The sequence below is a fragment of the Engystomops pustulosus genome, chromosome 2 (assembly GCF_040894005.1).
Source record: "Engystomops pustulosus chromosome 2, aEngPut4.maternal, whole genome shotgun sequence".
Classification (NCBI taxonomy): Eukaryota; Metazoa; Chordata; class Amphibia; order Anura; family Leptodactylidae; genus Engystomops; species Engystomops pustulosus.
In genome coordinates, this window is record NC_092412.1 from 156,833,420 (window position 1) to 156,977,598 (window position 144,179).

The 144,179-nt window shown below is 43.5% G+C and overlaps 1 protein-coding gene and 1 long non-coding RNA gene across 2 annotated transcripts; both read left to right on the forward strand.

Moving 5' to 3' along the window:
- The first annotated feature begins 17,338 nt into the window (after nt 1-17,338).
- On the forward strand, nt 17,339-88,954 carry LOC140117065 (uncharacterized). Its single transcript, XM_072133494.1, has 14 exons — nt 17,339-17,802; nt 23,066-23,211; nt 25,765-25,779; nt 43,254-43,442; nt 45,329-45,430; nt 46,274-46,497; nt 49,508-49,662; nt 49,983-50,228; nt 52,078-52,234; nt 60,689-60,752; nt 66,961-66,975; nt 67,604-67,777; nt 84,156-84,974; nt 86,031-88,954. The coding sequence occupies exons 1-14, from the start codon at nt 17,339-17,341 to the stop codon at nt 88,430-88,432; spliced, it is 5,172 nt and encodes a 1,723-aa protein (XP_071989595.1). The 3' UTR covers nt 88,433-88,954.
- LOC140116634 (uncharacterized) lies at nt 29,846-30,705 on the forward strand. Its single transcript, XR_011852871.1, has 2 exons — nt 29,846-30,054; nt 30,489-30,705. It is a non-coding gene; the product is annotated as an uncharacterized lncRNA (long non-coding RNA).
- Nucleotides 88,955-144,179: the final 55,225 nt, after the last annotated feature.

Consider the following 144,179-nt stretch of genomic DNA (forward strand, 5'->3'; position numbering starts at 1 on the left):
TAATGTTAGATGACAAAAAGGCAGAGACCTGATGTTAGATGACAAAAAGGCAGAGTCTTGATGTTAGATGACAAACAGGCAGAGTCCTGATATTAAATGACAAAAAAAAAACAAAATCCTGATGTTAAATGGCAAAAAGGCACAATCCTGCTGTTAAATGAGTCTTGATGTAAGATGACAAAAGAGCAGAGTCCTGATGTTAAATGACAGACAGACAGCGTCCTGATGTGAAATAGAAGGGCCAAATCTTAATATTAGCCACAACAGAGGCAGAGTCTTAATGCTAGCTGAACAACAAGGCCGAGTCTTGATGTTAGGTGGCCGCAAGGCAAAGTCTTAATGTTAGATGACAAAAACGGCAGAGTCTTAATGTTAGATGACAAAAACGGCAGAGTCTTAATGTTAAATGACAAAAACGGCAGAGTCTTAATATTAGATGACAACAAGGCCAAGTCTTAGTGTTAGAAAACAGACAGGCAAGCTCTTGATATAAGATGGCAAAAAAAAAACAAGCAAAGTTTTATGTTAGCTGATGACAAAGCAGAGTCTTGATGTCAGATGACAAACACGGAAGAGTCGTAGTGTTAAATGAAGCACTTACATACAGTCAGTATTAAAGAGCCACAGCTGCGGCCTTAGTATTAGATAGCAGAGAGGCAGCTGCCAATTTTCAATATTCGCTAGCAATAAATCGCCGGGATAAACTTGCAGTTGGTTATTGCATCAGCTTGTAGTTCAAAAAAAAAAAAACCAAAAAAACAAAATCGATACCTTCTCTTGCTGCCACCAAGAGACTAAGCGGTACCAAATCTGCAATCTATCCCGGCCACAGCCTGGCCGTCGGCCACACATATATCTTAAGCTAACCTTATCCAGGAGAGCCTTAGTTGGTAATGATCGAGCAGCCAGACATATCCTCCATAGCCATACAAAAAAAGAAGAAAAAAGAAAAAAGAGAAAAAAAAAAAGGGACGCTCTCTCACCACTTCCCAATATGTAGGCTATAGTAGGATCAATGCATCAATGCATGTTACCCCGACCTCCAGCGTCGTAATTTCTCCTCCACAGCGATGCAGAGAGGGACACCGATTTTTTTGTAGATATGATCCACCTCAGCCTTTGGTTCACTGCCACGGACCTCCGATCCACCTCACCGTCAGGCACAGGGGATTGTCATCAGACTCCGTACTCCATTGCCCGCTGTCCGCACGCCACTGCCTTACTTCTCCGCGTGTCACGGCGTGTCCCCGCACCGCTCATAGATGGGAAGAGGAGAGCGCTCCGGCATCAGGCATTAACATCCCGCCTCCAGCTCCGTGCAGCACGCGCTACGACATCACGCAGCGCGCTGCACGCACCATGCTCCACCCCCCCGTTCCTCCAGCGCCCCCTTTAGTTTATATCGCCTGCCATTCCTACGCTCTGGGCAGCACCTGTTCTATTTTCATTTGCGTAGGCGCCCGGGGAGTCGGAATGGTGAGTGCTATTTTTTTTGGTTTATTTTTTTAATATACCCAAGTATAACCCGAGTTGGGAATTTTCAGCACAAAAATTGGGCTAAAAAACTTGGCTTATACTCGAGTATATAGGGTAAGTAGCAGTAAGTTTACAGGAATAATTATGGATCATTACTAAGAGCCAGAACTGGTGAGCTGAGTATTATTTTTTAAACTTTTGATATAACACTTATGCACACACCTTGATGCACAGATATACATACACGTATATATACAATATATGCACATACAGTATATTTACTTCTTATACACATCCACATTATATACAGACACATATAGAGCATACACGCATGACATATACACACATACATTCAATACCATATACAGACATACAACAAGTACACACACATAGCGGGAGATTTTTCATCAAGTTTCTGAGGTAAACCTGTTCAAGTTGCCCAAGGAAACCATTGGCCATGGAGGTACCATTTGAAAGAATAGCTATTGATCTGGTGGGGCCTATTGTAAAGTCTGCACAAGGTCACCAGCATATCCTTGTAATCTTAGATTATGCTACACGTTACCCTGAAGCCATACCCTTGCATAATACCTCATCCAAGGCAATTGCTAAAAAGTTAGTCCATGTGTTCAGTCGTGTGGGACTACCAAAAAAGATCCTTACAGATCAGGGCACCCCCTTTATGTCAAGGGTCATGAAGGAGCTATGCAAATTACTCCAGATTAAACAGCTGTGTACATCTGCCTACCATCCACAGACTGATGGACTAGTAGAGAGATTAAATAAGATTTTGAAAGCCATGCTGAAAAAAGTGGTGGACAAAGATGGGGAAAAACTGGGATTTCATTCTCCTTTATCTCATGTAGGCCATCCGTGAGGTCCCACAGTAATCCACTGAGTATTCCCCATTTGACTTGCCATATGGTCATCATCCTAGAGGTATTCTTGATATAACGAATGAAACCTGGGAAGGGGAAGCCACCCCATATTGTCATCGTACAGTGTCATTGAACATGTAGCCCAGATGCAGGACCGAATCTCAGCTGTTATGCCTATTGTAAAAAAATATATGACCCAGGCACAGAAGTGCCCAAGTATGTACTTCTGCACCAGGTGATCAAGTTTCGGTACTTATCGTTATGGTGGAAAGTTAATTTCTAGCAAAATGGCAAGGGCTATTTTTAGGTGACATCATTACTGAGTCTGGTGAGAAGGTTAAACCCTATAAACAGCCTATTTTGGCCTTTAGGACGCGGACCCATTTTTCAAATTTGCCCTGTGTCACTATAAGTGCTTATAGTTTTGGAACGCTATGAGATGTCCAGGGGATTTTGAGATTGCTTTCTTGTGACACATTGTACTTCAAATTAGTTTAACAACTTGGATGATATCTTTTGCGTTTAGTTATGAAAAAAAATGAAATTTGGCAAAAATTTGGAAAAAATTCTTTATTTTCAAAAAGTTCTTACATTTCCCAAATGTTTGCTTTATGTTGCCATGGTTTTTTAAGATTCCACATATTTTACTCAGAATTTAGGTGGCATTTTTTTAATTTTTTGGAAAATTACCAAAACCTGTATTTAGAGGGACCTGCTCGACTTCTAATTGACTGTGAGAGGCATAAATAATAGCTAGACACACCCCTCAACGTATGAAAAACCACTTTTAAGAAGTTTGTTAACCCTTTATGTGTTTTATGGGGGTTAAAACAAAATGGAGGTGAAGTCTACAAATTGTAAGCATTAAGCATTTGAAATGGATTAAATAAAAAAGGCTCCACAAAGTTTGATACCCAATTATTTCCTAGTACACCGATACCGTATATGTCGGTGATGGCGAACCTTTTGGAGCCTGAGTGCCCAAACTTCAACCAAAAGCCACTTAGTTATTGCAAAGTGCCAGCGCAGCAATTTAAGCAGCAATTATTTCTCCTTGTTCTTTGACAACTTTCAATCGTTCAGCCTCCCAAAGACACCAACACAGTTGAAAGGAGGAGGGCAAAGTCGCCTATCATTGTAGGAAGGTTCTGGAGGAACATGCTTTGAGTCCTGTCTGGTGAACTTCATGCTGGGGTGATGGCCTGGGTGCCCACAGAAATGGCGCAGAGTGCCGCCTCTGGCACTAGTGCCATAGGTTCGCCACCACTGCTATATGTGGTGGTAACCTGCTGTATGCTGTATGCTGTAGAGTGAAAGGAGGCGCCATCCAAAGCAGATTGCAGATTGCATTGACAAATTGTACAGGCTACAATTTTTTTTTTCTTTTTTAATTTGGACCTTATTTCTTTTGCCACATGAGATGCGCTTTTATGGTATGTAATTTTGGGGCATCTATAGCTAATTGGTGAGATTTTATTAACTCTTTGTTGGTAAAGGAAATGAAAATCATCATTTTTAGGAAGATTTTTTTGTGGGGTTTTTTTTGGCTGTTTACCATACCCTAAAAATAGTATATTATTTTTATTCTATGGGTCGCCACAATTACAAAAATACCTCATTTATATCGAATTTTTAATTTTTTTCCCATTTTTACTGAACAAAAAGTAATTTGGTGAAAATGTTGTTAATTTTAGCATCACCGTCTTTCATATGCATTACTTTTTTATTTTTCGCCTCACGGATCTGGTTAAGGGCTTAATTTTTGCGACAAGGATTGTTCTTTTTAGTGGTCTTATTTTAGAGTGCATAACATTTTTTAATCACTTTTTAGAGCATTTTTTAAAGGGTATTAATTAGAGATGAGCGAACATACTCGTCCGAGCTTGATGCTCGTTCGAGCATTAGCGTACTCGAAACTGCTCGTTGCCCGGACGAATACTTCGCCCGCTCGAGAAAATGGCATCTCCCGCCGTTTTGCTTTTTGGCGGCCAGAAACAGAGCCAATCACAAGCCAAGAGACTCTGCACTCCACCCAGCATGACGTGGTACCCTTACACGTCGATAGCAGTGGTTGGCTGGCCAGATCAGGTGACCCTGGAATAGACTAGCCCCTGCCTGCGCTGCTCGGATCATTCTGTGTCTGGATGCCGCTAGGGAGAGAGCTGCTGCTGGTCAGGGAAAGCGTTAGGGTGTTCTATTAGAATAGTGTTAGGCAGGAGTGATTCTACAAGAACCCAACAGCCTTTCTTAGGGCTACAATAACGTTATACTTTTTTTTTTTTTTATTTGCTTGTGGCTGGGCTTGCTGGCACTAGTAGTGCAGCTAGTACCATATTGTGAGGAATTTTCAGGGGGACTTGCTACCGTTGTGTTTAGCTCTTAGTGACACACATATCCACCTCAAACACCGAAGTGGGACAATTTATTAGGGGTTTGAGTAGAATTAGGCAGAGTCTGCTGATTTTTTTTTTTTTAGCTGTATTTCATTTTATAGCTCAAACTCATCTTGCAAAGCAGTGTGCTCTCATTGTAGGCTACAAAATAGCCATAGGAGAACCCCAACGGCTTACTTAGGCCTACAATAGCGTTATATTTTCCTTTTTTTGGTTTGCTTGTGGCTGGGCTTGCTGGCATTAGTAGTGCAGCTAGTACCATATTGTGAGGAATTTGCTGGGAGACCTGCGACCGTTGTGTTTAGCTCTTAGTGACACGCATATCCACCTCAAACACCGAAGTGGGACAATTTATTAGGGGTTTGAGTAGAATTAGGCAGAGTCTGCTAATTTTTTTTTTTTTTTTTACCTTTATTTCATTTTATAGCTCAAAATCCAGTTGTGTGCTGTCAGTGTAGGTTAGAAACTAGCCATAGCAATAGGATAACATCGTTTTGTTAAAAAAAATAAAAAACTAAAAAAAAATAAACACAATTTTTTTTTTTTTTCAAGTTTACACTTTAATTTGGAAAATGTTTAACCCGAGGGCTAGTGGTAGAGTACGAGGGCGTGGACGTGGACGTCCAACTACTGCAGGGGTCAGAGGCCGTGGTCCTGGGCGGGGTGAGACACCACCTGCTGATGGGGGAGCAGGGGAACGCCGCAGAGGTACGCTCCCTAGGTTCATCATGTCTCAAGTTACTGGGACTCGTGGTAGAGCACTGTTGAGGCCAGAACAGTGCGAAGAGGTGATGTCGTGGATTGCGGACAATGCTTCTAGCCATTTGTCCACCAGTCAGTCTTCCACGCAGTCCACCCATGTCACCGAAATCGGCACTCCTCCAGCTCCTCCACCTCAGCCTCCTTCCCCCCAGTCTGCCCCCTCCCACCAAAATTTGGCATTTGAACCGTCATACTCTGAGGAACTGTTTTCTGGACCCTTCCCACAGTCACAAACCACTTGTCCTGCTGCTGCTGAGCTATTTTCCGATGCCCAGGTTTTCCAACAGTCGCAGTCTGTGGGTGATGATGACATCATTCACGTAGTGGAAGAAGTGTGTAAAGAGGTGTCGGACGATGAGGAGACACGGTTGTTAGACAGTGGTGAAGTTGTTGTCAGGGCAGGAAGTCCGAGGGGGGAGCAGACTGAGGGATCGGAGGATGATGAGGTGACAGACCCAAGCTGGGTTGATAGGCCGGGTGAACACAGTGCTTCTGAGACGGAGGCGAGTCCTATAGCAGAACAGGTTGGAAGAGGCAGTGGTGGGGCCAGACGGAGAGGCAGGGCCAGAGCTGGTGCATCAGCGCCAAATGTTGCCCGTAGTCAAGCTCCCGTGGCGAGGGCTAGATTTTCAGAAGTCTGGAGGTTCTTTAAAGAAACACCGGATGACCGACGGACTGTGGTGTGCAACCTTTGCCAAACCAGGATCAGCAGGGGTTCCACCACTACTAGCTTAACTACCACCAGTATGCGCAGGCATCTGAATGCTAAACACCCCACTCAATGGCACCAAGCCCGTTCACCTCCGGCCGGGCACACCACTGCTCCTTCCCCTGTGTCATCTGCTAGTCAGCCCCCTGCCCAGGACCCCGGCCCAAACACCTCCCGTGCGAAAACCCCATCTTCGCCTCCACGATCCTCCACAGCATCCACCAGCGTTCAGCTCTCCATACCCCAGACGCTGGAGCGCAAAAGGAGGTATAGCGCAACCCACCCACACGCCCAAGCCCTCAACGTCCACATCTCCAAGTTGCTTAGCCTGGAGATGCTGCCCTATAGGCTGGTAGAGACCGAGGCCTTTCGAAACCTCATGGCGGCGGCCGCCCCTCGGTATTCGGTCCCCAGCCGCCACTACTTTTCCCGATGTGCCATCCCAGCCCTGCACAAGCACGGTAGCTCTAGGCACAGCAGCAGTGCCATCGCTAAGCGACAGCAGGCGGTGCTCAAACTGCTGAGCCTAGGCGATAAAAGGCACATCGCCCAAGAGTCATTACAGGGCATCACGGCGCAGACTGATCTGTGGCTGGCACCGCTGAACCTGAAGCCAGGCATGGTTGTGTGTGACAACGGCCGTAACCTGGTGGCAGCTCTGCAACTCGGCAGACTGACACATGTGCCATGTCTGGCCCATGTGTTAAATCTCATAGTTCAGCGTTTCCTCAAGACATACCCCAATCTGTCTGATTTGCTCACGAAGGTGCGCCGCATCTGTGCGCATTTCAGGAAGTCCAGCACAGATGCTGCCACTCTCAGGGCAGCGCAGCGCCGCCTCCAACTGCCCGCTCACCGACTGTTGTGCGACGTGCCCACGAGGTGGAATTCAACACTAACCATGTTATCCAGAGTTTACCAGCAGCGCAGAGCGATTGTAGACTGCCAGATGTCAACTTCCACCAGAACTGGTAGTCAGGTTAGTCAGCTTCCTCAAGTCTACAATGAGGAGTGGACGTGGATGTCTGATATCTGTCAGGTGCTGAGTAACTTTGAGGAGTCAACACAGATGGTCAGTGGTGATGCCGCCATCATCAGCCTCACCATCCCGCTGCTTGGCCTGTTGAAAAACTCTCTGGTCAGCATGAAGTCGGAAGCTTTGCGCTCGTCACAAGAGACGGGGGAAGAAGATTCCCTTGTTGATAGCCAAAGCACCCTTAGGTCTGTTTCTCAGCGCATATCGGAGGAGGTGGAGGAGGATGAGGAGGAAGAGGAGGAGAATGTTGGCGAGACAGAAGAGGGGACCATTGTTCAGTCCTTCACTGTTCAGCGTGTATGGGCAGAAGAAGAGGAGTTGGAGGAGTTGGAGGAGGAGGAAATGGACAGTCAGGCCAGTGAGGGGAGTGAATTCTTGCGTGTTGGGACTCTGGCGCATATGGCAGATTTCATGCTAAGCTGCCTATCCCGTGACCCTCACGTTCAAATAATTTATTCCAGCACCGATTACTGGGTATTCACTCTCCTGGACCCACGGTACAAGCAAAATCTTTCCACTCTCATCCCTGGAGAGGAAAGGAGTGTGAGAATGCATGAATACCAGCAGGCCCTGGTGCACAAGCTGAAACAGTATTTCCCTTCTGACAGCGCTAGCGGCAGAGGGCGTACTTCTGCGGGACAAGTAGCGAGGGAGAGTAGGCGAGCAGGCAGCTTGTCCAGCACTGGCAGGGGTACGCTTTACAAGGCCTTTGCCAGTTTTATGTCACCCCAGCAAGACACTGTCACCTGTCCCCAGTCTCGGCAGAGTAGGGCTGATCTTTACAGAAAGATGGTGAGGGAGTATGTAGCTGACCATACCATCGTCCTAAATGATCACACAGCTCCCTACAACTACTGGGTTTCAAAGCTGGACATGTGGCACGAACTGGCGCTGTACGCCTTGGAGGTTCTTGCCTGCCCTGCCGCTAGCGTGTTGTCCGAGCGGGTTTTCAGTGCAGCTGGTGGCATCATCACCGATAAGCGTAACTGGCTATTTTTTTGCCAGGGCCAACTGGCTCTGGCTATAGTACTCTATGTATTTAATTTTTCTGGAGGGCCAACTACCCTGTCCTCTGTTTTAAACAATTTTTGGGAGTGCCACATACAGGCACTCAATCTATGTAATTTTTCTGGAGGACCAGCTACCTGCTCCTCTGGTTTGAAAACTTTTTTGGACTGCCACATACAGGCACTTAATTTATTTAATCTTTTTGGAGGACCAGCTACCTGCTCCTCTGCTTTGAAAACTTTTTTGGACTGCCACATACAGGCACTCAATCTATGTAATTTTTCTGGAGGACCAGCTACCTGCTCCACTGGTTTGAAAACTTTTTTGGACTGCCACATACAGGCACTCAATCTATGTAATTTTTCTGGAGGACCAGCTACCTGCTCCTCTGGTTTGAAAACTTTTTTGGACTGCCACATACAGGCACTATCCAAATTAAATTGTCTCCATAGCAGCCTCCACACGTCGTCTTTTTAGCTGCCTTCAAACGTTGTCTCCATTGCTACCTCCACACGTCATCGCCATAGCTGCCTCCAAAAGAAGTCCATATAGCTGCCTCCATACATGGTCCCCTTATCAAACGAGCTGTGTCAGGCAGAATTTTGGATTGTTTTCATGGCTTCCATGTTAACTTTGTCGCCACCCTGCTGTGTAATCCACAAAATATACTGGCAAACTTTTATCATTTACCAATATTATTTCAGCGCTTCTTGCGCATCTGTTTACATTCCCCTCACCCGCCAGAACCCAAACTTATAAGAACGCTACTACACTTGATCTTATACAAAAGGTTCTTAGAAGTGCTGTTTGGGGAGTAGCCTAGAGACAGGGGCTTGGATTGGCGAAAGCTCGCCTGGCAGCGGAGAGCCAGCTCCATCCCAAGATCCAACTAACATAGTTTTAACTGCAGCACCTTTAATCTACTACTAGTTCACTGCCTCCATACATGGTCCCCTTATCAAACGAGCTGTGTCAGGCAGAATTTTCAGGTGTTTCACCAGATACATAGTGGAACTCGGCCCATCTGTCGCCGCCATGCTGGAGACCTGAAGTTTCAATCATAGAAGCAATATGGATGCCCCAGTAGTCACTCTTAATCATGGAAGTCGTCTCCATGGCTGCCTCCACATGTCGTCCCCTTATCAAACGAGCTGTGTCAGGCTCATTTTTCGGGTGTTTCACCAGATACGTTATGGAACTTGGTCACTATGTCGCCACCATGCTGTGTTATCGACTAAATATACCGTCAACCTTTTGTTCACAGAGGAAATCATTTCAGCGCTTCTTGCTCACCTCCTTTGGTTCCTCTCTGCCGCCTTAACCAGGCAAAATACTGATACATACAGTGCTACACGTTATACTCGCCAAAAGGAATTTTTAAAATTGGTTTGAAGCCTGAGTCCATTTGGGGTATGTCGCCATGCCACTCTCTAGCCTGCAGCTGCTGCTGCTGCCTCTGCATGCCGTCCCCTATAGTGTCAGGGTCAATTAGTGCATATTTTAGATGCTATCTAGCCTCATTCGGTCACTCTGTCATGGCCATGCTGTTGCCCATAATTTTGGCATAATGGTGCGTTTAAGCAGCCTTAGAGGCATCCATGCATGCTGCCCCTGCTGTTTCCTGTCCATTTCCGTGGTGTTTCCATCATTTTCTGAGGTTTCCAGGTGTTTGGCCAAGCTTCCCTGTGCAGAGCCTTGGTCCCCTTGAAAAATGCTTGAGTCTCCCATTGACTTCAATGGGGCTCGTTATTCGAGACGAGCACTCGAGCATCGGGAAAAGTTTGTCTCGAATAACGAGCACTCATCTCTAATTCTAATGTGTAAACTTTAGTGTTCTTACCTTTTTTTTACTTTTCCATACTTGAACTTGAACCAGCGAATACATTGCTCTACAATACTAATTTATTGTAGAGCAGTGTAAACTGTCGTAGCATGCAGACACATGCGCAGACAGTTTACAGTCATACTCGGAAGGGGTCTGACTGTCAGAAATGGGGCTCGTTATTCGAGACGAGCACTCGAGCATCGGGAAAAGTTTGTCTCGAATAACGAGCACTCATCTCTAATTCTAATGTGTAAACTTTAGTGTTCTTACCTTTTTTTTACTTTTCCATACTTGAACTTGAACCAGCGAATACATTGCTCTACAATACTAATTTATTGTAGAGCAGTGTAAACTGTCGTAGCATGCAGACACATGCACAGACAGTTTACAGTCATACTCGGAAGGGGTCTGACTGTCAGAAACATCGGGCAGCCCTGGGGCACTCAGCAGACCTCGGGGCGGCCCAGAAGTGGATCCCGTAAGCAGCACAGGAGATCCGATTCATAGGGGGAAGACCTTTACACACCGCGGTTATGCTTGACCGCGGCATGTAAGGGGTTAACACTCACGAACGGAGTCGGTTCTGATCGCGGGTGTTAGCGCTCGGTGTCAGCTGTGATAGACAGCTGACAGCCGCTGTTTCTGGTGCCGGCTCAGTTCAATTTCTGGACAAAATCCTAACTGATAGCAGTCCATTCTTGCACAATCAATGCTTGCATTTTGTCACAATTTGTTGGTTTTTGTTTGTCCACCCGTCTCTTGATGATTGACCACAAGTTCTCAATGGGATTAAGATCTGGGGAGTTTCCAGGCCATGGCCCCAAAATCTCTATGTTTTGTTCCCTAAGCCATTTAGTTTTCACCTTTGCTTTATGGCAAGCTGCACCATCATGCTGGAAAAGGCATCGTTGATCACCAAACTGCTCTTGGACGGTTGGGAGAAGTTGCTCTTGGAGGACATTCTGGTACCATTCTTTATTCATGGATGTGTTTTTAGGCAAAACTGTGAGAGAACTGATTTCCTTAGCTGAGAAGCAACCCCACACATGAATGCTTGCAGGATGCTTTACGGTTGGCATGAGACAAGACTGGTGGTATCACTCACCTTGTCTTCTCTGAACGAGCTGTTTTCCAGATGTTCCAAACAATCAGAAAGGGGATTCATCAGAGAAAATTACTTTACCCCAGTCCTCAGCAGTCCACTCCCTGTACCTTTTGCAGAATATCAGTCTGTCCCTTATGTTTTTTCTGGAGAGTAGGGGCTTCTTTGCTATTTTATTAATTTTTTTTATTTTTTAAACTTTATTTTTTCTTTTTTTTTTCACTATTTTTTAGACCATCTAGGGTACATTAACCCTAGATGATCAGATCGCTCCTACCATATACTGCAATACTACAGTATTGCAATATATGGCGTTTTTGCAGGTCTTACATTACAATGAGCCACTGGCTCATTGTAACGAACCTGCATAAACCATGTAGCCTCGTGTCAAGAGAAGACCCGAGGCTACCATGGTAACCGATCGCCGCCCCCCGATGACGTTCGGGGGCGTGGCGATCGAAAAAAAGATGGCGGTGCCCGCCGTCTTTTAAACGCCGCCCGCGACTTTGCGGGCGGCGTTTAGAGGGTTAATAGCCGCGATCGGTGCAAGCACCGACCGCGGTTATTAGCGGTGGGGGTTTTGTGCAAAATGCAAAAACCCCCACCTCTGTATGAAGAGGACTCAGCCCGTGAGCCCTCTTCATACATCCCTTATACCTCTGCGCCGTATAGCTACGGCGCAGAGCGTTAAGGGGTTAAAAACCTTCTGTGTGCTTAGCCAGTACTAATAACCCCAGACTTTCAAAAAGGGTTTTTTCTCCAGACTGATGCCTCTGACGATTTGCAGTGACATATCTGGATAATCCTTCAAAATCCAGACTCTGAGTCTCATCTACCTACAGTCATGGCCAAAAGTTGTGAGAATGACACAAATATTATATACTTTCACATGATCTGTTGCCCTCTGGTTTTTATGTGTTTTTGTCAGATGTTTTTTATCACATTCAGAAATACAAGTGCAATCATATTATGAGTAACAAAAGCTTTTAGTGACAGTAAGAATGAGTTAATGCAGCAAGTCAATATTTGCAGTGTTGACCCTTCTTCTTCAGGACCTCTGCAATTCTCCCTGGCAGCTCTCAATCAATTTCTGGACAAAATCCTGACTGATAGCAGTCCATTCTTGCACAATTAATGCTTGCATTTTGTCACAATTTGTTGGTTTTTGTTTGTCCACCCGTCTCTTGATGATTGACCACAAGTTCTCAATGGGATTAAGATCTGGGGAGTTTCCAGGCCATGGACCCAAAATCTCTATGTTTTGTTCCCTGAGCCATTTAGTTTTCACCTTTGCTTTATGGCAAGGTGCACCATCATGCTGGAAAAGGCATTGTTGATCACCAAACTGCTCTTGGACAGTTGGGAGAAGTTGCTCTTGGGGGACATTTTGGTACCATTCTTTATTCATGGATGTGTTTTTAGGCAAGACTGTGAGAGAGCTGATTCCCTTAGCTGAGAAGCAACCCCACACATGAATGCTTGCAGGATGCTTTACGGTTGGCATGAGACAAGACTGGTGGTATCACTCACCTTGTCTTCTCTGAACGAGCTGTTTTCCAGATGTTCCAAACAATCGGAAAGGGGATTCATCAGAGAAAATGACTTTACCCCAGTCCTCAGCAGTCCACTCCCTGTACCTTTTGCAGAATATCAGTCTGTCCCTTATGTTTTTTCTGGAGAGAAGGGGCTTCTTTGCTGCCCTCCTTGACACCATGCCTTGCTGCAAGAGTCTCCGCCTCACAGTGCGTGCAGATGCACTCACACCTGCCTTCTGCCATTTCTGAGGAAGCACTGCACGGCAGATAGCCCGATCCCGAAGCTGAAACACTTAATAGACGGTCCTGGCGCTTGCTGGTCCTTCTTGGGCGCCTTGGAGCCTTTTTGGCAGCAATGGAACCTCTCTCCTTGAATTCCTTGATGATGCGATAGATTGTTGACTGAGGTGAAATCTTTCTAGCTGCGATATTCTTCCCTATTGGGCCAGTTTTGTGCATTGCAATGATGACTACATGTGTTTCTTTAGAGATAACCATGGTTAACAGAAGAGAAAGAATGATACCAAGCACCAGCCGCCTTTTAAAGTGTCCAGTGGTGTGATTCTTACTTAATCTTGACAGATTGATCTCCAGCCCTGTCCTCATCAACACCCACATCTGTGTTAATGGAGCAATCACTGAAACAATGTTAGCTGCTCCTTTAAAGGCAGGCCTGCAATGAATTTGAAATGTGTTTTGAGGGAAAAAGTTCATTTTCTAGGCAAATATTGACCTTGCAATTTATTGCTGTTAAGCTGATCCCTTTTTATAACATTCTGGAGTATATGCAAATTAACATTATAAAACCTGATGCAGTAGACTTTGTAAAAATTAAAAGGTAAAGATTTTGTTATGGTCAATTGGACGCCAGAGTCTGAGAAAGAATTTCAGACCCTTAAAAACCTTCTGTGTGCTTAGCCAGTACTAATAACCCCAGACTTTCAAAAAGGGTTTGTTCTCCAGACTGATGCCTCTGATGTGGGACGGGGTGCAGTTCTGTCACGGCTATGGAATGGTGAGGAACACCCTGTACTATATCTAAACAGAAAGCTTTAATGACTATGAAAAAAATGCAATTGTTGAGAAAGTGCCTGGCCATTAGAATAGGAGGATCAAAAGATGCTTACAGCAATACAGGTTTTTAGTAAAACAGGGATCTGGAATCAAAATGGGAAATGCAGATGCATTATCCTGAATACATTGACAGAGTATCTTGAGAAGTGGTGGATGGGGTATACATTTGCCCAAGGTACCTTACAACGTCATGTTTTTAAAGCAACTGTAACATCCCCCACAGAGGCTTGACCTTTCTTCGGCGGTTGTAGACAGCCAGGGCCCAGAATACCAGAGTGGCTGGATTATGCGACTTTAGGCACGCTATGGTCACGGTGCTTGGTGTTAGGACCGGAGGCTGGCCTACAGCCTGGCACGTCTCCAGCAGGTGGTGTGTGCAAGAAATATGGAGGGGGAGGCTGATGAAAGAGGTTTCTCCCTGGAGAAACTGCTGAGGTGCATGTAGGAGTCCCTGGATGATGGAGGATGGTGAAGCAGCCTAATCTACGGATTACATGGAGGCACATTGTGCAAATTAATTTACAGTTCTATATTCAACTTTAAATGGCAAGCAACAGCCTTAAAGGAAACCTACCACTGCTGATGGTAGGTATTAGATGTAAACACCGGGCACCAGTTCAGGGTGAGCTGGTGCCGGAGTTTACCTTTGCTAGTGTTTTAAACCGCTATATCGCGGTTTAAACACATTTTGATTTACAGCCCCGAGGTAGCTTTGGCACGCGCGCGCCACCATAGGAAGTGCGGAGGCATCACGCACGCACGGCCGCGCGCAGCGCCGAAGCTACCTCAGGGCTGTTCATCTAAATGTGTTTAAACCGCAATATAGAGGTTTAAAACACTAGCAAAGGTAAGCTCCGGCACCTGCTCACCCTGAGTTGGTGCCCGGTGTTTACAGCTAATACCTAGTATGGCATTATTATGCTTTGCCATACTATGTCCTTGCCACATAAGTAAGAATCTTGTACTTAGGGATATAAGTTCAGGTGGGAGTCCCCTTATATTTTATTTAAACCCTCCTGTATTTATAACTGATGCCCACCAATAATTCCTTGTGGGGATCAGGGACTGTGTGGGTTAATGATGATCTATTGTTGAGATCTCAGGGAGCAGGTGTGTGTCTGTCTTTTGACAGAACAAGGCACTGTGCTGCTGTCAGCTATTGTTATGCAGGGAGATCGCGGTGATATAATCTGTACACCACATCTCCTATTACTGCAGTGATGTGAGTGAATAAGTCTCTTGGAGTGTACAGCAGGCTACTGAGATCACAGTCACTATTCTTGCCGATATGATCCACTCAGCGATCATCTGCGGTGTACCGCAATTAACACTGTCCCCTATGAGTTTTCTGTCCCTGAGTTGTGGCTGCAGACATGGAAAGAGAAGTCCCGACACGTGTTTTGCCGGGTCTCCCCGGCTTCTTCTAGGGGCGGGGGCGGCCGGGTTCGGGCACCTTTTATTTGAATAGGTAAGATTGACAGCTGAATTAGCAAATGAGATTCCACTGTTATTTCTGTGGAACGTTACATTGTTATTAGTTATGAGGGTGTCTAGTATGCTGTAATAATGTTATTAATGTGTGCTCATTGTGAAAAGAATGCCACACATTCGATATAATTAAATGTCATTAAATGATGAAGTGTTGTATCCTTTACCGATATTAAAACAGCAGGTATGGCTAGTTGAACCGAAATGTGACATTGTCATGTCTGAAGTCTAGTGAGTCTGACCTTATATGATTAATTTTTCATAATTAATTATTTTTAACAATCGATGTTTACACAAAACGATGAAAAAAGATGGTAACAAGTTTTATGGTAATAAGTGGTCAGATATAACAAGTCACTATTATGATTGGCAGAGTGAAGAAAAATGGTGTAATTTTCTCTGAAGGGGGCTTATCCATCCCCATTTTGAAAACGGGAAATGGATCGCCCAGAGAAAAAAAAATCATGAAAAATAAATGCGCTTTAATGTCGTGTAATAGGTTTTAGAGAAAACATCCAAAGCCAAAGTTATCATTCAGGCCTCCACCTCTGATACCCAATGTTATTTGGGTGATCGCCCAGCCCTTAAGGCCTTTTGGGTTGCAATTATGGAATTTCTTGAAATGCTTCGCCATTGGTGTGGGCTGGAATGGCTTGTTCTGTCTGAGAACAAGTTCTGTCTGAAAAAGTGGGATGACGTGGTGTTCAAACAATCGGACAAAGGGGGGAATATAGTTATTTGGCCACAAGAAGCCTACATCAAAGAAGCCAAAAAGCAATTGTTGAATAAACAATGCTATCGACACCTATGGAGTGATCCTACAAAGGACTTCTTGATAAAATATCAGGATTTATTAAACAATGGATGGCAGAATAGAGCCATCTCCAGTCAGGAGAGGGATTTTCTCTCGGTCAGGCACCCAAAAGTGGCAACCTTTTATATGTTTCCCAAGGTACACAAGGACCTCTCTGTTCCACCTGGGAGGCCCATAGTGTCCGGTATTGGGTGCCTGACCGAGAAACTAAGTCAATGGTTGGATAATGAATTAAGACACTATGTCCTTGATTTATCCTCATTTACAAGGGATACAATGCAAATCCTCAAAGATCTTGAAGGGGTGCGTCTGAAGCAGGACGAGATCCTCGTCACAGTGGACGTCGAAAGTCTATATACTAGTATAGGACACCAGGTGGGCTGTAATGCTGTCAAATACTTTCTGGAACGCTACATTGACAAAAGCCCCATGCGACAGGCGTTCATCTTGGAGGCATTACTCTTTGTTCTCCGTCATAACTATTTTATTTTTGATGCCCGCTTCTACCTCCAGACCCAAGGAACGGCGATGGGCGCCGCATGTGCGCCCACCTTCGCCAATTTGTTCCTTGGGTGGTGGGAGGAGGAGCGGGTATTCTGTGACAAATTGGAGAACCTCACACATCACGTTGTATTCTGGAAAAGATACATCGATGATGTGGTATTCATTTGGAAAGGACCAGAAAGTATCATGAAAAACTTTATTTCACGTCTCAATGAGAATGATTGTAACATCAGACTCACCCTCATGCACAGTAAGGTCTTGATTCCCTTCCTCGACATTAAGATTGAGGTAGAGGAAGATGGTTCGGTCCAAACCAGAATATACCGAAAGGTAACCGCTACTAACAGCCTCCTGCATGCCGAGAGTGCCCATCTACCACGCACGATTAAAGGAATCCCGAAAGGAGAATTCCTCAGACTGAGAAGAAACTGCTCCACTCTTGAGAGATTCAAAGAGGGAGCAGCAGCTCTTAAAACCCGTCTACAACAGAGACAATACTCTGGTCATTCCATAAAAAAGGCCTACAATGCTGCACTCCATACTGACAGATCTTCTTTACTACAAGTAAAAACCCGCAGACTCTGAGAACAGGTTCATTACAACTCTACATGATAAATGGGGAGAAATGAATAAGATACTGCCATTGGGAGATTCTCACCTTGGATCCAGATTTGGCCCAAATTATAGGCAATAGAATCTCATGCGGATATAGGAAGGGTTCCTCCATAGGGAACATGTTAGTACAGAGTCACTTTTGCAAAGCTAAAAAAGAACAGTACCATAAATATGCAGGCTTCTATCCATGTGGACTATGCATTGCATGCCAAATCCTAGTCAAGAAAACAGGATTTGACGACAAGGCCGGCCATAAATATGTCATTAAGGAACATATTACCTGTTCTTCACCCGGAGTCATCTATGCTCTCCAATGTCCCTGCAACCTTGTGCATATAGGGAAAACCATCCGGGAAATGAGAATAAGAATCAGAGAACACCTCTATTCAAATAAAAACTATGATAAAGCACAGAGAGAGGCTCTCAGACAGAACAAGCCATTCCAGCCCACACCAATTGCGGAGCATTTCAAGAAATTCCATAATTGCAACCCAAAAGGCCTTAAGGGCTGGGCGATCACCCAAATAACATTGGGTATCAGAGGTGGAGACTTGGACACACTGCTTCTCCAGACGGAGAGCCGGTGGATATATAGGATGGGAAGCCTTAAACCCAGAGGCCTGAATGATAACTTTGGCTTTGGATGTTTTCTCTAGAACCTATTACACGACATTAAAGCGCATTTATTTTTCATGATTTTTTTTTCTCTGGGCGATCCATTTCCCGTTTTCAAAATGGGGATGGATAAGCCCCCTTCAGAGAAAATTACACAATTTTTCTTCACTCTGCCAATCATAATAGTGACTTGTTATATCTGACCACTTATTACCATAAAACTTGTTACCATCTTTTTTCATCGTTTTGTGTAAACATCGATTGTTAAAAATAATTAATTATGAAAAATTAATCATAAAAGGTCAGACTCACTAGACTTCAGACATGACAATGTCACATTTAGGTTCAACTAGCCATACCTGCTGTTTTAATATCGGTAAAGGATACAACACTTCATCATTTAATGACATTTAATTATATCGAATGTGTGGCATTTAGAGATGAGCGAGCACTAAAATGCTCGGGTGCTCGTTATTCGAGACAAACTTTTCCAGATGCTCGAGTGCTCGTCTCGAATAACGAGCCCCATTGAAGTCAATGGGAGACCCGAGCATTTTTTAAATAAAACTGAACAGTAAAAGAACAGTGCAAAAAAAAAAAATACAGATGTTTGCAGATGTTTTACTTGTAAGAACACATTGAACTAACACTATTCTTCACTTTGCAGGTGTTCGCGCGTGTCTCCCGCTAAGTTAGGAGATGTGCACGAACATCTGGAATGTGAAGAATAGTGTTCTTTCAATGTGTTCTGCACTTAAATAGTCCTGTATTCACTGTTTTTAATGGTTTAATTCTATTCTTCACATTGCAGGTGTGCGCGCGTGTCTCCCGATTCGGAGATACGCGCGCACAGCTGCAATGTGAAGAATAGAATTAAAACATTAAACATTAAAACAGTGAATACATGACCATTTAAGTGCAGAACACATTGAAAGAACAATATTCTTCACATTCCAGATGTTCCGAACATCTCCGAACCTAGCGGGAGACACGTGCGAACACCTGGAAAGTGAAGAATAGTGTTATTTCAATGTGTTCTTACAAGTAAAACATCTGCAAACATGTGTAATATTTTTTTTTTACAATAAAAATACTTTTATTCAATTTATTTTATTAATTTACTGCTCGATCTCGAGCCGGCGAGATACTCGTCCGAGTAACGAGCAGTATACTCGGACGAGTATACTCGCTCATCTCTAGTGGCATTCTTTTCACAATGAGCACACATTAATAACATTATTACAGCATACTAGACACTCTCATACCTAATAACAATGTAACGTTCCACAGAAATAACAGTGGAATCTCATTTGTCAATGAGAATCTCAGCTGTCAATCTTACCTATTCAAATACAAGGCGCCCGAACCCGGCCGCCCCCGCCCCTAGAAGAAGCCGGGGAGACCCGGCAAAACACGTGTCGGGACTTCTCTTTCCATGTCTGCAGCCACAACTCAGGGACGGAAAACTCATAAGGGACAGTGTTAATTGCGGTACACATCCGCAGATGATCGCTGAGTGGATCATATCGGCAAGAATAGTGACTGTGATCTCAGTAGCCTGCTGTACACTCCAAGAGACTTATTCACTCACATCACTGCAGTAATAGGAGATGTGGTGTACAGATTATATCACCGAGATCTCCCTGCATAACAATAGCTGACAGCAGCACAGTGCCTTGTTCTGTCAATAGACAGACACACACCTGCTCCCTGAGATCTCAACAATAGATCATCATTAACCCACACAGTCCCTGATCCCCACAAGGAATTATTGGTGGGCATCAGTTTTAATTACAGGAGGGTTTAAATAAAATATAAGGGGACTCCCACCTGAACTTATATCCCTAAGTACAAGATTCTTACTTATGTGGCAAGGACATAGTATGGCAAAGCATAATAATGCCATACTAGGTATTAGCTGTAAACACCGGGCACCAACTCAGGGTGAGCAGATGCCGGAGCTTACCTTTGCTAGTGTTTTAAACCGCTATATCACAGTTTAAACACATTTAGATGAACAGCCCTGAGGTAGCTTCGGCGCTGCGCGCGGCCGTGCGTGCGTGATGCCTCCGGCACTTCCTATGGTGGCGCACGCGTGCCAAAGCTACCTCGGGGCTGTAAATCAAAATGTGTTTAAACCGCGATATAGCGGTTTAAAACACTAGCAAAGGTAAGCTCTGGCACCAGCTCACCCTGAACTGGTGCCCGGTGTTTACATCTAATACCTACCATCAGCAGTGGTAGGTTTCCTTTAAGGCTGTTGCCTGCCATTTAAAGTTGAATATAGAACTGTAAATTAATATGGCAAAGCATAATAATGCCATACAAGTTGCTTAATTAACACTTGATTCTACAGTGTGAGAATATACTCGAGATTTTAAATAAATTCATAAAAGTGAAATTTTATCACACTCACAACTTTCATTCTCCTACATTTCCCCCCTCCCTTTTTTCTTTGCTGAAATATGGTATAATAGGTGGTGTACAACGTGAGTGTTTTTCCAAATCTGAACACGTTTCGCGTTTTCATACAGCTAATACCTAACATCAGCAGTGGTAGGTTTCCTTTAACTTCAGAATACAGCAGCACATCAGCAGGTGGCAGAACCCTCTAACCAGCTTCCAGCTTGCTTTACAAAAGGATATCATTGGTTATTAACTTTTCTCATTGTTAACTCTTGCATTACCAGGCAGTGGCTTCAAGTTGCAATGACTAAGTTTCCAATTTTACAGCTTCTGAGAGGGACACTTTCACAACACCTACCTAGCCCTTTGCATCTGCAGGGATACTGCACAACCAGGATGTCAGTTGTTTTGCAGGCAACTCTACACTGTTTTTTTTGCAAAAACTTCTAGGGACCTGTGCTGCTGGAGCAGGAAAGTGGGGGTGGGCCCCACTCCAACCGGACACTCTGGGTTTTGGGCTGTCCATAGTATCAGCCTACAGTTGTGCTAGGCTGATAAAAGCTGAGCAGTGCTGACCCACAAGGCTCACTCTGCACCTGGGGAATACAACCGTGAGTTTGCGAGGCTGTGCAGTAGGCACAGTCTCTGTTCAGTAGGAAAATTTATGTTCAGTTAGTGTACAGACGTCTAGGACTTCATTTTGTTTATGCTTTGTTTTGCTGCCTTTAAGCTTTTATTGAAAATACAACTTGTTGCGGCCAGTTGAACCAAACGAATGGTGTCATTGCTGTGTATTGCTAAAAACTTCTGAGATGGTCCATGGACGCCTTAATATTCCCCTGAAAACAAGAGTGGTACAGGCAGTCCAAGGTTTCTCTAAGGCTCATGGGTAGAGATGGGCGAATAGATTCTAACGATTCTAACTTCGGTTAGAATTTCAGGAAAACTTTGATTCGCAATGAATCAGAAGTTTACGGTGATTCGTGGGAACAAGGTTTTTTTTCTCCTTTATTACCAAAATGGGCGCGAGCACATGGGGCAGAGGACTACTCTGGGAAGGAGAAAGGAACACCCTTGATCACATGCGCAGACCTGTAAGCCTATCAGCGACCAGCTGGCTTATGTGATGTCACACAGCCCTATAAAAACAGGCAGCAATTTTAAAATCTTGGCACTTCACACTGCATGTGCTGTCTGTAGCGTACAGCTGCTTCTACTGTTCTGTGCTGTAGGGATATTTTCTCCAAGGGTGTCCATTTTGGGGGATAAGTATACCCCAAATAGTAGTTCTTTTTTTGTTTCTGAAGTAAATAGGAAGAAATATGTGTGAAATCCACATGCTTTCGCCACCTCCACACTCTACCAATGTGCCACTCTGTGGCCTACCAGGTTGCTGCCACCTATGCAGTCTATCATTGTGCCAATCTGTGGCTTTCCATGCTGCTGCTGCCTATGGGCTCCTGCTGCTGCTTCTGCTGCCCCCAACTCCACACTCTATCATTGCGCCACTCTGTGGGCTCCTGCTGACGCGACCTCCACACTATATCATTGTGCCACTCTGCGGCCTACTCATGCTGCTGCCAACTGACCACTATCTCCCTGGAACACCCTGTGATTTCCATAATGCTGTTTTCACCCTCCACCGCTCTATGACGTAGTTTTCCCCTTCATTTCATCAGTCAGAAGGAATGAAAAGCCTCAGGATTGATAGTCAAAAGCAGGAGTGGATACAGAACACAGGGGACATGCAAATATCCCATTTACTGGTCATCTCTGTTATGGATCCACTCCTGTTTGATTTTTGGCTTAATCAATACTGATGATGGATTATTGAAAACGGACACTGGTGGATGAAATAAAGAGCAAAATGATCAGTGACGTCAATGCAGAATTACTGCCGACACCCTCTGCACTCTTTTGGGGGGTTTCTACATGTATCAGCATTTAACAGAACAGGTTCTGTAGTAATCTATGGAATCATCTGATGTCAGTGTAAAAAGAGTGCACTCTTTGATGTTATAGTGGGATCTTGGCCCTCAGCTCAGTCCTTTCAAGCTGGCACAGACGTTACATTGCCAGGCTGCGTTCCCCCTTCGCTTATTTGGTGAAGTTGGCCTCTGTAAGTGCCCATGGAAGTGAAGAGTGAAGCGATTCTAAGAGTGGCGGCTGTCATGTGTGTGTCATACTAAGACCAAACTATGCTCTCTATGCATATTTAAGCATGGCACAACGTTCGACAACACCCTACAGGAAATATCTGTTTTTTTAACGTGATTCATCATGATTCGATCGAATCGAAGTTTTTCAAAAAATTCGGCGAATCGTGTCGAACCGAATTTCAACAAATTCGAGATCTATACTGCCGTAAAGAGATAGTAAGGACTAGGATCTCCAGCCCTGGAAACTTCATAAAAGTATGCTGGCTTAAGAGTTCTGAGGGGCCGCTATGTTTCATACAGCTCTTAGTTTATGATAGTCTTAATCTCCCTCTGGTAATGTATAGAGAACATAACATTGCGTCCTCAATGTCAAGAATAGCTCATGACATATAACCTTGGGGGTAAGGTAGGGCAAATGCTCACCTTCAAAGGTAGTATCCACTACATCTTTTACAGCCACATTCCTGAAATACATGACTGTTCAACATTAAAGACCAGTGTCAAGATGGATGTAAATGGCGGAATGCAAAGAGCTATATACACCTCAAGCTAGTACCTCCCTTTTAGGTATGACCTTTGCACCATTTGCCTCTTTGATGCTGTCCTATTACATCCACTCCTCATCTAGATCATCCTGTATGTTTTGTACTAACCTTCTTCCTTTAGAAATAATTCTTCTATAAAAGCAACACACCGTCTCTGCACGATAGTTTTTGGCACACCAGCACTGCATGCTGAAGAAGAGGCAAAAGCTCTTGTAGGAATGAAAGCCCTTCTCTTGCTTGCTTTTTGTGCTCTGCTGAAATATGCAGGTAACGTCTTTTACTATGCATTATAAAATAACTAATGCTTGTATTTACTTCTAGTTTTGTATTATTATATATTTTTTTTTACATTTTCACAATATTTAGTATAAAATAAGGTATTCTATGGACTTTATGGTGGGACAAGATTTTTTGGGGAAACACAAACACCAGCGCTTTCATAGTCTGCCACATGACAATTGGGTTGGTAATTTGCCAGTTCAACTGATGCCCTTTTTCAATTTTGTGTTTCTATCTTTTGCTTCCCTTCTTTAATTTTTTTATGTACAGAGCTTGTTTTCTGCGTAACAAATTGATTAATCAAATTGTTTGATTTTCCGTTCTCTATACTGGGAATAGGCAAAACAATTCCAAATGCAGTGAACTTTTACTTAATTTTCTTGTGGCCTCTAATTTTACAACTTTCTCCAAATCTGTGGTTTGGTGCAATTACGGGGGATACCAGATTTATAAAGAATTTGTTGGATTTTAAAAAATTAAAACATTTTGTATGAAAAAAAATTGCTTCATTTTGCTATATTTTGACCCTGACTTTTTCACACTTTGGCGTATGCAGCTTTTTTTGTAGGACATGATGATTTTTACATTAATACCATTTGTGGGACTGTATGACCTTTTAAATACTCTTTGATTTCAATTTTCTCAGTTGAAAATGTGAATATGAAAATATGGGGCCTTTTGGGATGCGTCAATACCAAAAATGTTTATGATTTTTAGTGTTTATTTTTAGATCAGTTCCAAGGACTCAGACCTAGGCACATTGTAACAGTTCTGCAGAAATGACAATCCTCAGGTTTTCATGGCGACAGATTGCCCTGATAACATTATTAATACCCACTTAACTATCACCACGAAGATAGGTTCGTCTATGCGCTGTGGGCCTGTTACATGTTCCTGGCAGCTTTGCTGGTGGTATGTAAAGTATTAACATCCACAATAAGTGCCAAGGTGTTAATGGTGGGTGTTTGCTGTAATATTCAGCAAAGACCCGGTCTGTATGGAGAAGGCTCAAATGTCTGTTTGTGGCAAGGGCCTAAAATTGGGTTATACAAATCCATACAGACACAGTAAAGTTCCCTAAATATTAACATTTTAAAGCTTTAGATCTATTCCATCTATTTCTCCTTCTACACTTCTACACTTTTTATGGGTTTTACTTTGCAGTCCAAATGATACATCCTCCTAAAAGCTGTGTGAGTCATATTTTTTTTCAGGATGAAGCAAGGTTTTCATTGATGCCATTTTGGAAACTGTATGATCATTCTATCCCTTTTATTTAATGGAATGAATACTTTTACATTTTAATAGATATGGCATTTAGGGATTCGGTATGCCTTATATAATTAACATAATATAATTGTATTTTTTATTTTACAAGCATTCTAGGAAAAATGGGGTTTGTAATTGCACTTAAGATATGCATAATAATCAGGTACTGACTGCTGTATACCCAATAACCCAATATTAAGGACTCCACTAAAAGTTGTGCTGCTGTATCTTATACTATAGTAAAAAATATTAAAGCTGTTTATTTTTATACATTTATAAGAATATATACACTACAGACTTAAGGTACATTGCTATAAATTGCATCAGGTATATAAAGTGTGAATGGTTGTATGGAGCTGACACATGCCTCTAACTGCCATTATTAGAGCTGGCACCACTTGTGGCTGTGCCACAATCAAACGTGACTGGAACTTAATTAGCACTGTATATGGACACAGCCATCTTGGACGATGATCGGCACCCCTGTGACATCATCAGAGGTTGAGGATTGGTTGTCATGATAGTTGGGAACCTGTAAGGCCCCTTTCACACTTGCGTTGCAGATCACGTCAGAGTCTTATCAGGGTGCGATCAGGGTTTGGTCAGTGAAAAACTGACATTTTTCATCAGAGCTCAATCAGTTTTCAGTCAGAGTTTGTTCACTGTCTGTTTTTAAAGAAATTTCAATGCAATTTTAATGCGTTTTTCACGAACACATAATACGGGAAATGGCAATTGATCAGTGAAAAACGCATCGCACTTGCATGTGTCTCAGTCCAATGCATTTTGATGCATCTCCATAGACGTGCATGCTGCATTTTTCATGCATGTGACTTGCAAAAGTAGAGAATACTGAGATTTAAAGATTTGTGTTTGTGAATAAAATGCAAAAAAAACATTGATTACAATGGGTCAGAGAGCAATGCAAGTTCTGCACATGAAAAGCATGCGTAGAACACGCAAGTGTGAACGGGTGCTAAGAGGTTCTTATAGCTGTCATTCGGCATTCTCTGCTAAAGGCTGCCAAAAGCTGACTGTAATAGACAAGCAGTATAGCAGCAAGGATTAAAAGGTGGAACCAAGGAGTTGACATACATACAGAATTTTAGCACTTGCGCAAAGAACACATATGCAGAAAATAATTTTTAGTACTGTTCGTTGCCCATATATACAGGAGGACTATGTGTATAGCACCAAATAATGATTTATATTTTGTGGAAAAGTTTTTTGGTCCTTGATATTAATGTATTTTTTTTTCATTTCCCTCTACAGGGGCGGATTGCTACAGTAAGTCGTTTTTACATTTACCTGTTTGCTATTTTTGCATGTGCAAACTTCCATAGCCTTATGACATTTATGTTTATAAATATTTTGAAAACCTCACATCCTAAGGTTTAATGTTGTATAAAGTTTAATTGTACTATTAGATACGTGTGAATAATTCGAAATGAGATGAACTGAAACCAGGGGCATTTATCCAGATCCAGATACCACATTGTGGTAATATTCTTATATATGTTATCAATGGCCTCCTTTCATCTGAAATCAACTATTAAAATTATGCTAATGAGTCAGAAGCCCTCTCAGTAAAATTACCAGAGCCCCTAAATGCTGTGGTTTCACAGGCCATAACAGTGCAAAAGAAGCACTTCCCCTCTCCGACTGCGTGCTGAAACTTCTTCAGCTGCAGTGAGACTACATCAGGAAGAGGGAGGGGGAAGTGCTGAGGGAGCAGAGGGGGAGGAGGAGAGTGTAACCAGTTCTAGGGTACTTTTTCTACATGGTTGGGAGTACCCCAATAAACACCTGTCTGGGAAGAAACAAGGCTGTGTAATAAAGGCATTTTACCAATGAAAGATTTTGCCACATGAAGTGGTCCTCTCTACTGGTGAACTGAGTCATTTAGAGCCTGTTTGCATTGTATTCTCATTTACAGTAGAGCTTCTAACACCTCCTTGCAGCTTGATTAAATGACCAAAATGTAGGGTTTATCCACAAAACGACCATCCTGCTTCTTTCACTCCAACAATGTAGCCCCTCTGATAGCCTTCTCTCCACCTCTCCTTGCCCTCTCATTACCCTACATAACTTGATAAGTTCCATACTTTTCAGTTTCCTACTATTTAAACTTATATTTCCTCTGTGTTGCTAAATTTTCTTTATGCCACCCAGCCAATCTACCAACTTTCATCCCCTTAGCAACCACAGCCTTGTCCATACTGAGAAAGGATGTGATCGGCTAGGCAGGGCATGTGGCCCTTCTGATAACAGCAGGGTCACATGCCGCAGTGCAATTACAGAAAGAACACAGATTGGGAAGGACTGGAGCTGCACAAACAGTCAGGGAAAGAACTGAGCTGTAATAGTTTCTCAATTGCCCTTTTGAGAGAAGCTAGGGAGAGAAGGCTGTGAGGTCTGGTGTAAAGCTAAAACACCCAAGACAACTAACCGTCCCTTGGCCCATAAAAACCACAAAGACACAGTCATTTTGCTTGGTGGAGATAGGCCACAGCCAGGGCCAAATCTAGCCTTTTTGACGCCTGAGGCGAAAATTAAAATGCTGCCCCCCTTCCCCCCGCATAAGAGGTAAAAAAAAGTCCTTGTAGCCTAGTACTGAATCATCCACAGTTAAATTAAACATTTAAATATAATGATGCATGATAGTGTTAAATGTGAATATTGACACAGCTATAAGTAGAGAAATTATAACTTTACCAGAAAAATGTATATCCAGCTTCTTTCAGCAAATTTCACATCAGAAAATATTTCACTTATGTGCAGACATATAACTATAATAAAGGCATAGAAAATATTTGATATTACCATTTCCTGTATACTAGGCAAAACTTGAAACTGCAAATAAATAGAGAATTTAAATAGTAAAACAGTAACTTACCATTATATCTTGATGAAGGCTCAAGTTTTTTAAACTTCTTCTTGAAACTTTTAAGTAATCAAACACTTGAAACTATAATAAAGACAAAAAACGTAGACAAATAATTAGGATTTTGATCTTGTAAAGAAAAATGCATTGCATATTCAATACACTAAAAAGTAACAGGTATTTCTGTGAATTTCAGTAAGCAAGTTTAGAAAAAAATATAAACTTTCTGTCTTTATTTTGCTAACATTTTTTTTTACCAGGAAGACTGGTTACTCTCTCTCTGGATCAGAAAAACTCAACAGCAAAAACCCGATAACTTGACAACTTGCTTAACTTGAAACACAAACCAGAACTTGAAACTTCAACACTATGTTAAAATAAAGTTGCTTTTCTTGCCTTCTGAGAAGCAAATATTCGTATTGCTTCATTCAGGTCCAATTCTTGGGCAAGTTCATGCTCAATGGATATTGTGGCCAGGCCAATGAGTCTTTCTTGTGTCATAGTTGACCACAAATATGATTTGACAAGCTTTAATTTGGAAAAGCTGGCACTTGCAAAGGACAACCTTTACCACCCTTGCAATGCCATATAAACCCTTTCCAATGCAGAAAGCCACTTAAAAGGAAAATTCTCCTCATTCCTGCAATGCAAGTTGACAGGGTTAATACAGGAATCCAACTCTATCCACTGGCCTGCCGCCTGGTGTGTCTGAGACTGGGTATCGGTATGCCAGTCAAAGACACACCAGGCTGGCACAGACCTTAGTTTCCTACCTCAGAGGGAGCTGGAGGCAAGTCAGACGAGTTGATGCAGGTGCGGGGCGGTCCTCTCTCCTATGGCATGCGCAAAGTTCTGGCACCAGAGGAAGTGAGGGAGGTCCGCGGGACCGTGGAGATGGGGGGGCAGAGAATGAGTGCAGCAGGTTATTGCCGGAGCTGAAATCTGCCGCCTGAGGCAGATGCGGCCCTGCCCACAGTGGATTTATTTAGAATTATATAAAAACATAGCTTTAAACCACATGAACTCTGGTGTCCCTATGCATAATAACTTGTTTGAACTCTGGTGCCTCAATGGCTCAATAACTTGTGTAGGCTGCAAGAGGTTTGTGACTTTGAAGCCGAATGCAAGATATGTGCCAACTCTAAGATGCCTCCCCTCAAAATGAACCATTGCTCTCCTTCCAAGCCCAGTGGGAATGGTGAGGGTCCAGTGGCACCTCAGAAAAGGGGGGCTACTGTAATGTCTGTGCCAAAACATTCCCCACCCCCGCCCCTCTCCATAGCGATGTATGGCGCACAACGCTGTATTCCGGAGAAAGAGAGGACATATCCTATCTTTCTCCCGGCTACGGGACAGTATGGTGTGCCCATTGCCGTTTATGGGGGATGTATATACAGTGTATAGATGTCAGCCGTATATACATCCCCCATACGGTTGTGTGAATATATATAGAATATATATAGAAATATTCCGTGTGAATGCAGCAGGCATTCATGACGATTTTCATCCGTATGTGCACTTATGTCTCAATATCTGTATAAAATACGGTGGCCTTGCAAATGATGGCTGACAGAATGAACCTTCCACTGGTTCTGGATACTGCACGTATATATGGCAGCATACGGCGCACATACAGCCCGTATGCAACCTGTATTTTGTATGTTAACATAGACTTCTGTGGGGCATACAGAACAGAAATACTAAGAATAGGACATGCTCTATATGGTGGGTAATACGGCCATGTAAATAGATGGCCATATTGCCCATTGAAATGAATGGGGCCGTATGCTACCCCTATATACGGCTGTTTTCATACGTCAGAGGCTGCATTCACATGAACGTCTGAAAACGGACGTATATACGACCATATATATGGGTAGCATATGGCACCATTCAATTCAATGGGCAATATGGCCATCTATTTACATGGATGTTACGGGAAGAAATCACATGTTTGTGTGTATTCAGCCTTATACTATCAACTATCCCTTTTGGACTCAATTCTGTACTATACTTGCTATTTTGTTGTGACCGGAATCTGTGACCTTGCTTTCTGTGTTATTTGTTTATCATTCTTTTTTTGTGTCTGCACTGTGGCTTAGGGAGGAACCAATGCTCAGTTACTGCCCACCACTTTGGGTGGCGACCAGTAAGTAGGCAGGTGACAATTTGGAGGGCTCAGTTTAGGGCTCACCATCCTGCCTGTATTTCCCTGTGCTCCAAGCCATCCTCCACCCCCTTATATTGGCTTTGTATAGGCTAATCCTCCAGCTCCAGATTCCAGCACTTTCAAGGCACAAAGAGCAAGCCCTGGCCACATACCCAGTTTACCAACCCAGAAATTGAACAGGGAGGACCCCTCGTTTATTACTAGGAGACGTGTCATCAGATTTCACGTGTCATTCATTCACCATAGAATGTAACCATAGTTACATTCACCTTAGAATGGCTGTTAACAGGTGACTCACAGTCTGCCTTCTGGTACTACAGGCCATATCCCTTTGTGGCACTGGTGGATGTTGCGGAGAAGTGAACATGTGGCCATGCTAGTCCTCCCTTCTGAGGCGATGCTGTTGCTCCTGCTGTTTTAGCATCTTCTATCTCCTTTTTCTTGGCCCTTAGCTGCCACTGAGCCCTCAGTGTCAGATGAGACTTCTGCCATTAGTGCCTCCACCAGGGTGAGCTTTCATTCTCTATTTTCTATTATGTGTAGAGGTGGATTCAAGGATGCTATGTTATGCTTAGTGCTGGCATCCAGCAGGATAGACAGATGGTAATCTGTACTGTTGAATATGCATGAAGTGGCTCATGTGCACTGCACTGCCAGAGGCAAGAACAACCTGACCTAGCCTGGGAGTGTCTGCTCCTCCTTTGTGTCCCCCTTTGACAGGCTCAAGTGCTGGATCACCTTGCTGTGAGGTAAACTCCTCCTACTTCTCCTCTGAAACTGTCTTGCTGCTAAGCAATCCCTCCTGTGAGCCATGTGTAGCTTAGTCTGACACCTCTTCATTGTCTTCATGGGAAAAACATTTTTTGTTAAAAGTTTCTCTTTTTTTTAAAAAAATGTCTCTTTTTCTAAACAGTTGTTTGTCTTTTTATAAAATGGTTTCAGATGATTCAAAGGTGGGAATTTTTCTGCAATTGCCCCTTAACTATGTTGTGCTGGCATGGCGCTGACTGAATGAGGAAGTAGAAAAGGAGGAAGCAACAGGAGGAAAAGAATGATGTCCAGCAATCCTTAGTGATGGAAGTATATGCACCACAGCGATTCTTGCCTTTGACCCATTCAAAACTACATTAACCACAAAACTACATGTAATGTTTCTGCCTATGCTTACTTGTCCAGGTATTGGTTGTTATGTACACCTTGCAACTAATGGCACTGCACAGCGCACTGATTTTCTCCACAAACTGTTGGGGATGGCCTAGCCAGCAAATTAGTGGCAGCTGGAAATGAGGTATTGTGGGACATTGACCACCTTAAGATTTTTAAAGCTGTCCAGAATAGTATCTTTTCCAAGGTCACCAAACTTGAAATCCTCCCAGCCAGGACCAGGGTTTGTAGGTGGGTTGGGCCAAACTTTAACTTTTTCTACATTGTTTTGGGGATATAAAGCTAAATGCTTCCCTAAGATGGTCTGGACAGGCTTAGTGATGTTTGTGGTGGAGGTGGAGTCACATCTTTCCTTTGCAGGAAGACTGGTGGCTTTGTCACTCAGGAGGCGGTGGTAAAGGTTTAGACACATGAAGCCAAAGAGGGAGCCTCAGGTGTTTCCATGGTTTTTTTTTTTGTGCAGCTCATGTTTTGTTTGCCAGGGAGCAGATCTCACACATGGTGCTCAGATTGTTACTTGCTTCAGGGACTGATAGAACAGAGTGCCTCACCATTGCCCTTCTTGTCACATTGCAGAAAGCCACAGCAGTTGACAGTTGGCTTGCATCCTCATCATGGTAGATGTCCTGTGACAATCTACTGTCCACATCCTCATTCTCCAACACAGGTTGTTGGGCATATGGGCAGCCTATGTCTGCAGTCAATACAAGCAATTAGTGCCACTGACTCAATACTTCACATTTTCTCTGCTTTCCACAGGTAAATACTTTAATTTTGTGCAAACATTTTTTTCCATAAAACATTTTTATCTTGCGTTCAGCAAATACATGGTGAAAAACTTTAGGGTACTCATCTTAGTCCATACGTCCATAAATGTTAAAGTGCCACACCAGACACAATAGCAGGCTATTTCACCGAGGGCTCTGCGTACTGTGTGACGTTTCACCATGTATTTGCTGATCGCAAGATGAAAATGTTTTATGGAAAACATTTGTTGCACAAAATTAAAGTATTTACCTGTGGAAAGTAGACAAAATGTGAAGTATTGAGTCAGTTGTACTTGTAATGACTGTGGATTGCGAGATCGGGAGGTGACTCGCTGTTGTGCCCTGACATAAAGTTGGCCATACATGTGAAACACACACTGATATAGCTAACCCTATGTCTGCAACTCAGACAGGGGCAGGTGGATGACCCATGGAATCCCAGTCATCACAGAGCATTAGTGACTGTTCTGTGACTTGTTGCTGAGAAGGCGTTGGTGTTGTGAATGGGATGAGGTGAAGATTTGCGCACTCCCAAGGTGGGACAGGTTAAAGATAGAGATGAACGAGCACTAAAATGCTCGGGTACTCGTTATTCGAGACGAACTTTTCCCGATGCTCGAGTGCTCGTCTCAAATAACGAGCCCCATTGCAGTCAATGGGAGACTCGAGCATTTTTCAAGGGGACCAAGGCTCTGCACAGGGAAGCTTGGCCAAACACCTGGGAACCTCAGAAAAGGATGGAAACACCACGGAAATGGACAGGAAACAGCAGGGGCAGCATGCATGGATGCCTCTGAGGCTGCTTAATCGCACCATTATGCCAAAATTATGGGCAACAGCATGGCCATGACAGAGTGACCGAATGAGGCTAGATAGCATCTAAAACAAGCAATAATTGACCCTGACACTATAGGGGACGGCATGCAGAGGCAGCGGCAGCAGCGGCAGGCTAGAGAGTGTCATGGCGACATACCTAAATGGACTCAGGCTTCACCAAAGGAGGTGAGCAAGAAGCGCTGAAATGATTTCCTATGTGAACAAAAGGTTGACGGTATATTTAGTCGATAACACAGCATGGTGGCGACATAGTGACCAAGTTCCATAACGTATCTGGTGAAACACCCGAAAAATGAGCCTGACACAGCTCTTTTGATAAGGGGACGACATGTGGAGGCAGCCATGGAGACGACTTCCATGATTAAGAGCGACAGTATAGGGCATTCATATTGCGCTGCTATGATTGCAACTTCAGGTCTCCAGCATGGCGGCGACAGATAGTGGAACTCGGTCTATGTATCTGGTGAAACACCTGAAAATTCTGCCTGATACAGCTCGTTTGATAAGGGGATGATGTGCTGCATATCCTCTCGAGCTCCAGCGTCTGGGGTATAGAGAGTTGAAATGAGACATTGGTGGACGCTGTGGAGGATCGTGGAGGCAAAATGGACAGGAAACAGCAGGGGCAGCATGCATGGATGCCTCTGAGGCTGCCTAATCTTGGGATGGAGCTGGCGGTCCAGTGCCTGGCGAGCTTTCGCCTGTCCAAGCCCCTGTCTCTCGGCTCCTCCCCACCCAAAATGGGCCTGGGGGCCAGAAGCGTTTACTTTGAAAAAATTATCATTTTCAAAGCAGGCGGGGTCGTTTGAATATTTCACCTAGGAATAATGGAATAGCATAGTGGTTCTATTTTTAATTGTTTTTATGGAAATGGTTCCATGATTAAGAGCAACAGTATGGGGCATCCATAAAGCGCTGCTATGATTGCAACTTCAGGTCTCCAGCATGGCGGCGACAGATGGGCCGAGTTCCACTATGTATCTGGTGAAACACTTGAAAATTCTGCCTGACACAGCTCGTTTGATAAGGGGACGATGTATGGAGGCAGTGAACTAGTAGTAGATTAAAGGTGCTGCAGTTAAATTTATGTTAGTTGGATCTTGAGATGGAGCTGCCAGGCGAGCTTTCGCCAATCCAAGCCCCTGTCTCTAGGCTACTCCCCAAACAGCACTTCTAAGAACCTTTTGTATAAGATCAAGTGTAGTAGCGTTCTTATAAGTTTGGGTTATGGCGGGTGAGGGGAATGTAAACAGATGCGCAAGAAGCGCTGAAATAATATCGGTAAATGATAAAAGTTTGCCAGTATATTTTGTGGATTATACAGCAGGGTGGCGACAAAGTTAACAAGTTTGATGTGGAATCCATGAAAACAACCCAAAATTCTGCCTGACACAGTTCGTTTGATAAGGAGACCATGTATGGAGGCTTTTGGAGGCAGCTATGGTGATGACGTGTGGAGGTAGCAATGGAGACAACGTGTGGAGCCAGCTAAAAAGACGACATGTGGAGGCTGCTATGGAGACAATTTAATTTGGATAGTGCCTGTATGTGGCAGTCCAAAAAAGTTTTCAAACCAGAGGAGCAGGTAGGTGGTCCTCCAGAAAAATTAAATACATAGCTAGTACTATAGCTAGAGCCAGTTGGCCCTGGCAAAAAATAGCCAGTTTCCTCTGCTTTAGTGTACAAAGAGGAGGAGAAGGAGGACAATGAGGAGGAGGAGTGCATACATTATTCAGGTTGAGCTTCTTTCACCTGGTGGAGAATGAAAATCCGTAGAAATCCAGGCTTTATTCATCTTGATAAGCGTCAGCCTGTCAGCGCTGTCAGTCGACAGGCGTGTACGCTTATCGGTGATGATGCCACCAGCTGCACTGAAAACCCGCTCGGACAACACGCTAGCGGCAGGGCAGGCAAGAACCTCCAAGGCGTACAGCGCCAGTTCGTGCCACATGTCCAGCTTTGAAACCCAGTAGTTGTAGGGAGCTGTGTGATCATTTAGGACGATGGTATGGTCAGCTACGTACTCCCTCACCATCTTTCTGTAAAGATCAGCCCTACTCTGCCGAGACTGGGGACAGGTGACAGTGTCTTGCTGGGGTGACATAAAACTGGCAAAGGCCTTGTAAAGCGTACCCCTGCCAGTGCTGGACAAGCTGCCTGCTCGCCTACTCTCCCTCGCTACTTGTCCCGCAGAAGTACGCCCTCTGCCGCTAGCGCTGTCAGAAGGGAAATACTGTTTCAGCTTGTGCACCAGGGCCTGCTGGTATTCATGCATTCTCACACTCCTTTCCTCTCCAGGGATGAGAGTGGAAAGATTTTGCTTGTACCATGGGTCCAGGAGAGTGAATACCCAGTAATCGGTGCTGGAATAAATTCTTTGAACGCGAGGGTCACGGGATAGGCAGCCTAGCATGAAATCTGCCATATGCGCCAGAGTCCCAACGCGCAAGAATTCACTCCCCTCACTGGCCTGACTGTCCATTTCCTCCTCCTCCAACTCCTCCAACTCCTCTTCTTCTGCCCATACACGCTGAACAGTGAAGGACTGAAAAATGGTCCCCTCTTCTGTCTCGCCAACATTCTCCTCCTCTTCCTCCTCATCCTCCTCCACCTCCTCCGATATGCGCTGAGAAACAGACCTGAGGGTGCTTTGGCTATCAACAAGGGAATCTTCTTCCCCCATCTCTTGTGACAAGCGCAAAGCTTCCAACTTCATGCTGACCAGAGAGTTTTTCAACAGACCAAGCAGCGGGATGGTGAGGCTGAAAATGGAGGCATTGCCACTGACCATCTGTGTTGACTCCTCAAAGTTACTCAGCACCAGACAGATATCAGACATCCACGTCCACTCCTCATTGTAGACTTGAGGAAGCTGACTGACCTCACTACCAGTTCTGGTGGAAGTTGACATCTGGCAGTCTACAATCGCTCTGCGCTGCTGGTAAACTCTGGATAACATGGTTAATGTTGAATTCCACCTCGTGGGCACGTCGCACAACATTCGGTGAGCGGGCAGTTGGAGGCGGCGCTGCGCTGCCCTGAGAGTGACAGCATCTGTGCTGGACTTCCTGAAATGCGCACAGATGCGGTGCACCTTCGTGAGCAAATCAGACAGATTGGGGTATGTCTTGAGGAAACGCTGAACTATGAGATTTAACACATGGGCCAGGCATGGCACATGTGTCAGTCTGCCGAGTTGCAGAGCCGCCACCAGGTTACGGCCGTTGTCACACACAACCATGCCTGGCTTCAGGTTCAGCGGTGCCAGCCACAGATCAGTCTGCGCCGTGATGCCCTGTAATAGCTCTTGGGCGGTGTGCCTTTTATCGCCTAGGCTCAGCAGTTTGAGCACCGCCTGCTGTCGCTTAGCGACGGCACTGCTGCTGTGCTACCGACTGATGGCGCCATGCCCACGGATGGTAATTCGGAGGAGGAGGTGGAGGAGGGGTGGGAGAAGGAGGAGGCATAGTAGGCCTTTGAGACCTGGACCGAGGTAGGCCCCGCAATCCTCGGCGTCGGCAGTATATGACCAGCCCCAGGGTCAGACTCGGTCCCAGCCTCCACCAAGTTAACCCAATGTGCCGTCAGCAATATATAGTGGCCCTGCCCGGCAGCACTCGTCCACGTGTCCGTGGTCAGGTGGACCTTGTCAGAAACGGCATTGGTCAGGGAACGGATGATGTTCTCTGACACGTGCTTGTGCAGGGCTGGGACGGCACAACTGGAAAAGTAGTGGCGGTTGGGGACCGAATACTGAGGGGCAGTCGCCGCCATGAGGTTTCGAAAGGCCTCGGTCTCTACCAGCCTATAGGGCAGCATCTCCAGGCTAAGCAACTTGGAGATGTGGACGTTGAGGGCTTGGGCGTGTGGGTGGTTTGCGCTATACTTCCTTTTGCACTCCAGCGTCTGGGGTATGGAGAGCTGAACGCTGGTGGATGGTGTGGAGGATCGTGGAGGCGAAGATGGGGTTTTCGCACTTGAGGTGTTTGGGCCGGGGTCCTGGTCAGGGGGCTGACTAGCAGATGACACAGGGGAAGGAGCAGTGGTGTGCCCGGCCGGAGGTGAACGGGCTTGGTGCCATTGAGTGGGGTGTTTAGCATTCATATGCCTGCGCATACTGGTGGTAGTTAAGCTAGTAGTGGTGGAACCCCTGCTGATCCTGGTTTGGCACAGGTTGCACACCACAGTCCGTCGGTCATCCGGTGTTTCTTTAAAGAACCTCCAGACTTCTGAAAATCTAGCCCTCGCCACGGGAGCTTGACTACGGGAAACATTTGGTGCTGATGCACCAGCTCTGGCCCTGCCTCTCTGTCTGGCCCCACCACTGCCTCTTCCAACCTGTTCTGCTATAGGACTCGCCTCCGTCTCAGAAGCACTGTGTTCACCCGGCCTATCAACCCAGCTTGGGTCTGTCACCTCATCATCCTCCGATCCCTCAGTCTGCTCCCCCCTCGGACTTCCTGCCCTGACAACAACTTCACCACTGTCTGTCTCCTCATCGTCCAACACCTCTTTACACACTTCTTCCACTACGTGAATAATGTCATCATCACCCACAGACTGCGACCGGTGGAAAACCTGGGCATCGGAAAATAGCTCAGCAGCAACCGGACAAGTGGTTTGTGACTGTGGGAAGGGTCCAGAAAACAGTTCCTCAGAGTATGCCGGTTCAAATGCCAAATTTTGCTGGGAGGGGGCAGACTGGGGGGAAGGAGGCTGAGGTGGAGGAGCTGGAGGAGTGCTGATTTCGGTGACATGGGTGGACTGCATGGAAGACTGACTGGTGGACAAATGGCTAGAAGCATTGTCCGCAATCCACGACATCACCTCTTCGCACTGTTCTGGCCTCAACAGTGCTCTACCACGAGTCCCAGTAACTTGAGACATGATGAACCTAGGGAGTGTAGCTCTGTGGCGTTCCCCTGCTCCCTCATCAGCAGGTGGTGTCTCACCCCGCCCAGTACCACGGCCTCTGACCCCTGCAGTAGTTGGACGCCCACGTCAATGCCCTCGTCCTCTACCCCTAGCCCTCGGGTTAAACATTTTCAAAATTAAAGTGTAAACTTTAAAAAAAAAAATTTTTGTGTTTATTTTTTTTAATTTATTTATTTTTTTAAACAAAACAATGCTATCTTATTGCTATGGCTAGTTTCTAACCTACACTGACAGAACACAACTGGATTTTGTGCTGTGCCTGATGACTTTGAGTTATAAAAAGAAATAAAGGTAAAAAAAAATAAATCAGCAGACTCTGCCTAATTCAAATCAAACCCCTAATAAATTGTCCCACTTTGGTGTTTAAGGTGGATATGCGTGTCACTAAGAGCTAAACACAACGGTCGCAAGTCTCCCAGCAAATTCCTCACAATATGGTACTAGCTGCACTACTAATGGCAGCAAGCCTAGCCACAAGCAAACAAAAAAAAGTAAAATATAACGCTATTGTAGGCCTAAGTAAGCCGTTGGGGTTCTCCTATGGCTATTTTCTAGCCTACACTGAAAGCACACTGCTTTGCAAGATTACTTTGAGCTATAAAAAGAAATAAAGGTAAAAAAAAATAAATCAGCAGACTCTGCCTAATTCAAATCAAACCCCTAATAAATTGTCCCACTTCGGTGTTTAAGGTGGATATGCGTGTCACTAAGAGCTAAACACAACGGTCGCAAGTCTCCCAGCAAATTACTCACAATATGGTACTAGCTGCACTACTAATGCCAGAAAGCCCAGCCACAAGCAAACAAAAAAAAGGAAAATATAACGCTATTGTAGGCCTAAGTAAGCCGTTGGGGTTCTCCTATGGCTATTTTCTAGCCTACACTGAAAGCACACTGCTTTGCAAGATTACTTTGAGCTATAAAAAGAAATAAAGGTAAAAAAAAATAAATCAGCAGACTCTGCCTAATTCAAATCAAACCCCTAATAAATTGTCCCACTTCGGTGTTTGAGGTGGATATGTGTGTCACTAAGAGCTAAACACAACGGTAGCAAGTCTCCCTGCAAATTACTCACAATATGGTACTAGCTGCACTACTAATGGCAGCAAGCCCAGCCACAGGCAAACCAAAAAAAAGTAAAATAAAACGTTATTGTAGCCCTAAGAAGGGCTGTTGGGTTCTTGTAGAATCACTCCTGCCTAACACTATTCTAATAGAACACCCTAACGCTTTCCCTGACCAGCAGCAGCTCTCTCCCTAGCGGCATCCAGACAGAGAATGATCCGAGCAGCGCGGGCAGGGGCTAGTCTATTCCAGGGTCGCCTGATCTGGCCAGCCAACCACTGCTATCGACGTTTAAGGGTACCACGTCATGCTGGGTGGAGTGCAGAGTCTCCTGGCTTGTGATTGGCTCTGTTTCTGGCCGCCAAAAATCACAACGGCGGGAGATGCCATTTTCTCGAGCGGGCGAAGTATTCGTCCGAGCAACGAGCAGTTTCGAGTACGCTAATGCTCGAACGAGCATCAAGCTCGGACGAGTATGTTCGCTCATCTCTAGTTAAAGACAATCCGCTGAAACTTGAGGCTCTCTTTGTAATGTAATTTACCAATGCCTCGCCTGGCCTCTCCAGTCTGAGAGTCCCACAAGAATACTCTGCAAACCCTGGCTCCTGTATGCATCAGAGGAAGTTGTAGCATTCATGCATGTAACACTTCCACTCTCTGCAGCACCAGCTCCAGTAGCACCACAGTCACACCCCTGTCCCTTACTACTCCCACTTTACTTTGGATTTGTGGGTGTTAAATCAAGAATCAAGACCTGGTTCCAATCCCAAAATTTCCTTATGTTCGGCTGAACTCTGAACCTGAATTTCAACAAACCAGCTCATCACTAATCCCAGTTTTCTTTTCAGGGCCCTTTCACACAAGTGTTTTTTTACTTCAGTGTTCTGCATGTGTTTGTAAGGAGTGGACAGGTGTTTTGGTCTCAGACCCAGACTCGTATTTGCACATGCCCAGGGCAGATATCAGCAAGTATATACAAATCAAGACATTGTCCCACTTTAAACGATCATATAACCTGAATCGTGGCATTCTATCAGGATGGTGTTTCAACCCTAATTTTTTCCAATATATATTCTATCCACATACTCCTCATATTCTTCTAGTACTTGATATCATATCATAGGTGAAAATTTGAATACCTCTATTATTCCTATCAAATCTCTTTACTCACAACCTTTCACCTCACCAAGATTGCCAAAGTGAGCATAAGCCTTTCCTTTGATTTGATTTTGCTTAAAAAATGTAATTATATGCATAGCTGTTCAAACTCTAAATACAAATATATTGGATGCTACAGAATATAAATGAAAAATGGGTATTACTAATCTTACTTGTTCCACACCAATTCATTTATTTACTTTTTTTTTCTCAAAACTTTCCTTCCTAACCATACTGAGATGTAAGTACAAATAGGTTATACTCCCACAAAAACTATCTTCTCTGCTTATGTAATTCTCAATTTACGTTTTCACTTTTTCCAGATTTTCTCCCCTACCAAAATAAAATTAGTTGCTATATGGTTTTCCACATTAATGTAATGAGGACTCTGGACTCCGGAAGGACAAGCAGAACAGTGAGCACTAAACTGAGCCCCCCAAACTGTCACTTACCTGCTTGCCTCATTGTATCCTATGTGATACAGGAAAATCACAAAGACAATCCCTCCCTAGGTCGCCGTGCAGACATAAAACAAGACTTACAAACAAATAACACAGAAGAATAACAAGGGAAGTATAACCAGATACAACACAGAATATCAAAAGGAAAGCCACAAAATGTAAGCCAGGATCAGATAACCAGAAATTCTGAAATATAGCAAGAGCGAACACTAACTACAGTGTGTAGCCAGAAGACAATATAACCTAGCTGTGAGCCGGATATATATTAAAAACAGCAAGTCTCAGGCCCAGCTGACTGGAGCAGGGCTCTGTCCATCACCGTAAGTTAACTATTTCTGGTCCAGTGCAGAGCTGCAGCAAGATTTGGAATCATCAGGAATCATGCCCAGCACATGAATTGCATATACCCTTCACACCACAACTTACCACACTATGCACTCCACAAGCAATATACAGGCATTTCCTGGGTTATGTACAAGATAGGTTCTTAACGTTTGTTCTTAAGTTGAATTTGTATGTAAGTTGGAACTGTTTATTTAATAATTGTAGCTCCAGACAAAATTTGGACAATTGGATTTTCAAAATTTTTTGCTGAACAAGGGTTATCAATAAAACTTCATTATATACACTTTACAGCTGATCATCGCAGCCTGGGACTAAATTAAAGGATCCAGAGAGCTTCACCAGAACTCATAGTGGGAATCTAGTGGCGTAACTAGGAGTGGCAGGGCCCCATAGCAGGCTTTGGCATGGGACCCCTCCTTCCCACTTCAAAATTATACATATTTGTATACTCACTAGAGATGAGCGAGCACTAAAATGCTCGAGTGCTTGTTATTTGAGACAAACTTTTCCCGATGCTCGAGTGCTCGTCTCGAATAACGAGAGCGAACACTCCTCCACGCCCGCTCCATCCCCCCTCCGATCTTCCATGCCTGCTCCAGCCCCGCTCCTCCATGCCCGCTCCTCCATGCCCGCTCCGATCCTCCATGCCTGCTCCAGCCCCGCTCCCCTCCGTGATGCCCGCTCCTTCATGCCCGCTCCGATCCTCCATGCCCGCTCCAGCCCCCGCTCCTTTTCTCCATACCCGCTCAGGTGATGCCCGCTCTGCTCCTCCATGCCCGCTCCAGCCCCGCTCTGTGATGCCCGCTCCTCCATGCCCACTCCGATCCTACATGCCTGCTCCAGCCCCGCTCCGTGATGCCTGCTCCTCCATGCCCGCTCTGCTCCTCTATGCCCGCTCCAGCCCTGCACCGATCATACATGTCTGCTCCAGCCCCGCTCGGCTCCTCCATGCCCGCTCCGATCCTCCATGCCTGCTCCAGCCCCGCTCCGCTCCGTGATGCCCGCTCCTCAATGCCCGCTCCAATCCTCCATGCCTGCTCCAGCCCCCGCTCTGCTCCTCCATACCTGCTTGGTGATGCCCGCTCCGCTCCTCCATGCCCGCTCCAGCCCCGCTCCACTTCAGCCTCCGCTCCTGCATGCCTGATCCAGCGTCGGCGCTCGTGTCTTTGGCTAAGTGAGCAGATGTTCCGAACATCTGCAATGTGTTCTTCACTGTGTTCTTCACTTAAATGATCCTGTGTTCACTGTGTTCACTGTTTTAATTGTATTCTTCACTGTTCTTCATTGTCTTTTCTTAATTAAATGCTCGATCTCGAGCAGGGAGCTCGGACGAGTATACTATCTCAGCTCTAATACTCACACATGCAAGTTACATTCACACATTTATACAATTATGCACAGTCATATAGAGCATATGCACACACATACAGTGACCTATACAAACACACAGCATATATACACATACAGTATATGCAGGTGCCATACACCAAATACACACACATACAGCATATACACATCAAAGATACAGCATATATACATCACATATTTGTTATATACATATTATGATGTACAAAGTGCAGCATAATATGGATATAATGATGTACATCCTCCACTCTTTAGTGTGTCAGGACGCATGACGGGGCACCCTGACACTGAAAAGTACATTGTACCAAGTACTACAATAGCACCATTTCGACCCCTAGTAGCTGAAGCCTTCCTAAAGCTGATATATATAATATGTACTTACAGTAGTGCTCTAATTAATTTCTGTACATTCAAGCTAAGTTTTATACAGCACCAACAACACTTAATAAATTTATGTACAGCCCTAGCACTCAGCATACATCCTCCTCAATTAATATATAGCATGGCAGAGCCCCCTCATTTATTAATGTATAATATAACAGCACCTCTAATTACTATATAATACAGAACCTCCTTATTGATTAACATATAATACAGTATCCCCCTTTTTAATCAATTTATAATACAACAACCACTTTTCATTAGTAAATATAAGGGCAGCAGCATCCAAACAGTAATTAATACATAATACAGTAGCTCTGCTTAAAATTTTATTATGAGTAAAAAAAATATTTGAAACCATAACTTACCTTCAATGTGCTGGCTATCCCACAGCTTCTCTTTTCATTAGCTTCTAGAGGATAATGCTGCCACCTCAATGACATTTTATCACCCGCATCTTAGAAAGGTATATGTAAATCATCTGCAAATGAATAAAAAATTAAAACCACTTAGCCTGGCGCTGGAGCTGCTAACCTGCCTCTAGTATCTCTCCCTTATCTAGCTGAAAGTGAAAGATTTATGTAGGAAGGTAAGCTGCTAAGTTAGCACACTGAATTATAAGCAGGCATAAAGTTAGAATAGGGTTGAAAAAACCCTATCTCGGGGAGCAGAGGCAGAGGTTAAAGAGAAAACTTGAGAAAACAAAAATGCCAAACACAATGGGGCAGATTTACTTACCCCATCCAGCAGCGCGTTCTCTGCGGTGGATTCGGGTCCGGACGGGATTCACTAAGGTAGTTCCTCCGTCGTCCACCAGGTGGCGCTGCTGCGCTGAAGTTCCCCGAGGCCCGCTGGAATGCACTGAAGTTCACCGGCCTATTCCTAGTGAAGGTAAGCACGAGTCCCGCGACACTTTTTTAAAAAAATGCGCTGGTTTTTCCGAGTCCGTCAGGTTTTCGTTCGGCCACACCCCCGATTTCCATCGTGTGCATGCCAGCGCCGATGCTCCACAATCCGATCTCGTGCGCCAAAATCCCGGGGCAATACAGGAAAAATCGGCGCAAATCGGAAATATTCGGGTAACACGTCGGGAAAACGTGAATCTGGCCCTTAGTAAATGACCCCCAATGTCTTCCATGCACTATTGGAAATTATTTGAAATGGCTAATTAAGCTCAAATCAGCTCTACTGATTTTCCCTCCAAAATTTCTATTTGTTTTTATCTGAAGGTGGTTCCAATCCTATCCTGTGCAATGATGCTTTCTGTGGCGGGTCATGTACTGTTGACAATGGGTGCCTCTGCTCTGATGCTATTTCATTGTGTGTACCAACTGCAACTGAATGCCCAATGGACGATAACTCATGTTGTGACAACCTTGTAAGCTGGTTTTGGGATAGTAACAAGAAATGCTGCTCAGGTAAGATAGATTTTTAAGCAACACTGTGGGCCCACTTCACTGACTGAACTACATGTGTGTGATGATGAAATGTGTACACCTTAGTGATGTAATAATAAAGAAAATCTAGGAGATATCATGTGGCAGTAAACATGTTAGATCCTGCTTTACTCTCTACTTCATGATAACGCATCTATCATCAACAGAGACATAATCTCTTACATCCAAAATAAAGACAAATATCCAGCATTTTTTTATGTCACAATATAGTATTAATAGAAAAAACTGCAAAAAACACAAAAAATAAGTAATAATAAATTAAAAGTGTAAAAAGGTAAAAAATTACAACATATAGGTATCACCACATCCCAAAATACCTAGTTCATAAAAATATAAATACGGTTCTTCCCAGCGGTTAATCCTGTAACGGAAAAATGCACCCAAATGTCATAATTGCCACCATTTTTTTGCCATTTTGCAACCCCCAAATCTTTTATGGGAATGGGTTTCAGGCACCTCAGAGACCTGAAAGAGGAAATTAAAATCTGCCCTACAAAAGCTAGAAAGTTCTCCTTCCCTTCTGTGCCCCACCATGTGCCCAAACAGTGGGTTACATCCTCATATGGGGTGTCCCCTTACTTGGAAGAAACTGCACAATATACTTGTAGATGCATTTTCTACTTTTATTCAGCTTAAGTGGGCAAATTGTAGGGTTAAATGAACGTATTAATATCAAAATAAGAAAATTTCAAATAAAACCCTCATTTTGTTATAATTTCAGTAAAAAACTTAAAGGGCACCTACCACCACGAATCTACCTATAAAGGTAGATCCGGTGGTAGGTGGATGTATGGGCTACTCCACGCCCCAGTAGCTGCTTTCCCCCGCCTACCCTGTGATCTTCGGCGCGCAGCTCCTGGCAGCTGCGCGCCCTCGTCCGAGAAGATGCGCGATCTCGGGAACGAGGCCGGAGTTACTGCGCATGCGCAGAACTCCGGCTTCTCGGACGAGGGCGCGCAGCTGCCAGGAGCTGCGCGCCGAAGATCACAGGGTAGGCGGGGGAAAGCAGCTACTGGGGCATGGAGTAGCCGCGCCGTGTAGCCTCGTGTCCGGCTACTCCACGCCCCAGTAGCCGCTTAATTAAATTAACATATTAGGGCAATAAAGTTTATGCTAGGCTAGCGGGGACGTGAGGATTAGCTCTAAAAAGGGCTATCCTCACGTCCCATACATCCACCTACCACCCGATCTACCTTTATAGGTAGATTCGTGGTGGTAGGTTCCCTTTAAATGGTTAACAAGTTTGATATGTGCTGTTTTGAATAATTTGATGGGTAATCTTATTAGAATGAGGTGATTTTCAACTTTTTTCAATTTTCAACTTTTCTTGAAAATTTGAGAAAACGCTGTTCAATTTGTAACCTTCCAAGCATTGTAATAAAACCAAATGACACTTCAAAAATTATGCCAACGCAGAGATGAGATATGGTAAATAATAATTAGTAAATAATTTGGATAGTAAGACTATCAGTTTGAAAAACTGAACATTTTAGAATTTTGAAAAATAGCCTTTTTTTTAAAATAAATTTATCATAATGAGCTTGGACACTAAGGGGTTAAATTGAACACTACTAAATTCAAATAGAAATTTGGCTTATATAATTTTAAAACATTTACAAAGATTCTTTGATTGAAGATTGTACCACTTCATCTAAGATGTGTTTCTTGGTCAGGAATGGTAAAACATTCAGTAATGTCACAGTACAAATGTGCAAATTGTATAATGTGATGTCACAAAAAAAACATATCTGACATGTAGCCCTACACTACTAGGTAATGGACACTACATTTGTGCTTCAATAAAACTGTCCTATAATCTGTAAATTAAATATTTTTTTTCCTTGCAGATGTACCTTTGTGTAATCCAGGTTGTTTTAGTGATGAGAATTGTGTGCATTTAAACGGTGTTCCAACTTGTGTTTGCAATGACACAATATATACAGAAATAAGTAAGTCTTATTGGTCTTTGCAAGTCCATGGCTATTAAAATGGGCTATAACATTTTTAATGTCAAACAACAAATGTTGTCTACTTTTGTTGTCTAGATTTTGTTTAATGTTGATAGGGTTCCATCTTTGAAGTTACATTATATTGGCAATACACAGTTGTATTGCAGTATATTGTATGAGAGACCCTAAAAAAATAGTACAAAAAGAAATGGTAAGAAAAAATAAAGTTTAAATCACTCCCTCTCCCACGAAAGGAAAGGAATAAACATGACATGATTAGATATTCTCACAACCCTGCGCTGCCTCTGTTGTTACCTGGCGACCTCACTTATTTGTTGTGCTGTTTGTGTTTTTACTTTTACGTAGGATGGGACTGTGTCCTAGTTGCCCCAAATCACCTAGGATATGCAGAGGCACACCGACAGAACCTTTGAGCAGCTGGAGTGTAGGGCTCACTTTATTGTTTGACCTCCATGAATCCAATTGTGGAACAGCCATTTCACAAAAAAACAAGAGTTATAGACCCACTCGGGAGACCTCAAAAGTTGTTCTCAGTGAGGAAAGGGTCTACACCCAGCAGTGGCCTCAGCAGAATTCATGAAGGACCTGGTAGTCTGACCCTCCTACACACGTGGCTTTGCAGGGAAGAATTTGTTATATTTATAGCCCTTCTCTGCTTCTGCAATTATGCAGGTAAAGAAAAGGGCTGCCCAGGACCAGGAAAAAAGTTTCTGCTACTTTTCAGGAAATAACTTAAGTCTGTCCATCTATTTACCAGAACTTAAATGTTTCTCTTCTGTTCTTGGGCAATAACTACTTATAATATGTATGTCCTGTCTACAGAGACTTCAGATTTGCAACCTGCAGTGAATTGTGATGGTGGTGTAATGATAGCTTCTCTCAGTCAGTGCCAACTTAAGCAACTTGGGTACAACTACAGCACCTTTCACATTCTTGATGACTCTTATCTGTGCACATTTACATATCCAGAAGAAATCAACAATATTCGAGTAGAAAGTATTCAAGTAAAAGCTGCCATAGGATGGTGTGGAAACACTATTTATCAGGTTTGCATATTAGCTTTCCCTTTTTATATCCTTTAAAAAATCATTTAAATAATGCTGTGGCTTGTGGGGCACTATGTACTATTGATCTAACATATTATTAGAAAAGCAGGTTGTCAAGTTGATAAAAATGCTTTCCTATGCTTCTCCCTTAGTCCTATTCATTAATAACTAAGGATAACCACAAAGGGGGAATGTTGTTGTACCAGAAAACTGGTGTACAAATTGTGCATTATTTAATTCAGAACATTTTATAACCTTTATGCAAGAAAAAAAAATAAATTAAAAAAAATAAACCGGGTGGTATTCAGGGCAGATCTGCAATATTTTGTCCCAGTGACTAGTGTAGATTTTAATTGAGCAATGTTTAAAGGACATCTACCACCAGATTTACTGGTGTTAAATTGTCACCTATGTCATGGTCGTTACCTTATGGTTAACTTGCACTGATTTTCTTATGTTCTTGAAAATATGCTAATAAGCCAGAGGCGTCCAAGCCTAAGTCAGCCGATGGCCTCCTGGCTCCATCCGCTTATAAATTATGTATGCCCCCTTCATAAAAATTCATCCTTTGAACGTCCGGCAAGTGCTGCAGACAGCCGATGATGTCAACCGGCTGTCTACAAATCTCGTACATGTGCGGTACCTCTACTTCTTGAGACTGCAAGATTTGCAAACATAAGATTTACCGGTGGTAGATGTCCTTTAAGAAAGACGGAGACACTTGCCTCCAGTGGATATATTAAGACTGGAGTAAATATAGGCAGTCCCCTATTCAAGAACACCCGACTTACAGACTTACAGACTTACAATCCTTGATACAATTACAGCAAAAAATGTTGAAACTACAATTGTCACTGGGGAAAATTTTTTTTGTCTGGATCTACAATTTTAAAATATATAGTTTGAATTATACAAATTCAACTTAAGAACAAACCTATGGAACCTATCTTGTACGTAACCCAGGGACTACCTGTACATCAAACTTCATAAATTCTCTTCAATGTATGCATAGTGTTTAGCTTCCTCTCCTGCCCTCACATGACAGATAAGTACCAGGAAGCAAGGGAAAAGAGTGTGCAGTCGTTAAGCTGTAGCTATCTATAAATGATTGTTACAGCGCTTTATCAACACTTCTTGTAATAATTAAGAAAGCATTTGAGAGTTGAACGGCCCTACCACCACGTGTAGAGTGCCTGCTCCCAGCCCAACAACTCCATACCCCAGCATCCCCACTGGCCCCCTGCTCTCGATGCTCATGGTCTTTGTGACAGCAGACAGCGTGTCACAACACATCCGCCGTTGCCGGGTTAAAGACACGGAGAGGGAAAGAGAGAGAGGAACCAGGTAAGTATGTTTTATTTTATCTTTTTGTCTGGCTACTGGAGGCAAGCACTGTGGCTAATGGGGAGGAATCACTACTGGTAGCTGGGGATTCACTGTGACTATGATAATGATTCGTAACAGTAACAAAATTACAGTTCTGCAGACTTTCCCCTGATATCAATGATCTCTCAAATAGCTGTTGATAGGCACATTCTGTCTTCACTGAGGAGCTGACTATGGAGGGAGACACAGACCCCTCTTTCTCTCTCCTTTCTCTTCTCCCTGCTCTGAGCTGTTTACCTTGTGGCTCAGTGCACCAGCAGTCATGTGCTGACAGAAGCCCTAACTAATGTAATCACCAAACAACTACACTTATCTCTCCCTCACTTGTATATAAACAAATAATCCACATAGACACAAGCTGCAGATTGATCACAATCCCTCCACAGCAGGAAATGGCAGTAGAGACTCTCCAAGTGTTCAAGCTGTCCCATCATGTGCTGTGCTGAAGTGTTAGATAGATAGATAGATTGATGACTAGATATGAGCTAGATAGATATTAGATAGATAGGATATAGATAGACAGATATGAGCTAGATAGATAGACAGATAGATACATAGATAGATAGGATAGATATGATATCATATGATATGAGATGGTTTCATTGGTCATCAGCAGAGTATTTTTGAGAGCTGGAAACCCTGGTTGCTCTGGGCCAAAAAGTTACTAAAAGAGGCAAAATACTTTGAGGAATGATTCCCATGAACACCTGGAGCAGAATTATGTTTTTTAGTTGTTGTTTTTTTTTGCTGACGGTTACATTTTAAGGCAACTCATCTCAAGAACAAGTATCTCACTGCTTTGTTTGAATAGATGGCAATGCAATTTTGTCTCTCTCCTTTAATTTGTATGAAAGCAAGGTAGTACACTTAAAAGGAATTTCATTTTAGCTGGTGAAAAGTTCCGATAGCCTATACTATGCTGATTTTTAAAATGCCTTTGTAAGCATTCGGTATCATTTCAATAGTTTTTATAATAGTTTATTTTACATTACCGTACCTGGCTCCTTGCCAGCAGTATGTGGTGAGGTGGCAGCTACAGCCTGTACTCTTTCGAGCATTCTTTCTCTTTTTTTTTTCTGTTTCTTTTACTATAAACTAAGCAGAATTTATCAGGAAATGAACCTGACTCTTGTAAGTGCATAAATGGATCATGTAATCTACTGCAAAGTGCTATTGGGTATGATCAAAAGTTGTGTGAGGCAAAGGAAAATATTTATCTTGCTCACATCGGCTGCTACCTAGATCCTGAAAAAGGATAGTGTTGAGTGGATCTAATCATGGACCCAAACTTCAGTCAGAATGACCTCTTTGGGAGTGATAATCCTCCCAAAAATGGCGATGCACAATGGCTTTGCCAGTGGCATTTAAATATATAACACTCGTGATTTGTGTCGACACCAATCGTCATTGTAACTGGAGGGGAACCGAGTTCATCTCAGTGTTCATTGCCAAACTGGGTTTAGTCGAGTGTAGGTTCAAACACTCACTTTCTCGGGTACTTTCATCACTAAAATAGGAAATGAGAATGCAAGTTTTATCTGTATTCTAGCTAAATGAACATATAAATGTCACTGCAAAAAAGGTGAATTCAATTCAATTGCTAAATTATTATTTTCTTACACAGAATGCTTCCAACAAAATCTATTTCATTAATACCCTACATATCGATGCAAATTCTGGACCACTCATTGCCAAAAATCCACTTCTATACAATTTTACATGTGAATACAATCTGACTATGCAGACCAGCCTGAATTTCTCTCTAAACCCTATTTTCAGGTGAGATTATTATATGTGGAACACTCAAGTAGAGTTTGTACATGAACTTCCTCCAAGTACGTTTGGTCATACAATTGATATTGTCAGATCCCACCATAAATAATCATATTTCCTGATATATCAATATCTGTGGACAATACCCAATTCTCTTTACAGGAGCATTAACCTGTAATATAATATTTCATTTTTTGTCAAGCAGTATTTAACCTCTTTTTCTAGAGTTAAATGTTAATTGTATGGAAGAGATAAAGTTTTAGTAAAGGGTATACAGTATATTATACACAAAATATTTAAAAAATTACCTTATTTTATTTTTACAGCACAATTGTTCTACCCACACAAGTTGAAAGTGAATCATACACAATCACTCTGGCTGCTTATTCAGATGCAACATTCACTGTTCCAATCCAAGTTAATGAAGAAGTAAAAGTTGGATCAAGTGTTTTTTTGGGATTGTTTTCTGGTAATATGAATGCAAAGTTGTTCACTTTAAGAGCAGAGAAGTGCTTGGCAACTCCTACAAATAACCCAGATGACCCTACGAATGTTGTGTTTGTAAGCGGAGGGTAAGTGAAATTATTTGTGTTTATCATTGGTAGATTGTATTCCCTTATTATGGCACAAGTTAAGAAATAAAACTGAGTGAAATAGAAGGATGCAGAACGGGGCTGCAACATGACAGGACGCTGATCTTAGCATTAAGAGGGCCCTGAACATTACTTTTTTAAGACCCCCAAAATAGAAAAGCGGACCCTGGCCAAAAATGTATGCATAAAACACATTTTTACATAACATCTAGAGAACATAATCTTGGCTATTACTAGTCTAAAATTAAAGGTACATGATTTGCTTTATTTAAAGAGTAACCGTCATTGTTAAAAAATGAATATGTTGTAGGGCATGCAACTTAAAACCATTCTGCAATTGGATTAGTTACCCAAATCTTGCTCCTTGCACTTCTATAAAGTAGCATTCCATCTGCTATCAGCCTCTTATCCCTCAGATGGCCATTGCTATGCCCTCCCCATACTCACTGTCCTGAAGATGGATTGAACGTTCACATGTCATCCCGCCCCCTCTCCTCTCTGACAGAAAGATAGATAGATAGATGACAGAGATAATGTGTACACAGTAGTTAATCGCTGGCAGTTGTATTGAAGTATATTGTATGATCATTCAGACATCCAAGGTCTGGACAATAACCCTGGAGAGCCTAATAATGGTTACACATATTTTTACATGTTTTAATAATATTTGTACTGCTAATTAAATAAAAAGGCTCATATACAATGTTGTATATGCACCAGCACCATTACTAAATATTAGTACAGTACAAATTTTGTAAGTAGAAAAAAAAAAGCCAAACCTGATCCCTGATATTGGGCAGTTGAAATGAATAGGCTCAACTAGGCATGCATGAAAATAAAACAGATCTTCTATTGAAAAAGTACACTTACCTTAAATGGGAGGATCATTGTAGAGGCACTATATATTATAGGACTTAGATGGTCATTAATATGCACTAGCTTTCACCACTGAGTTGCCAAGACTCAGTGATTACCAAGTTAGTACTACAGTCTCCTTTCCTTTTCAAAGGAACAATTATACATAAACAGGTACATTCATAGTAATAAATGTAATATAATCCTTTGGTGGTCCCCCTAAGTGGATTTCAGGAAGGCCCCCTTTTTACAAGAGCCTTTTGATTTAAAAGTAATCATTTTGTTTAATTGAAATGACTTTATCTTCCTACTGTCAATAGAGTTTATATTACACGTTTATATTTACAGGTGAATTGTTAGACGAATATGGCAACCCCATTTTTTTTCTCAAAAGGTTAGATTTTTTTAAAAAGTATTAAAACATAACCAAAACATTTTTTTTTTCATTTTTTTCAAAGAAGTAAGAAAATGTGTCAATGGGAAACTTGTAATAATAATTTAAAACATAATAAAAACTATACATACATTTTGTAAATGTGATCAAATTAACCCTAACAATAAATGGGATGTGTATGTTGGACACGAAGTGAAAGCCATAAAAATGGAATGATTGGGGCCCTTAGTATTGCATCTGAAATTTTCCGGCTTCTCAATACATTATGTGGATGTTTTATCATGGCTTGTACGCCTGAATCCTGGCTGTTTGCCAGGAATTGCAGCTAATTAACTCTCTACTAAACGTGAGTGGAGAGGGGGACTATGTTGCCCACACCAGCGCACCAGCTATAGTCTACGTCAGTTCCAGGTGCAGGCCATAGTGGATTTCGATGGCAGACGGGACCAGAGCCAACAGATATATTTGATGCAGTCCGAGGGGCGGGGCTAACATCTAGCGCTGGCACAAATCTTGATAAATCTGCCCCTAATTGAGGTCATTTATTTATGAATTATTTAATGTGATCTGCATTAACAGCTATTCCACATATGATGATACCGTGACTACAATATTAGAGAATGGAAATTCTACTGAAGTTAGAATCCAAACTAGCACATTTCTATTCCAAGAATATTCTGAAGTGTATTTTTTTTGTGATGTGAGGCTATGCAACAAAACAAGTGAAGGTGAAGAGGTAAGTAACTTGAATACTAATTTTAATGCAACCTTTCATGACAGCTGTAAAGCCTGAAAGGGTTTAAATCTTGGAATACTTGGGTTCATAAGTCCAGTGGGTAGAGTATGACCATAGTGTACATATTTAAATATATAGTTCCTGAGAAGGACCAACAAATGTACTCATAAGCCTCACAAACCAAGACCTGCCTGGGGATTACAGACAAACTTTTATTATTATATGGCCATAACAAATAAATACAGTTAATATACAGGACTGGGGTGTTCCTTTAAGGTTATGCAAATAGAAGAAGAAGTATCAGGTGTAGCTAAAAATCCAAATGATCAAATTATTATTCATCAGTTAGATTGAAAGCAGATTTTTTTTTAGCCTCAAATCCTTTGCCTTATGGGATTGGTCCTATTTTAGACCAGTTATTAACACTTGTCACACACTGAGAAATATTAAGTGCACACCACTGCGTGTTTCACCACGGCCGAAAACCAGGTGAAGCACATGCCTGAGTGGAGAAGGGGGGTGGGGGTGGGGTGTTGCTCTTAACCCACCCCTCTCAATAGGAAATCGGATCACCCAGCACTGGATAGCGGCCCCTTAGCTCAATCCATTGTGGTGAGACATGAAATGCTTGTGACACTATGGCAGATATCAACTGATTGCAGTTTATGTGATAAGAACATCTTAAATCATGAAAACTTAAACTGAAAGATCCTGATATATCTCTATGGCAGATTTCTATGCACATAAGCCGAATGTCAGTTCTGTTACACGTATTAGTGATTGGAACTTGAATGTTAAAGGGGACCTGTCACAGCAATTTAGGAAACTAAACTACCCACAGGTCCTTATTAATTTATATTAGTGTCCCAAATCTTTGTTTAGCTAGTCCCTCTGTGCCCACTATTATAAAAAAATAAACATTTAAACTTATCTATCGGACCAATCTCTGTTGCTCGCCCCCGTGCAGTAATTCAATTAACCCAGAGCAGTACACCTTGGCTTAATTGCACAAGCACTTACAGCACATGCCCAATAAAGCTGGGGTGTAGTATGCAAGCTTCACTGTTGACTGCGCAGTCCAAGATAAATATAAAAGTATTTTTTTAATAGCAGTCACAGAAGTACTACCTAAAGCTCAATTTGAGACACAAAACCACCCACTTAAAGGAATCTCCCTTACAGGTGTCCTTAAAAGGGGTTTGCCGATGAAAGTTATCAAATTGTAATGCTTATTCTGGGGATATGACCGTCTGGTACAAAAATCCATAATGCTATAAATAAATTAATATTGCATAAATTAATATCAAAACGCAATGTCATTAGTCTCAAAATGGAGCTTCAATAGTTTGATTTTATGATTAACAAAATGTTATGGGCTTTCTAAAGAAGGCGGAGTTATCACCAAGATGTTTGCCACTGGTCCCATGATCCTTTAGTTATCAGTAACCCCTTCTCAGTTACCATAGTGATAATGTGTGTAACTGCCTCAGATGACATCTCACCCCAACACTGGCCATACTGGATGCACTGCAACCAACTGACTACAGCCAAAAAGTGGTTATTACATGACCTGTCCAAGCAGGTGCAGGACATGTGACCACCGGCCATCTTCTGTCCTGCTGTGTCTGCTCCGCGCAGAGAAAATTAACAGACTGATTAATTGGCCAGCTAGCAGTTACCTCATCCCTCTGGTTGTCTTTGCTTGGTTGGTTGCTATGCAAATCCATAGCTAGGATGTCGTTGGGAAGGGTGACTAGCACATGCACGCTCCACATGCATGCTAGCAGGAGAATATGAGTCCTGGCACATGTGAAAAGCTACAGGACTTCAGGTCATCCAATTACATACCTGGAATGGTATGTAGCAGAGCTGTTTGACTTTTGAAAGTTTAAATATAGTACAAATGTGTATATATGAAAGTTTGAATGCACAAATAAAAGTTCAGGCTCCCCATCAATTCTAATGAATAGTTCTCAGATCAGTGTATGTACAGTGAAACCTATTTGAGCAGATCTCTTTGCAAAGGAAAGTGGTGGTGTGTAGATAGGAGGCAACTTGCTTAGAGTATAATGGCAAAAGAATAATAAAAATCAGTGTTAAAAGGGGTAGCCTTCTGGAGAGGTTACAGTGTGTGTGTGTGTGTGTGTGTATTTATATAAACTTTATACACTCAAGCCTAAACCAAGCTTTCTAGCACAAAAATGTGCAGAAAAAAATCTAACTTGGCTCTAAAAATATCAAAGTCTATAAAAAAATTGGACTCAAGTGACACAAGCGGGGAGCATGGGCTGGCTAGCTATATACTGGGGGTATGCGTTGGCTGGCTATAAAGTCAATAGAATTTCCTAGTTTTTTGTCATAAAATTAGGTACCTCGGCTATGCATGGGTCGGCTCATACTCGTGTGTATATATACGGTATATAAATATATATATATATGTGTGTGTGTGTACACATACTGTGCTGCCATGTATTCATCTTCTTATTCCTATGTAGGTGTTTTATGGTGTAGTTGGACATGTTTTAATATATTATTTCTTTGTGATGTAGTAGATTACTGCAGAGGTCCAGTGCTCTTTCTTTCCTGCCTTGCTCTGCACTAAATCTCTGTGCAAGCAACAACACTGATTCTGTGTCCTGATTGGCTGAGCTCTTTGTGCACGTTCATGAGAATGCCATCAATGCTTTGGCGTCATTGCCATAGCTGATGTCACAACCAGGAAGTCCACTTCAGGAAAAGCTAAGAGGGTTTTACAGATAGCCTCATATATCTATTATCCCTATATCTCAGGCTAGGAAGTAGCCAGAAGCATGATACAGGCATTGTTGGAATTGTTGCCAAAAGCTCTCTTCAGATGTGCTAAAACTATTTTGTAAAGTAACTTTACAGTTACGCTTTAATAAATTAGCAAAAATATCTACATCATGTCAAAATGGTATATTTTAATATATATTAATATACTAAAAATAATATAACTAACATAACGTAAAATAACTTTTTACCAAGATTTTGTAACCAATTGGCTGAAATGAAAAAAAAAGTTAAAAATTTCCGTACCCACTGTACTTATGGAAGGTATAGCTGTGGATGTCCTCACTGGTCACTAAATTTCCAGTGTCTAAGGCCTAGATCTATTAAACTGGCTGTGCCAATTTTCTGTCTGACTTTGTACATTGGCTAACTACATGCACATGTATTTAAGAAGTGTTTGCGCTAGTCTTGTGTCATGGCTGCACTCTGTCAACAAGACAGAAAAAATATGCCCCAAAAGGGGCATTTATTGCTTAGTCAGAGTTTGTGACACATTTAATACAGCGATTCAACAGAATTGTGTCGCACGCTGTATGTTAATAGTGCACCAAAAATAAATCATGCACATTTCCTGAACAGTGCAGTGTGCACCAGATTATCGAAGACAGTGTACCAGTATCCAATAATTTGGCACACCCTGCACGCTCAAAAGGCAAACTAATACTTTTGAGAAATCCGGCCCTAGGTATGATTGTATGTGCATCAATCAGCATAAATCCAATCAATGAGAACTTTGGGAAAAGTAAAATAGCTGCTGGGGAGTTATCTAGCGGGAGATTGGAAACTTTAACTAGGTTCACCCATTTTTTGAATGTCTGGACAATCAAGCAACCCCACCAAATGTCGGTCACGGTGCCTCCAGAGCCTCAACACCACAAATAAGTGTCTGCTGTGAAAAGGATGCAGCCTTGATTGCACCATGTACCAGCGGGTTAAAATTTAGAAATTGGTTTTTTGGTTGAAAGTGACAGTCCTCAGCTTCAAGAGTCAAATATATTTTTCTTTCCCACTAATTCTTGCCCAATTTTAAGGCAAAATAGCATAGAGAGTGGATATAGTTTGCGTGGGAGAGTTTGAAAGCAGACAGTTCACCAAATGGGAGTAGTTCCCTCTGCAGATTAAGTCTTTGCTTGTGGCATGTATAGAAATAACTGGATGACGTAAACCACGTATATCGGGTGTCCGCCCAAATTAACCCCAAAAGACATTTTAAAATACACCAATCTTAAAACAGAAAAAGAAGAAAAAACATCCACGATAGTATATGTACTCCCATAGCTATTCATTATATATATACATGTATACAGAAAGGAGGTTTCATACATCACAAAGGACTCTGTTATTACAGGGACCAAATGTACCAAATGAAAATACAAATTAACTGCTATATCACCATTGAGTCATTAAAAATTGGTGGAGTGCAGAAACATTTATTCCGTATCATTGTCACTTCCCGCTGGAAACATTATGCCCGATGCGCATGCGCACTTACAATGTGGCGGGGACTGCAGGTCACAGCAAGTCTCACTCTTGCTGGGCTTACTCCATCGACGGGCTTACTTGTCGATAGAGAAAACCCCCCCAGAAGGACTCAAACATGGGACAACCCTCTCTTCGAAGTGAGTATATGAGCTAATGTAATTTGTCCTCAGCATGATGCATCCCAATATGTATATATAATGCATAGTACCTTGTAAATTTGTTTTTGTTTTCTATATAGTGCTATATGAAATATAAATGGTGCACCTGCAATGATATGAAATATCAAACATGTATACACCCTCCATTTAGTTATCTATTTGGGATACCAGAGGGTTGGGCAGAATAACCTTAGAGGGTAAAGAGTATGATAATATTGGTAGGACATCATGCCTTGCAGAGCTTAGTAAGGAATTGGAGTGGTTAGATGTATGGAGAGAGAAATACGGAAACAGGAGAGTTTATTCTTGTATGAGTAGTTCACATAAAACTATCAAGAATAACTATCAAGAATTGACTTATGTTTCTCCATTTTGGCTATGTTGCCCAGAGTTTTGAAAATGGCCTATGAACCGATAGTTTTGTCTGATCATCCATCCAGTAGTGGTAACCATAGAGGTCACAGAATAGGTAAAAAGACCATTTAGGTTTAATCCACACTGGTTAATTATTCTGGAGCCAAAGCTGAATTCTTTTGGTCGGTGAAACTGCAAAATTTAGGCATTTCCAACAGGAAGATTATCTTAAGGGAAAACTAGCAGCTACTGAGCGTAGCTTAAGTAAGAATCCAACTGAGGAATCATAGATACAAGTAGCGGATGCACCAAAAAGGTACAGCGAGTTCCTGGATACTAAAAACCAACATAAGACTTTTTTACGGGGTATCGTTCATTTGTAGAGGGAGGTAGGCCGTGGAAAAATCTCGCTAATAAGATACAAAATACGCAAAAGAATAGCTATATTTCAGCAATTAGAGGCCAGGGTGGACAGGTTAAAAAGGAGCAAGCACAGAGATTGAACAACAGTTTGCTAGTTTTTATTGATCAAAGGATCGGAATCAGATTTGCGGGCCTATCTCTCAAAAATCTTCTTCCCTAAATTAAAGGTAGACCAGAGCACAGAAAGGTAGACCTGTGCTATTATGTGCTAAGGATACCTCTTCTGGTCCGGACGGCTTGCCATAGGAAAAATCAAATACTTCCCCTATTGTTTGAAACGTCCAATGAAATCTTTGCATTAGGTAGGGGCTCTGACTCCCTGACGGAGGCTAATATTATTCTTATTTTAAAGAAGGACAAGGGCCTATGGATATGAGCTTTTATAAACCCATATCTCTTCTAAATACGAATATAAAAATACTCGCTAAACTGTTTGCTAACCGGCTACAAAAAGTAGTATACATGTAGACCAAAACAATTTTTTGCCGGGAAGGAAAGGAAGTGATTGTATGCAATGATTATTTGCAGCAATGGAGGTGGGGGAGAGGGAGCTCCACTCCATCCTGTCATTAGGCACTATTAAGGCATTTGACAGGGTGGAGTAGAGTTTTCTCTGGGACACCCTGACGGGTTTTGGTTTTGGACCTCAGTTTATACATTTGGGTACAATGTTTATACAGTGCCCCTAAGGCTACGGTTATAGTGAACGGTCGTGCCTCTGTTCAATTTGATCTTTTTAGGGGTACAAGACAGGGCTGTCCGCTCCATTCTCCATTGCTCTTAGCACTGTTTATTGAGCCTCTGGTGATATTGATACGAGAAGATCCAAGAATCAAAGGTAGTGGATGTGGAGGATTTGGAGATAAACTTTGTCTTTATGCAGATAATATGATTCTTTATTTATGGGAAACGCCGAGGTCGGTGCAGGGAGTGATGGAGACAGTGGAGGGATTTGGTTACTAGTCGGGATTGAACATCAATTGGAGAAAATCTCAGTTACTGCCCTTAGAACTGGAGGCCATACAGGATCTGGATGGGGTTAACGTAGATATACACTTTATTCACTTTATTTGTAAAACTCAATTTAAATATCTAGGGATTTCGGTATCTGCAAGAACTGAGGACTATATTAAGCTAAATTTGATCCCGTCAATTAATTTGATAAGACACAAGGCGAGGAGTTGGTGTAAGCTGCGTTGACAGGATTGGATTGGTGAAAATGGTGCTGCTACCACAATTATTGTTTGTTATGTCAGACAGCCCAATGTGGATCCCTGATTATTTCTATAAACTAATAGAGGCAATAATGAACAATCTTATTTGGGGTTGCAGAAAAGTAAGGATGAAAATCTCACATATGTACAAGAAAGTTGGAAAAGGAGGGCTGGGGCTACCTTTTTTTTCTGGTTATTTTATTAGTTCACAAGTAAGTAGATTGATAATGTGGAGGCGTAACAAAGTATACCCAAAGTATACCCATTAGTAGGGTACACTAAGATGAACACAATTTTTGAATGTTTGGAAGGTTTTTTTGGAAAATCAAGATGACTCAAGAGCATTGAGGCAAAGACCCTCTGTTTTTCTGTCAATCTTCAGTTTGGCGGAGGACCAACTTTTGGATTCGAAATGCATCCTTTTGCTTGTCAAGATTATGCATTTAGCCTGCATATGCATTGCTTGAAAATGGGGATATAGGAACCTGCCTTCGATAAAGGAATGACAAAACATGGTGAGAAGCGTGAGAAGATTCGAATCGTGTTTCTATATCATAAATCTATTTGGGTACTGTTTAATATGACTCAACTACTTTACAGACATAAATATGTCTATTCCCTGTTAAGGCATGAGATTTTAGTTCCAGATATCCCGTAGGCACTTGAGAGAACACAAAAGAAGAAGAAAAAGAGAGAGAAGAAAGGGGGGAAAAGGAGAAGAAGAAGAAAAATAAAAAAGAAAAAAAGAATCAAGAATAAGAACCAATTATACATGAAGCTTTAGCTTTTATAAGAATATATCATTGTTTGATGCATATAGTATCCACTTTTCTCATTTGCTATCAAAGTCGGTTGTTATTAAGGTGGCTTTCTCATTCAAAATGTTCTCATATTGGTAAATTTGCTTAAAGTTCTTCATGATTGATTTTAAATCTGGACACTTTGACTTTTTCCAGTATAATGTTATAGCTTTTCTTGCTTCTGCTAGCATTCTAGCTACAGGGCATCTAAATTCTGGCGGGATTATCTCCATATTTAAGTTCAGAAGAGCAAGTTCCGGACTTAGCTTAATTACTGGGCTCCAGATCTGGTTGATCAGATTCTGGATTTCCCCCCAGAAGATTTTGCTACAATTCCACCAAATATGTAATAAATTCTCTTTACAACGCCAACAGCTATCACTTTCTAACTATATGGAGATATATAGCATCTTAGCATCTTATAGCGCATGTAGCTTACGAAGAGTCTCAATGTGGTTTGTACAATAATATATTTTATATGGTTGTGACACGGCTAGTTGCCACTGGCTTATTGAGAATGAGTTCCCACTTTATCATATAGCCCATTTTTTTTGGCACCCAGAACTTTGCAGATCTTTATAAACCATAGAGATTCCTCCCTTCAATATATCCGTCCCATATAGGAATTTATTAAATTTGGAGCATTCCGATGAGTTTTCACTTGTCCTTTTCAATAGATTGTTTGTGATGACCCAGCTCTTTAGACCTAGATATTGCAAAAACAGTCTATTAAATAACAGCTCATCTTTACATAATGTGGAAAAAGGGATCAACGCCCCATTGACAATTAAATTCTCTAATCGGGTGAACGATCTTGGTGAATCGAGCCAGAGTGCATGATCGTCGGAACAATGCACTTTGGATGAACTCCTCGGCCGGGTAAGTAAATGTGGCTTAATGTTTCCACATCTTGCCTCTCTTCAAAACTTGTGCAGCTTAGACTGTTGTAACATCATAGCCAGAATATGTTAGTTGATAATATGCAACCTGAGATTGAAAAAAAACTTTGAAGTTATAACACAAACGTGAGAACATACAGTAAATGTCATGTAATCCATTTTGTTTCTACAAATTGTGGAAGTTAAACTGGAAGAACAGATTATTGCCACACATTAATGAGACTATGATGCTTGACCAGAAATATTTAGCAAAATTCATTTTATTATTTTCACATAAATGAATATGGACTAATAATTTCCTTTCTGCTTACAGTGTGACATTAGCCATATGGTTATAGCTGATTCATCACAAGTGGGAATACAACTGACTTTACAAGGTAAATTCTAAAACTTTTATGGATAGTTGTCTAAACCTCACATGGAGATGTTGACAGGGTAGCTATGTGGGCTTCTTTGTGTTATAACACAGTAGACACAGTACGATAGTCAGTTAATGTAATAAACCACTAATGTGAACATTAAACGGATATGGGCTACAAAGACAAAACTGAAGTTGATCAAGTAGAACATGATCAGTCCTATATCAAGAAAAAGTCTGTTCAAACTGTTTTTTATTGAGTGGTCCAATAATAAAGGATAACAATAAACAATGAACAATGAGCTTCTTTTGGCTATTACATGATACTCTGCATTTACAACAAATAGCCTGTTCTCTTTAAGAATTCTATTCGATAATGGGCAGCAATCGTGGAAATCAAACTGGCTAAAAGGTAAACATAAAACTGTCATTTAACACATAGACAAGTTAGGATAAAAGGGAGGGTAAGAGAGGGTATGGGAAGGATTATGGGGAGGAGGAGACATAGAAGAGAGGCCTTGTTTTTGCATCAATTTACTGGTGGAAGCGTGAGATGGGTTTTCCAAGAAGCGGCTCAACTGTTATCCACATGCCTGGTTAGGAATTGGGGGGGGGGGGACTTGTTCAATGTAGCAATTGAAGAATTTGTCTCTTGTGCCCAAGTCCCAGTGAACCAGTTCTTCAAAACGGTATAGTTCCTCCACTTTCTTATGCCACATTTCAAGGGATGGAGGCACTGTTTCCCGCCATTGTAATGGGATTAACAATTTTGCTGCTGTTATGAGAATTGTGGGAATGTAATTTGGCTGGGGGGTAAAAAAGACTTAGAGGGGTTCCACAAGAGAATGACAGCTGGGTCAAGCGGTATTTTTACAGATGGTGTGTATTCTCCCAATAATTTGTTTTCAATATGGTGTAATTAATGGCAACGCTACCAAATATATAAACAAATTTTCTTGTACCCTGACTCATCTGGAGAAGCTGTGTGCTCCTGCTAGTATCTTGTTTTACTGTCTGTGAAGTGTGTCTGCAGTTGCTGTATAAAACAAGGGGGTATCTTCCTGTAGAGATATTAGCTTATCATAGATTCGGCCATATAATTCCTTTCTCAAGTGTCGTCAAGTGTGTTCCTTTGCCCTAGTCAGTAGTCTTTCGGTTTTTGTATGAGTGGAGAGTGTAGTTCCCTACAGACCTTGTTCAGGGCATGTCTCTTAGTATGATTTTGTCTAGTGACTCCCAGAAGGAAGGTTCTATGTGCCTCTTAGTGTCTAATGAGTATGAGATCAATGACACCAGCATATCTAGTGGGGTGTTTGGCATTAAATCCCATTCATCTTTTAAATTTAGCCAAAACCATAGCTTCTCATTGATACCCATCAATGACCTTTTTAGTTCAATGTATAGATTATTAGGCAACGGTTTACTGAGTTGCATCCATCATATTATCTGATTTGTCCAATAGCAGGTTGTCAGGTCCAGAAGTACTAGTCCGCCCCTAGTTCTGTTGGCAATCTGCAATTTATATTTGAGTCTGGATTTTTTTTCTAGACCATATAAAAAGCGGAAAAGAGTCTACGTGTAGATATAAAATAGATTCTGAGTAAGGCTATGGGAAGCGTTCTATGGAGGTATGTAATTTTTGGTCGGAGATATGTTTTCAGGAGGTTTTTTCTACCAAACTAAGATACTAGTGGGATGGAGAGGGATCTTATAGCTGTTGCTCTATGTCTTTTAGTAACTCTAATTAATTTCTCTGGAATAGTTCTCTGGGATCTTAGGTGAGGTGGACCATGAAAATGGTGGCTTTTCCTTTAGTTTGGCTACTGTCAATGTAGGGAGTGTGACATTCAGGATTTCCGACTTCTCGAAGTTGATCCTAAAGTTGGACAATTGTCCCAATTCTAGGAAAATACTGGAGGTTTTGGCAAGATAAGTGGACTAATTAGTAGTGATGATTAGTAGATCATCTGCAAAAGCTGCGGTTTTGTGTACATAATACCCCACCTCTATTCTCTCAATTAGTGGATTCTGTCGTACTCATTGGATAAGGGTTTCTATCACTAGTATGAATAAAGGTTTAACCTTTTTTCATCGTATTGGATGCTGTGACCTTCTCTCCTCTTTTTGTCTAATGAACAACATTCATCTTATTTTTACTTTAACCCCTTAACGACTTGGCCTTTTTTAGTTTTTTCACTTCCATTTTTCACACCCCACCTTCAAAAATCTATAACTTTTTTATTTTTCCACATAAAGAGCTCTGTTATGGCTTATTTTCTGCGTAACAAATTGCACTTCGTAGTGACGGTATTTAATATTCCATGGCGCGTACTGGGAAGCGGGAAAAAAATTCCAAATGCAGTGAAAATGGTGAAAAAACACATTTGCGACGTTTTCTTGTGGGCTTGGATTTCACAGCTTTCACTCTGCGTCCCAAATGACATGTCTACTTTATTCTTTGGGTTGCTACGATCACAGGGATACCACATTTGTACAGGTTTTATAATGTTTTCATACATTTTAAAAAATTAAAACCTCCTGTGCAAAAATTTTTTTTTTGATTTTGCCATCTTCTGGCGCTAATAACTTTTTCATACTTTGGTGTACGAGGCTGTGGGTGGTGTCATTTTTTGCGACTTTTGATGGCGTTTTCATTGCTATCATTGTTAGGACTGTGCTACCTTTTGATCACTTTTTAATAATTTTTTTATATTTTCCAAAATGGCAAAAAAATGTCATTTTTGACTTTGGACGCTATTTTCCGTTACGGGGTTAAACGCAGTGAAAAACCGTTATTATATTTTGATAGATCGGACATTTTCGGACGCGGTGATACCTAATGTGTTTATGATTTTTACTGTTTATTAATATTAATATCAGTTCTAGGGAAAGGGGGGTGATTTGAATTTTTAGGTTTTTTTAATATAATTTTTTTTTTTTAAACTTTTTTTTACTTTTACTTTAACTATTTTTCAGACTCCCTAGGGTACTTTAACCCTAGGTTGTCTGATCGATCCTACCATATACTGCCATACTGCAATATGGCAGTATATGGGGATTTTACTCCTCATTCATTACAATGTGCTGATAGCACATTGTAATGAATAGGTTAAAACGAGACAGCTTCGGGCCTTCGTGAGGCCCGATGCTGTCATGGCAACGGATCACCGCTCCCCGTGACGTCATCGGGGAGCGGAGATCCGCGCCAAGATGGCGGCGCCCATGCGGCGCCATCCTTTTGAAGCCTCCGGCAGCATTGCCGGAGGCGATCGCGGTGAAAGCACCCGCGATCGGTGCTAGCACCGACCGCGGGTGTTACCGGTAAGCCTTTGCTGCAATATGCAGCAAAGACTTACCGGATATGGAGAGGGCTCGGCCCGCGAGCCCTCTCCATGCACCGGGACCCGGCGCGCGCCGTACTAGTACGGCGCGCGTCGGGAAGGGGTTAATCATTTACCAGTTGCCAACACACCTTTTTTCTTACCCTTAAAGCAAAGGTTTCAATAACCTATGCTGATATTAAAAATGCCTTTGTTGGCTTTTTAGTGGATTCTGTCGTACTCATTGGATAAGGGTTTCTATCACTAGTATGAATAGATATGGGGACAGGCGACATCCCTTTTGGGTGCCATTGGAGATATTAAATTGGTTCGATAGAGTACCATTAACTCGTATCCTGGCACTGGGTATGGAGTACAGGGAAAAAATTGCTTGGATATAGTTTGCGGTATGCCAAATTGGAATAAAGTTTTGGCCATAAACAGCCAACTAACTCTATTGAATGCCTTCTCGGTATCAGAGCCAAGAAGGACCAGTTGCTTTTTATTGTAAATTGCCCATTCCAATAACCTTAATACTCTGCATGTGTTATCTTTCCCTGTCTTACAAACCCAGTCTTTTCTGGGGAGATAAGTGTCACAGGTGCTCCCATACCCCGCCAGAGCCACTTAACTCCCGGCTGTGTGCGCGTGCCCCCGACACCTAGGGCGCACGGCAGCTCTTGAAGATTTAAAGAGCCAGCGCACCGCTGATTGGGCTGGCCATCCGGAAAATAGTTAAGAGCCGGCCTCTCCCAGCATTCCCTGCCGGATCTTTGTGCCTAGTGCCGTTGAAAAAGCTTGTTCCCTGATGCCCTGCCTTCTTTGTGTGATTTCCTGTGTGATTTCTTTGTGTGATTTCGCCTTGGCTGCCACCGCGGACAAAGTCGCACCTGTGGGGCGACCTGGTGGAACCATGCCACAGCAAGTCCAACCCACTTTGCTTTAGTGAAAACTGGGTACCACTTAGATTCGGGTCCCAGGTGTCGGCTTACGTCATCGTCTGCGGTGGTCCAGTGGGTCCACTACCCCTGGAGCCTGACAATAAATTTGTCTCTCTGCCAGAGCTTTAAATCTCTCTGTAAATCGCTGTAAATTTCTCTCCCAGAGCTATCGCCCACCACTTTCTGCTCCACCAGAAATGTTTCTTTTGGATTTTCAATCTTATTGTCTTTCTGGATTTTCATTATAGCAGTAGATCTTTTTTAATAAATTGTGTCATTTCATTTATTTATGAAATCGACTTAATAGTCTGAAATAGTCTGTCCTAAAGGATTTTTCTGACTCGAACACATGTAAAAATCTAGTTCACATAATAAGTGATATTGTATTAACAATGTTCTAATGAACAACAACAAAAAAGAAAAAAGACAGCAACCAATCCATTTACCAAAAGCTGTTTGTTTGATGCACGCAGCCCAGGGTCCTAGTGTGCAGGATCCATAGTCCAAGACAAAAAGAGGAGAGAAGGCCACAGCATCCAATATGATGAAAAAAGGTTAAACCTTTATTCACACAGGCATAGAAAAAAGTGCAAAATTTGATTCACCATGAATCTTTGTCAAGCTTTGTCAATGCTTGACAAAGATTCATTGTGAATCGAAACGTTGCACTTTTTTCTATGCCTGTGTGAATAAAGGTTTAACCTTTTTTCATCGTATTGGATGCTGTGACCTTCTCTCCTCTTTTTGTCTAATGAACAACATTCATCTTATTTTTACTTTAATCATTTACCAGTTGCCAACACACCTTTTTTCTTACCCTTAAAGCAAAGGTTTCAATAACCTATGCTGATATTAAAAATGCCTTTGTTGGCATTGGGAATTATTTCAGTACTTTTACACTACTTCACACTACCTGGCTCTAACTGCAGCAGACCATCACACAATCCCCCTCCCTCCCCTGTCTGCTTAATGACCATGACAGGAAGTGGGGAAGGAACTGGATGAGTGTGGTAGAGAGGAGACATACAACCAACACGTTAGTGACAGGGAGCCAAGTAAAGTAAAATAAAGTATTATAAAGTAGTGAAATAATTCAGACTGCTGGCAAAGGCATTTTAAAAATCAGCATAGTGTAGACTATTGTAACCTTTCACCAGCTAAAAATGACATTCCTAGTGACAGGTTTGCCTTGAGGACTCTAAACTTGCAAATACTTTTTATTACAACATATGCACAAATCCCTATAGTTCAGAACCGGAATGTTTAACTTAATAGATGCTGCTGACAACTGAGACCTTCTAAGTGGTTTAATGCCGAGGGTTTAAGATGTAAAGCCCCTTAACATGTATACACTGGTTACAAACCTAAGATGCCAGAGGTTTGGCCTAACAGATTGCTTATCAGTCTAGGATGTAAGTGTGCTTGGTTTACAATTCTTCATCCTGGTGGCAGATGCCCTTTAACAACCATGTGATTGGTGCTGGCAACAATCGTGGGTATTGCCTCTATAAATGCCACTGGCAAAGTCACCAGTGGCATTCAAATTGCAGTGGGAGTGCGCAACAGCAGTAACCAGTAGTGTATGGCGACGATACTCCCCAAATGGCATGCGGCCACAGTCATTTAAATGCCATTGGTGACTTTGCTAGCAGACTTTAAACAGTTAACACCAGCGATTGGTGCCTGGACCCAAATTGTAACTTGCTTCCTATCCTGCGTACATCCAGGTTGGGTCAGGCATAGAAGCCTGCCTGCTGGATTTGTCAGGAGCACGGAGCTCCAGTGAGTGCTGAAGGTGGGGGATAGGCAGAGGAAAATCATACCCACTTTGGCCAGCGTATTATAAATATCCCCAATGTTTTCTTGTTTATTAACTTTATACTTGCTTCTGATTGTAGCTTTGAGAAATACATATTAGCAATGTTTGTAATTTTATTAATATCTTTTTCTATCTTTCTTTCTGTAGAATCTGCATGTTACAGTAAGTATATACACATATGATCACTGAATTATTAATAAATTATATAGATTTAGATTTGATGATACTATTTATTTCTAAAGACTCCAGTTCACATATAGTTTTGCCTTTTATTCAGATATGATTTATTATTGGAATACAATAAAAAGTATGATGTATAAACAACATATATACCGCATGTTGAACTTTAAAATAAATAGCTTTTTTAAGAGTAAACTTGTAATATAGTTTGTCAAATGATAATGCCTCTTCATCTACTGTAGTAACTTTGCTCCCATTTTACTCTTGCTCAGATCATTGTTAAAATGTTGGTGCTTGTTTTCAGGCATATTAAGCCACAACCCATTTTGTAGATGTCTGACCCTTTCTTCATAAGCCCCACACCCTTGTTGAGCAAGGCACAGAAAGTTTTATATTTATATAATGGGAGTTGAAATTCATGACTAATTGTGATATTCTGAATATTATATGGACAAATAAAACTCAATTTTACCACAAGTGACTCTTACATACATTTAGGAAAATATTAACATCACGACTACATCCTTTTCAGCTTTTTGCAGTATTAGGATTGTTTTGTAGTTATTACACGTACAGTATAGTGACACATTATATGTTCTTGTTTCTGCAGATGGCCCCATTGTGTCATGCAGTACCTGTGGTGGTTCCTGCGAGACTGGTGGATGTTTTTGCACAACTGATCCTAGAATATGTGTTCCCACAGAAGCAAATCAGTGTGTTTCAGAATCAGATACATGTTGTCCCTCAGGATATTTCTATGACAAAAATGCTACCTGCTGCATAGGTAAGAATAATGGCCCAGTGGAGTGTTGTTGGTAGACAATCTATCAGTCTTCATATATGAGTGTTCTGGTGCAAAAACATCCTGTACCACATTCAGCATTATTATAAAGTGACTTGAAGTGCAGGAGCAGCTAGGAGGTTTGGACAGATCTGGTTATCATTGTAGTCCATTTTCCAGACCTGTGATTCATCCTGTTAAGGGAACCCTAGAGGGAAACTACAATAATAATCCAAATTACTCCTTCTTTCTACTGTATTTGTGATAATACATTTCAAACCTGTAAGTTATTTTAATTTGGCACTTTGTGAAAAATATGTGACTTTTGCTTGTAGTTTCGGCATTCGGTCCCTAAAAGGTTTGCCATCACTGCCCTAGACCCTATATAGGTAGAAGGATAGTTCGGAAAAAGAGGTGGTGGTCAGGAAGCCCCAGGCAACCAGTACAAGAAGTGAAAGGGTACCAAGATGGAGTGGTCAGCTAGTAGCCATGTTATTGCCTGCTATTGCTAGCCCCAATGACCCAGCAAAGTATGGCCATCCCACAGGTTGTCAGCGGCGTGGCATTTTTTTCTCCCATAGTGTAGAATACAGAACATGTGTCATTTGCACTCTGTGCCACCAGTCCATGAAGCGCTGACAAAGTCTTAACAAGCTGAGCACCTCATGCATGACTAGACACTTGCAAAGTAAGCATTAGCTGCAGTGGAAGAGACACCCAAAAATCCTTCAGACACCTGAGGCTCCCTCTACTGCTTTGGTTAGCTCAGCCTGTACCACTGTGTCTTGAGTGACAAGGCCACCTGTCTCCCTGCAAAGGTATGGTGTGATACCACCATCCCTACCACATAGTAGAAGCACCACCATCACCAAGCCGGTCCGCACCATCTGTTCAGCTTTCTATCCCCCAAATAATGGAGAGAAAGCAAAAGTTTGACCCAAACACAAGCTCTGGTCCTGGATAAGAGCATTTCCAAATTGTTGGCCTTTCAAATACACCCATTCACGCTGGGGGAGACTGACAGCTTTAACCTTTTCATTTTTCACTCCCCACATTCATAAACGTATAACTTTTTTAGTTTTCCATGTAAAGAGCTATATAAGGGCTTGTTTTCTTTGTAACAAATTGCCTTTCGTAATGACTGTATTTAATATTCCATGCCGTGTACTGGGAAGTAGGAAAAAAATTCCAATTGCAGTGAAATTGGTGAGAAAAACTAATTTGCGCCATTTTCTGGTTGGTGCATTTCACCATCTTTCGGCACTAATAACTTTTTGATACTGCAGAGTAAGGAGCTGTGTGACATGTCATTTTTTGTCCCACGGTATGAAGTTCCCAACTGCCACTGCTTTTCCCATCACACCATCTCCGCCCAGCACATGAAGGTTGTGGACAAAATCAGGTGTGCACTGCACAATTCTATTAGTCCCAAGGTGCACATCACAACTGATGATAAGTAAGCATGAGCAGGGAAATTACAACTTCTTAAAGGTAACCTGTAACCAGTTGGCAGGTTCCCATAGAGCCCTATTAACACAATGGATTGTAGGACTTCACTCCTTGTCTCCAATTGCCTCTTCCTCCTACCCCACTTCCTCCTCTCCTGCTTCTTCATCCAGTTAGTGCACTGCCTGCACCACAGGTTTTAACAAAGCCCTGTGGAAATGGCAGCAGGCCCTGCTGAAACTCATCTGTCTGTGTAAAACACCTACTGACCACCTGGGAACCATGGACAGGGGTCAAGGAGAAGACAGATGAGTGGATGCTGCTGCTGAACCTCAAGCCTATAAAGGTGGTGTGCGACAAAGGCTGGAACCTTGTACTAGCTTGGGCACAGTGAGAGCAGCTGCAGGCAATTGTTGAATTCCATCTCCAAAATGCCCAGGTGGGTCCAACAGTGACCAACAGCACTTCCCCAATAATTACTGGGCTGCCATGAGAGACATTTGTTCAGTGGCACAGTGCTTTCACTGGGCATTATGGGCAGATAATGCCTTTGTCAGCGTTACCATCACCAGCTTTCAGCTGTTTGAAAAAGCTTTTCTGGCTATGATGGAGGATGCAATATTGGCACAGGAGGAAGAAAAGAAGGAACAGGTGTCAGTCCAGTCCACACTTGACACACAGGAAGGATTGGTGGACCATTGGTCCATTACTGCACTGTAGATCCATGGAGGAGGAAGGGGAAGAGGAGAAGGAGTAGTTTTCCTCACAGAATGGTGACACCCATGGTTGCTCACCTGGTCAATGGAGCATGGCTGTGGATGTACAGTGGAGGAGGAGGAGGACAGCTTGTACTTGTCTTCGGGCATACTGGCCCACTTGAGCACCTAATATGTTCCAGTGCCTGCGCAACAACATCCAAGTTGCCCGATAATTACCACTTATTTTTACTGGGTGACCCAGCTGCTGGATCCACCCTACAAGGATAGCGTAGCAACCTTAATTCCAGTAGTAGAGTGTGAGACAAAAAGTGTAATACAACCACGAATTGATGCACGCACAACTGCCAGAGTTTGGTGGCAGCAGGGGAAAGGTGAAAAAGTCTACAATGCAACAAGAGCACTAGCACCACCTTTGGAGTGAGAGTGACCAGAATGCTGGAAGATTATCTCTCCACACGCCTGCTGGTAGTAAAGGATGGGTCCTTCCCGTTCAATTTCTGTGTGGTAAAATTGGACAGGTGTCCAGAGATCAGAGCATGTAGCTAGCGCTGCCTGTGGTTTCATCTACTACAAGCAATATATAGATGACCTGTTCTTTATATGGGAAGGAATCAAATAAGAAGCTGGACTATTTGTAAACCAGCTAAATGCAAACTCATGGGGAATTCCCATTCACAGAGAATTTTGATAAAAAGACCGCAATTTTTCTGGACCTTGAAATTTCCCATAATAAGGAAAATATTGTGACCAAAACTCATTTCAAGAAGGTTGACAGCAGAGGCTTTTTGGATTATAAAAGCAGCCACTATCAAAAATGGCTAAAAAATATTCCATTTAGCCAGTTTCACCGCATACTAAAAAACTGTACAAAACAAGCAAAAAATTTAAAAGAAAAGTTTAAAGAAAAAAACTACCCCAAGGTAGTTTGCCCGAAACCTGGATCTCACACAAAAAGAATGTTTAAAAAAAACCAAGGCTAAGAGGAAAAGAAACACAGCAGTCCTTTTCAGCCAATTTTCTTACAACTTTTGACAAGGGGAGTAACCAAATAAGGAAAGTCCTGAATAAACACTGGGGGATACTCCGAAAAGACCCCCATCTAAAAGAAATAATACCACAACATTGAAAAAAGTCACGTTTAGAAAAGCCACAACAGTAAAAAATATAATTGCCCCTAGCAAATTGCAAAAAGCCAAAAAAGAAGACGTCATAAAACAGCTACCATCCGGAATTAAAAAATGCAAAGACAAAAAATGTATGTGTTGCAACATTATTAAGGATGGACCTACTTCTTTTTAATCAAATACCACAGGAGAGGTCTTTAATATCAGACAACATTTATCATGTGCTTCAGATTTTGTCATATATTTAATAAACTGTACCTGCGGCTTACAATACGTGGGGCGTACTGTCCAAACACTCATATGAACGGTCACAGACACAAAACAAAAATAGTTTTTTTTAAAACACAGTCTGTCCAAACATTTGTTGTTAGAACACGAAAAAAACTTTGGGGCCATCACAGTTACTCCAATCGAACAAATCCCGATTGATATCAAGAATAGGGTAAAAACCCTAAATAGGAGAGAATCCTATTGGATTTTTAAGCTCAGCACTCTTCCCCCTCTAGGTTTAAATGCAGTGATCGAGTCGGTTTGATGGCTGAATTCTTGGGCAGATACCTTCATTGCGTGACAAAACATACTTACCCTCAGCCTATTGCTACTCCCCTGAAGAGGTTCATAAACATCGGGACATCGATCGCCTCTTCATTACACCAGCATGAGGTAAACTGAGCCCTACTTTTACTACCTATGGGAGAAAAGACTGGCCGGATTGCCGCTAGCTGCTTTTTGGCCAAACCAGGTTTCCGTGGAAAAACTGAATTTAGTGACATGTACCTCATCCCCATGACTACTACCCATAGTATAATACGCGATGCGGTCCACACCTTCGCAGGTAAATCCACCACTGGGAGACCATCCCTGTACCCCCTATTAAGAAACGCTATCTTCCTAGGATAAGGTACACCATCGCTCAAAGACTGGTCACTGCGATAACAGCACGTTATAATAGCACAGTGCGATATAACTCATTTAGAAGTAAGGCACCATATAGATGTTTATACCTTATTTCACAAAGGAGATGTGCCATTTCATTCACTCTATAAGACCGGAAGCGATCATACAATCCTCCGCTTGTAGAGAATAGTGCTATTTTATTATGTACAAATACAGTATATGAATATAATATTATATATAGAATGACTATTTATAAGGGTTTTTTAATGCACAAAAGATATTATGTTTTTTATTGTTACTTATGGACTTGTTGTTTCTGTACCGGCTCCGGTAAGACCTTGAACCGGAAGCTAACCTGGACACCGGCAATTATGACTTCCGGCATCTCAGTGTATAAATATAATCACATGTAATGTCAGCACATATGTACTGCCTGAAGAAGGTCCGAGTACCGGGCCAAAACGCGTTGCAACAAGAGTTTTAATAATAAATATTCCAATAGTATTTAAAAAATATCGGGAGACCAGAGTATCTCTGAGCGCTCAAAACCACACGATTGAGGAACATCAGTTTGCTTTCTTTGATCACATACAAGAGGATCTGCCTATCCACAGTCAGCATGAACATCCATGTTCATTAAGATGAACCAGGCATGGATATCACGCAGATTGGCTATGCCAGCATCTGATTGATAGTCAGTAGAAAATGAAATCACATTGCAAATTAAAATTGTCAAATTTTGCATTATCTTAATTTGAACTTGAAATAGATAATTTCAAGTTAAAATTCATGTACTACAGAATTTAAAAATTTCAGAGGACCTGTCACCCAGAAATTGGGCACTAGGAGGTTCTTACTAAAGTAAGCAGTTCCTAGTGCTAAAACAAATACAGTGGTGTTACAATGAGAAGTTTCCGATAACGCTATCTACCACTGCTGCGGAGTACAATGGAAATGCCGTACAGCTCTAAGAGCGGTCCGGCGTATTCATTGAGGGGGACGATCCGAGGCACTGCCCCCGAGGCCATGACCGGCCCGCTGGCTCAATAGCTCGGCGGTGACTGCTTCCCGTCATGCAGCAGTCACCGTCCCTAATCCCGCCCACAATCCTGCCCCCTCATGAATACGACGGACTGCTCTGAGAGCAGTCCGGATTTTTTTCTGCTCTCTGCAGCGGTGTTAGATAGCGTTATCAAAGGTTTCCAATAAAGTGATCATTGTAACACCGCTGCATTTGTTTTAGCAATAGGAGCTGCTTTACTTTAGTAAGCAGCTCCTAGTGCCGAATTTCTGGGTGACAGGTCCTCTTTAAATAAAGGTACTGCGGAATTTGACAGATTTTGAAGTACCTGAATTTAAACTTGAAATGATCAAATTCTTCATTACTAGAGATGAGCGAACATGCTCGTCCGAGCTTGATGCTCGGTCGAGCATTAGGGTACTCGAAACTGCTCGTTGCTCGGACGAATACTTCGCCCGCTCGAGAAAATGGCAGCTCCCGCCGTTTTGCTTTTTGGCGGCCAGAAACAGAGCCAATCACAAGCCAGGAGACTCTGCACTCCACCCAGCATGACGTGGTACCCTTACACGTCGATAGCAGTGGTTGGCTGGCCAGATCAGGTGACCCTGGGATAGACTAGCCGCTGCCCGCGCTGCTCGGATCATTCTGTGTCTGGATGCCGCTAGGGAGAGAGCTGCTGCTGGTCAGGGAAAGCGTTAGGGTGTTCTATTAGCTTACTGTTAGGCAGGAGTGATTCTCAAAGAACCCAACAGCCCTTCTTAGGGCTACAATAACGTTCTACTTTTTTTATTTTAATTTGCATCTAGTACCATTTTGTGAGGAATTAGCAGGGGGACTTGCTACCGTTGTGTTTAGCTCTTAGTGGCACACATATCCATAGCAAAGACCGAAGTGGGAAAATTTAGCAGGGGTTGGATTTCAATTAGGCACTAACTCAGTGTCATCTCATCTGGCATAGTAGTGTGCTTTGATACTTGGCTAGAAAATAGCCATAGGAGAATACAAAGAGCTTACTTACGCATACAGTAGCGTTCTATATATTTGATTTCTGGTTGATCTGCTGGTGGCTGTACTTTCTGCAGTGCATGTACTAGCCAATTCTGAGCAATTTGTAGTGAGACTTGCGACCGCTGTGTTCTGCGCTTAGTGACGCACATATCCATAGCAAAGACCGAAGTGGGAAAATTTAGTAGGGGTTGGATTTCAATTAGGCACTAACTCAGTGTCATCTCATCTGGCATAGTAGTGTGCTTTGATACTTGGCTAGAAAATAGCCATAGGAGAATACAAAGAGCTTACTTACGCATACAGTAGCGTTCTATATATTTGATTTCTGGTTGATCTGCTGGTGGCTGTACTTTCTGCAGTGCATGTACTAGCCAATTCTGAGCAATTTGTAGTGAGACTTGCGACCGCTGTGTTCTGCGCTTAGTGACGCACATATCCATAGCAAAGACCGAAGTGGGAAAATTTAGTAGGGGTTGGATTTCAATTAGGCACTAACTCAGTGTCATCTCATCTGGCATAGTAGTGTGCTTTGATACTTGGCTAGAAAATAGCCATAGGAGAATACAAAGAGCTTACTTACGCATACAGTAGCGTTCTATATATTTGATTTCTGGTTGATCTGCTGGTGGCTGTACTTTCTGCAGTGCATGTACTAGCCAATTCTGAGCAATTTGTAGTGAGACTTGCGACCGCTGTGTTCTGCGCTTAGTGACGCACATATCCATAGCAAAGACCGAAGTGGGAAAATTTAGTAGGGGTTGGATTTCAATTAGGCACTAACTCAGTGTCATCTCATCTGGCATAGTAGTGTGCTTTGATACTTGGCTAGAAAATAGCCATAGGAGAATACAAAGAGCTTACTTACGCATACAGTAGCGTTCTATATATTTGATTTCTGGTTGATCTGCTGGTGGCTGTACTTTCTGCAGTGCATGTACTAGCCAATTCTGAGCAATTTGTAGTGAGACTTGCGACCGCTGTGTTCTGCGCTTAGTGACGCACATATCCATAGCAAAGACCGAAGTGGGAAAATTTAGTAGGGGTTGGATTTCAATTAGGCACTAACTCAGTGTCATCTCATCTGGCATAGTAGTGTGCTTTGATACTTGGCTAGAAAATAGCCATAGGAGAATACAAAGAGCTTACTTACGCATACAGTAGCGTTCTATATATTTGATTTCTGGTTGATCTGCTGGTGGCTGTACTTTCTGCAGTGCATGTACTAGCCAATTCTGAGCAATTTGTAGTGAGACTTGCGACCGCTGTGTTCTGCGCTTAGTGACGCACATATCCATAGCAAAGACCGAAGTGGGAAAATTTAGTAGGGGTTGGATTTCAATTAGGCACTAACTCAGTGTCATCTCATCTGGCATAGTAGTGTGCTTTGATACTTGGCTAGAAAATAGCCATAGCAATAGGATAGCATTGTTTGGTTTTAAAAACTCAAAAAAAAACAAAAAACACAAAAAAAAAAAAAAAACACAAAAAAAAAACAAAAAAAAGTAAAAAAAAAAATAAAGTTATAACTCTCATTTTAAAAATGTTTAACCCGAGGGCTAGGGGTAGAGGACGAGGGCGGGGACGTGGGCGTCCAACTACTGCAGGGGTCAGAGGCCGTGGTCCTGGGCGGGGTGAGACACCACCTGCTGATGAGGGAGCAGGGGAACGCCGCAGAGCTACACTCCCTAGGTTCATGTCTGAAGTTACTGGGACTCGTGGTAGAGCACTGTTGAGGCCAGAACAGTGCGAACAGGTGATGTCGTGGATTGCTGACAATGCTTCGAGCAATTTGTCCACCACCAGTCAGTCTTCCACGCAGTCCACCCATGTCACCGAAATCGCCACTCCTCCAGCTCCTGCACCTCAGCCTCCTCCCCCCCAGTCTGCCCCCTCCCAGGAAAATTTGGCATTTGAACCGGCATACTCTGAGGAACTGTTTTCTGGACCCTTCCCACAGTCACAAACCACTTGTCCGGTTGCTGCTGAGCAATTTTCCGATGCCCAGGTTTTCCAACAGTCACAGTCTGTGGGTGATGATGACCTTCTTGACGTAGTGGAAGTGTGTAAAGAGGTGTCCGACGATGAGGAGACACGGTTGTCAGACAGTGGGGAAGTTGTTGTCAGGGCAGGAAGTCCGAGGGGGGAGCAGACTGAGGGATCGGAGGATGATGAGGTGACAGACCCAAGCTGGGTTGAGAGGCCGGGTGAACACAGTGCTTCTGAGACGGAGGAGAGTCCTCGACCAGAACAGGTTGGAAGAGGCAGTGGTGGGGCCAGACGGAGAGGCAGGGCCAGAGCTGGTGCATCAGCGCCAAATGTGTCAACTAGTGAAGCTCCCGTGGCGAGGGCTCCTGCGGCGAGGGCTAGATCTTCAGAAGTCTGGAGGTTCTTTAAGGAAACACCGGATGACCGACGGACTGTGGTGTGCAACATTTGCCAAACCAGGCTCAGCAGGGGTTCCACCACTACTAGCTTAACTACCACCAGTATGCGCAGGCATATGAATGCTAAACACCCCACTCAGTGGCAACAAGCCCGTTCACCTCCGGCCGTGCACACCACTGCTCCTTCCCCTGTGTCAGCTGCTAGTCAGCCCCCTGCCCAGGACCCTGCCACAAAAACCCCATCGTCGCCTCCACGATCCTCCACAGCATCCACCAGCGTTCAGCTCTCCATACCCCAGATGCTGGAGCGGAAACGCAAATATAGTGCAACCCACCCGCACGCCCAAGCCCTTAATGTGCACATCTCCAGATTGCTTAGCCTGGAGATGCTGCCCTATAGGCTAGTAGAGACCGAGGCCTTTCGCAACCTCATGGCGGCGGCCGCCCCTCGGTATTCGGTCCCCAGCCGCCACTACTTTTCCCGATGTGCCGTCCCAGCCCTGCACCAGCACGTGTCAGACAACATCATCCGTGCCCTGACCAACGCCGTTTCTGACAAGGTCCACCTGACCACGGACACGTGGACGAGTGCTGCCGGGCAGGGCCACTATATTTCGCTGACGGCACATTGGGTTAACTTGGTGGAGGCTGGGACCGAGTCTGACACTGGGGCTGCTCATATACTGCCGACGCCGAGGATTGCGGGGCCTACCTCGGTCCAGGTGTTTCAGGCCTACTATGCCTCCTCCTCCTCCCACCCCTCCTCCACCTCCTCCTCCGAACTACCATCCGTGGGCACGGCGCCATCAGTCGGTAGCTCTAGGCACAGCAGCAGTGCCGTCGCTAAGCGACAGCAGGCGGTGCTCAAACTGCTGAGCCTAGGCGACAAAAGGCACACCGCCCAAGAGCTATTACAGGGCATCACGGCGCAGACTGATCTGTGGCTGGCACCGCTGAACCTCAAGCCGGGAATGGTTGTGTGTGACAACGGCCGTAACCTGGTGGCGGCTCTGCAACTCGGCAGACTGACACATGTGCCATGCCTGGCCCATGTGTTAAATCTGATAGTTCAGCGTTTCCTCAAGACATACCCCAATCTGTCTGATTTGCTCACGAAGGTGCGCCGCATCTGTGCGCATTTCAGGAAGTCCAGCCCAGATGCTGCCACTCTCAGGGCAGCGCAGCGCCGCCTCCAACTGCCCGCTCACCGACTGTTGTGCGACGTGCCCACGAGGTGGAATTCAACACTGACCATGTTATCCAGAGTTTACCAGCAGCGCAGAGCGATTGTAGACTGCCAGATGTCAACTTCCACCAGAACTGGTAGTCAGGTCAGTCAGCTTCCTCAAGTCTACAATGAGGAGTGGACGTGGATGTCTGATATCTGTCAGGTGCTGAGTAACTTTGAGGAGTCAACACAGATGGTCAGTGGCGATGCCGCCATCATCAGCCTCACCATCCCGCTGCTTGGCCTGTTGAAAAACTCTCTGGTCAGCATGAAGTCGGAAGCTTTGCGCTCGTCACAAGAGACAGGGGAAGAATATTCCCTTGTTGATAGCCAAAGCACCCTCAGGTCTGTTTCTCAGCGCATATCGGAGGAGGTGGAGGTGGAGGAGGATGAGGAGGAAGAGGAGGAGAATGTTGGTGAGACACAAGAGGGGACCATTGTTGAGTCCTTTACTGTTCAGCGTGTATGGGCAGAAGAAGAGGAGTTGGAGGAGTTGGAGGAGGAGGAAATGGACAGTCAGGCCAGTGAGGGGAGTGAATTCTTACGCGTTGGTACTCTGGCGCATATGGCAGATTTCATGCTAGGCTGCCTATCCCGTGACCCTCGCGTTCAAAGAATTTATTCCAGCACCGATTACTGGGTGTTCACTCTCCTGGACCCACGGTACAAGCAAAATCTTTCCACTCTCATCCCTGCAGAGGAAAGGAGTGTGAGAATGCATGAATACCAGCAGGCCCTGGTGCACAAGCTGAAACAGTATTTCCCTTCTGACAGCGCTAGCGGCAGAGTGCGTAGTTCTGCGGGACAAGTAGCGAGGGAGAGTAGGCGAGCAGGCAGCTTGTCCAGCACTGGCAAGGGTACGCTTTACAAGGCTTTTGCCAGCTTTATGTCACCCCAGCAAGACACTGTCACCTGTCCCCAGTCTCGGCAGAGTAGGGCTGATCTTTACAGAAAGATGGTGAGGGAGTACGTAGCTGACCATACCATCGTCCTAAATGATCACACAGCTCCCTACAACTACTGGGTTTCAAAGCTGGACATGTGGCACGAACTGGCGCTGTACGCCTTGGAGGTTCTTGCCTGCCCTGCCGCTAGCGTCTTGTCCGAGCGGGTTTTCAGTGCAGCTGGTGGCATCATCACCGATAAGCGTACACGCCTGTCGACTGACAGCGCTGACAGGCTGACGCTTATTAAAATGAATAAAGGCTGGATTTCTCAGAATTTCCAATCTCCACCAGGTGAAGGAAGCTCAACCTGAATAATTGATCCACTCCTCCTCCTCCTCATTTTCCTCCTTCTCCTCCTCTTTGTACAGTAAAGCAGAGGAAAATGGCTATTTTTTGACAGGGCCCACTGGCTCTTGCTATAGTACTTCATGCATTTAATTTTTCTGGAGGGCCACCTACCCGGTCCTCTGTTTGAAACAATTTTTGTGAGTGCCACATACAGGCACTCAATCTATTCCATTTTACTGCAGGGCCACCTACCTGCTCCTCTGGTTTGAAACATTTTTGGGACTGCCACATACAGGCACTCAATCTATTCCATTTTACTGGAGGGCCACCTACCTGCTCCTCTGGTTTGAAAAATGTTTGGGACTGCCACATACAGGCACTATCCAAATTAAATTGTCTCCATAGCAGCCTCCACACGTTGTCTCCATTGCTACCTCCAAAAGTCGTCCATATAGCTGCCTCCATACATCGTCCCTTTATCAAACGAGGTGTGTCAGGCAGAAATTTGGGTTGTTTTCATGGATTCCACATCAAAGTTGTTAACTTTGTCGCCACCCTGCTGTGTTATCCACAAAATATACTGGCAAACTTTTACCATTTAGGGATATTATTTCAGCGCTTCTTGCGCATCTGTTTACATTCCCCTCACCCGGCATATCCTAAACTTATAAGAACGCTACTACACTTGATCTTATACAAAAGGTTCTTAGAAGTGCTGTTTGGGGAGTAGCCTAGAGACAGGGGCTTGAATTGGCGAAAGCTCGCCTGGCAGCGGAGCGCCAGCTCCATGCGCATCATGCGCTTCTTGCGCATCTGTTTACATTCCCCTCACCCGGCATATCCTAAACTTATAAGAACGCTACTACACTTGATCTTATACAAAAGGTTCTTAGAAGTGCTGTTTGGGGAGTAGCCTAGAGACAGGGGCTTGAATTGGCGAAAGCTCGCCTGGCAGCGGAGCGCCAGCTCCATGCGCATCATGCGCTTCTTGCGCATCTGTTTACATTCCCCTCACCCGGCATATCCTAAACTTATAAGAACGCTACTACACTTGATCTTATACAAAAGGTTCTTAGAAGTGCTGTTTGGGGAGTAGCCTAGAGACAGGGGCTTGAATTGGCGAAAGCTCGCCTGGCAGCGGAGCGCCAGCTCCATGCGCATCATGCGCTTCTTGCGCATCTGTTTACATTCCCCTCACCCGCCATATCCCAAACTTATAAGAACGCTACTACACTTAACTTGGTGCAGGCTGGGACCGAGTCTGACCCTGGGGCTGGTCATATACTGCCGACGCAGAGAATTGCGGGGCCTACCTCGGTCCAGGTCTCAAAGGCCTACTATACCTCCTCCCACCCCTCCTCCACCTCCTCCTCCTCCGAATTACCATCCGTGGGCATGGCGCCATCAGTCGGTAGCTCTAGGCACAGCAGCAGTGCCGTCGCTAAGCGACAGCAGGCGGTGCTCAAACTGCTGAGCCTAGGCGATAAAAGGCACACCGCCCAAGAGCTATTACAGGGCATTCCACATCAAAGTTGTTAACTTTGTCGCCACCCTGCTGTGTAATCCACAAAATATACTTGCAAACTTTTACCATTTAGGGATATTATTTCAGCGCTTCTTGCGCATCTGTTTACATTCCCCTCACCCGCCATATCCTAAACTTATAAGAACGCTACTACACTTGATCTTATACAAAAGGTTCTTAGAAGTGCTGTTTGGGGAGTAGCCTAGAGACAGGGGCTTGGATTGGCAAAAGCTCGCCTGGCTGCAGAGCGCCAGCTCCATCCCAAGATCCAACTAACATAGTTGCAGCACCTTTAATCTACTACTAGTTCACTGCCTCCATAATAATAATAATAATAATCTTTATTTATATAGCGTCATCATATTCTGTAGCGCTTTACAAATCATAGGAAACAAATACAAATGTAATGTAACAGAGCACAACATTTGTATGGAACAACAGGAGTGAGGTCCCTGCTCGCCAGAGCTTACGGTTTATGAAGATGATGGGGTAACACGAGGTAAAAGAATATTTAATGGTCAAGCCATTCTTCTTAGGGAATAGAAAAAAATATAATAAATGGAATTGCTGTCGCTTGAACCACTCAGCCGTCATCTTATATACCAGGTCCAGGGTGAATGGGACTGCAGAGAAGTCTGGTGCCTGTTGGTTGCTGGATAACAGATGGGAGGACGACACAGGACGGGTTAGTAGAAGAGTTAAAACTTCATGCAGTTAATGAGTGTTATAGGCTTGCCTAAAGAAATGGGTTTTAAGAGCACGTTTGAAACTTTGGAGGTTAGGTATTAGTCTGATAGTCCAGGGCAGAGCATTCCATAGAATTGGTGCAGCTCTAGAGAAGTCTTGGAGACGCGAGTGGGAGGTCCGCACTAGGGTAGAGGTTAATCTAAGATCACTGGCGGATCTAAGAGCACGGGTTGGGCGATAGACTGAGATAAGAGAGGAGAGGTAGGGGGGTGCAGCATTATACAGAGCTTTATGGATGAGGGTTATTATTATTTTAAACTGTATTCGAAAGGAGACTGGCAGCCAGTGCAGCGACTGGCATGAACTGTAAGCATACATGGTCCCCTTATCAAACGAGCTGTGTCAGGCAGAATTTTGGGTTGTTTTCATGGCTTCCATGTTAACTTTGTCGCCACCCTGCTGTGTAATCCACAAAATATACTGGCAAACTTTTATCATGTACCGATATTATTTGAGCGCTTCTTGCTCACCTCCTTTGGTTCCTCTCTGACACCCATTGGTTTGAAGCCTGAGTCCAATTAGGGTATGTCGCCATGCCACTCTCTAGCCTGCTGCCGCTGCCTCTGCCTCTGCATGCCGTCCCCTATAGTGTCAGGGTCAATTATTGGATGTTTTACATGCTATCTAGCTTCATTCTGTCACTCTGTCATGGCCATGCTGTTGCCCATAATTTCGGCATAATGGTGCGATTAAGCAGCCTCAGAGGCATCCATGCATGCTGCCCCTGCTGTTTCCTGTCCATTTCCGTGGTGTTTCCATCCTTTTCTGAGGTTCCCAGGTGTTTGGCCAAGCTTCCCTGTGCAGAGCCTTGGTCCCCTTGAAAAATGCTCGAGTCTCCCATTGACTTCAATGGGGTTCGTTATTCGAGACGAGCACTCGAGCATCGGGAAAAGTTCGTCTCGAATAACGAGTACCCGAGCATTTTAGTGTTCGCTCATCTCTATTCATTACCTACATTTAAACTTCTACTGTACATTATTTATTTTTAAGTTATGTGATTATTTTAGGCACTTTCCTTAGCCCATTTTGGACAGGGTAACTGCCCTGTTATTACCCCTATTTTACAGCCACTTTTGGTTGTTAGAATTTGAATACCATTGATTTTAGTGGGGTTCATGATGGAGTTCATTTCTGGTTTCAAGTTTGTGCCAAGGTCTGGGTTCCGAACCAAAGTTTTTCCCTGTATTCAGGTAAACTTGTCAAACCCGAATTTCACCCAAACCATTTATCACTAGTAATATGTTATAATCATAACAACAAACAAACGTTAAGCCTGAAATATGAAACATTTATTGACAGATTAGGACACTTCTGGTATTTTGTCCTTTTGCTGTACTTTGATTGTACCTTAGCATCATTTATATGTTTAACTATGTTGTTTATTGACTACAATTGATGTTCATGGATCATGGGAGAATAGACTTACCGTATATACTCGAGTATAAGCCGACCCGAGTATAAGCCGAGACCCCTAATTTTACCACAAAAAAAGGGAAAACCTATTGACTCGAGTATAAGCCGAGGGTGTAGTATACAGCCAGCTAGCCCCCTGTAGTATACAGCCTGTCCCAAGTAGTATACAATCAGCCTGCCCCCATGAAGTATACAGCCTGCCCCCATGAAGTATACAGCCTGCCCCCAAAAAGTATACAGCCTGCCCCCAAAAAGTATACAGCCTGCCCCCAAAAAGTATACAGCCTGCCCCCAAAAAGTATACAGCCTGCCCCAAAAAGTATACAGCCTGCCCCAAAAAGTATACAGCCTGCCCTCAGTATAATAAAAAAATAAACTTAATACTCACCCTCCGACGATACTCACCTTTGATTTGAAGTGGCGGCTCCCGGTCCTCGGCGGCGGCTCCCGGTCCTCGGCGGCGGCTCCTGGTCCTGGGCGGCGGCTCCTGGTCCTGGGCGGCGGCTCCCGGTCCTCGGTGGCAGCTCCCGATCCATTGTGGCGGCTTCTCTCTTCGATCTTCACGTGCCGGCAGTCGCGTCCATGCGACTTGCCAGCGGGCGCACAGTGCGATGCGGCGGTGTCGCCGCTGATGACGTCATCAGCGGCGACACCGCTACATCATATTGTGCGCCCGCCGGCAAGTCGCATAGACGCGACTGCCGGCACGTGAAGATCGAAGAGAGAAGCCGCCGCAGAGGATCGGGAGCTGCCGCCGAGGACCAGGAGCCGCCGCTGAGGACCGGGAGCCGGAGGGTGAGTATTAATTTTTTTTTTATTAACTCATGTTTTTTTTTTTATTAACTCGTGTATAAGCCGAGATTAGGTTTTTCAGCACATTTTTTGTGCTGAAAAACTCGGCTTATACACGAGTATATACGGTACCACCTACCACCTCATTTTATGTGGTCCAATACAAATTAAAATCTGATCCAGGTTTGTAGATGCAGCGCCATGGTCAAATCTTTATTGAAACTGCTACTTCAGGCTCTGAAATTCAAACTGCCCCCTACTTGCCAAACCATAGAAGAATTGCAGTTGGTCCTATGAAGGCGGCTATAAGTATGCTTTCGATAATGTGAACGATATGCACACTATTATAATATGTACCATTGCGATATATGTACATGATGTGTATTTTAGTGCATATTTTGTACAAGATTGACGTCTCATTTATGCCTTTGTTTGTTGCAACGATTTTAACACCTTAGATACACAGTCATGTATCAATAGTAGCAATTTTATGCTGTTAACAGATTGTTGTTAAAGATCAGCAGACAGAAACATCCAGTAACTTGAAGTTTATAAGTTTATTGCTATCTCTTTGACTAATATCTATTAATTCTGTGTACAGACATGTTGAAGCATGAATAAGTGAGTTCTGTATATTTCCTGCTAAATAAAACAACAACATAGCACTCTCAGAAATCAGTGTACCCACCACATTAAATGACTACTAATTGATTATGTGACAGGAGCGATTTGACCTATAGCAATAACTATGATTGGGAGTGAGGGAATACATATTCTATATCATTTTTAAATCCAAAATAATTTTTCATTTCTTAACGTAATATGCATATTTTCTTTTGCAGAATTGCCTTCAACTACAACAACCTCTACCATCATAACAACTGTACCAACAACCACTGATACTGTAACACCAATAACAAGCATACCAACAACCACTACGACCAGTGAAGCCACAACTGCACCTCCCACCACTACTCAAACTACAGATACACCTTACATTACCAGTGAAAGCACTGAACATCCCACCACTAGTGAAAACACAACTGAACCTCTCACTACCAGTGAAAGGGCAACTGAACAAGCAACTACCAGTGAAAGCACAACGGAACCTGCCACCAGGACTGAAAGCACATCTGAATCTGCCACCACAAGTGAAAGCACAACTGAACCTGCCACCACCAGTGAAACCACAGTGGAACCTCCCACCACCAGTGAAGCCTCAACTGCACCTCCCACCACGAGTGAAGGCACAACTGAGCCTTTGACCACTAATAAAAGCACAACTGAACCTCCTACCGCTAGAGAAACCACAGTGGAACCTTCCTCCACTAGTGCAACTACAATTGAACTTCCCTTTACCAGTGAAACCACAACTGAAACTCCCACCACCAGTGAAGCAACAACTGCACCCCCCACCACCAGTGAAGCCACAACTGCACCTCCCACCACCAGTGCAGCCACAACTGCACCTCCCACCACCAGTGCAGCCACAACTGCACCTCCCACCACCAGTGCAGCCACAACTGCACCTCCCACCACCAGTGCAGCCACAACTGCACCTCCCACCACCAGTGCAGCCACAACTGCACCTCCCACCACCAGTGCAGCCACAACTGCACCTTCCACCACAAGTGCAGCTACAACTGCACCTCCCACCACCAGTGAAGCCACAACTGAACCTCCCACCACCAGTGAAGCCACAACTGAACCTCCCACCACCAGTGAAGCCACAACTGAACCTCCCACCACCAGTGAAGCCACAACTGAACCTCCCACCACCAGTGAAGCCACAACTGAACCTCCCACCACCAGTGAAGCCACAACTGAACCTCCCACCACCAGTGAAGCCACAACTGAACCTCCCACCACCAGTGAAGCCACAACTGCACCTCCCACCACCAGTGAAGCCACAACTGAACCTCCCACCACCAGTGAAGCCACAACTGCACCTCCCACCACCAGTGCAGCCACAACTGAACCTCCCACCACCAGTGCAGCCACAACTGAACCTCCCACCACCAGTGCAGCCACAACTGAACCTCCCACCACCAGTGAAGCCACAACTGAACCTCCCACCACCAGTGAAGCCACAACTGAACCTCCCACCACCAGTGAAGCCACAACTGAACCTCCCACCACCAGTGAAGCCACAACTGAACCTCCCACCACCAGTGAAGCCACAACTGAACCTCCCACCACCAGTGAAGCCACAACTGAACCTCCCACCACCAGTGAAGCCACAACTGAACCTCCCACCACCAGTGAAGCCACAACTGAACCTCCCACCACCAGTGAAGCCACAACTGAACCTCCCACCACCAGTGAAGCCACAACTGAACCTCCCACCACCAGTGAAGCCACAACTGAACCTCCCACCACCAGTGAAGCCACAACTGAACCTCCCACCACCAGTGAAGCCACAACTGAACCTCCCACCACCAGTGAAGCCACAACTGAACCTCCCACCACCAGTGAAGCCACAACTGAACCTCCCACCACCAGTGAAGCCACAACTGAACCTCCCACCACCAGTGAAGCCACAACTGAACCTCCCACCACCAGTGAAGCCACAACTGAACCTCCCACCACCAGTGAAGCCACAACTGCACCTCCCACCACCAGTGAAGCCACAACTGCACCTCCCACCACCAGTGAAGCCACAACTGCACCTCCCACCACCAGTGAAGCCACAACTGCACCTCCCACCACCAGTGAAGCCACAACTGCACCTCCCACCACCAGTGAAGCCACAACTGCACCTCCCACCACCAGTGAAGCCACAACTGCACCTCCCACCACCAGTGAAGCCACAACTGCACCTCCCACCACCAGTGAAGCCACAACTGCACCTCCCACCACCAGTGAAGCCACAACGGCACCTCCCACCACCAGTGAAGCCACAACTGCACCTCCCAGCACCAGTGAAGCCACAACTGCATCTCCCAGCACCAGTGAAGCCACAACTGCACCTCCCAGCACCAGTGAAGCCACAACTGCACCTCCTAGCACCAGTGAAGCCACAACTGCACCTCCCAGCACCAGTGAAGCCACAACTGCACCTCCCAGCACCAGTGAAGCCACAACTGCATCTCCCACCACCAGTGAAGCCACAACTGCACCTCCCACCACCAGTGAAGCCACAACTGCACCTCCCACCACCAGTGAAGCCACAACTGCACCTCCCACTACCAGTGAAGGTACAACTGAACCTCCCACAACCAGTGAAAGCACAACTGAACCTCCCACAACCAGTGAAAGCACAACTGAACCTCCTACCACTAGAGAAACCACAGTGGATCCTTCCAGCACTAGTGCAACTACAATTGAACCTCCCTCTTCCAGTGAAACCACAACTAAAACTGCTATATTTAGTGACCCAACAACTGAATCTCTAACTACTATGAAAACCACAACTGAACCTTCCACTACCAATGAATACACAACAGAACCTCCCACAACCAGTGAAAGCACAACTGAACTTCCTACCACTAGAGAAACCACTGTGGAACCTTTCACCATCAGTGAAACTACAATTGATCCTCCCTCTACCAGTGAAACCACTACTGAACCTCTCATATTCAGCGACCCAACAACTGAACCTCCAACTACTATAAAAACCACAACTGAACCTCCCACTACTAGTGAAAACACATCAGAGCCTCCCACAACCAGTGAAAGCACAACTGAACTTTCTACCACTAGAGAAACCACAGTGGAACATTCCACCACCAGTGCAACTACAATTAAACCTCCCTCTACCAGTGAAACCACAACTGAACCTACCATATTCAGTGACCCAACAACTGAACCTCCAACTACCAGTGAAAGCACAACTAAACCTCCCACTACCAGTGAAAGCACAACTGAACCTCCCACTACTAGTGAAATCACAACTAAACCTCTCCTTACTGGTGAAAACACATTAGAACCTCTCACTAGTGAAAGCACAACTGCTCCTCCCACAACCAATGAAAGCACACCTGAACCTCGAAGCACTGAAAAAAGCACAACAGAACCTCCCACAATCACTGAAAGCAAAACTGAACTTGGTACCACTAGAGAAACCACAGTGGAACCTTCCACCACCAGTGCAACTACAATTGAACCTCCCACCCCCAGTGAAACCTCAACTGAACCTCCCACTACTAGTGAAAACACAACAGAACCTCCCACCACCATTGAGAGCACAACTGAACCTCACCCCACCAGCGAAAGCACAACAGAGCCTCTCTCTAGTCAAAGCACAACTGTATCTATTAGCTATAGTCAAACCACAACTGTATCTCCCACCACAGGTGAAAGTACAACTGCGCCTACCAGCTATATTAAAACCACAAATGAACCTCGTGAAAGCACAACCGAACCTCCCAGCACCAGTAAAACCACAACTGAAGCTCCAAACTCCAGGGAAACAACAAATGTTCCCACCAACAAAGAAAGCACAACTGAACCTCCCACCAACATTAACAGCACAGCAGAATCTCAAACCACTATTAAAACCACAACTAAACCCTACACAACCAGTAAAACTGATACATTTTCCACTACTAAAACAACAAATAAACCTTTAACTACATCCCCTAATCCATTATTTACTAACCCCCCAATTACAACAAAATTTCCTTGTAAAAACACAACTGCTAAATCACCTGTGATACCAACCATACAGCATTTTGATGAAGACAACATAACTGTCACAGCTGTGCAAAGTAGAAATGTACTAAGTGTACGCATTCTAACCCAAATGATAAACAACAAAGAAGTAAAAAGTCTGGAAATAAATGAAACTACACTGGTTACAATTGAGATGAGGACAATCAGTGCTAGTAAAATCTACACAAAGGTAACAAAATCCATTGCCCCCACCTCAATATTAATTCTTGTTGGAAGTGACGGTCCCCAAACTTTTAACAACACAACTGAAAGCACTGTTTCAAACAATCCAGATGCATCCTGTAGCTCACAGACACAGAACAACACATTTACAGAGACAGCATCAATAGCTGGGAACACTTGCTCCAAAGTCACTTCAGCCTCTTCCAGGGCCAGCATTACAACTATTGAGGAGGTTATTGTGCTAGGCCCTGGTGGATTTGCCAAAAGCTGTGCATACTACTGATGTGTCGTTATCTATATTGCTTTTCTACCTTTTTAAGCAAAATATCTTTCTTTCTGGATAATATTGAAATAATATTACTAGATTTCAAGAACTAAAACAAAATGTATTTCAAATATATGAATGTCCTCTCATTGATTATTCCAGTAGTGTAATCTCCAACCACAACTGACTTCACATTAAATGGCAGATTAGACAAATGGTGACCCTTATCTTGCCAAGAAAGTAACATATAAAAGCACCCGATATGGGCAAACCAGTTATCGGAATCTGCCAAGTGACCCTCCAAGCAGGGGCATAACTACAGCGGTAGCAGCTGCTCTGGGGCCCGAAGTGTCCTGGTCTGGATTCTGGTCTGCCACACTAAAGAATGAAGGATGTGCGCCATTATATACATATTATGCTGCACATTGTACAGTATATTATGTACAGTGAGTTGCGAAAGTTTTCGCCCCCCTTTTCTACTTTTTGCCACATTGAAGGCTTCAAACATAAAGATATAAAATTGAAATTTTTAGCTGAAGAATCAACAACAACTGGGACACAATTTTGAATTGGATATTTTAAACTCTTGTAAAAAATAATAAACTGAAAAGCGGGGCGTGCAATATTATTTGTCCCCTTTACTTTTAGTGCAGCAAACTGACTCCAGAAGTTCAGTGAGGATCTCTGAATGATCCAATATTGTCCTAAGGGTGCGTTCACACGTTGCAGTTAAAACTGCATCGCAATTAGTTTTGGGTTGGTTATAGGTGGAATTACTTATTTTAACAAGTGAAAGACATCAAATCAACAGGTGAATGAAATTTGTGGAACAGCTTCTCCTTCAAAATCAAATGCATCCATTCAGTCCATGTCTTTCACCTGTGAAATTGATAAAACTGCACCTAAAACCACCTCATAACTAATTGCGATTCAGTTTTAAAGAGAACCCGTCATGCAAAATAACCCCCCTAAACTAAATATATTTTCATAAACTGCCATTAGAGAGCATTGCCTCTATCCCTTCATTGTCCCTCTACATGCCTGTAAACCTAAGCAATGAGGTCCTAAAGCTGTATGCAAATGACCTGTGAAATGTCCAATGAAGCATTAGCATATTCAAGCTGTCCACTCTATTCATGAATGGGAGGCACAGCCACACCCCCAGTGCTTGACTGACAGCCTGTATAATGGTGTGAGGCTGTATAATGATGTGCTTCCTGGTGCTGGTGGCCACGCCCCCTGCAGCCTGTGTGTGCATTTGTGTGTGTTTAGGAGAGATACAGCAGCTCCAGGCAGCCATGTTACAGCAGAACATGTCAGATTCATGTGTAGCTGATGTCTGTGTCTCTGTGTATTAGGAGGATGCAGCATGTCAGCAGATGCAGCACAGATACCAGCAATACTTTACTATACATTACACACAGACATGAGCAGGGGGAGGAGAGGGGAGGGGTAACAGGGGTGACATCACTGCCTCTGACCATGTGACCAGCCTCATTTACATGATAAAGAATAGATGATTTTACAATGAATAATGTATGAAATAACTAGATAAAGGCTGGGATGGGATCCTTGTGAGCTGCTCCAACAGGTAGTAGTGACAGGACTAGTGACAGAGACCTGATGACAGGTGTCCTTTAACTGCAACGTGTGAATGCACCCTAAGTGACTGATGATGATAAATATAATCCACCTGTGTGTAATCAAGTCTTTGTATAAATACACCTGCTCTGTGATAGAGTCTCAGGGTGCTGTTTAACCCTTTAAAGGAAACCTACCACTTTAAAATGACACTTATAACCCACAAATACCTTGCAACAGCTCAGGGTGAGCTGATGCTGGAGCATATCTTGCCTATTTGCAGAAACCGCTAAAAAAAATTTGATGTTGTGGAGGCGCAAGTGTGCCCAAGAGCTCGGTGACGTCACGGCTCTCCGGCACCTCATAATAACGCGCAGAATACAGCGGTTTCTGCAGATAGTCAAGATATGCTCCGGGATCAGCTCACCCTGAGCTTTTGCAAGGTATTTGTGGGTAGGTTTCCATTAAGGACCTGGCCCTTTTTTGTTTTTTCCTTTCCATTTTTCACTCCCCACAATCAAAAATCTATAACTTATTTTTTTTTTACACGTAAAGAGCTGTGTGATGGCTTGTTTTCCGTGTAACAAATTGCACTTCATAGTGATGCTGTTTGTTATTCCATGCCGTGTACTGGGAAGCAGAAAAATTTCCAAATACAGTGAAATTGGTGAAAAAAACATATTCACACCATTTTCTTGTGGGTTTGGATTTTACTGTGTGCCACAAATTACACGTCTACTTTATTCTTTGGGTCGGTGCAATTATGGGGATAACAAATTTGTGTAGGTTTTATAATGTTTTCATACATTTACAAAAATTAAAACCTCCTGTATAAAATGTATTTATTAGGTTTTGCCATCTTCTGGCGCTAATAACTTTTTCATACTTTGGTGTATGGAGCTGTGTGTGGTGTCATTTTTTGTGACTTTTGATGCAGTTTTCAATGCTACAATTTTTAGGACCGTATGACCTTTGATCACTTTTTATTGAAATTTTTATATTTTTCCAAATGGCAAAAAAGTGCCATTTTCAAATGTGCGCGCTATTTTCCGTTACGGAGTTACACAGTGAAAAACCGTTATTATATTTTGATAGATCTGGCATTCTTGGATGTTGCGATACCTAATGTGTTTGTGATTTTTACTGTTTATTTATATTTATATCAGTTATAGGGAAAGGGGGTGAATTGAATTTCTAGGTTATTTTAATTTTTTTTTATTTTTACTATTTTTCAGACCCCCTAGGGTACGTTAACCCTAGGTTCTCTGACTGATCCTACCATATACTGCCATACTACTGTATGGCAGTATATGGGGATTTTCCTCCTCATTCATTACAATGTGCGAATCGCACATTGTAATCAATGGGTTAAAATGAGACAGCCTTGGGTCTTCCATTGACCCAAGGCTGTCATGGCAACTGATCGCCACTCCCTGATAACGTCACGGAGAGAGACGAACTGCGACAATATGGCGGTGCACCGCCATCTTATTGAATTCGCCGACAGCTTTGCCGGTGTCGATGTGCGGGTTTTACCGGTAAGTATTTGCTGTGATATGCAGCAAAGACTTACCGGCTATGGAGAGGGCTCAGCCCATGTGCCCCCTCCATGCACCCGCAGCCTACCCATGACGCGGTATTACGTCACAGGTCGTTAAAGGGTTAAAGATAAGTGAGCATCATGAAGAACAAGGAACACACCGTGCAGGTCCTGGATATTGTTGTGGAGAAGTTTAAAGCCAGACTTGGATACAAAAAGATTTCAAACTTTAAATAATCCAAGGAGCACTATACAAGCGATCATATTGGAAGGAGTATCAGACCACGGCAAATCTACCAAGACCGTCTGTCCCTCTATTCTTTTGAGATAAAACTTTAATGATCAGAGCTGCAGCCAAGAGGCCCATGATCACTCTGGATGAACTGCAGAGATCTATAGCTGAGGTGGTAGAGTCTGTCTATAGGACAACAATCAGTCACACACTGCACAAATTGGGCCTTTATGGAAGAGTGGCAAGAAGAACGCCATTTCTCAAAGATACCCATTTAAAGTTTTGTATAAAGTTTGCCACAAGTCAATGCTAAACGCTCAAGCTGTTTTCCAAGGAAGAATGGGCAAGAATTTCAATCTCTATTTTAGGTCTTAAAGGGTATCTACCATCAAAATCCATCATGAAAACCCAGGGGCACTTGCTCATAGATCCAGGCAACGTGACAGTGGTAATCTTCTTAAATTTGTTATCCATGGCCTCCTTCCTTCTAAAATCAACTTTTAAAATTGTGCTAATGAGCCTGAGGGGCTACCCAAGAGCCTTTATGATCTGGCTTTACAGGCTTTTACACGGTCTCACCCTTCCTCTGCTACTTGTGCAGGAAGTGCTCACTGCATAAGTATTGAGGGAGCAGGAGAAGTGTCATACAGTGTATTAGTCTGTAAAAACACATTATAGAGGAGCTATGGTACCCCCTCAGACTCATTTTGGAACTTGATTAAAAGGTAGGAGATAACAAATATAAGAATAGTACCACATTAACAGTGCTTGGATATATGAGTAAGTGTCCGTGGTGTATCATGATTGATTTTGATGATAGGTAAAAATACTTCTTAAAGAAAATCTAATAAGATGAAGAAGAAAAAGAAGCCATTGTTATTGATAAAGCTGTGAAAAGTTCCCTTGAGGTGACTTAAAAAGCAGCTGTCGGCTATTATAAAATGTTTGAAGTAACATTTATTGTACCCATAAATAGCAATCCTGGATAGTATCAACTATAACATTGCACTGTGCTGTAAATAAAAAAACATCCCTCTGTTACTCCTCTTGTACACATGTGACTATTTTAAAAACTAGGTCTTATCTTTCCTCTTATCAAGTAGATACCACCAAATACTTGAACAAAAAATAAATAACTCCAAATTTAGAAAACTTAATCAATCTTTATTTAATCGTAATAAAATATATCACACAATAAGGACAGTAATACGTAGACCAAGGAAAAAGGATAAAAATGACATATACGTATACAAGTAACAGCCACTAGAGGGCTTGGAGGTAGGTTATACAATCCATCAATAAAAAGAAATGGCACAAAAGGAGACATGAAAGCATTGGAAACTCACAAAGCCAAACCTATACCCTATATTAGATTGCCAGTATACCATACCAAAAGAGAGGAGTACACGTCACAGACCCCGACACGTGTTTCGCCGGTAAGCTTTATCAAGGGGTGTGCTATGTGTTGGGGGTGTCGGATATTTAAGCTGCCCTGGACCAATGGCAAGGTGCGCTGGATAATTAGCACCTGAGTAGCAAGTGATGTCGTTGGTGGAACGTTACAACCTACCATATCAGCGAGCGTCTTATGCTGTGTGTCTGTGCATGCGCGGGAACGGCATGATATCGCGGGAACATCCGCGTATCAGCCGATATAACAGATCCCGGCATACCTGAATGGAATGTGTGTGCACACGCACAGTCTAAGGAAACCTGTTACGGTAGGAGACAATGAAGTAACAGCATAATAGACAATTCATACGGAAAGAAAAATTTTAGGGAAAACCCATTAATCAAACCAAATATATTGCACATCAGCCCAGTATTACATAGAATGCAGAATGGATCGGATACAAAATGAAAAGATGCGAATACAATACATGTGTAAACAATGGAGTGAACCTAGTGTGTATGATAAATATTGGGGAAAACCCATTGATAGAGCCAATAATATATTGCACATAAGCCCAGTATTTCATAGAATACAAAATGGATCAAATACAAGAGTGAAAAAGGCAAAATAATTTGACAATACAAGTGTAAACCTAGTGTGTATAATAAATAAACAAATGTATTGCACATGATCCCAATATTGACCTAAAATGTAATAAATAGTAAAATTTATGGGGATTGCACTTTTGTCACTTTTAATTTTTCCCCCATATGTCCTAATGTATATTTATATATCACTTGTACCTTTTTGCTATTTGTTACATTTTAGGTCAATATTGGGATCATGTGCAATACATTTGTTTATTTATTATACACACTAGGTTTACACTTGTATTGTCAAATTATTTTGCCTTTTTCACTCTTGTATTTGATCCATTTTGTATTCTATGAAATACTGGGCTTATGTGCAATATATTATTGCTCTATCAATGGGTTTTCCCCAATATTTATCATATACACTAGGTTCACTCCATTGATAACACATGTATTGTGAAATAGAATATTATTTTGCATCTTTTCCTTTTGCATCCGATCCGTTCTGCATTCTATGTAATACTGGGCTGATGTGCAATATATTTGGTTCGATTAATGGGTTTTCCCTAAAATTTTTCTTTCTGTATGAATTGTCTATTATGCTGTTACTTCATTGTCTCCTACCGTAACAGGTTTCCTTACACTGTGCTTGTGCGCACACATTCCATTCAGGTATGCCGGGACCTGTTATATCGGCTGATCCGCAGATGTTCCCGCGATATCATGCCGTTCCCGCACATGTGCAGAGGGCCGCTGTGACGCGGCCTGTGTTAGACACACAGGATAAGACGCTCGCTGATATGGTAGGTTGTAATGTTCCACCAACGGCATCACTTGCTACTCAGGTGCTAATTATCCAGCGCACCTTGCCATTGGTCCAGAGCAGCTTAAATCTCCGACACCCCCAACACATAGCACTCCCCTTGATAAAGCATACTGGCGAAACACGTGTCGGGGTCTGTGGCGTGTTTGGTATGGTATACTGGCAATCTAATATAGGGTATAGGTTTGGCTTTGTTTTTTTTTTTTTTTTTTTTTTTTACTTGGTCTATAAGATTTTTATTGATTATAAACATATCTATGCGAGAGTATGTTTTATGTCTTGGGGAAAAGTAAGTGAAATCTCGCTCAGAGGTGTGTTGAATTCTCCATATATCGTATAAGTCGTTTTCCCGTAGGAGATTGCTTAGGGTGTGGGGTCTGTAGTTTCTGGTTGTAGTAGTGTCCTCTGAGGGATGCATGGTAGTATTTCCAATGCTTTCCTGTCTCCTTTCGTGCCATTTCTTTTTATTGATGGATTGTATAACCTACCTCCAAGCCCTCTAATGGCTGTTACTTGTATACATGTCATTTTTATCCTTTTTCCATGGCCTACGTATTACTGTCCTTATTGTGTGATATATTTTATTATGATTAAATAAAGATTGATTAAGTTTTCTAAATTTGGAGTTATTTATTTTTTGTTCAAGTATTTGGTGGCATCTATTGCGCTGGTGGTGCACAGGCCATCACCACCGGCCCTTTAACTTTTTGTGTATACTCTTATCAAGTAGGTATATCCTGCATATCAATTGTAGTGTGCAAGGAAAAATACCTCTTACAAAAGAATTGACAATATAGAAAATTGTAAAGGGTATAATAGAGGAACAGTAAAATATTTACTATGCTGATTTTCTAAAATTGTAATATCATTGGGAATATAGTTTACTATTAACTAAAACAGACCTGACAGGAGAGCAGCCCCACTTTCTCTTACATAATACACACCATGATGTTTACATGTGTCTTTGATGTTCTACTTATCCCCAACATATGTTTTTTTCATATGTTATCCAATATAAATTGCTTTTTAATTGTGATTATTTTCCCCATTATTTCTGTGCACTACCTAGACTAAGCGATAGTTCACCTTGAACGCTAGCATGTTTTTCATGCAAAGCTAAGTCAGCAAGCAGCTAGTGTTGACCAGCCGCCCACTTAAGCCTTGTGGCGTATTCAGCAACAGCAGAAGGGAAGGGCTTTTATTTTGTGGACCTATGTATGATAAATCTCCCCCTTTGTTTAAACTTACCCGAATTTGTCTGTCCCTCTAGCTCGGACAAAGGATTATGAGAAATTTCTGAAGATGCAGCTGTTGTCTTTAATATTTTGAAATAATTACTCAGATTTGTACATGGAGAGGGCACACGGGCTGAGCCCTCTCCATAGCAAGTAAGTCTTTGCTGCAGATACTGCTTACTGGTGTTTTCCAGCTGATCGCAGCTTTGCCGGCGGCTTCAAAAAGATGGAGGCGCACGAGCGTGACGTCATCGGGGAGCAGCGATCCGTCATCATGGTAGCCTCGGGTCTTCCGAAGACCCGAGGCTATTACGGCTTAACCTATGTATTACAATGTGCTATCAGCACATTGTAATGAATGAGGAGTAAAATCCCCATATACTTCCATACTGTAGTATGGCAGTATATCGTAGAATCTTACAGACAACCTAGGGTTAAAGTACCCTAGGAAGTCTGAAAAATAGTAAAAATTAAAAAAAAAGTAAAAAAAAATATATAATAAAAAAACCAAAAAACTCAAATCACTCCCCTTTCCATAGACCTGATATAAATATAAATGAACAGTAAAAATCACAAACATGTTAGGTATCAGCACGTTTGAAAATGCCAGCTCTATCAAAATATGATAACGGTTTTTCACTGCGTTTAACCCCGTAACAAAAAATCGCGCCCAAAGTCGAAAATGGCACTTTATTGCCATTTTAAAAAAAATTTAAAATTCTATAAAAAGTGATCAAAAGGTCGCAGAGTCCTAAAAAGGATAACATTGTAAACATCATCAAAATCCGCAAATAACGACACCACCCACAGCTCCGTACACCAAAGTATAAAAAAGTTATTAGCGCCAGAAATGGCAAAATCTAAAAAAATTTGGTACAGGAGGTTTTAATTTTTTTAAATGTATGAAACCATAATAAAACCTATACAAATTTGGTATCCCCGTAATCGTACCGACCCAATGAATAAAGTAGACATGTCATTTGGGGTGTACAGTGAAATCTGTAAAATCCAAGCCCACAAGAATACGGCACATATGCATTTTATCAACTTCACTGCCTTTGGAATTTTTTTCCCACTTCCCAGTACACGGCATGGAATATCGAATGCTACCATTTTGAAGTGTAATTTGTTACGCAGAAAATAAGCCATCACACAGCTCTGTACATGGAAAAATTAAAAAGTTATAGAATATTCTCCAGTTTCTTTTTCTCTGAAGCTCTCTTTCACATTGGTGTTTTATGTCAATGTTTCTGTCATACATACTTCTCCTAAATTATATTAAAAATAGTATATAATAAATTTGTTAATATGTAGACGGTGGTAATGAGTGAACCTGAACTTCCAGATTCCCACGGACCAAACCCCACTTAACAATTATAGCCTTGCCCAAACTGTGCATTTTAGCACAAAGAGAACTTGTTGCTTCAGGGACAGTGAGGAAAAGAGCAATAATCTAATCACAATTGCCCTTTTCAGGGCAGAAAGGAAGATAGGGGTAGAAGGCTATAAGGAATAAAGAGAATAAATTGCTCTTTTCAGGGCAGTGTGCAGAACTGGCTCTTGCTACTCATTGGCTTCTATAGTGTATGGCTATTCTCAGTAGTAGTTACATTCCACAGTACTAACTGACAGTTCCAGTGTTTGTAATCCTAACACTGACAATGTTAGTTTGCAAGTATTTCTAACATTGGTACTAGTTTGCATCATATATACATTGCAGCTTTATAGTTCCAGTGTGATTTATATCTGCATCATACCATACTGCATTACAGTACAAGTGGTCATACTGTCTGTGCCCTACATGCATTCCAGCTTTATAATATGAGTGTAATTAATATCTGCATCATATTATATTGATTTTAGTACCAGTGGTCATTCTGTTTGTGTCATACATACATTCAACATTTATAGTACCAATATTATTAATATCTAAATTATACTATACTGCTTTATAGTAGGAGTAGTTATGCTGTTTGTGTCAAACAAACAATCAATCTTTATTTTACCAGTATTATTAATATCTGCATAATACCATACTGTGTTATAATACCAGTGATTTTACTATTTACATCTTAACTGCATCTATTACTCCCTCACTCCTCAAGTGAATTGTGACTAACTGCAGGTGTTTCAAAATAAAGAAGGCAGGAATTAAGCAACATTTACAAGGCTGTGAAGGTAGTGCTGGTGATGGAGCCATTGCAGAGAGCAGGGAGAATACGTGTTCTTACAGTGCTTGTTACAACCTCTTTTGGTACAAGCCGGTGCCAGGGTATGGAGCATATACTTGTAGGCCCCAATAGGCCACACAAATTTGAGGCATTGTTCAAGTACATGCCAGACAGTTCCTCAACATCCTGAGTTTGAAGTGCAGAGCCCAACAGCAAAGTTGTTTTAGCCACAATTAATTTAATAGTCACTTAAGCTTTGTGAAGACCTTAACACAAGTATTCCATGGCCCATCCACCTGCTCCAGTCACAGGATTGTAAGATTCCCACAAACTTTTGTTGGAGAATGAAGGTGTGAACAAAAGCCCATCAGAAGAGATCTACGATTATGATGAAACACAACTGCCAATTGGTGTGGCTTTCTGTGATGTGCGATGGAGAAGAAGGGCAGAGGTAAGAGTTTGGTAGTAGAAGTAGTGAGGGGTGATGATGAGGCCTATCCTAACAGCATTGTGACAACAAAAGCACCTCACAGGCTTCAATTGAGCATGCAGAGGAGGAGTAGGAGACGCCTAAAACAGCTAGTCCTTGCCTCTGAGCAGCCTGGCCCACACAAGCCTTTATATGCTCCAGTGAAATTCTCTTCAACATCCACCACTATTATGGTTATGGCACATAGTACCAGGAGGCCATAGACGTGGCCACAATATAAAATTATTTTATGAACAGTCATAAGATTGCTCAATTTAGCCATGCACTATAATTACACTCTCTAATTTCCTAACAGTAGTATGGTAAGGTACTCTGTAATGGGATTTTAAGATAGTTTGATATGATATAGATAGAATTGAATTTGAATAGACAGATTTATAGAATATAGATAGATAAATTATAGATGGAAATAGGACAGAAGATAGATAGAGTTAGGTCTGTCCTCAAGGGGGACCGATCAGTATATTGGAGAGGAACCAAACAGAGGAAGTTACGAGCATGGGAGCAAATCAGAGACACAGGATTGTTCTCATAAAAAGCTCAATCTTTATTAAGCATACAGCATCTTATATACCCAAAGGGAGGCAGTTACTTGTTAAGCGGCCTTACAATTATTGGAATGTGTCATAGAAGCATTCGATGATTTCATAGTCGTTGGTCAGTTTCACCTTAGCTACCATTAATAATTAGCAAGTCACAATGACAAAAAACAACATATTGCCCATTTGATTACAAGGTAGTAATAATAATGAAGTTATATCAAAATGTGAAAAGTCCCTTATTGATTATTTCACTGAGAGCCAGGTACAAGCTAGTGCAAGCTACTATTTCTCCTCATTAACTATTGATAACAATCATAAGTTCTGCAATTATGAGTCTTTATGATCAAAGTTCATTCTGGTCATCTAGACAGACCACCATTCATAGTAGTCACTGGTGCCCCCGTAATTCATGTCAAGGACATGCCCCTCTCCGTGGCGCTGCACCCCTTGGCCCGCACTAACCTCTCCACGCTCCTGCTCCAGTCACAGCTTCCTTTGCTGTTCCTGTGTTCCGTTCCCTTGCCTGTTCCTGTTTCTCGTTGATCTCCTGTTGTGACCTCAGCCATGACCTCTGCATCTCTGCCGCCTGCCCTGACTGCCTGCCTGTGCCTGACCATGAGCCTGGATTTTGTTTCTGTAATTCGGCCTTGGCTGCCACAGCGGGCTAGTCCCACCTGTGGAACGACCTGGTGGCATCCCGCCGCAGCTAGACCATCCCGCTTTGCGGCGGGCTCTGGTGAAGACCAGATGCCACTTAGATTCCAGTACCAGGTGTCGGCTAGGACCATCTCCCGCAGTGGTCCAGGGGGTTCACTGACCCGAGCCTCGACAATAGTCTCCATGAAACACAATTATTCAATGAAAATTTCTTACAGAGAAATAGCCCTTAGGGATAGATCCTATATCCCTCTCATTATCAATAGATAGATAGATGGCAAGATAATAGAAGATAGATAGATAGATAGATAGATAGATAGATAGATAGATAGATAGATAGATAGATAGATAGATAATAGGAGAAATATAAATATGTAGACAAATAGAGAGTGGTGTAATAACAGTGGGCTCCAATGCAAACTTTGAATTGGGACTCGATATATAAAACCCCCCTTCCACACATTACACTTGAAAATGCACTTATAGATGCTACACTGACATATAAACATATAGGGGCACATTTAATTACCCGGCCGACGGAGTTCACCCAAAGTGCATTGTCCGACCGGAATGCACTGTGATGTGATTCACTACGATCGTGCGCACGATATCCTGCATGTGTCGCTTCCGCGCTCAGGTCCGCTGGAGTTTACCTTCTTCCCGCCACACGATTTCTGTGACATGAAAGCCGATCGCGTGCAATACACATGAACAATCTGAATCAAAATCCGACATAATCCCCAGCTAAATAGCTTTTACAGCCACGCGATTCCAGAAAATGTTGGGAAGTCTGACGGAAATGTGATCCGTGGACCCTTGGTAAATAAGCCCCATACTGTAAATACTGCATATACAGAAACAAACAATTAATACACACCACATACAGCATATACATAGCACACACATAAATAAAGCAGATACACACACAAACAGCATATACACACACAAACAGTATATAGATATAATTCACACAGTATATACACTATACATCATATACATTCATACAGCAGATACATATAAATACAGTGTATGCTTCAAAAATACATACATTCCCATACAGCATGTATATATATATATAAAACTTAATGTATGTGTATGTATGTCCACTAAATCTGTACGTTACGTCGCGTTCACAATCACCAAATTTTGCACAGTTGTTGCTTGTGACTCAGGGAACGTCTTTGATGAGGTTTTGAGCCGAAATTCTTACCCCGCGCTTTCAAAAACCCACTTATTAACCACCATATACAGGAGCAATTGTCTGCTGCTGTTGTGGCAGTTGGAAGCTGAGCCGTGATTGGTTGCTGTTCTTCCCCACATCATTCATATGAGCTCTGAGCTTTGATTGGTTACTATAGGTAGAGTTAAAGATATATTCCTCTACAAGACGCCATTTTGGACCAAGCGAATCAAACGGACGCCATTTTAGTTTTAGCCAGGCGTGCTGTTGAACTGTGTACAGCCATGTCATGAATCACACTTCATTTTGTGTGAAACTGTTTAGAAATTACGGTGTCTTCACTATTGCTTCCTTTTCTTTCTGAAGCTTCTCTGCTTGAAGGCCATGTTGTGACTTATACAGAGCTAACACAAGGACAATTAGTAGAAACATTCTGTTTATATAAGAACAAGGACTGGTTTTACAGTTCATAAAACATTTTGGCAGAATGTCTTAGAGGATGTCTAATATTCATATGGCCAATAGTATTGCAGTATTTTATTGGCTTTTAACGCCCCCTGTGCTGATTCTTTTATGTTTTATAATATGCTGCTGCGCACTAACAAACAGAGAGATTCTGCATTTTCTAAAATACTGGTGTGTCTGAGTGTGTGCTCTTGTCCTGGTCCCGTGGAGCCAATTTTGGCTATAAAGGGTAATTCGAAAAGTCACCTTGCAACTGCAGTAGGGCGATTTAAGCCCTAGATAAAAAAAATCTCTTACAGTAGTGAGTAGAAGACTGCTTACATGTGAGGTAAGCAGTTACCTAGGGTCAAGATCACATGATCATTCCTGACCCTAGGTAGGAATGATCATGTGTTCTTGACCCTAGGTAGGAATGATCATGTGATCTTGACCCAAGTAACTGCTTAGTAATGTTGAATGAAATCGTAAGTGAATGCGACACACCATATTTTGAAGGAAGGAGGTGGTTACAATGTGGGGTATATGATAGGTAGATGGCTCCCTGAAGTCATAGAGACACGTGCACATGCGCCCTTTGTACTTCTGAACGCCGAGGGAGATAGTATTATTGTCACCAAGTTACAAGAGGTAAAGAAATGGGGTTATTACACAGGGTTATTTACTGATGTTTCTTGATATATCAATGGAAGCTGTTCACTGTGTCACATATATGAATGTTTTGAAGTGTAATTTTGTTGTATAAATGCACCTGATATGATCACATGACTTATGATGTTGTCCATATATATGGAGTGTTGGATTTATCATATTGCTTGAAAAAGGATCCTGAACAGGGTCTGAAACGTTGCACTTGGGCTAATAAAGCTCCCATCCATTTTTTCACATTTACCTTGGAGTGCAGTCTCATTTTTTTCTTGGATATATTCGTCTGGTGTGTCAAGACCAGGATATTGGGGTTTGCACCAACAAAGTTACTTGGCAATCTTGGTGCTGCTGGACTTTTCAAATGTTGTTTATGTGTATATATAGATATGATATATATATGTAAAAAGTTAATCCAAGCAGCACAGAAATAGAGAATGAAAATCTGGGTGCATGCTAACCAGAGCCGGGTTTCAGGTCCTCCAAAAATAGTACATAGAAAGGTAATAACAGCACTCCAGACGTAGAACATTGAAAAAAAATAAGTAGTTTATTCCATATTCAAAGTGACGTTACGGTTTAAAGTGTGAGCCTTCCTCAAGCTAAATAAATATAGTGACAATCTCATATATATAGCAGGTGTGGAGTGTCATATGACACAAACCACACTCCATTCTAAACAAAGTGCTATAGTGCAATGAAGTCTAGATACTTTGTAACAAAATATATCCAAATACACATATTTGTGCCAAGACATGTATAAAAGTGCAAATAGTATATAAAAAAAAAGACATTTTTTCTGTGAAGAGACAATGGGGCAGATTTATCAAGTGTCTGAAAGTCAGAATATTTCCAGTTGCCCATGGCAACCAATCACAGCTCAGCTTTAAAATATTCATGAGCACTGGTAAAATGAAAGCTGAGCTGTGATTGGTTGCCATGGGCAACTAGAAATACTCTGACTTTCAGCCACTTGTTAAATCTGCCCCATTGCTGTGACATATCAGTTTGTGACGATCAGTACATATGACAACACACTGGGGCAGATTTACTTACCCGGTCCATTCGCGATCCAGCGGCACGTTCTCTGCGCTGGATTCGGGTCCGGCCGGGATTTATTAAGGCAGTTCCTCCGCCGTCCACCAGGTGGCGCTGCTGCGCTGAAAAGCATCGGAACGCGCTGGAGTACACCGAGCCGGGCTGAGTGAAGGTAAGTGCAAGCTCCGCGACAGATTTTTTTTTTTTTAATGCGGCGGTTTTTCTGAATCCGTCAGGTTTTTGTTCGGCCACGCCCCCCGATTTCCGTCGCGTGCATGCCAGCACCGATGCGCCACAATCCGACCACGTGCGCCAAAATCCCGGGGCAATTCAGGGGAAATCGCCGCAAATCGGAAATATTCGGGTAACACGTCGGGAAACCGCGAATCGGGCCCTTAGTAAATGACCCCCACTAAGTTAAAAACATAGCCTTTCATGGTGGTGATTGTCACGGTGATGCACCATAGATGCCGCAGTGACTATGACTGCGCCGTCTAAAGGGTTAAACAGTCGGGATTGCGATAGTCACGATCTTGGCTGTTACTGCGGGATCCCGCGGCGATCGCCATGACGTGATTCTACATCAAGGTGCGGGAACAACCCGCATCCTATGACGTAGAATCATGTAAAGGTGCAGGAAGGGGTTAATATATATTGTCTTATGCTAATTAGGTTTTCATAAATCCCCTTGTTAGGGGTTAATATATACTGGTCTATTTTACCTTATCAGGTTTTCAGCGTTATGTTGCACTTTGACACTGTTCACACCAGCAATAATCCCCTTGTTAAGGGTTAATATATATTCTACCTTTTTAGGTTTTGGCCACACCGGGACATAGCTCTCCCACATAACCTCGGGATTGCCTGTGTTATTCCATTCTGACGCTTGCCTTTTTTTCTCCTTCTTCCTCTTTTTCAGTAATCAATAGCTGTATAGTACGGTATATTTTGAGTCCTCTGGGCTAAAATTGTACATCTGTTTATGATTATACTGTTAAATGTGTTTCGCCTATGGAATAGCACTGCACACACGCAGTGAATACTCCCGCTATAGCGGTCCATTGTGTGGTTCACGGCTGATCTTGCATGTTTATTATTATGCTGTCAGTGATTGGCTGTATTTCTATTACGGGAGACAGCAGGGTAACACGTCCTTTGCCCTGAAAGGGTATGTTTTTAACTTATTGGGGTTCATTTACTAAGGGTCCGAACGGCGCACTTTGTTGGGTTTCCCGAATATTTAACTTTTTGCGGGTTTTTGGCGCACGCGATCGGATTGTGGCGCATTGGCGCTGGCTTGCATACGACAGAAATCAGGGGGCCTGGCCGTTGGACAACCCGACGGATCCGGACAAACCGCGGAATTTAAAAAAGGAAATGTGTCGCAAAATCAGCACTTACATGCACCGGGAAGAAGAAGCGATGGATGCATGATGTTAGTGATGTTACTGATCGTCACAGAACACTGATATGCCACATCAATATCACTTCACAGTGAAAAAATGTTTTTTTAATATACTGATTCCACTTTTATACATGTGTTGGCACAAATATATGTATTTGGATATATTTTGTTACAATGGAGCAGATTTATCAAGCAGTCTGAAAGTCAGAATATTTCTAGTTCCCCATGGCAAGCAATCACAGCTCCCCTTTAAAATATTCATGGGCACTGGTGAAATGAAAGCTGAGCTGTGATTGGTTGCCATGGGCAACTAGAAATATTCTGACTTTCAGACAGCTCGATAAATCTGCCCCAATGTATCTAGACATGAGTGCACTATAGCACTTTGTTTAAGAAGGGGTGTGGTTTGTGTCATGTGACACTCCACACCTGCTATATATATGAGATTGTCACTATATGTATTTAGCTCGAGGAAGGCTCACACTTTGAGCCGCTATGAATATGGAATAAATCCACTTATCACAATTCTACGTCTGGAGTGCTGTTATTACCTTTCTATGTACTACATATACATAAATATATATACATATATATTGTGGTAAAATTCAAGTCCGCACAGCAGGGGCGTCACTAGATCAAAAGATCCGGGGCTCGTGCCCCAGATCTCCCTGGGTCAGCAGGACATCAGTCCCGCTGCCCGGGCATCTTCCCCTCTCTCTTGTCCTCTGGACATAGATCGTGATGAGACAGGCACAGTACACAGCCTACATTGCTTTCCCTGCAGGACCTGTGATGATGTCACGATCACATGACCTGCAGGGGGAAGCAGTGCACGGAGCTGCACAGTCAGGTGAGAGGGAGAACATAGGGAGATCTATATGGGCACATTACAGGGGGATTTGTGGGGGGCACATTACAGGGAGATCTGTATGGGGCACATAACAGGGGGATCTATATGCAGGGCCAGATTAAGGGTCCCAGCGGTATGGAGCACCTCATTTAGGATGGGGCCCCCCCCCAGCTCGGAGACGATGCGGGGCCCCCTCCCACAACAATATATGTAAAAGATACCACAGTTATAGTGTATCAAATATCAGCCCAAGCTCTAAAAAAATTATAAACAATGGTATCTTTAATTTAAGATTGGTTTATAAATTCCTACCTTTACTAATCCAATTTAAATTTTGGTCCATGACAAACCAAAAAAATACTCCCGCCATACTATTATCATAATAATAATTATTATAACTACCATAAGACCAATATTCCAAACAAGAAAGTTACTATTTCCAAATGATCCCTCCAAACTGCAACCCACAGCATCACCACAACATGAAGAGATTACCAACATCCTGATAATGAACACAAAACTCTATACACAGACCAGTATTACCAATAATTTACCACATGTAAACTCCACCTACTGATGATCTTTACCACCATATTATTATTATACAAACACCACCGAGCACAGGACAATATCACTAACGACACCTCTGTACCAGGCCCATATAATAATATTACATCCTGATTATTACCACTACATAATGACTGGATAATAATGCAATATTATATGATACCCTACACACAGACCAGTATCTACCACCATATAGTGACCATATAGTAGTAGATACCAGTCCTGCACAGAGGCCGCAGTGTAATCCAGTGACTTACAGGTGACCTCCCTGATGTTGTCTCCACCCTCATGTCTGATCTTCCAGGAGATTTCTTGCAGCCACAATTCATCTCTGCGGGTTTATAAAACAGACATAGTTGGCATCATCCTATATACACATATTTCATATATACCCCTCACACCACAACTGACCACACTGTGCTCCCACATATATCATATAAACCATCACACCACAACTGACCACACTGTGCCCCCTACATATTATATATACCCCTCACATCACAACTGACCACACTGCGCCCCCACATATATCATATATACCCCTCACACCACAACTGACCACACTGTGCCCCCACATATATCATATAAACCATCCCACCACAACTGACCACACTGTGCCCCCCACATATTATATATACCCCTCACATCACAACTGACCACACTGTGCCCCCACATATATCATATAAACCATCCCACCACAACTGACCACACTGTGCCCCCCACATATTATATATACCCCTCACATCACAACTGACCACACTGCGCCACCACATAAATCATATATACCCCTCACACCACAACTGACTACACTGTGCCCCCACATATATCATATATACCCCTCACTCCACAACTGTCCACACTGTACCCCCACATATATCATTTATACCACTCACACCACAACTGATCACACTGTGCCCCCACATATATCATATATACCCCTCACACCACACTGTACCCCCACATATATCATTTATACCCCTCACACAACTGACCACACTGTGCCCCCACATATATCATATATACCCCTCACACCACACCTGACCACAGTGCCCCCCACATATATCATATATACCCCTCACACCACAACTAACCACACTGTGCCCCCACATATATCATATATACCCCTCACACCACACCTGACCACACTGTGCCCCCCACATATATCATATATACCCCTCACACCACAACTGAACACACTGTGCTCACACCACAACCACTGCATCAGGACAGAATAATACCACCACACCACTAGCACTGCAAAATAATACTAGTCCAAAATAATAAATACAGTGACTTACCGTATCCAAATCCACTATATAGCACCCACTCTTGCCCCCCAAATACTGTCTCCACATCCACTAAACAGTGGCTCTGTATCCCGCCCCCTCCATGCTATATATAGTGGCTCTTACATGACTTACACTCCCCCATCCTCTTGTTCAAAATGCTCATTTCACCACGTGTATTACCCTACACCACATATTACACCTTGCTATATTCCCCAAGGGGTGTACATTCAACAATTAGGGTCACTTTTCGGGTTTTCCTCTGTTTTGGTACCGCTACGGCTCTCCAAATGCATCCTGACACATGTGAAGGATTTCTGTAAAATTTAGCCTCTAAAACACCCCTCATTTCCTCTACTGTGCGCCCATAAAGCATTTTATATGCACATGTGGGGTACTTCTACACTCGGGAGAAATAGTTTTACACCTTTTACGGGGTTATTTAATATATTATCCCTTGTGGCTTACAAAAATTAGGAGTAAAGTGACATTTATAGGAAAATTTTCACCTTTTTAATGTTTAGGGCCTAATTGGATCATTCACCTGTAGGGGCAAATACATATATTACACATTGCAAAATTCTCTAAGGGGTGTGCGTTCAAAAATTAGGGTCACTTTTCGGACTCTTATCTGTTTTATACCACTAGGGTTCTCCAAATGCATGTCAAACATTTCTTTCAAATTTGGCTTCTAAAAGGCAAACCTCCCCCTTTCCTTTTACTGTGCGCCCATACAACATTTTATATACACATGTGAGGTACTTCTACACTCGAGAGAAATAGGTTTACACATTTTGGGGGGTTATTACATTTTTTTTATCCCTTGTGGCTATAAAAAATTAGGGGTACAATGACCTTTATAAGAAAATGTTCACCTTTGTCCTATTTAAGCCCTAATTAAATCAAACACCTTTATGGACAAATACTCATATTACACCTTGCTAAATTCTCTAAGGGGTGTGCTTTCCAAAATGGTGACACTTGTTGGGGTTCCCCTCTGTTTTGGTACCGCTACGGCTCTCTAAATGCATCCTGACACATGTAAAGGATGTTTGTCAAATTTGGCTACTAAAAGGCCAACGCCCCTCTTTCCCTTCTGAGCTTCACTGCGTACCCATACAACATTTTATTTGCATGTGTGGGGCAATTTTATACTCGGGAGAAATGCTAGTACACATTTTTTGGGGTTGTTTCATCTTTAATGCCTTATGGGATACAAAATTGTTCATCTTTTTCCTTTTAGGGACCTAATTGAAGTAAACACCTGTGGGGGAAAATACACATATTACACCTTGCTAAATTCTCCAAAGGGTGCACTTTCCAAAATGGTGACATTTGTTGGGGTTCCCCTCTGTTTTGGTACCACTAGGGCTCTCCAAATGCATCCTGACACTTGTAAAGGATGATTGTCAAATCTGGCTTCTAAAAGGCCAAAGCCCCTCTTTCACTTCTGAGCTCTACTGTGTACCTATGCAACACTTTATATGCCCAAGTGGTGCAATTCTGTGCTAAGGAGAAATAGTTGTACATATTTATGGGGATTGTTTCATCTTTTATCCCTTGTGGCTTACATAAATTTGGGGTAAAAGTGACTTTTTTGAGAACATTTTCACCTTTTTTCCCTTTTGGGGCCTAATTGAATCAAACACCTGTTGGGGCAACTACACAAATTACACCTTGCTAAACTCTCCAAGGGGTGTACTTTCCAGAATGGTGTCTCTTGTTGGGGCTTTCCTCTGTTTTGGTACCACTATGGCTCTCCAAATGCATCCTGACACATGAAAACGTTTTCAGCCATATTTGCCCTGCAAAAGCGAAACAACGCTCTTTCCATTCCAAGTGCCCCCCTGTGCCCGTACAGCAGGGTACAGTGACAAAATGGTTATTGGCATACTCAGGAGGAATTGCCCTAAACATTGTAAAATGCATTTTTCTTTTTAACCCATTGTGAAGGTGCAAATTTTAGTGTTCAATGAATCTATTGTAAGATAAAATTACATTTCTGTAATTTCACTTTCATTTATGTTTCACCCTCATGAAACGCTCATAGGGTTAACAAAATTCCCAAAGGTTGTTTTGAATATTTTGAGAGGTGTAGTTTCTAAAATGGTGTCATTTGTGGGGGTTTTCTGTCATGTAGGCCTTATAAAGTCACTTCTAACTAAACTGACCCTCCAAAAGTAGGTTTTGATGATTTTCGTGAAAATCTGAAAAATTGCACCTAAAGTTATAAGCCTCCTAGCATCCTAAAAAAAGGAAAAGATGTTTGAAAAATGTTGCCAAGTTAAAGCAGACATATGGAAAATGTTAGTTATCAAGTTATTTTAGTGATATGACTAACTTTCCAAAAAGTAGAAAATTCTGAATTTCATTGTTTTTTTCAACATTTTTGGCAAATTTCCATTTATTTCATAAATAAATAATAAATATATTGATTAAATTTCTCGACCAACATGAAGTACAATCTCAAAATCAACTGGATATGTTAAAGCGTTCCAAAGTTATAACCACTTAAATAGACACATGTCAGATTTTAAAAAATGGGCCGTGTCAGGAAGGTGAAAAGTGGCTTCAGCGTTAAGGAGTTAATATGTTTGAAATTATTGCTGTTCAATATTACACGGTGCCCATGCTCCTAGGGAGCTTATATGGGGGGGGGTTTAGCTCCACCCCATGGTGATTGTTCATTGCTGTGCTAACCTGTCTCTATGTGATTATGCCTAGGGACCATAATCTCAATGTTCTTGCGCTGCCTTTGGACTCCAGGAAAAGAGAATTTTGTGAGTAAATTCTATCATTCTTTCGCCATCTTCTGAAGCCAATAACTTTTTCATAATTCGGTGTACATAGCTGTGTGGGGTGTAATTTTTTGAGAGATGAGTTTGTGTTTTCATTGCTACAAAATAGAGGACTGTGCAACCTTTTGATCACTTTTACAATTTTTTAGACCATCTAGGGGTCTGATTGTTCCTACCATATACTGCAATACTCCTGTATTGCTGTTTATGGCATTTTTTACATAGGATTCATTACAATGTGCCATACAGCCCCGGGTCTGACTGTAAGTCTCTGCCTGTGAACTGTTAACCAATAGAATGCTCTGTATCATTGTAATGGGAAAAGCAAGCTGGTTGGATAAGGGAACTGCCAGCTCACAAGGGGAGGTTATAAAACCACTTGTGTATGGAAAGTTCCAGGTCTACGTTCAAGGAAGCCAGCAGGAAGCAGAGGTGACTGTTGCATGCTGCCCTTGGCCTGTCAGGAGACCAGAGCCAATGCAGAAGTCCACCATCAGGACTCTACTCCAACTCTCCTGCCACAGCCTGAAGCGGTTTATCCAGGCCATCTTCCTGAGCAACTAAGATCCAACCCAGCTGAAGTTTGCTGCTGTTGTGGCCGTTGCCAAGTTTCCAATAAAAGACCAGAAGTTATGTGTTATCAATGTGCCTCTGAGCGATTCCTGGATTAGGCTGTATACCAGATAGGGCGTCCCATCCTCCATCACCAGGGATCCATATCTGCACATCAGGGCTGCCACATGGAGAAACCTACACTTCCAGACTCTCCCTCCATTTTCTTGCACGCACCACCTGCTGGATACCTGCCAGGCCATGGACGAGGCCTCTGTTCCTCATACCAAACATTGTAATCATCCCCGTATGCTAGGCCAGACCAGCCATCCACTCAGGCCTGACTGTGATTAAACTTTGCAAGCCAGACTGTTATTCTGCTGCCTTGTGCTGTCAAGCACTGCTCCAGCACCGACACAGTTAAGAACCCAGCAAAGCACCCAGCAAAGAACTGTGTCTGCACTGCTGTGCTGTGAAGCGCTGCTCCAGCACTGGAAGTGTTAACCTCTGAAGAAGCTGTGCTATGCAGCAAGAAATTCCAGCCCGCTAAAATTCATTGGCTCATATGTGAGTGGCACAAATCCTGGAACCAGGAATGTGTTGTGCTGGAGAAAATTCAGAGCTTCTGACGGGAAGGACTTTAACCCCGCCCTCTCACGCCAAAGTGTTCCCCACTTCACCACAGCTTAGGAAGTAACCTTGTCAGTACCTCGTGGCCAGGAACACAGTTAATTCAGTATGGAGGAGCAACACCCAGTCTGCGATCTAGCCGACCCTCTGAACTACACAACCTCCAGAAGGTGCCTCCTGAACTGCCTCTATCCTGCTGGCGCACCCCAGTCTAACTGCTCGGAGCCTGTCCATCCTCTGGGACAAGGAACGTCACATTTCCCAACATGCTGACATTCCTCTACCTGTACACCCAGTGTCACCAAGTACAGCCAACTCTTCATCTCAGGCCACTGACGATCCTGATGTTGCTATCAACGCTCTTTCATCAAAGGAAACAACAGCTGCGGCCTCGAGTGTTCATCGAGCTTCCGTCATTATTTTGGGCCAGCCTGCGGCCTATGTCTGCGACCGCCCCATAGGCAAGACCCTGGTATCCTCCGCAGCATCCAGGAGCAGCTGAAGAGGAAACCGGTGGCTTCCTAGTTCCCTGCCGGCCTGTCAACTATAGAACCCCTCCTCCGACAAGCACCGGTGGTTCGGCTTCTTACGTGAAGATGGCACTGGCCGAGGTGTGTTTGTGTCACACCGGGCTGTAAAAATGTTTGACCTGCCGTACATGTGATACAACCTGCGACCGGTTGAGCCAGTACTTTTCTTCCTTCAACCGGGCTCGCTGGGCTATTTGGCTGCTGGAGTACAACGTGCCCATGTAGCGTTTAACCCTGAGTCATGCTGGAATGACGTGATACCAGAGTTTGCCCAGGAAGAAATGCCTCCCAGAGGATGTTCTACATCACCTGAGAACATGGCGATAATTGTGTGCAGCAAGATGGGGTCCCCATCACCATTGCTGGAATACAGTCTTCAGCCATGGTCCCAACCACGCAGCTGACTCCCGTTGTCTGTGTTACTATTGGTGAGTCTTCATCTGAGGCTGATCCAGTGGTAGACGTTTCTGCTACCCCTCTGGGGCCAGCCGCTACAAATGATCCTCTGGCTGCTGATGCTGCTACTGTTCCAGTAACATCTATCCCAGCTGTAGCACCCGCTGAGACAGTTGACATCACAACAGTACCTGCAGTTCCTGCTCCTGCAACTGGGTGTCTCAAGCCGGCTGATGCTACCCATTGATCCCAGTTTACAGGAACCCTTTGCCAGTTGTCTGCTGCTGGCTGCAGGCTGCTGTTGTTCCTATGGAAAATCTTTCTATGGTTCCAGACCAGGAATGATTACCTAAGGAGCTGTAGCTCTTAACCCTTTCACGACCCGTGACGTAATAGCACGTCACGGGTCGGCCGCTGGTGATTGGAGAGGGCTCTCGGGCTGAGCCCTCTCCATAGCCGGTAAGTCTTTTCTGCATACTGCAGCTAAGGCTTATCGATAACACCCGCAATTGGTGCCAGCATGGGCGCCGCCATCTTTCCGAGGATCGTAGCTCCCTGTGACTTCATCAGGGAACGGCAATCCTTCTACTTCGGGTTAACCCATTCATTACAATGTGCTATCAGCACATTGTAATGTATGAGGAGTAAAATCCCCATATACTGCCATACTGTAGTATGGCAGTATATGATAGGATCGTACATACAACCTAGGGTTAAAGTACCCTAGGGAGTCTGAAAAATAGTAAAAATAAAAATTAAAAAAAGTAAAAAAAAAAAAGTTATAATAAAAAAGCCTAAAAACTCAAATCACCCCACTTTCCCTAGAACTGATATAAATATAAATAAACAGTAAAAATCATAAACACATGGAATAAGAAATACGATAACTATGAAGTGCAATTTGTTACGCAGAAAACAAGCCCTCAGACAGCTCTGTACACGTAAAAATAAAAAAGTTATAGATTTTTGATCATGGGGAGTGAAAAATGAAAATGAAAAAACAAAAAAGGGCGAGGTCCTGTGTCTTTTTGTAAATATGACTGCACTACGAATTTATCACAGTTGGGCTGAGCCCATAATTCCCCTTGCTGCTATTGAGCTAGAGACTGTCCTGGACTCTACTCTAGTTGTTTCACAAGCCAGAGACATTGCTGGACTTATCCCCTGTGGTGTTTGAAAACACCCCCTCTGCTGAAAGCAGACACAACTATCTCTGTGCCCAGAGAATGGACTCTAGCATAATTGAGCACCCTGAGAGACTTATAGTCATTACTTTCTATTTGATAATGAGAGAATGCTATTATGCCTATTGTGCCTTCCATTTCAGGTCAAAAGGAATTATTATCAATATTATACCTTCCCTTTCAGGAAAAAAGGATATTTTGTTGCTATTACTGCCTAAAGTAGTAATGCTACGTCATGTAACTTTATTGAACTTGTTATATTTAATGTACTTCGTCTAATAGTAACCCCGGCCTTAGAAATCAGGACTGCGGGCGACTTGTCTTCCACACACCCAGGTATATATTGCCCACATAGCCTAGATACTTTACCAAAGTGAACTTTACTATATTCCAGGTACGCAGCATGCTTGGACCGTCTAGAGGCTGTGTTATCCCCTTCAAGCCCCAGTCTATTCCCAGCAGGTCCAAAGCCGAGCCGTGGGCGGCTTGTTTATTTACCTAGGAGGTACACAAGGGTTAACAGGTGTTGCAAAACTCCAAATCCTTCTCCATACCAAAGAGTTAATCTGTGAGAGTGATCAACACACTGAGGGCCTCCAGTGTGGAATCATGGCAATACAGTAGCCATCCACTCAGGTATTCAGGGCCCCAGGTGGAGCTAGGACCCGGTGGAGCAAACCCCGGTGAGCCCTCCTTATACACCCTTAGTAGCACTGGGAAGGAGTTAAAAGGAATCTGTCACCACATTTTACCCCACTAAACTACCAGCATCAAAACAGGTTTCTTTTATTATTATTATAATTAAAATCATATAAAAATGAGCAGTCATATTTTGCTTGAGATGAGCCTAGTTTAGAGGTTTTTTTGGGAGTGACACAGCAGATGCCATTCAGAAAAAAAAAAGAAACTTTTTTTTTGTTGTGTTTTTTAAAAGCAAAATGTTCAAACTGTTTATTTTCTTCATTTATGTATTCTTTGGTTTGAATTTATTCTATATTCTACATTTGTTACACATACATTGTATACATTTTCTCTCTGTTTTGAGCGATATTATACATACAGTGCAGTTATTACTGCAACAATGTCAGGCTCAGAGATAGTGGATCCTCTGTACCACCACGGACAATGACGTAAGCCGACACCTGGGAGCAGAGTCTAAGTGGTGCCTGGTTTCACCAGAGCCCACCGCAAAGCAGGTTGGACTTGTTGTGGCGTGGTACCACCAGGTCGTTCCACAGGCGCGACTTTGTCCACGGTGGCAGCCAAGGCGTAGTGCAGAATCGTTAGGCAAACTTGTGGTCAGGAACAGGGGGGATGTCAAGACAGGCAGCACAGGATCAGAGTCGGGACGTAGCCGTAGGTCAGGAGAGGCAGCATGGGATCGGAGTCAGGAACAGAATCGAGGTCACAACGGGAAATCAGGATTATCGCAAAGGGCTTGGAACTCAGCTTTCTCTTAGGCACGGAAGCACAAAGATCCGGCAGGGGTCACAGGAAGAGGTTGAGCCTTTATAGGCAGTCAGGTGGCCAGCGCAATTCAGTGTTGCGCTGGCCCTTTAAATTTCAGACGGCCGGAGCATGCGCGCCCTATGAGGTTGGGACACGCGTGCTGAAGCGAGGATACTGTCGTTGGAGCGCGGCTAGATCTCAACGTGCTGTCCTTCTATAGAAAGCTTCCATGACTACTTCCAATGGATAGAAATCTGTCCATGGTCTTGTGATGGACACGCAGGTGCACAAGCTGTTAACGAGCCATTAACATAACTACATTTTATTTTTTAATTTTAAAAAAGGATAATGTATTGAAATATAGAGAGACCTATGAGAAGATACATCTCTATATACTAGTGTATTAAGCTTGTGTAACAGTGTAACTCTATGGAAGGTCTAATGAAGCTCTTAGATAAAATTGCCCCACTGACGACCAGTAAGACCATAGTCTAATGGATGAAGTGTCCATCACTAGTCTTGACACGCCGGGATCACCTAGAAAACAAACTTATAGTTAGGAGCACAGACACGAGACGTTTGGCGCTCTTGGTTGCTAATCATGCATGCCCACGCACCTCCCTTTCCCATGCTGGGGGGTGACATCATGCTAGATGGGTCAATTCATGCCTCTTGCGTGACGTCACCTCGCTCTCCCGTGCTCCCAGCATGGGAGAGGGAGGTGTCGAAGGCATGCATAATTAGCAGTCTGGAGCATCAGACATCTTGTTCCCGTGCCCCGAGCTGGTAATTATAAGTTTGTTTTCTAGGTGATGAAGAGAAGCCGGAATGAGTATTTGTAGGCTTTTTTGTTGTTCTTTTCAGGCATTGATTTCCTTTAAGACTCAAAATTTTGTTCGAAAGTTTAGTTACGCTTTAACATTAAAACTAAAGCCAACCATGCAAATCTAATTGCATATACAAGTTTTGACAACTAGATGTCAGCAAAAGTGCCGCTTGTAGAAAACTTCTTCTAATCAATGTGTATGAGGCCGGCAGCAAAATAACATAAATACTGCTAAACAGCAAACATTACTTACAGTACAGTGGAGTGGTACTGGAACACTATCCAGATGCTGCTTAGTCTACATTTTTTCAGTTAAACATTTGGAAAACTGTTGTTATCAGTGCGGACATGCACTACCGTGTGTAAACATTATCTGTATATCGTCATTGTGATATATTAGATAGGATCCCTGATGAATTATAACGTGTCGGATCTATAAGATGAGAGAGGGAGAGCTAGCTGAGGGCTGTGATGTGAGGGAAAGCTGAATGTGAACAATTAGTAATAGTGTGTGTGATAGCGTACACCCACTCATTAGGCATCCCATCCAGTCCATGCATTTTAGCATATAGAGCCCTAATTATATCAGCCTGCTCCAGAGGAAAACACATTTCGGGGCATGGACACTGGACTGTCCTACAAGTTATTGTGGTAGAGGGACATTTATCATCAAGGTTTTGTTGGTGTTCTATGATTTTATTTTTTATCAATAAAGGTTTTAACCAGATACTCCTGATAGAATTGAGAGGTGAACAATAGGTTATCGTGAAACAGTTAACTAATAAAATGTTTTATTACGATGCTAGTAACATTACAAATCAAACAGCATTTTTTTTTTAATTTTACAATCAATTATTTTAGGGAGACACCCCAGGTATGAACATACCGTATATACTCGAGTATAAGCCGAGTTTTTCAGCACAATTTTTGTGCTGAAAATTCCCCACTCGGCTTATACTCGGGTATATAAAAAAAAATAAACTCAATACTCACTATTCCGATGGCCCGGGCAGCTCCGCTTCCATCTTCATGTCCGCGGCGGGTCCGCGGCAGCTCCGTCTGCACCGCCTCTTCTCCTTCAGGCCGGCGCTAGGACCGCGACATCCCCGTACGCACGACTTGGCCGGCACACAACTGTGACATCAGCAACTGTGATGTCACAGTTATGTGCCGATCGGGCCGTGCGTACTGAGACATCGCGATCCTAGCGCTGGCCTAAAGGAGAAGAGGCGCTGCAGGCGGAGAAGCCCCGGACCCGCCGCGGACATGAAGATGGAAGCGGAGCTGCCCGGGCTGTTGGAATGGTGAGTACTGAGTTTATTATTTTTGGGGGCTGGCAGGCTGGCTGTATACAACGGGGGGCTGACAGGCTGGATGTATACAACGGGGGGCTGACAGGCTGGCTGTATACAACGGGGGGCTTACAGGCTGGATGTATACAACGGGGGGCTGACAGGCTGGCTGTATACAACAGGGGGCTGACAGGCTGGCTGTATACAACAGGGGGCTGACAGGCTGGCTGTATACAACAGGGGGCTGGCTATATACTGGGGAGCCTGTGACCAATGCATTTCCCACCCTCGGCTTATACTCGAGTCAATTGGTTTTTCCATTTTTTTGTGTTAAAATTAGGGGTCTCGGCTTATACACGGGTCGGCTTATACTCGAGTATATACGGTAATCTGTTTTCTGAGTAACAAATTGTACTTCCTAGTGACGGTATTTTATATTCCATGCTGTGTACAGGGAAGTGGGAAACTGTCGTAAAATTGACAAGAAACAACATTTGTGCCATTTTCTGGTGGGCTCTGTTTTCACTGTCCACTCAAAATTACATCTCTATTTTATTCTTTGGGTTAGTCTGATCACAGGGATACCAAGTTTAAATAGCTATTATCAGGCGTTAATAGATTTTTTAAAAAATTCAAACCTTTTGTACGAAAAAAATTTCCTTATTTTGCAAAGTCCTCTAGAAAACTGGTTCATGCCCTTTAGTAAATCTGGGCCTCTGTGTCCAAAGGAGCAGACGGCACCCCACAATCGCATTGTCAGTTGTCGGTAGGAGGGAGCCCCTTCCCCCAACAGGTATGGTCACAGCATTGACCGCTGGATCTCACAGGTTAACAGTTCGGATCAGATGTCATTACTATCCAGTCTGCTAGAGCAGGTGTCTGGCTGTCATATAACAACTGAGTGACTGTTCTTGCACGGGAGACCTGTGCAACTTAGACTGGGTCGACAGAGAAACCCATTGGCCTTCCCCAAGGCCCCTTACTGACTGACATAGTCACCTTCCCGGGGCTACCTATATGTACTGGGAACATGTGCTGGGGTTGCTTATCTATATACTGGGGATGTGTGCTTGAAACCTACTGTCTCTTTTGGTGGCCGTGACCAACCATCTCTTTCAGTGGCCGTGATCGACCGTCGCTTTCAGTGGCTGTCACCGATAGTCTCTTTCAGTGGCCCTCACCGACTGCCTCTTTCAGTGGCCATCATGGACCGTCTCTTCCAGTGGCAGCCAATGACCGTCTCTCTCAGTGGTCGCCACCGAACGTCTCTCTCAGTGCCCGCCATCGACCATCTCTCTCAGGGGCCGTCACAGACTGTCTCTCTCAGTGGCCGTCACTACCCAGCTTGGTGTTATGTGCAGAAATAGACACCGTACTATTAATTCCTACCTCTATATCATTATAAATAATTTAAAGAATTGTGGGCCCGGTGCTGAACCTTGGGTTACACCACTTGGCTTCTTTTAGGGACAGTGTTGAATGCCTTTGCAAAGACCAAGAACACAATATCCACAGCAGCTCCTCCATCCAGGCATCTGCTCGCCTGTTCATAAAAGCAGATCTGGTTAATCTGACAACTTCTATCCTTAGTAAACCCATGCTGGCTGTCACTTATACTATGTGATGTCATATGCTCCTGTATGCAGGGCTGCATCTGCCATTAGGCAGGATTATCCAGCCTCAGGCGGCAGTTTGTGGGCCCCTGTTGGGATGGTAGATTGCCGTAGTATGGATTTACCAGACTCTGGCAAGTCCGTACTACCAAAAAAATAAATTACATTGGCGCCTTTAAGATGTTGATGTTATTGAGAGGCAGAGTGGTGCAGCACAGAACCGCCTGTGTGCACTGCTTTCCAAGATGTGCATACTATGTGCTGGGGGGAGCTGTATACTATGTGCTGGTGCTTAGGTGTTCAGAAGCAGGATTGGCCTTCCTTTTCTTGAACCCTTTCTACCCCCTCGATCTACAGTAACCCAGCTACCTACCTGCTCCTCCTGGCTTTCTTCTCCACTCTGCACTTCTATCCTGCATATTGCTTGCTCACTGAGAAGCAAACTACTCTTAAGATTGCCATCTGCTCGCAGATGTGCAATATCTTCCTCCATATCTCTGACACGAACCTCCAGATGAAAAATAATGGCACATCTGTCACAGCAGTATTCAAACTGGAACTCCTGCTCCAGCAGTGTATACATATGGCATTGTGTGCACTGGAGCATATCACCAATCTTGCTAGTCATATCTTGGTTACAAAAACTGTGAAGAGTATTAAATAAAATTTATAAAATTAAAATTACTTACAGTTCTGTGAACTCCTCCTTTTTTGAACTCCACTTATATCACAAACCAATTGAATCACAAGCAAAATGAGCAGGCTCTAAGTTTTGAGGTGGTTTTAGGTGCAGTTTTGTTAATTTCAAAGGTGAAAGACATAAACTGAATGGGTGATATGATTTTGAAGAGGAACCTTATTCAACAAGGGTGGGAGGCAGCCAGGGGCGCACCTGCCATGAGGCAAGTTGAGATTCTCACCTCAGGCAGCGCGCCTCCTGCTAGAGGAGCAGGCGGCATCGGGCTCCCGCCCCCCTCAGCCGGCACATGGACCTGCCTATCACATCAACCCGCCTGCTGGCCGGCAGACTCCCCTATACCCTGCCAATAACATCCACCCACCGGCACTTCCCATCGCGGCCCGCCCACCACGTCCACCAGCCTGCCGGCCGGCACTTCGGCCCCACTGCCCGCCAATCACATCCATCCGCCCGACGGCACTTCACCTCGCGGCCCGCCCATCACATAAAACGCCCGCTGGCCGGCATACTCCCCCGCGGCCCGCCCTTCACATCCACCAGCCAGCCGGCACTCGGCAATTCCCCCCGCGGTCCGCTCATCACATCCACCGTCCGCTCGGCACTTCCCCTCGCGGCCGATCATCCACCCGCCTGGCAAAAGTACCTGCCCTAGCCCAAAGTCCACACTCTCCAAGCCGAAGAAGCAATGACACTAAAGTGGGAGGAAGGCTTTCTCATTTCTACTCACAGTGGTCAGACCTCTGGGTCCTTTATTCTATTATTCAGTCTGGTTATTGTACAGAATGGCTTAGGGAGAATGTGCTCCCTCTCCTTTTTTCACATGTGGTAACCAGAGTCTCTCCTTTTCACCTTGTTCGGGGAACCAATGGTATACAAATTCATGATGGTATCTGTCAAATCTGCAACTACCTTAATTGGCAGAAACACCTTTATGTGTTCATTAGATTTAAAGGAAGCCTATTTTTATATTCCTATTCATCAGGACTCCCAAAGGTTTCCAAGTTTTGAGGTAATGAAGAACAGGTGGTCCATATGGAGTTCCGAAGACTGATGTTTTCTTGGCCTCTTGGATCTTTACCAAGCTTATACTGGAAGTTGTGAAGATCCTCAGGAAACAATACATCCTGCTAAAACCTTACCTAGATGACTTGCTCATCTTAGCAGGGTCAGTGAGACAGCTACTATTTCACCAGCAGGCTGTGTTTCATATTCTATCATTTTACTGTGTGTCACACACTGGGGTGCCGGAAGAGTCTCTGGGGCTCAAGTCTGTGGACTCCCTGGACCACCGCGGGGGATAGCGATGCTAGCCGCAACCCGGGAGTGGAGTCTAAGGGGACTCCTGGTCTTCGCCAGAGCCCGCCGCAAAGCTGGATGGTCTTGCTGCGGCTAGGAGCCACCAAGTCGCTCCACGGGTGCAACTAGGCCCGGATTGGATTTTGGTAATTTACTGTACTGTAGTCCTAGGCTACAATAAACAGCTGTAACAGTTATCACAGGTGTCTGTAATTTAGATTTATTGTTTATCCTGGTTCTTACGACAATCCAACATTTTTAAAATTCAATTGTCAGAGAGACCAAAAAAATTTTGACTGGGGTTACAATAATAAACTATACGGTTCCGACTTACATACAAACAAGAACAAACCTACAGAACCTATCTTGTATGTAACCCGGGGACTGCCTGTATATAATGTAAAAAGATACTATGTAAATTTTAGAATTCGTTCAGTATATTATTATTATTTACCCAATCAAGGAAATATTAATTGATTCAATATCGTCATTTAACATTTTTCCCACAATTAACCAACAGAGAAAGCTCAATGGAGAAAACCAGTGCAGGCTGTCACCTGACTTCTATAAGGGTGGGCTGTCTATTCGGAGATCCGGTGATATCACAGCCCCCCACCCCTCCACCCCTTATCACCTGGGGAAGGAGTTCTTGTTTTGCTGACTACAATGAGCAGCATCCATATTTTGTTGCCTGCACTATAAGTTATAGGATAGTAATAGTGAAGCAGTGATGGATGAATTGTCACTATTCTAATTGTCACTATTCTAATACTTGTAGTGCCAGTAGGAGTTACTGAAGAACTTGTTGTGTTCTTGACTTTTTCTGGTCTGATGAGATTGTCAACTCCACTTCTCAAGCCATTACATTCTAATGGCAAAAGAAGTTATGCAGGGTTTCAGAATTTCTGCCTGTGGGGTTTACTGATGCACACATTGGGGCACATTTACTAAGGGTCCTGCGACCACGATTCCCTCCAGTTTTCCCGAATACTTCCGATTTGCGCCGTTATGCGCTGAATGGCCCCGGATTTTGGCGCACGCGATCGGATTGTGGCGCATCGCCACCACGACAGAAATCGGGGGGCTTGGCCGTCGGACAACCCGCGGAATTTAAAAAATGAATTGTGTCACAAGATCAGCACTTACATGCACCGGGAAGAAGGTGAACTCCGGCTGACCTCGGCGCAGCAGCGACACCTGCTGGATATCAGGCGCATGACCTTAGTGAATCCTGGCAAATCCGAATCCTCGTCGGACAATGCGCCGCGGGATCTCGACTTGACCGGGTAAGTAAATGAGCCCTATTATTTTGCTTTTACTTTTCAAAGGCTGGGTGTCTAGACAAGCTTTCAAATGCTGCTGGATAGATTCTTTTATGTATAAAATGTTACTTATACATGTAAGAGTTAGTTATCATACAATGACTCTCTGCTGTGCTAAATACCTTCACATATTGCCACTTCAAAAGGTCCATTCTTAGGTTAGCGATCGCCTTAGCAGTGAGCTATAATGATAATGTACCTCGTCACCCAATGCTCTTAAAAGGGAAACTGTTACCATTTTTTTATTATAAATATCACAAAATGGACCTTGCACAACCGAATAGCATATAACAAACGCGACACACCATTAATGAATGTACAAACAACAAAAGCAAAGAGAGTATGTCATGAGGCATATAGTATAGTATATATAGTATACTAGAGTATAATATAGTGCAAAAAATGAAAAAATCTTTATTAGTTCACACACATATTTTTCAAACAGGGAAAACTAGATATTAAAATCAATTAAAAATGTACCAAGTACATGAATGAAATACATTGTTGGTTACACAGGTGAGTGTCAACCAACAACACCCCCTCTCACAGAGTATGTAAACACCACTTCAATTGTAAAATGTAAATGTCTGACCAAGTGCTCAAACAATGTCAAAGGTATCAGGTGAGTAGCACTGGTCTATGTGGGCAATTATTCAGCACATGAAAGCAATACAAAAGGTCAAGAGTCTAAGGTGCTACAATACATTATACAACATTATCCAGTCAGCATGATGTTAGTTGGTCTGCAAGGCAGTGGAGTGGTAATGGAGGAGGTGGAAGGTTCCCCACGCGTTCTGTCTCCTATTGGAGACTTCCTCAGGGGTAGAAGTGCCCCCTCGAATGCCAAGCTCCAATAAATACCCCTGTCCTACTTACCCTGGCTAAGTGTGCACATCCCTGGCTAAGGTAGCGTGTAATACTGCAATCATGCGGATACAGGCGCCGGAAGTGGCGTCACATTGTTTATCATATCGCGATACTTGGTTGCCAAGCGATGACTACAAACATCTTTGACCAAAATCTCACTGTACAAAAGGAGCTACGATCATTCAGGTATGTATGTAATAAGGCGCTAAAAAGAGCAAGTGCCAAGTACAACAGTTAGTACAGTAAAAAACATAACATAACATCAACTGAGTTCAACTCCAAAAATTGGGGATGCCCGATGAATAACAAAAAAAAATAAATTATTTTTTGTATGTGAACTAATAAAGATTTTTTGCACTATACTTGCCTCATGACACACTCTCTTTGCTTTTGGTATTTGTACATTTTTTATTATAATAAATTATTTCAAGTATGCATATAATTGAAATCATTTATTATAAATGTTATGCCCTGCCTGGCATAGAATTGTGCATACCCACTTGGGGTAGAGGGGGAAATGATAGCAATTACTGGAAGTGTGCATTAATATTGTCACATATTTTAGAAAAGTCCCACGTTTCTTGCGCCACTATTCTGGCAGTCTTTGCACATAAATACATGTGCAAACTGCTTGTACATGTATTTATGAAGCTTGTGCGCCAGTATTGTATCACGGCTTTGCTGCAACACAATACTGTGCACCTAAAGGGGCATTCCAGTGCACATTTGCACCACACGCCACATTTACATCAGCAAGTCTGACATAATTGTGGTGCACGCCTATATAATGTGCTATCTGTGTGTGCACGTAATCGGAGTTGGCAACATGGAAAAGGAAATGGGTATCGTACATAGTTTTTCGAAACGTTTCTTGATGAACATGCATCTTAAATGACCCGAAACGGGGTATGAAGTGTACAATGTTGTCAAATAAGAAACAGAAAGAAGAAAAAAGAGCATCAAGTACATGCAACATCCCACACCGGGGCCTAGCCTTTTCTCGGGGCCTGGAGTCAGCCGGGGCCCGCAGTACCTGAGTGGCTGGCGGTTGCGGCCTAGGCACGCTAGTGTCACGGTGCTTGGTATGGGGAACCGGAGGGCTGTCCTACAGCCTGGCAGGTCTCCAGCAGGGTGGTGTTGGCAAGAAATGATGAGGGAGAGGCTGCTATAGCGGTTCTCCTGGGGCAACCCTTTGGTGTCTAGAGTATGAGTCTCTGTGTGGTGGACAGGGTGCCTGTGATGGTGACAGTCGTAGTAGCAGGGACCAGACGGAGGCAGAGGTTGAACGAAAACAACTTACAGTTCTTTATTGGAACCGACAGGAACCGCAGCAACGTGCCTTTAATAGAGTAGTGGAGTGCTGAGATGCAGTTGGAGGGAGCCACAGGATGTAGAGCGCCAGCCTGGATTCAGAGGGCAGGCTGGGAGGTAGCTGTGTCCTGGAAGGATGCTTCAGCTTGTGCTGGGTTGCTCCAGGTATCACCCTTAAAGGTAGGATGATACCCCTTTCCTCACTATACTAGCTATTAGTTCCACTCTTCAGGCAGGGGCTAGGCTCTTCCTGCTCTGGTATGCTAGCTGTACAGAGTCTGTACTGGAGTAACTCCAGTCTGCTTCTGCAGACTCCTAGGTCTGACTGCTCTCTACTCTCTTCTGAGAGAACTCACTTCCAGAAGTTTCCTCAACAGGGATCTTGTTACTCCCCTGGTCAGGTGGTGACTGCTCCTCCAATTACATCTCAGCTCACATCTCAGCTCACAGAGACAAAGCATAACACCTGTGATTGGCTGACACATATGACATCACATAAAACAATTAACTCCTGCCTTACCAGGTAGGATCTACCACTGCAATGTTCCCCTGTGTCCTATAAGGACTATGTAGTGTGATGTAGTGACATGCTGTGGGGCTGACTAGACCCTACACAGGCTGCAAGCTACATGGTGGGACGTATTCGTAACCACTCCTCCGCCTTGCATCGGCGAGGGTGTTGCATACACAAAATATGAAATAAAGCAGTATGATAATATGGACTGTACAGTTGCTGAAATCAAATCTACATAGGATACAGTAAGTGTTAAATGACAATTTTATCAGTAACATAAGATGATATCTTGTCTGGCATTAATGCCCTAAGGTGTCCTGGTCTCTAACGAAAAAATCCAAAAGGACTCCCTATTCAATAATTTTCTCTGAAGGTCGCCCCCTCTCTTCGGGCGGTTAACTCTCTCAATAGCCTGCCATGTGAGCCCTATGCATTCTTTGTTATGTGAGTACCTAAAATGACGTGAGACAGCAGACACATTGAATGAGTTTCTCGTAATGTCGGACAAGTGTCGGCGTAGTCTGATCTTTAGTGGACCTGTAGTACAGCCCATGCATTGGACCCTGCATAGGAATTTAGCAAGTTAGACTGGGTTCACACAGGGGTTAATCATTGACATTTACAGTTGATTCATAGTGGATGGCTTTTGATGCATAGTTTTAGGCATTATAATAGTTATTGCTGTGGATTTGTGGATCATTTCCATTTTCATCAGATCTTTCTGCAACAGAATGAGACAACTTACATACAACAGCAGAAATATTTTGTGCGTCCCACACCTTAAATATTTAACTAAAACTCTAACATTCCAGCCTAAGGCTGATTCCTAGTCCATTTAGTCAGGGTACACATATTACCCAATGGCTTAGTTATTGCAAAATCACATGCTGCAGGGCTATCAAATATAAATCATTTTAAACGGATCAGCCCTTATTTGCAGAGGTTGCCAACTGGCATTTATCCCAACGACAGGCTACTAGGGTAGTAATGGCAAACCTTTTAGAGACCAAGGGGCACATTTACTAAGGGCTGTTGGACAGTTTTCTGCCGGACTTTGCATGTTTTTTGTAGTGCAAATTGCTTGCACAGATATTTAAGAAGTGTCTGCACTACACGCAACCCTTTTGTGGTGCAGCTTCACTAGGCATCATGCAACACAAATTAGGGGGTGTTCCTATGCTCAGTCGGTCTGTGTTTGGTGCAGTTTGTATGGTTGTTAGTAAATGTACCCCAGAGTGCCCAAGCTGCAACCCAACAAAAAAATAGCAGATTTGTTGTTGCAGCAGTTTAAATGGCAAATCCAAACAAAAACTTAAAACTTCTTTTTTCATAATTTTGTTAAACGAAAAATGTTTTTCTATTTGTGCAATAAACAGTATTTAAAAACACAGATTCTTATGCAGTCTGTTATCACATCGCTGTTTCGGTATATTTACTATCAATGTACTGTATGACTTTTCCCCCGTAGCAATATTTATTGCTGTTTTTTATGGTGGAATAAAAGAAAGATTTTTTTCACAACGGAGTGCTGCTTCCTTTCCATTTTTTTCATACAGAGAAGAGAGTGCAGCGCAGCCAATATCTGTTATCCTTTCCCATTTGCCTGAAAACAGTGTTCAGCTTGTTCTATGTATTTTCTGTCTTGGATGACGAAAAAAACCTGCTGATTCTCCAAATGCAGCAACGGGGTGATCACAAACAGCACAAAGGTCTGCAAAAAATAAAAAGTGGCGGTCTCGATAGGACAGAACCTAATACCGTGCATTGCAAAAGATAATCCGTAGAATTGAATATGGTATTATTTATTTCTATTTTATTTCATCATCTTGTTCGGCAAATAAGTAATTAGTCATTTTTACATCATCACACACCTATTATCTGTAGGGTCACCTCTTCATCCTCATAGAATGTAAGCTCTTATGCAGTGGCGGACTGGGAATTTAAAATGGCCCTGGAAAAAAATGTAAAAGTGGCCCCATTCTGTGGGCGGGGTCAAAACAAGCCATGTGATATGGGTGGAGTTAGTAAACTCCACACAAACTGTTTATAGATGGTCTAAATCAACATGTACAGCGCAGCGAAAGAGACTCATACCCCCCTCCCCCCTTATACAGGAATAAAGCTTCTTTTTTAAAAGAACACAACTTAATACTGACTTATATGTACAAAAAAATAATACAATACCTTCTCAGTTAAACAATATAACTACTATAATACTGCCCCTATGTACAAGAATATAACTACTATAATACTGCCCCCTATGTATAAGAATATAACTACTATAATACTGCCCCTATGTACAAGAATATAACTACTATAGTGCTGCCCCCTATGTACAAGAAAACTACTATAATACTGCCCCTATGTACAAGAATATAACTACTATAATACTGCCCCCTATGTATAAGAATATAACTACTATAATACTGCCCCTATGTACAAGAATATAACTACTATAGTGCTGCCTCCTATGTACAAGAAAACTACTATAATACTGCCCCTATTTACAAGAATATAACTACTATAGTACTGCCCCCTATGTACAAGAAAACTACTATAATACTGCCCCTATGTACAAGAATATAACTACTATAATACTGCCCCCTATGTACAGGAGTATAACTACGATAATACTGCCCCCTATGTACAGGAATATAACTACTATAATACTGCCCCCTATGTACAGGAATATAACTACTATACCATATACCACTCCCAGTCACCCCTCCAGTAAACAGCCAGCCAGTTCCCAAGTATATTGGCAGCCAGCCCCCCCCCCCCCGTATATAGCCAGATAGCCACCCCAGTATACAGCCAGCCCCCCTGTATATAGACAAAAAGCCTCTCCCCAGTATACAGCCAGCCCACCCTATATATAGCCAACCAGTTCTACCAATATACATCCAGACCCCCCGGCAGTATATGGCCAGTCAGTACCACCAGTATATAGCCAGCCCATCCCCAGCAAATAGCCAGCCTGCCCCCATTTCCCCCAGTATACAGCCTGCCGCCCCCCCCCCTGTATGCAGCCTGCCGCAATCCCCCCCCCCATCACTGTATACAGCCAGCCCCGAACATTAAAATAATAAACGCTGTACTCGCATTTCTGAAGCTCTGCTGATGCGGTCCGGCCGGCTGTGTCAGCTCAGTAAGTACTGGCGGCTCACAGACTATGATGTCAGCCGCTTGCTGGGGATATCAAATTTGTATAGATTTTAGAATGTTTTCATACATTTACAAAAATTAAAACCTGTACAAAAATTTTTCTGGTACTAATAACTTTTTCTTAATTTGTTGAACGGAGCTGTGGGTGGAGACATTTTGTGCGACATTTGATGGTGTTTTCAATGCTACCATTTTTAGGACTGTACAACCTTTTGATAACTTTTTATTGAATTTTCCTATTTGCGCTATTTTCCTTTACCCCCAAAGATCACAAAAACGAGGGTCTGATGGGGTCCCACATACCTCCGTCTGACCCCTCGTGGCGCCATCAGAGTAAAAGAACAGACAGCCATGCATGACCGTTTTGCTCCATTCATCTCTATGGAGCTGACGGAGATTGCTGAGCGCAGCCGTCTGCTCCATTACTCTGATGAGCAGTGTGCAAGTAATTGCAATTATTTCAGTGCTTGTATACCAGAAACTGGCATACAAGCACTTTATAAGTTCCACCATACATTGGGTATCTAGGGGGGGTGGTCATATATGTTTTGCCTCATATGTGACCACTACGTGACCTCTTTGACAATAGGGGGTTATGACATTTTGTCTTGGGATGTGGGTGGTCACATATGTAATGGAGAGGATTGTCAGATATGAGGTCCATGTCATATGTGACAAAACAAAAATATGAAATGGACCTCATATGTGTCAATGCTCTCCATTAGATGGGGCCACCCACAGCCCAAGACAAAATCACATATGGGATTGTGCATATATTTTGGTGTGTTTACATATGTCATGGTGGTGGTCAGATATGAGTTGTGGGAAACTCATATTTGATCACCTCCCCATGACATATGTGAACACAAGTCAAATTAGGTATATACACTCACCGGCCACTTTATTAGGTACACCATGCTAGTAACGGGTTGGACCCCCTTTTGCCTTCAGAACTGCCCCAATTCTTCGTGGCATAGATTCAACAAGGTGCTGGAAGCATCCCTCAGAGATTTTGGTCCATATTGACATGATGGCATCACACAGTTGCCGCAGATTTGTCGGCTGCACATCCATGATGCGAATCTCCCGTTCCACCACATCCCAAAGATGCTCTATTGGATTGAGATCTGGTGACTGTGGAGGCCATTTGAGTACAGTGAACTCATTGTCATGTTCAAGAAACCAGTCTGAGATGATTCCAGCTTTATGACATGGCGCATTATCCTGCTGAAAGTAGCCATCAGATGTTGGGTACATTGTGGTCATAAAGGGATGGACATGGTCAGCAACAATACTCAGGTAGGCTGTGGCGTTGCAACAATGCTCAATTGGTACCAAGGGGCCCAAAGAGTGCCAAGAAAATCTTCTCCACACCCTGACACCACCACCACCAGCCTGAACCGTTGATATAAGGCAGGATGGATCCATGCTTTCATGTTGTTGACGCCAAATTCTGACCCTACCATCCGAATGTCGCCGCAGAAATTGAGACTCATCAGACCAGGCAACGTTTTTCCAATCTTCTACTGTCCAATTTCGATGAGCTTGTGCAAATTGTAGCCTCAGTTTCCTGTTCTTAGCTGAAAGGAGTGGCACCCGGTGTGGTCTTCTGCTGCTGTAGCCCATCTGCCTCAAAGTTTGACGTACTGTGCGTTCAGAGATGCCCTTCTGCCTACCTTGGTTGTAACGGGTGACGATTTGAGTCAATGTTGCCTTTCTATCAACTCGAACCAGTCTGCCCATTCTCCTCTGACCTCTGGCATCAACAAGGCATTTCCGCCCACAGAACTGCCGCTCACTGGATGTTTTTTCTTTTTCAGACCATTCTCTGTAAACCCTAGAGATGGTTGTGCGTGAAAATCCCAGTAGATCAGCAGTTTCTGAAATACTCAGACCAGCCCTTCTGGCACCAACAACCATGCCACATTCAAAGGCACTCAAATCACCTTTCTTCCCCATACTGATGCTCGGTTTGAACTGCAGGAGATTGTCTTGACCATGTCTACATGCCTAAATGCACTGAGTTGCCGCCATGTGATTGGCTGATTAGAAATTAAGTGTTAACGAGCAGTTGGACAGGTGTACCTAATAAAGTGACCGGTGAGTGTATACATACATACCTTTAGAAAATAACTTTAAAAATTGCAATATTCTTGTCCAATGCTCAAGCCATGCAAGACACTCCGTGCCTATGCAAGCTAGCTGTGCTTGGATTGGACGAGATTCGGCAGCGGACGAAGATGTGAAGTGCCATGTGCACCCCGGCATGGCAAAGTACTATATACTCCGGGACAGCAAAGTGGCCACATCGAAGCGTTTCCTCTACTGTGCATGGACCGGGAAGATACTGACTTGCTGGCCCCATCCCTGTGAAGACGTGAGAAGACTCCGTCTATCTGTCCCAGGGGCAGCAACGAATGTTGAAGAGTGCTGTGGACGTGACGTCAGCGGAAGAGAAGACAGAAAAAGATGCGATGTCACGTGACCGACTCCAGACCGAGGGAAACCAAGCACTTCAGGAACGGTAAGTATATTAGAAAGTTAGTCAGGTTTTAGAGTAGTTAGGGGAACCTAGGTCCCGGACAACACCTTTAAGCTCCTTTTCATCTGGAACACAGCCATCTCTATCTGCACAAACACAGACTGGCTGTACTAATACCTAAGCCCCGGCTTAAATACCACCCGTCCCACAACCCAAAAAGAGGACACAAGACACCGTTTTGGAAGAAAAAAGGTGGGGGTCGGCCACAGCTTTATTGCTTAACAGAAATAAACTCACCGACCTGTGATGAAACCCAGACCCTTTACCCAAATTTTTCACCTTGCATGCCGGGCCCCGCCTCCGCGGGGGCATGTCCTAGTTGGTCTGTCAGGTGATTTGGGCTAAAACCGAGAGGGTCAAAATTCCACCACAGGCCACTAGGAGAACAGTGTACCCCTACACTGTGCTCCGACCCCCACACAACAGGAATAAGGCCCTCTCAATGGCATCTTGGAGACCCGATAGAAAAATATCAAGGCCGATCTCATTGAGATGGACACCATCTTCCCTCATAAGGCCCCCCTTGTCCCCTTCTAACTGTCTGTGGCGAATGACGACACCGCATCTGGACCGCACAAAACGGGCAACCCGCATGTTTAACATGTGTCACGCCCTTTCAATGGAATCGGGATTATGGGCGCCATTCCAGATAACTCTGGGCACAACTTCAGACCATAATACAACTAGGGCCGAGAAGCGCTCAATGTCCGATTTTATCACAGAAATCAACTCAGCTAGGCCTTTAGAGCACATATCATTTCCCCCGGCATGTATCACCAGAACCGTGGGACCCGGGGAGGACCTGCTGATCGCCAACACCTCCGGCAGGACTTGAAGCAATTTCAGGCCCTTAACTCCCCTCCATGACAAATTCGCGTTGGTAAAGCCCAGGTTCAGCCCTCCTGGGCACACCGCTGCCCTTCTCACCGCCCAAAAAATATATGAATGGCCGACCAACCACACCTTCGGCCGACTGCCACCTAAAAGAAACAAAGAATTAATCCAACAGCAAATTAGGACAAACATAACGTTTGAAACAGTCCGACTTCCACCTGCCAAGCCACATAATATCGCCGTCCAAGAGCCCCGCCGCGTCTGCTGTTGTCGCCGCGCCAATACGGAAAGAATGGGACCTGGCATGCACTTTGACAAAATCCCCCTCTAGCAGAATGTCTCCTTCACCTAAGCTAGCTCCGCGGCCCGATGCGTCTACCAACTCACTGACCCGCAGAGTGCAAAAGAACGCCAGCACAAAACTGCATTGCAACAACAACGCCTCAAATGGAGAAGAGCATACAACCACGGCCGCCATGCACAATCGCTGCAGCAACGCAAACGAAACCGGCCTACGAGTATCCTTGCGGACCGGCTCTTTCTCCCACCCCCTTAGCAGCAATTTTACCTGGAAATCCTTTGTGACATCCTGAATCCCCCACAATTTAAAGATAAATGAAATCCCAGCCAGCCGTTTTTTAACTGCTGCTATGGACACTCCTTCAGCGCGAAGTCAAGATATATAACGCAACGTATTGACCCTGGCCAATGACACCCGCTCCTCCCGCTCCTCCGTCAGCATGCTATACCACTCGCCCCACGCCTTACCATGGCTGTTCCACGTGCTCCTCGCCAAAGAAGTCTGAAGCAAAGGAGTCAACAGCTCACCACTAGGTCCCACAGGAAAGGGGGGCAGGGGAACCCCTCCGGGTCCGCCAGGGGGTGGAAATCCCTGAAACGCTGGAGCTGAAAACGAGACAACACATCAGCAACCACATTAACCTCACCAGGAACATGCCTGGCCCTGAAAACAATATTGAGCTGTAAACAACGCAACACCAAGTGCCGCAACAGTGCTAAAACCTGCAAAGAACTTGACGTGAGGTTGTTCAAGGCTTGTACTGTACTCTCGTTGTCGGACCAGAATCGAATCCTCTTATTCTCCATCTCCAAACCCCACAGTTCCACCGCAACCACGATAGGAAACGATTCCAACAGCGTCAGATTTTTATTCAGACTCATCTCCAACCACTGCGACGGCCAACGCTCAGCCGACCCCTGTTTGCCGAAAATGGCCCCATAACCAATGGACCCAGCTGCATCCGTATACAACTGTAAATCCGCATTATCCATCTCAGGTTCCAGAAAAGCCGAAACACAGCTGTAATCTGTCAAAAAAGACCTCCAAACCTTCAAATCGTCCTTAAGCACAGACGTCAAACGGATGTGATGATAAGGCTTGGTCATACCAGCAGTAGCCATCAACAGCCTTCTCGCAAACACCCTGCCCATAGGAAAAATCCTACAAGCAAAAGCCAACTGACCCAACAATGACTGTAACCGTTGTAACGTCACCTTGTCGGAAATAAGACAAAAATCAATGTCACCTCTTAAACGCTCCAACTTATCGGCCGGAAGACTGAGAGTCATATCCTTAGAATTCATCAAAATGCCTAAAAGGTTAACTGCTGGGTAGGACCCTCAGTCTTCTCCGCCGACAAGAGGACACCAAAGTATCCTGCCAAATGACGGAACAGATTCAACAGCCGCAAACAGTCAGGTGAATCCTTCGCCCCAACAAATAGGAAATCATCCAAATAATGAATGACCCAGTTCGAACCAGACTCCCAGCGAACAACCGATTCCAAAAAAACTGCTGAACATTTCAAACAATTTGCAAGATATTGAACAACCCATTGGTAGGCACCTGTCCACAAAAAAGGACCCATTCCCTGCAACCCAGCAGGTGAAAACAGGATGGATGCACAGGGAGGAGGCAGAAAGCCGACTCTATGTCTGATTTGGCCATAAGAGCCCCAGGGCCAGCCTTATTGACCAACAGTACCGCCTTGTCAAAGGAGGTGTATGAAACCGCCACCTCCTCCCTGGGGATGCCATCGTTAACCGAGTCACCTGCTGGGTAAGAAAGGTGGTGAATTAACCTGAATTTTCCCAACTCTTTTTTCGGGGCCAAACCCAACAGAGAAACCCGTAGGTTCTCAAATGGTGGTGTCGAAAACGGGCCAGCCATTCTGCCCATTTCCACCTCTTTTAACAACTTCTCTAGAACCAACTGCTCATTATCCCTAACCGATTTCAAATTATCTGACAACTGTAAACCCGTGCACGGCACAAACGGAATAACAAAACCATGCGTGAAGCCATCAAGCAACACCTTTGCCTCCTGCCTCAGATGGTAGCTGTCTAGCCACGGTCGCATCCTTTGCACCGGCATCCTCCCCCTTGCCACCGGCAGTCGGTATAGAGGGGGGTCTTTGGCGCTTGAAGCATCTGAGGGCAGAATGCGCCCCTCCACAAATGGAACAGTCATGTTTGAATTTACAGGATGCAAAGAAGCGACAGTGGCCTTCATTGAAAAGCCAGCAGGATCCCGGACGTTTGGAAGCCACCCCAGACTGAGAGCCCGAGACTGCTCCCGAAAGAAAGGGGGCATGAGGCTTCTGTGACATCATAAATTGTATCCACACGTCAGTCGCCTTAGTCGCCCAACCCACCTCCGGTCTGTCGGCTAACCGGCGTCTAAACTCCTCATCATATCTCCACCAGGCCGAGCCTCCGTGTAGCTTCTGGGCAGTGTATATAGTATCCAAGTATACAAAAAGATCTTGTGCACATGCAGGCTTCTGCCGAACTATAATACTTGCCATCACCGCAAAGGCCTGTAGCCAGTTGCCGAAAGTCCTAGCCACCTTCGGCTTCTTATCCTCACCCTTCACCAAAATTCTCTCCTTATCCACCGTCAGCTGTTCAGGCGAAATCAATGTCCAGATGTCGCTATGGGAGCGCTGGGCTGCGCGGCCGGAGGAGCCGTGGGAGGTACCCATGCGGAAAAGAAGTTTGCTGCCGTCTCCTTGACCGCCTGTCTTGGGAGCGGGTGTAACCACCACTGGACGAGGACAAAGAGCGCCTGGAATATGTCCGGCCCCAACTGGTTCTACCAGAACACCTGCTGTCTCTGCCACGAGACCTAGACCGCCTTCTGCTTGCATAGGATGAGCGGGAAAAGGAACGAGCCGAGCGGGATCGGTGCCTACACCGTTCCTCCGGACTGCACGTACGAGATCCAGCCCTCTAGCGACCCTCGGGCTGCAAGAATACCGAGCATCCTGAGATAACACCCCCCTAGCCGCACAAAATCCAGAAATGTATCTTATAGTGGATGAAATATCCAGTGTATGTGGTCAAAGCTCATAATCCCGGGAGAATCAACAAAAAGTAAACCAGCAATCCTCCAACAGAACAATCTAAAAGCAAGTGCAATGAGGTATATGTACAAGATGGATCCACATATCTACCTGCTGCAACCGGGATGAACGCAAAGGGGAGGTGAAGGGAAGCTGGGGCACACAGCCCCACGCGTATCGCCACCCAACTGGCTTCCTCAGGGGTGTCGTGGTGTTGGCTGTTGTCCTATTTATGTGCTGGCGTCTCTTATGGGGCAAAACGAGCCGCAGCTGATGACTTCCGGTCCAGACCGGAAGTCTAGTATGTCTCTGTCATGTGCGTGTTAGCGCGGTCTCAGAAGTATAAGTGATCGCGCGTGCGCCAGAACTTGGCACACGCAGCGGCGCATGCGCCACAATCTGGCGCACGCTCCCGATCATGTCCCCTGCTGTTCCCCAACGGTATTGCACAATAGTGGCCGGTGAATATGTGAACTAACATCGTGTGGGCAGTAATCCCAAATCACGATGGTATATGGGGTAAAGTGACATCGTGCATGCAGACTCTAGAATGCATCGAGCAGTCTGGAGTCAGGGAAAGGATACATGGATGTTATGTATTAGTGTATCCTGGACTCTTGGATTGCAATTGAAAAATTAGTGTTCAAGTGGGTACACATATGAAAATCCTATTTAACAGTATGATACAATATAATATAATTATACAGCTAAATGACAAACTAATCTAGATGACAATTTAACAAATGCATAATGAATTTAACAATTCATTATGCATTTGTGTGTCAGTGATTGAAGTTGTGCCCAACAAGGGTATTCATACCCACGCATATGCCAAGATATACTTTCATTCTTTCATGGGCCCATGAACCATACATCCACACACCCATTCAACATACATACCAAAGTGCAGGAGGCCTGTGTGACAAGAGGAGCAAAAGGAGCACATGCCAAGCAACATAGAGCCAGAACAACATAATGTAGTACTATAATCAATAGAAACACATGTATCTCAAGTAGAAATAGAAAAGATCATAAAAATACATAATACAACAGTCTTATATCATAAATTTACAATTTCGACCGCTGGTGCATCCGGCATGGGAGTCAGGATTTTTGAAAAGCAAGTCGTCCAGTTGGGCTGTTCAATGGATGTTATTATCCTATATAGTCAAAAGGTCAGGAGGAATCATGGAGTAGATCGATCAGACACGAATCTCAGAGTGGGAAGGGCAAGGTGGAACATAACCCTGTACGGTAAGTATACAATGAATGGAGTTAGGTGAAATGTAAAGTGCAAGGAAAAAAAGGGGGGGCAAGAGCGGGGGGGGAGGGGGGAGGGGGAAGGGGAAACAAGAGCAAGGGGGAAGGGAGAGGCGGGGGGGCGGGAGGTTTAGGAGTGAGTGATCGGGCCTGAGTGCAACTGCCAAGTACACAAGGCGGAAAATAGTGAAAGTGAACAATGGTGACGTGGTCAGTGCCCAATGGTGGTGTGAGAACAATGAGGGGAATATGAAATGGATGTACAAAATAGGGAAAGTGAACATGCACCAAGTGTGATGTGGGCTACTTACTAACCCAAGAGGTGAAAAACTGTGAAGAAGGGGTCACATAAAAACCAGTTGCCATGCCATGTAAGGTGACCCAAAGAGTGCAACGTGTCAAACCAAAGGAAAAAGTGGGGGGATGAGAAGGCCCTGGTATGGGACCTATTAAATGAAAGTGAAGGTGTGTGTTTGCAAGGGGCTAACACCGTGCACCGGCAATGGAATAAGTGAAAACTGATGTCCTACTTACCGCTTGTAAAAACCGCCAAAGAAAAGATCTTCATTCATCCCTGATGGGGCTTGGCACTTGAGACCGAAAATCCATTTAGATTCTGCCCTCAAGAGGGCTGGTGTGATGTCTCCACCACGAATGTTGGATTGTAGTTTCTCAAGCCCACTAATGCGAAGTCCCTGTGGGTCACCCCGATGGTATTGGAGAAAATGTTTGGCCACAGTCGTCAATGTTTTGCCTTGTCTCAAATCATTATTGGCATTGATGATTGTGGAGATGTGCTTCTGTGCCTGTTTTCGCAGTTCTTGCGTAGTTTGCCCCACGTACAAAAGGGAGCAAGGGCACCGTAGGCAGTAGATGACATTTCTGCAACGACAATTTATGAAGGACCACAAGTTGAAGGTTTCTTGACTATGAGGGGTCTGAAACACAGCCCATCGTTGTATAAAGGGGCAAATTGAACAGCCCCCACAGGGGTATGTGCCCTTAAGCCGTTGACCATGTCCAAGTCTGGTGGCCGGTCTTTTGAAATGGCTGTGTGTAAGTGAGTCCCGAAGGTTTCTCGCCCTCCTAGCCACCACTCGCGGTTTTTCCGGGACATGCGGTAAAAGTCTGCGGTCACTCTTCAATATCCCCCAATTTTTACAAAGTATCCGGTAGACATCTTGCCACTGATTATTGAAATTAGTAACCAGGACCGGTTTGTCATCCTTTGGTCTAAGTGTTGGTTGAAAAGTCGTGCTTCGGTCGGTTCGACACGCTCTCTGATATGCCCTTGCTATAGTTTTACGTGGATACCCCCGATTTTGGAATCTCTGTGACAGTTCTTTAGCATGGCTCCTGAATTGTTCAGGTTCGCTGCAATTTCTCTTCAAGCGGAGGAATTGTCCCACCGGGATAGCATTCTTCATATGTTGGGGATGAAAACTTGAATGATGTATAAGGCTATTTGTGGCCGTTTTTTTGCGAAATAGAGTGGTCTGAATCTTGCCTTCCTTCACTGAAATTCGCAAATCCAAAAAATTCACTTCCGAGTTGGAGATAACTGGTGTGAGCTTGATCTGACAGTTGTTGGTATTGAGATCTTGTACAAAGACATTTAGAGCATCCAAAGGACCCTTCCAAAAGAATAGGATATCATCAATAAAGCGATACCATGCCAGAACATGTTCCCTAAAGGTAGGCAAGGGGTACACGTGCTCCCCCTCCCACCACCCCAGAAAGAGGTTCGCGTAGGAGGGGGCGCAACGCGCACCCATTGCCGTCCCGGAGATCTGGCAATAGAACGTTCTATCGAATACAAAGAAGTTTTGTTTGAGGATGAATCCCAAGAGTTCAATCAGAAAGTCTTGGTGTCGAGCATCCCCACCTTCCATGTTTTGGAAGAAATATTTGACCGCATCCAAACCTACCTGATGGATAATATTCGTGTATAATGCCTCCACATCCATTGAGACAATCCACAGATCTTCGGCAGGTAGGACAAGTTCTTCAATTTATGTTATAAGGTGCGATGAGTCACGGATGTAGGATGGTAAACTGGTGACAAAGGTCTGCAAGAAGAAGTCAACATATATGCATGCTTTTTCACATAAACCCCCGATCCCAGCCACAATAGGCCTACCTGGAGGACAGTCTAGGGATTTATGCACCTTTTTTTCCTTGCACTTTACATTTCACCTAACTCCATTCATTGTATACTTACCGTACAGGGTTATGTTCCACCTTGCCCTTCCCACTCTGAGATTCGTGTCTGATCGATCTACTCCATGACTCCTCCTGACCTTTTGACTATATAGGATAATAACATCCATTGAACAGCCCAACTGGACGACTTGCTTTTCAAAAATCCTGACTCCCATGCCGGATGCACTAGCGGTCGAAATTGTAAATTTGTGATATAAGACTGTTGTATTATGTATTTTTATGATCTTTTCTATTTCTACTTGAGATACATGTGTTTCTATTGATTATAGTACTACATTATGTTGTTCTGGCTCTATGTTGCTTGGCATGTGCTCCTTTTGCTCCTCTTGTCACACAGGCCTCCTGCACTTTGGTATGTATGTTGAATGGGTGTGTGGATGTATGGTTAATGGGCCCATGAAAGAATGAATGTATATCTTGGCATATGCGTGGGTATGAATACCCTTGTTGGGCACAACTTCAATCACTGACACACAAATGCATAATGAATTGTTCATCTAGATTAGTTTGTCATTTAGCTGTATAATTATATTATATTGTATCATACTGTTAAATAGGATTTTCATATGTGTACCCACTTGAACACTAATTTTTCAATTGCAATCCAAGAGTCCAGGATACACTAATACATAACATCCATGTATCCTTTCCCTGACTCCAGACTGCTCGATGCATTCTAGAGTCTGCATGCACGATGTCACTTTACCCCATATACCATCGTGATTTGGGATTACTGCCCACACGATGTTAGTTCACATATTCACCGGCCACTATTGTGCAATACCGTTGGGGAACAGCAGGGGACATGATCGGGAGCGTGCGCCAGATTGTGGCGCATGCGCGATCACTTATACTTCTGAGACCGCGCTAACACGCACATGACAGAGACATACTAGACTTCCGGTCTGGACCGGAAGTCATCAGCTGCGGCTCGTTTTGCCCCATGAGAGACGCCAGCACATAAATAGGACAACAGCCAACACCACGACACCCCTGAGGAAGCCAGTTGGGTGGCGATACGCGTGTGCCCCAGCTTCCCCTCACCTCCCCTTTGCGTTCATCCCGGTTGCAGCAGGTAGATATGTGGATCCATCTTGTACATATACCTCATTGCACTTGCTTTTAGATTGTTCTGTTGGAGGATTGCTGGTTTACTTTTTGTTGATTCTCCCGGGATTATGAGCTTTGACCACATACACTGGATATTTCATCCACTATAAGATACATTTCTGGATTTTGTGCGGCTAGGGGGGTGTTATCTCAGGAGGGGGAGCTGGTAGTTTGTAGGGGTGACCAGCACTATCACATGCTAGGTCCCCTTGCTGGATTGTTTGTTTGTGTGTTGTTCACACTTTTAAATGTTTTTATGGTTTTTTTGTGTTGTGGTGTAATTCATATCAATAAAAGTTGTTTATACTTTATTTTTTTGGTCTTGTGGCATACTTCTGTTTTCTTGTGAGTTCTGTATGTGTGTGTGTCACAATAACCGGGAGACTTAGTCACAGGAGAGGTCAGGATGAGTCTGTGGACCCTCTGGACCACAGCGGGAGATGATGGTACTAGCCGACACCCGGAACCGGAGTCTAAGTGGCACCTGGTCTTCACCAGAGCCCACCGCAAAGTGGGATGGTCTTGCTGCAGTGGGGAGCCACCAGGTCGTTCCACGGGTGCGACTAGGCCCACGATCGCAGCCAAGGTAGTATGGCAGGAGATGCAGGATACAGTCCAAGCCTGGGGTGACAGCAGGAGAAATAGCTTGGGAGGATACGGTGAAACCCATGGCAGGAACACAGGAGCTGGCACACAGTACAGGAACGCAGGGACTGACTGGCACACAGAACAGGCAGGCAGACCCTAGGAGCGGGGACGTGCGGCCTGGTCGGAAGGGAAGCAGGTAAGTTCAGGCCAGGGGGGTGCTGCGCCGCACAAGGAGGCACGGGTGTGCCCGCGATCCGCGACAAGGATTGCGGGAGCATCTGTGACAGTGTGTATGTATGTATGTCGGCTAAAGGATACCGAAAAAGAGATTTGTATAAGGCCTACTCAAAAGCTAAAAATAAAGAGGGATTGACACTAATTTTGCATAATAAACCTTTAAATTCAAAAGATGTCATCTGTTGCATTAATACTTATGATGCATATGCAGATGAGATTTACAGATTCCTGAAGAGATAAAGGCCAATTTTAGCAGTTGATCCAGACCTCAATGATAGTTTCACAAAAGATCCCTCAATAACCTATTGCGGGGATGACCTGAGGGACTATTTAGTCCATATTCATAATGCAAAGAATTTTACCAACTTCAATTGGCTGAAATCAAATATAGTAGGCTCTCACTTCTGCAAATCATACAGATTCTGTGCTCCAAATGAAAACTTTCACAAACCATCACTACAAAAAGGATACCCCTATTTTGTAATTTTTCCTAATTTTTTCTATGTGATATTGACCATACATGTTCTATATGGACTACAATAAGTAACAATAAACTATTTGACATCCTTAGAATATTGATAGATATAATCGCCTCAAAACCATATTTTACTGTTTGCATTATACAATAGATACATATTTTGAAGGAACCAGTATTTGAAATTTATTATCTGAAATGGGGTTGAATACACTATAAAGTGCAAATATGTATCAGTATGTTGAGAACGTCCCCTTTAGCCACTATATATCACAAAACAAGTAAGTACGTAACTCTTGCATTAGTTTTCTTACCTTATAAATTGAGATTCTTCACAGTAACACTCTGGAACGTAACTAAGTGATACACGCTCTGAGCTTGCCCCACTTGAAATTAAGTTCTAGTGTGAATTTTTAATTGCAGACCCTAGAGCAGTGGTGGCGAACCTATGGCACGGGTGCCGGAGTTGGCACTCAGAGCCATGTATGTGGGCACCCAGACCTTCACCCCAACACAGAGTTTGGCAGAGAGGACTCAAGGCTTCCTCCTGTGGTTTAAGGCAGCGAGGACTTGCCATACTCAGTGCTATTTTAAAATGACACATCCTTGGCTGCCAGGACTACAGGAGGATCAAGGAGGCATGATCAGAGGTTGATTATCGTTGGAGCTCCTGCTCTGGGTCCCCTGATTCATCAGGAAGAAGAAGGTGAACTCAGATCTGTTACACCTGAGTGGGGAAGAGACACATGCAGGATATCGGGCGCACAATCTTCGTGAACCGCTGCACAGTGCATTATCATCACTTGAAAAAGAAAAGATGATGCATAAAGTGACCAAAAATCAAAGAAAGTACTTTTATTCAATTAGTAAAAAATATACAGCAACAACACAAACTATAAAAACCCTTAAAAAGGTGCCCAGTCGGCACCTAAAGAGCGGACAAGGAAAGGTACAAAGCCATGTCCCTCATATACTCTCCCTGTTTCCTGCTATGAGAAAATACCAAACAGTAAAGTGTGAGGTCCTATCCATGCAGTAAGGCATACATCAAACAAATAAAACCGCAAATGGGTATTGGAGAGTCAGCACAATGGTCCACAATGAGTACAAAATGCTCTGGTAAAAAAGTCACATAATGGGACCTAATGTAAACAATTCTACAAAGATACAAGTAAAGGTACTTACTTTGCAAATGGATAGGAGAAATGCAATCATCAGACAATGCACTTACATACACCAGGAAGAAGAAGGTGAACTCTGTCGGACCTGAGTGGGGAAGCGACACATGTAGGGTATGGGGCGCACAATCTTAGTGAATCGCGGCACAGTGCATTATCGTCAGACAATGCACTTTCTGTGAACTCCTCCTGACAGGTCAGTAAATGTGCCCCACTATGTCCTTGACCAAAGCCCTGACATTATTCCCTTTTCATTTCAATACTTGAATAAGAAAATAACAGCTCCAAATTTACAATTGGGTAACAGAGGCAAAATAGGCTATTTCACTGTAAGAATTTTTATATATGTGGTTATTTTTCTCATAAAGTGTAACAAATTTACTATACTGTGGACTGACTGGTTGTATACATTATACGGCGGACTGACCACTATAATATAGCTTCTGACATGGTATGAGCTTCAGAGCTCTAGATATCTGATCTATATCTGATCTGGAAGAATTATAAATAGATATGAAATAGATAGAAAGATATATAGATGGCAGATAGCCAATAGATAGATATGAGACATATAGATTGATATGATAGGAGATAGATAGAAGACAGCTTCAACTGAGAGAGGCACTTGTGTGTGTGTACTGGTCTCAGAGGAGACCACTTCATACTGGTAACCTGAAAAGTTGTGCTGAAATCCTGAAGATAAAGGGGTGTTCCCATTTCAGCAAATTATTGTTATTGTTTTTATGATAAAAATGTATACAATTTACCAATATACTTTCTATATCAATTCCTTGCAGTTTTCGAGATCTCTGCTTTCTGCCCTGCTATAGGAAGTTTTTATGTTTACTTCACTGGACAGAAATCTGACCATGGTCACACAGGTGACCCATCCCACAGTTCTGATTATTGTCTGTACTATAACGAGCCCTGCAACCGTGTGACCAAAAAATGGTCCAAGAACACAAGATTTTTGGTCGGTTTTTAAGCATGCGTTTACAGTTTACGGTTAAGTAAGCGGCTAATGTGCAAGAATTCGGCAAGGTGGCCAAGTGAGATATCGAAAAGAGGTGTGGGCAGAGGAAGAAACGATGACATGCTGAGGAGACTGCTAGACTAGCTTGAGTAAACGCCCTGACCGACTCGCTAGATTCTCTGCCTGGTTACCAGGCAGAGAGTCAAAGTTCATTTTCTCCACTTTTGACCATCGATCAACTTAGTTAAAAAAAAAAGGGTGCCCTTAGGCATATAAGGCTCTATGGGAACCTGTCTAATGCTAATTTTTTTCAAACAGCGGTGACAGGTTCCCTTTAACTGCCACCTCAAGTGTTGAGAATCTGTGGAGGGTCAGTAAGAGAGTTGAAGAAAAAGAGACAAAGAGACTCCCTTCCAGCCAAGCTGTAGTATGTATCAGAAAGTAAAAACATTTAACTTTTTATTTTATAATCTGGGAACACATTCCTGTTTAATTTTATTCCATGGTATGCATCTGCAATGGAGCACTAGAAAACACACAGGTCAAAAGCTTTTTTTTTTTTTTTTTCCAGTTATTAAGTTAAGCATTTTGTGACTTAAAGGCAAAAGTTAGGCATATTGTTTGGATATTGTAATGAGAGAATTAGGACCCTTAACGTGGGTCGGGAGATTATGTATTTAACAAATAAATATTTACCGCGCTCCTCCTTAGTCCTAGATACTGCTATTAAACCTTAACCCCTTAATGCTCTGCGCCGTAGCTCTACGGGGTAGAGGTACAGGGAGTGAATGAAGAGGGTTCACGGGCTGAGTCCTCTTCATACAAGGGTGGGGGTTGTTGCATATTGCAGCAAACCCCCACCACTAATAACCGCGGTCGGTGCTTGCAAATTCGCCGGCGGCATTTAAAAGACGTGGGCGCTGCCATCTTTATGACAATCGTTGCTCCCCCGAACGTCATCGGGGGGCTGCGATCGGTTGCCATGGTAGCCTCGTGTCTTCGTTTGACCCGAGGCTACGTGGCTTCTGCAGATTCGTTACAATGAGCCAGTGGCTCATTGTAATGAATGAGCTGCAAAAATGCCATATACTGCAATACAGAAGTATTGGAATATACTAGTGAGTGAACCCAGAAATAGTACATCACGTATCCACGTGCTTTTAGTCTGGTTGTCAGTTCAGCCACATGCTTCTTAAAATCTTGCTCGTCAATACAATTCCTTTTTAATCTGAGGAATTGTCCATAAGGCAGTGGTGCCAAACCTATGGCACGCGTGCCAGAGAGGGCACGCAGAGCCCTCTCTGCTGGCACGCGTACCATCTCCCCAATCCCATCATAGTGGGCACCGACACCTGCTGGGTACCTGCGCTCCGATACCTGCGCGGCCCCGTTGAACTCCGATGCCTGCCGGGTCACAGCGCTCTACTGTCTGCGCAGCCCCGGCCCGCTGCCTGCGGGGTCCCAGTGCGCTGATGTCTGCAAAGCCCCGTCCCACTACATGCGGTTCGCGAGGGCCCAGCGCGCCGACATCTACTTGGCCCCGTCCTGCTGCCTGCGGGGTCCGTGCGCCCAATGCCTGCTCCTGTGCTGTGGCGGTGATGTCACCACATCCTCGCTGGTACTTGGTAAGGCCCTCTGTGTTTGTCTGCCTATATTGGGGTGGGGGGTGAGGCCCTATTTCTATCCTGGGGTGGGGGGTCAGGCCCTATTTCTATCCTGGGGTGGGGGGGTGAGGCTCTATTTCTATACTGAGGTGGGGGTGAGGCCCTGGCTCTAAACTGAGGTGGGGGTGAGGCCCTGTCTATATACTGGCTACTGCAGGGACTGGGTATTACCCCTAAACTC

Bases quoted from the DNA above. Each gene is read 5' to 3' on its own strand.
- LOC140117065 (XM_072133494.1), top strand. From the start codon at position 17,339: ATGTTAGTACAGAGTCACTTTTGCAAAGCTAAAAAAGAACAGTACCAT. The intron at 49,663-49,982 runs GTGAGATTATTA...TTATTTTTACAG, and splicing joins TCTCTAAACCCTATTTTCAG to CACAATTGTTCTACCCACAC. The intron at 67,778-84,155 runs GTAAGAATAATG...TTTCTTTTGCAG, and splicing joins AAATGCTACCTGCTGCATAG to AATTGCCTTCAACTACAACA.